General features: G+C 45.1%; 3 protein-coding genes and 2 long non-coding RNA genes across 13 annotated transcripts; 1 reads left to right on the top strand and 4 right to left on the bottom strand.

Annotated features, from left to right (window-relative positions):
- Positions 1 to 42,331: 42,331 nt before the first annotated feature.
- On the bottom strand, positions 42,332 to 74,927 carry LOC127334648 (uncharacterized). Its single transcript, XM_051361166.2, has 3 exons — positions 74,561 to 74,927; positions 72,443 to 73,551; positions 42,332 to 43,349 (listed from the first exon to the last, which is right to left on the bottom strand). The coding sequence occupies exons 2-3, from the start codon at positions 73,548 to 73,550 to the stop codon at positions 43,231 to 43,233; spliced, it is 1,227 nt and encodes a 408-aa protein (XP_051217126.1). The 5' UTR covers position 73,551; positions 74,561 to 74,927; the 3' UTR covers positions 42,332 to 43,230.
- A 421-nt stretch (positions 74,928 to 75,348) lies between these two features.
- LOC127334649 (uncharacterized) lies at positions 75,349 to 82,160 on the bottom strand. Its single transcript, XR_007872328.2, has 3 exons — positions 81,806 to 82,160; positions 81,614 to 81,727; positions 75,349 to 76,284 (listed from the first exon to the last, which is right to left on the bottom strand). It is a non-coding gene; the product is annotated as an uncharacterized lncRNA (long non-coding RNA).
- A 7,485-nt stretch (positions 82,161 to 89,645) lies between these two features.
- Positions 89,646 to 92,789, top strand: LOC127330404 (protein indeterminate-domain 7-like). Its single transcript, XM_051356628.2, has 3 exons — positions 89,646 to 89,793; positions 90,630 to 91,026; positions 91,713 to 92,789. Exons 1-3 carry the CDS (start codon positions 89,655 to 89,657, stop codon positions 92,644 to 92,646), a joined length of 1,470 nt encoding a protein of 489 aa, XP_051212588.1. The 5' UTR covers positions 89,646 to 89,654; the 3' UTR covers positions 92,647 to 92,789.
- Positions 92,790 to 103,007: 10,218 nt separating this feature from the next.
- Positions 103,008 to 106,908, bottom strand: LOC127329099 (uncharacterized). Of its 9 annotated transcripts, none has more exons than XR_011747223.1 (10): positions 106,822 to 106,908; positions 106,184 to 106,726; positions 106,054 to 106,114; positions 105,923 to 105,971; positions 105,749 to 105,825; positions 104,713 to 105,538; positions 104,487 to 104,611; positions 104,241 to 104,334; positions 103,448 to 103,894; positions 103,008 to 103,271 (listed from the first exon to the last, which is right to left on the bottom strand). It is a non-coding gene; the product is annotated as an uncharacterized lncRNA (long non-coding RNA). The 9 variants fall into 9 exon arrangements; XR_011747226.1 differs by lacking the exon at positions 103,008 to 103,271 and having other exon boundaries at positions 104,713 to 104,915; positions 105,215 to 105,538; XR_011747221.1 differs by lacking the exon at positions 103,008 to 103,271 and having other exon boundaries at positions 106,184 to 106,244; positions 106,570 to 106,726.
- A 929-nt stretch (positions 106,909 to 107,837) lies between these two features.
- On the bottom strand, positions 107,838 to 109,654 carry LOC139832490 (uncharacterized). The gene is made up of 4 exons (XM_071822264.1): positions 109,024 to 109,654; positions 108,696 to 108,915; positions 108,216 to 108,532; positions 107,838 to 108,105 (listed from the first exon to the last, which is right to left on the bottom strand). Exons 1-4 carry the CDS (start codon positions 109,652 to 109,654, stop codon positions 108,095 to 108,097), a joined length of 1,179 nt encoding a protein of 392 aa, XP_071678365.1. The 3' UTR covers positions 107,838 to 108,094.
- Positions 109,655 to 144,179: the final 34,525 nt, after the last annotated feature.

Here is a 144,179-nt window from a genome sequence, read left to right as displayed (position 1 = left end):
AAGAAATTTAACTTTAAAAAGATAATTCCAGATACAAAAGCAGTGTCAACATAATCTTTTAAACGAGAAAACACTGTCATCATCAACGAAAAATAATTAAAAAGGAAGAAGAAACAAAAAAGGATTGATAAAATTGTCTACCCTACATCTTATTTCTTCCTTATGAAAGGGGACAGTCCAAAAACATCTGCAATGATTAAAAATAGAAAAAAAGACAAAATGAACAAATATATTTAAAAAATAATTTAATTATGAATAACTTAATAGTCCGTTCTAAAAACAAAGAATAAAAAAGAACATAAACAACGTGTGAGATAAAAAATACCTTGAATTCCATACAACAAAATAGATCAAAACATAAGCATTTCTTCAAGGCAATCAGTGTTATCTACATACAAAAATGAATTAAATAAAAGGTAAGCAACTTGCAAAAAAATAGTTTCATTACATTACATTAGATAAAATCATGGATTTTTAGTCTAAACCAAAATTCTAGACTAATAGCTAGACTAGTCTATGAGCGTTAACTTGACTGTCAACTAGCTTTATAAACTCTATTAGTTTGTAGAATCAAAAGCTGTAGCAACTAATACTAGACTAATCTAGGTCATTCTTAGTATTTGAAGTGGTAGACTCAATTTAGACATGAATAACTTAGGCTCTGAGCCCCCGCGGGATGGAAATTTAGAACAGTGCCTATTTCCACCTAGATTAGAGTTGAAAAATAAGAATTGCTACGACCTTCATCCGCTGGTTTTGTTCTTATCTGGTTGCCATATATGTACTAGCTACTGCTGAAGTAAAGTTGAACAAGTCTAGACTAGCGTAAAAAAGACTAGTCTATGAGTCGGTACCCTGACAAATCAACTCGACTTGTCGACTTCTAATCCTTGCAAACAATATATAAATTAAGAAATTATGCAAAATATTGAAGTACGGAAAAAGGAAAATCTAACCTTCACCATTGACAGGCTTGTTCTATTCGTGCATCCAAGGATAATAACCCTGTGTCTAAAATAGACAAAATAAATTAAGAAGCATTTTTAAAACTAGATAAAAATGACAAACAATTAAAATTCCACAACAGAAAACCATTACGACAAAAATAAAAAAAACTATAGAAAAGGCATAATAGTTAAAAAAAAATACAAATCTTGTAGTCAAAAGGAATTCCCTGTCCCATGAAATTCATGCCAAGAAAAAAAGAATATTGATCAATAGATCAAACAAGATATACATATTTAGAAAAAAAAGAATCCATGTGAAAAAAACGTACATGCTTTCTAAGGATTTCTTTTGTTTCATGTGGTATCTTCTCATTGAAAGGATAAACAACCATATAGTAAGTAAGGCTCTCACGCAGTGGTTTTGCATGGTTCTAAAACAAATAAAAAGACAGATATTAACTATAGATTCTCAAAAAATAATTCATCCTCAGTAAGAATACAAAAACAACAAAATGAAAAACATATGATAAGTAATTGACAAAATACATACCGGTTCAAACAATGTTTGTTTCCTCCTGGTAACTACATAATCAATGGCCTGATAACTTGTTATCACTAACCTTGTGAAACTCACTATCAGAACTAAAAAATAAAAAAGAAGACGCAACGGAAGATAATGTTAGAAAAAATAGCAGTTTGTATGGCATGCCCATATAATTTTAAAAAGAGAAAACAAATGAAACTAGTTGATTATACAAATGTTGTTACCTCCTGGTAACTACATAATCAATGGCCTGATAACTTTTTATCACTAACCTTGTGAAACTCATCAACAAAACAAAAAAGCTTGATAACTTCTTATAATTACACCTGGTAACTACATAATCAATAGCCTGATAACTTCTTATCACTACCCCAGGTAACTACATAATGAATAGCCTGATAACTTCTTATCACTACCCTTGTGAAACTTATCAATAAAATAAAAAAAGCTAGATAACTTCTTATCACTACCCCAAGTAACTACATAATCAATAGCCCGATAACTTACTATCACTACCCCCGGTAACTACATAATGAATAGCGTGATAACTTCTTATCACTACCCATGGTAACTACATAATCAATAGCCTGATAACTTCTTATCACTACCCTTGTGAAACTCATCGACAGAACAAAAATCTACTGCATGGTGTTGCTGCTTGATAAGGAAAAATACAACACTATCTTGAGAACTATCTACATGAAAAAAAAGCTTACCAACTACATGAAAACAAAAAAAATACCTGCTACCATGATTGCCCTGGTACCTATCAAAAATTATGTCTTGATAAGTACATGGACCAGAGATTGATAAAAACTAATCATGACCCTTGTGAGCTAAATCTACATACAATCTATTTATAGGTGCTGCTAGTTGATAATGACAAAGTAGCTGATACCATGAATGCTATTTAAAATAGTAATAAAATTATTATTACATACTCTTTTTTCCGAAGAACATACGCTCATGTAAATTGTGTGCATGCTATCAACTTTAACCAGTGAGTGCTTGCATGATAAATTAAATGCCATTTTGAAGTTCTTGATTGCAACCTCCACATGATCTGACACAAGCCTGAATTTCGTGTTAGGGTATAACACTTCAAACAACTTTAACCGAAAGTTGACAACAAGAAGATAGTAGAATCCATATGTCGTCAATGGCAAATGCACCTGTGACAAAACAAAAAAAAAGAAAGAGAAAAGTCACAAAAAAGACAACATGAAACAAAAACACATGTGAGAGAATGGTTCGAGGCTGATTAAGGATAAGAATAAAAAGAGAGTTAAAAAACCAGTTTTTACACAAAACATTAAAACATATCAGGTCTATGGAATCAATATTAAACCCAATCATATTGTAAGATATGACTCTGGACAGGGTTCCATGATTCTCATAAGGCTTTGCAAACAGAGCCTACAGACAAAAACACACAAAACTATGTACCAAAAGTAAACACTTCATTTAAAAAACTATAATAAATCTAGCACTTGTAAAAAAGGAAGAATTAATAATGAAAAAAATCCAAGTTATAAACACTCTGGCCTTTATTTATCAGAGGGTCAAAACAAAGCAATTACATGACAAAAAAAAGCATACAAAAAAGAAGAAAGAACGAAAGCATACATATTATTCGCAAGGTATAAAATATCGTTTCCAATGACCTTCAGGTAACAGATTCAGCCTACGCTTCTCTGTATCTTCAACAATAACAACTTTGCCCAACATACTGATGATGCATTTGTTGACATTTCCATACACTTGCGTGCTAACTGCAAAAAAGCTGTGCTCAGCTAAAAGTACTACCCATCCGCACAATATTGATACTTCCAAAAAAATACAACAATTAACAGTGAACAAACAAAATAAGATAAGATACAAAACATATAGTATCAAAATGTATTCAGATCAATAGGATATCTACTAACGTCTTGGATTTTGCAGTTTTGGGAACTCTGTGCACAATGTCATTGAAAACATCTTTTTCAACTAGTGTACACTCGAATACTGATATTACCTTGTTAGGGCTGATCTCTGTCACATTGAAGGCTTGATTTTGACAACTTGGAAACTACGTGGAATGTAGCTTTGACTCATGCTTAGACTCTATTTGAAGCGTTGTTCTTAATAACTCCCTGTAAAAATCACTATCATCCCATGAATACGAGGTTCTTCAACAGATGTGTGCGCTATGCGACTGTTGCTGGGAGACATAAAGGATGAATCTGCCTCGTTAAACCAAGTTTCATTTGTCTTATCGATACCACCAGGATCCATGCGCTGAACTGTAGATTCATTTTAATTTCAAACATCCTTGGCCACTTTATCAAACAGCAGATTCAGAAACAAAATCATTTATTGACATGAGTACATTCCTTATGTTGGAAGATAATATTTGATTACAAGGGAAACTTGAGGCATTGGGTTTCCCGAATCTAGTGACACTATCCATTTCAACAGAGAAGTTAACTTTTTCAAACAACAACGGTGATTGCATATCACTTGTCACCATATATTTCCTTTCTTATGCAGCTTGATCTAGAATGTACTAAAGTATGTCAACTGCTGATGATGCGGAGTTAAGGAATCATCATACTAAGTGAAGTCAGGCTTGGCCGGATTCATCTGCTCCAATAACTCAAAGTTACAGGCGAGTCCTAGACTGCTTAGGCTACGAAGAGCTTCCATAGCATAAATAATAGAATGAATATCTAGAACATCACCATCTGATGGCATCTTCAGTACATCTGTCAAGAAGATCATCACCAGGAACTGGTAACAAGCAGCCATCTTTGCACACATGTTCATTCTTTCCACAATCTATATCAAACATAGTGACAACATCAGAAATATTTGATGATGTTGCTTGCCCATAAATACAGATAACAAGAGGTACAATGTTCGACTGCACTGGTGGTGTGTGACAAGCACTAAGACCATTAGCAGGTACTTTGAAAACCCCAATTCCACTCCGATCTTGACACTTCTCAACAGTATTTAATCTGGCTGAAGTAGCTGATGTGACACTAAGAAAACTCATCAAATTCTGAATAACTACAGGTTGAATGGTGTCCATTATATCTTTCTGCATTTTTCTTATAATCAAAGGGACTTGTGCCTTAACCTTTATGAACAAAAAGAAAACATACACATTACATGAGCAACAGCTATAAAAAAATACGACTACTGAACAACAGAGTTAGAAGATGGTGGTATCACAGATTTGTAAATTAACATGTACAAGAAAAGAAAAATTGACATTCTCGTAGATACATACCACTTCGTGCGAGACCAAAGGTGTTATTGACAAGACAAATTCAAGAAGTTCTTCATAGGAATTATGCTCACTGGTTTGTCCTTCATTAATTAAATTTTCAAATGGAGTCTGCGAAATCTGTTTTGTCTACATGAATAACAGTAGATAAAAAGGAGCTAAGGCACAAGTGTGTGAATATTTGAATTTGGTATGAATCAACTAAGTGTGGAAAGAAAAAGTTGTACATATGCATAAAAATTCATCGAAATAACAAACATCAGCAATAACACACACAAAATTGGGGGGAACAATAAATGTAACAAAACATATTGGTAAGCTACCAAAGGTTCCTTTGTCTTTGCAAACACGGTCCAATATCTCAATTTCAGAAACCAAGGAAGAAGACCATATAGAGATTCGAGGAACCTTGCACTTCACATGTGACAAAATCAGGTCGGTGTAACGAACTTGAAGTAAAGAACCTATAACAAAAAAACAAAGGTTATTATGAAATAACAAAATTCGAAACATAAAATAAAAACAAATGTAAATTAACATGGTAGTAACAAACAGTTAGAAAAGCAAAAGTTAAAAAGTGGATAGAGACTGGAAAACCTTCTGTACCATCAAGCAGAATAGGTTTCCTCCTAAAACACAAGTTGTCCCTCCATTGTAAGCCTTAATAGAAGAAACGATCTTGAGGAGTATTGCACTAGAGATATCGAACGATGAAATATCACAAGCATTCTTCACGATATGTAGGTAATCAGGACTGGTAGCATTGTGGCTCGATGGACATAGAAAAGCAGTCATTGCATACATAGTGAACACAATTTTAAAATTGTCTCCATCCAATTCACTTGTAATTAGTTTATCAACTCAGCTATGGTTGGATAATGCCCTTTACAATTTGTCAAATCAGCAACATCGGTCCTAAGATCGGGATCAACTCTTTGACCAATACGCAAATCTTCGATAGGTGTTCCAAGCACTTTATTGATACAAGAAGCATTCGGTTTCAGAGAGAAACCATTGGATAGGGACAATGACCTTGTATGGGAATAAAAATTAGCTACCAGAAACGCAATAAGACTTGTTGCCAGATATTCACAAGTGACATACATCAATTGCTCAAAACCAATGTCAGCTACCAATTTCTTCTGACTAGGTGTCAAACGTTTAGTCAATGAAATAAACTTCAGAAGGGATAGCTTGGTTCTAAAGTCCTGTTATTTGGAAGTTACAATAGAACTGTCAGGGATTTAAATATGAGGAATCTGAAAACATATAAGAATGAGGATAGACAAAACATATACAAAAAGATATACAAAAAACAAGTCTACATGAAACATGCTATACCTTTGATGCATCATAACCAGCCATGACTTGCAGAGGAATAAAAAAAAGGTTTGCTACGTAAACACATTATTATCCATGGCCTGTACATGTTTGAGATACCTTGATTAACAATAGTGATTCAATCATTGAACAACTACTGAGAACAAAAGAAAGATGGAAGAAAAAATATAGTAAACGACCAAAAAATTATACACGAATCATCAGGAAAACGGGATCAGATTTGTCAAATTAAAGAAAAGGAGGTATCATGATGAATCAACAAAAATTAGAATAAGATATGATCAAAAAAATAATGAAAAGAGAACAGACTGCGATCCTACGAACTGGAAGAGACGTGAAGATATGAAAATAAAAACCAACATAGGGCAGCAAGATCTACATCACGACCTAGATGGATCTCCTAAGGATTCTCTTCTGTACCCACCTACCACCTTCCTCGAGGAAAGAGAGGACTAGAATGGAGAAACGTGGGGAGGGGAAAGTAAATGGAAAATGGAAAGCAGACCAGCTGCACCAGAAAAAGGAAACCGTCGTGTTAGGTGAGCTATCCTTATTAACAAAAAAAACCTGAAGAGATCAGAAGAAACAATAACCAACGAAAAAGTACTCAAATCAGGATATAAATGAAACTGTTCAGTAAAAAACCAAAAAAGGATAAAATCCCCTTCCCCAAGATCTGATCGACCCAGATCCATCTCTTCCCCCTCGCTAGTGATGCTGCTGCCGTGGAAGTTGGCAATCACGTTGGGGAACCCCAAGAGGAAGGTGTGATGAGCACAGCAGCAAGTTTTCCCTCAGTAAGAAACCAAAGTTTAATCAACCAGTAGGAGAAAGGCGTGACTTCTGAAGGTGTTGCTAGCTGACTATTGGCAGGACGCACTACCGGCGTCAGCAACAACGTGGAACCTACACACAACACAACCAAAATACTTTGCCCCAACTCACAGTGAGGTTGTCAATCTCACCGATTTTGCTGAACACAAAAGATTTGGCGTATCGAGTGGAAAGAGATGTTTGCAGTAATTAAAGAGAACAGTGCTTGCAGTAATTAAACAGAACAGGATTGCAGTAGATGAATTTATCAGTGTAAAGGAAAGGACCGGGGTCCACAGTTCACTAGAGGTGTCTCTCCATAAATATAAATAACATGTTGGGTGAACAAATTATAGCTGGGCAATTGACAGAATACCGACCATAAATGACAAGATGATTACTATGAGATTCGTTCGGGCATTACAATGTAATACATAGACCATAATCCAACTCGTCTATGACTAATAATCCACCTTCCGGTTATCGTCCAAACCCCTTCCAGTATTAAGTTGCAAGCAACATATTATAGCATTAAGCAATGTGTGTGAAGTAAATAATAGAATTACCCTTGGATAAAACATTGTTATTTTCTCCCTAGTAGCAACATCACATCCACAATCTTAGAAGTTATTTTCACTCTTCCAGAAAACTAGAGGCATGAACCTACTATCGAGCATAAATACCCCCTCTTGGAGTCACAAGCATCTACTTGGACAGAGTATCTACTAGCAACGGAGTGCATGGAAGATCACAAATAACATATGACAAGTATATATAATCAATCTCAACATATTATTCAATATTCATCGGATCCCAGCAAACACAACATGTAGCATTACATAAGGATGATCTTGATCATGTAGGGCAGCTCACAAGATCTAAACATGAGGCATAAATTGGTGAAGACAACCATCTAGCCACTGCTATGACCCATATTCCAGGGACGAACTACTCACGCATCACTTCGGAGGCGAGCATGATGATGTAGATGCCTCCGGCGATGATTTCCCCCTCCGACAGGGTGCCGGGAAGAGCTTCAGAACCCTCCCAATTTAGGGTCTGCAATGGCGGCCGCGACGAAACTTTTCGTGGATGGAGGCTCGGGTGTTTAGGTTTTTCCCAAGATCGTGAATAAATAGGCGTAAGGGCGAGGTCGGTGGAGCCCTGGGGGCCCACACCACCCCTTGGCGCGGGCCCAGGCCTAGCTACGCCAAGGCATGGCGTGGCCACCCTGTGGATCCTCTTCGACCCCCCTCTAGGCTCTGTCTTCGTTGCAGAAAAATATTGACTTCGGCTTTTGTTTCGTCCAATTACGAAAATATTTCCTGTACAATTTTTCTGAAATACAAAACAGCAGAAAACAGGGAATTGGCACTATAGCATCTTGTTAATAGGTTAGTATCGGAAAATGTATAAAAGTGCAATGAAGTGTGAGCAAAACATATATATAAATTGGTGTAAAACAAGCTTGGAGCATCAAAAATTATAGATACATTTGCAACCTATCAGCCAGCATCTCTCTCCTCCACCAAAAAAGCTTCCTCCTGGTCTCACTCAAACAATGGCGGCGTAGACCAGAGAGATAATATCTAAAATCCAACTTTTCTTTAGAATAAGGGGAACGGAACCACATAAAATAGAGGAGAAATATCTTCTGCCACGGCCAAGAAAAGTTGAGGCAGAAAAATAGAGAGAGAGAGAGATAGGGTGCTCAGGTTATAGACAAATCATCCAAGTGGTTACGGATGAGTCCTTGATCTGAGAAGGGAAAATCACCCATATCAGCCTGTAAAAAGGAAAGGTTAGTGCATAATTCAACTCACAGATACATACTCATTAAAAACTTGTCATCATCTTTTGATTTCTTCCTTTCCCACGAAGAGAAATAGGTTCAACTTACTATAGTACTACATGGAAATTAATATCCTCTCCCTATAATATAAAGTAAAAGAAACAAATGAAAAGCTGCTATGTGCATGAAAAAATAGTTACACAACATTCATCACTTTACATAGTTCAAAAACACAGGCAAACAATCAAAGAGAAAACTCTGTTAACATGCTCATGTCTACTGAATTTACACATAACAAAAGAAAATGTTGTCGCTGAGTATCATCTGAATATTTATTTATCCGTAGCTCCACATCTCATATCGACTTGCACAAAAAAAGATGATCCTCCATTATCTGAAAAAACAGAGAGGAATAAACAAGAATTAAAAAATGATATTAAACTATATTCTGATAAGACATATATTGACTAACAGCAGAAATAACTCATATACAGAATCATGCCACTGAAAAAATAAAGGAGAAAAAATAACAATGATCTAACATACTAGTTGTTGCAGATGGATACGATGACAACGCATGATTCGGACAATTCACGATGGGGGATTGAATCAACTGCAGCTAAAGACATATTTGCATTGATGACAGGGAAGACAACAATGGAGTCCCGAAGGTTCCTAGATAAATTTCCACAGGTAATTAAACCTTTAAACTAGGAAACAAAAAAATTCATTTGGAAAAAAAGAAATAGAAAATGATGTAAAGCAACATTCTACAGAAAAAAGATGAACTATTTTTTTCCTCACATATTGCAGGCATTTGTTCAATGAAGGAAAGAAAAAATAGAGCTTGAAAGCTTGGCAGAGCTAGAAGCAAGCTTGTACACACATAAGAAGAACTCCGAAGCAGACGGACATATGTCATCGAACGTCACAAGGGCGAACATAAAAAATTGCAGGGACTTTGATTTAAATGAGGTAACATTTGAACAGTCAAAAATATATAAAATATGCAACAAAAATGCTTTATTCAAAATAATTTAGACAATGAAAGATGTGTTTGTTCAGAAAAATTAACAGAAACTATAGCTGGTCTCCCAAAAACATGATGCATTTATATGAATCACGTGCTAAAATTCGACGTGGAAGACAATGAATGATATGCTGATAGCAACATTCCAGAAATGCATGCAGATGGTGTATCATTTGCTGCTGACAATGCCTGTCCAGCTGACAATGTTGATTATTCAAATGGTAATGAGCATCAAAACAAAGAAGAAGATAAATATGAAGAAATTATTGAGTCTGTGCTGAATCTAGAGGAACCAACTGCTGAAGAGATAGAAATGGACAAAATGTTTGCAAACAAGAAATATCCAACAATGTAATAAATTTCAGAGGCATCTACTCCAACACTTGGGATGGAATTCGATTCAAAAGAGGATGCCTTCTTCTTCTTTGCAATGTACGCAAGAAGGGTGGGCTTTGCAATTAAAAAGGATAGCTCCTACGAGTCTAAGAAAACCAATGCAATCTCAAGGCAGACCTTTACATGTAACAAGTGTCGTGATGATACATACACTGACAGTGCACTTAGACAAAGACGGACTTCCAGAATTGTGCAGACAAAGTGCAAAGTTAGAATGTTTGTGAAGGAAGAAAGGGTCAAGTGGTCAATAACTCAGATAAGACTAGAACATAACCACAAACTAGCTCCTTCAGAGTGGATCATAAGGTTCATGAAATGCCACGGGTCAATGTGTGCCTCAGACAAGACTCTAATCCACATCCTACATGAGACAAGAGTTCCACCAAGGAACATAATGAAAATATTCAGGAAAACAAGGGGGAGCTTCAGAGCGGATCCATTTGATACAAAAAAAAACCTAGAAAACGAGCTGGCAAAAGAAAGAAGAAAAATCAAGAATAGGGACGTTGAAGAGCAACTAATACTGTGAGAAGATGTCTGGTTTCACACACTCTCTTGATGTTGACAGCGACAATACAGTGAAAAGAATATTTTGGACAGACCAAATAGGAAAGGCAAATGACTCAAAGTTTTGTCAATTTGTATCTTTTGATACAACATTTTCAACAAATCAGTATGGAATGCCTTTTGCTCCAATAATAGGGGTTGATAACTATGGCAAAACAGTCATATTTGGAGTAGGTCAGCTGGAGGATGAGGGAGTAGACACTTTCAAGTGGTTGTTCGAGGAATTCATGTCTTCCATGGACAACAAGCACCCAGAAACTATAATAACCGACCAAGTGTTGCAATGGGCATTGCCATATCTAAAGCATTACCTTTCACAATCCACCGTTTCTGCAACTTCCACATTAGTAAAAACCTCGATGAAAATTTGTCACTATTCTTCGCAATAAGAGGGACTCTAAAGGAAGATCTACGAGCAATTATAAGGAATTAATTTACTCCAGAGGAGTGTGAAACTGAGTGGTATGATCTACCGCAGCATCATAATGCTTTGGGAGAACCACACCTGGACATGATATATGAGATTAGAGCTCAGTGGGTTCCAGCATATTTCAAGGAGAGCTTCTTTCCATTTACGTCTTCCACGGGAAGAAGTGAGAACACAAACTCATTATTCAAACACTACGTAAGAAGGAAAGACTCAATTGGAATATTCTTCAAGGAATATATGATAAACCAAGAAAATAAACAGTCCGACCTTAATCGCCTAAGAGAGAAGAGTGAGCTGAAGGAATCTGTAAACTAGGGATTCGGCCCTCTTGAAAGAGAAGCTATGAAAATCTGCATAGACCCAATATACGGCAAATTTGCTGCTAAGCTAAGAAAAGGTACAACTTACAATGTTGAAGTTGTTGAAGAGAAGACATTACACCGACTGGTTAGGGTTGCTAACTATAGGAATGCAGAGTTTCCAAGAACCATGTGTGGAGAATTTTTGTCGTTCATAAATTATCAACAATTTGCAAAGAAAGTTATGCACAACATGTGCGGAGACTTATGAACCACCAACAAATTTTAATTTTATCAAGCCCCCTGCCCATTGTTATCAGCATTGGTAATTTTAAAATACTTTAGCAACATTTTAGCTCACAATTTATCAACCCCTCCACCCGGTATTTACAAATGGTAAATGCGATAAGATATCAATCTGAAAAAGCTAATTTTACTTAGAATATTTGGTGATATTTTTAGCTCAAAAATTTATCAAACCCTCTGTCATTTATTTATCAATGGTAAAAATGAAAATTTATCGAACCGAAAAGCTAGTTTTATTTAGAATATCTTTGGGTATTTTTAGCTCTCAAATTTATCAAGCCCTCGGCCCGTTATTTATGAACGGTAAATGCGAAAAGTTATCGATCCAAAAACATAATTTAATTTAGAATATTAAGGTATCATTTGTAGCTCATAATTTATCAACCCCTATGCCCATTGTTTATCAATGGTAAATGTCAAAGTTATCGACCCGAAAAGCTCATTGTATTTACAATACTTTTGGGTACATTTTTAGCTCATAATATATCAACCCCTTTGTTCATTATTTAGAAATGGCAAATGTTATCAAACCAAAAAGTTAATTTCATTTATAATATTTTAGAAAACAGTTTAGCTCATAATTTATCAACCCCTCCACCCATTATTTATCAACGGTAAATGTGAAAAATTATCGACCCAAAAAATTAATTTAATTTAAAATATTATAGAACATTTCTAGCTCACAATTTATCATCCGCTCTGACCATTTTTTATCAATAGTAAAATATGGAAAAGTTATCAACCTAAAAAAATAATTTATAAAAGTTAAAAATCTTGATAAAAATGGTACTTAATTTGAGTGGAAAGTAGTAGCTTATTTAAGTTGCAAGTGGTAGTTTATTTGAGTTGCAAGTGGTCCCGTTATTTCCCCCATAAAACTCATTTCAATTAAAAAAACAAGCTAAAGAATTTTTACAGTTAGAACAAAAAAATGAATATAGAAATGATACTCATGCCTCACAGAAGGTTGCTTTCCAATAGGTACCTCCAGTTCTGCAACTTGTTGAGAGGATGGTTTAACCAATTCCATGTTAGAACCTTTCTGACTTCTGGTATCTGATCGTACGTGATATAAGAAACAACACGGCCATTCCAAAGTTCGAGGAACTTGAGCATAAAATAACCATAATCAATGCTTCAAAAAATACAAAAGGATTTGTAAGCTAGCAGATACATAGGGTTGTATGCTATATAACATTGAAGATGATAACTAAAGAAGCATAAGGTAGGTAGATACCACAAACACAAAAGAATATGTAGGATGATTTTTTGTCAAAAACAAAATGAAAAAATGTGGAATGAGAGCAAAGAAAATATACTTGTTAATTTGCTTAGGAGCATCGATGAAACCCAGCTCATAATCATCAATCTGTTTTGACGAACTGGAGTAATTTATCCAATACATAGACTTGATAGCATCAACTAGATCACTAGAATGAGTAATGAGTGATTCTTCATCGGGACCATGCGTAGAATCAAGAACTTCAAACCTTTTTTCTCAAAATTAAAGAATAATGAATACGAATGACCACACAGCTTCCTTACTGTTCCAAGATTCTGAAGCACAGCAAAGGACAACTAAAACAAAAAATGAAATGAGAAAACATTAGAAAAGTTATAAAAATAAGGAGATAACGTTTACAAGTCACACGCCCAAAACAAAAACAAATCAAAAGAACAATAAACAATAGCTTACCAGTTTTGGTGACTAAGTTTATAGTTCTCATCCATCCTAAAATGTTTCTTGAGTAATTTTGAATCAATTTTATTTCAAGCAGATAAATAAGTACTATTGAGGGGAAAATGATCTTCTTCTTCGGACAGTCCACCTGAAGAACAACAATTCAAATTTCTGCAACAGTTGATGACAGTTCTCCAGAAGGCATAACACTACTAGCCAAATAACTAGTAGACACCCACATAGGTTCAATCAACAAGAACCTTGAACTGCATAATAAGAAAACTGTCAGCAACCAAACTACAATAGGAAAAAGGTGCATCAAATTGAAATTACAAAAAAAAATGAACAAAAAGAGGCAACAAAATACATAAAAAACAAGATAAAATTCACATACTCTTTGATTTTAGAACTTTCAGACTCGCTGTTGTGCTTTATAAATTGTTGGTATAAATTATCTTGCTCATCAGTGCTAGTAACTCGGTTGTATGGATGAATCATGAATTTCGAAGGAAGAACAACCCTTGCCATGCGTAACTTGGTCCTTGTAGTTCTACTGGCAACAGATAAATGTTGAACAGGTACTCGCAAAGTTGGAGTAATGTAAAGAAGCTCCACATCATCTGAATCAAAACAAAGAAATAAAACAAAAATAAAAATAAAATATATTACGAGTGGACAAGTATAAAAACAAGAGATCAAATTCTAGAGGAAAAAATACGATGAATTAAACCATTAAAAACTAATTTAAAAAATTATAGGACATACCAACTTCATTGTTACTAATTTCACTAACAACTAAATGTCATCATAACCAGATTCTTGAACGTCTTCATCAACAAACAAGTTTGTGGCACATGAAACCAAAAAAAGAATGGAAGGAAGAAAAGAAAAGAAGAAAGTGAAAGCAAAGAGAAAAAATCAGAAAAGGAAAAAAGATAGCAACAAATACATACAACTAAATTTAAAAATAAAACAAACAAAACAATATGAAAAAAATAAAGATTAAACCACAAAATGGTAATCGAAAAATGAAATTTAAAAACATGATAACAAATTATAATACACATAATAAAATAAGGGAATAAGATAAAAAAACATATGCACTCACAACCAAGTGATCTCTCACAAAGCTAAATTATTCAAACATGTCATCATTCTTACATTGCATCCATACTGGATATTTTTTCCCACTAATAAAATAAAGTTAATACATATAAAGCTCAACGGCACCACCACTTCTCCAAAGACCCGTGATACGTCTCAAACGTATCTATAATTTCTTATGTTCCATGCTAGTTTTATGACAATACTCACATGTTTTATATACACTTTACATCATTTTGATGCATTTTCCGGCACTAACCTATTAAAAAGATGCCGAAGCGCCAGTTCCTGTTTTCTGCTGTTTTTGGTTTCAGAAATCCTACACAGGAAATATTCTCGGAATTGGACGAAACAAAAGCCCACGGTCTTATTTTCCACGGGGCCTTCCAGAACACCGAAGAGGAGAGGAAGAGGGGACGCGAGGCGGCCACACCATAGGGGGGCGCGGCCCCACCCCTGGCCGCACCGCCATATGGGGTGGGCCCCTCGGGCGTCCCCCGACTCAGCCCCTTCGCCTATTTATTCTCTCCGTCGTGAAAACCCTAGTACCGAGAGCCACGATACGAGAAAAGTTACTGATACGCCGCCGCTGCCAATCCCATCTCGGGGGATTCTGAAGATCGCCTCCGGCACCCTGCCGGAGAGGGGAATCATCACCGGAGGGCTCTACATCACCATGCCCGCGTCCGGACTGATGCGTGAGTAGTTCATCCTTGGACTATGGGTCCATAGCAGTAGCTAGATGGTTGTCTTCTCCTCTAGTGCTATCATGTTTAGATCTTGTGAGCTGCCTATCATGATCAAGATCATCTATTTGTAATGCTACATGTTGTGTTTGTTGGGATCCGATGAATATGGAATACTATGTCAAGTTGATTATCGATCTATCATATATGTGTTATTTATGTTCTTGCATGCTCTCCGTTGCTAGTAGAGGCTCTGGCCAAGTTGATACTTGTGACTCCAAGAGGGAGTATTTATGCTCGATAGTGGGTTCATGCCTCCATTGAATCTGGGACAGTGACAGAAAGTTCTAAGGTTGTGGATGTGCTATTGCCACTAGGGATAAAACATCAATGCTTTGTATAAGGATATTTGTGTTGATTACATTACGCACAGTACTTAATGCAATTGTTTGTTGTTTGCAACTTAATACTGGAAGGGGTGCGGATGCTAACCCGAAGGTGGACTTTTTAGGCATAGATGCATGCTGGATAGCGGTCTATGTTCTTTGTCGTAATGCCCTAAGTAAATCTCATAGTAGTCATCATGATATGGATATGCTTCTCTATTCTGTCAATTGCCCAACTGTAATTTGTTCACCCAACATGCTATTTATTTTATTGGAGAGACACCACTAGTGACTGTGGACCCCGATCCATTCTTTTACATCTGAAATACAACCTACTGCAATCATTGTTCTCTGTTGTTCTTTGCAAACAAACATCATCCTCCACACCATACGTTTAATCCTTTGTTTACAGCAAGCCGGTGAGATTGACAACCTCACTGTTAAGTTGGGGCAAAGTATTTTTGATTGTGTTGTGCAGGTTCCACATTGGCACCGGAATCCCTGGTGTTGCGCCGCACTACACTCCTTCACCAACAACCTTCACGTGGCCTTCATCTCCTACTGGTTCGATAACCTTGGTTTCTTACTGAGGGAAAACTTGCTTCTGTACGCATCACACCTTCCTCTTGGGGTTCCCAACGGACGTGTGCTTTACCGTCACAAGCAACTCTTTTTCTGGCGCCGTTGCCGGGGAGATCAAGACACGTTGCAAGGGGAGTCTCTCACACCCGATCTCTTTACTTTGTTTATTGTCTTGCTTTACTTTATTTTCTGTTTTGTTTGCTTTCTTTATATCAAAAACACAAAAAAATTAGTTACTTGTTTTACTTTATTTAATTCGGTTTTGCTTTGTTTTTACTATTGTTAAAATGAGTAATCCTGAAGTTGAAGTTCGTTCTTTTAAGTAACAAGGGGGAGAAAGTTTTAAAGATGCTTGGTATAGAATTAGTGATGCTCATCATAGGTGCACTAAGAAACACTCCACTATTATCCTCCTTAGGAACTTTTATGTTGGTATATCTAGCTGGAATAGGTATGTTCTTGATACTCTTTCAGGGGGTAATTTCCTAGGTACTCCTGCTTTAGAAGCTAGTTGCATCATTGAGAGTCTAGTTGGAATACCACCTGTTAATGAAGCTAAAATTGAAATCTCTCTTGAGGATGTCATGAAAAAGTTGGAAGCCATAGAGAAAAATCTTCCAAGTGTTGAGACTAAATTGGGAATATTACTTGATAATACCGATAAACTTGATAAATCCCTAGGAGGAATTAATGAAAGAATTGCTATTTTAGAAACTTGTGCTATTCATGATAATCAAACCCATAGGATTGGTGAACTTGAAGAAGCTATGGGAACCTTGGGTTCAACTTTTTCTTCTCTTAAGTTTAAGGAGAAAGCTTATGTGGGTAAGGAGCAAAAATTCATGTATGTCTCTAAGGTGCCTAAGCCAAAGAATTATTATAAGCCTAAAATTGATAAAACCCTTAGTACCACTATGGGAAATTTAGATAATGGAGCATCTAAGGTACCCTCTGCGACAAGTTGAGTTTTTAAGGAAAATTATGATGTTGATGCTTTTTCTCTTGATGTTACTTGATTTGCACTTTCTGCACCTAGCTGAAAGGCGTTAAAGAAAAGCACTTCTTGGGAGATAACCCATGATGTTTTTATTTTGCTACTGTTTTGTTGTGTCTTGGAAGTTGTTATTACTGTAGCAACATCTCCTTATCATATTGTTGTGCCAAGTAAAGTCTTTGATAGTAAAGTTGATACTAGATTTGGATTCCTGCGCAGAAACAGATTTTTACCTGTCACGAATTTGAGTAGATCTCTCTGTAGGAAACTCGTAAAATGCTGAAAAAATTCATGCGTGATCCCCATATATGTACGCAACTTTCATTCAATTTGAGTTTTTTCATCTGAGCCTGTTAAGTGCCTCGAAAAATTTCGTCTTTACGGACTGTTCTGTTTTGACAGATTCTGCCTTTTATTTCGCATTGCCTCTTTTACTGTGTTGAGTGGATTTCTTTGTTCCATTAACTTTCAGTAGCCTTGGGTAATGTCCAGAAGTGTTAAGAATGGTTGTGTCATCTCTGAACATGTGAATTTTTGATTATGCACTAACCCTCTAATGAGATTGTTTTGAGTCTGGTGTGGAGGAAGTTTTCAAGGGTCAAGAGAGGAGGATGATATGATATGATCAAGAAGAGTGAAAAGTCTAAGCTTGGGGATTCCCCCGTGGTTCATCCCTGCATATTTCAAGAAGACTCAAGCATCTAAGCTTGGGGATGCCCAAGGCATCCCCTTCTTCATCAACAACTTATCAGGTCACCTCTAGTGAAACTATATTTTTATTCCGTCGCATCTTATGTGCTTTACTTGGAGCGTCTGTTTGTTTTTATTTTTGTTTATGTTTGAATAAAATCGGATCCTAGCATTCCTTGTGCTGGAGAAAGACACGCTCCGCTTTTGCATATTGAACACTGGTGTTCTTAGCTTTACTTTAATGTTCATGGTGAAGTTGAAAGCCGCTTCGTTGATTGCTATTTGGTTGGAAACAGAAAATGCTTCATGTGGCAAATGGTATATTGTCTTGAATAATTTGATACTTGGCAATTGTTTTGAGCTCTCAAGTAGATCATGTTTAAGCTTTTGCATCATGTATTTTAAACCTATTAGTGGAGAACTACAGTAGAGCTTGTTGAAATTTGGATTGCATGATTGATCTCTCTAAGGTCTAGATATTTTCTGGTAAAAGTGTTTGAGCAACAAGGAAGATAGTGTAGAGTCTTATAATGCTTGCAATATGTTCTTGTGTAAGTTTTTGCTATACCGGTTCATACTTGTCGTCATGGTGAACAGACAGATGCCATAGGATGGCTTAAGTTGGGGCCGAATGGACGCTAGAGGATTCGGGGGAGGGTTTTTGGATTAGATTGGATGAACTTCCGGGTGCTTTCCTCAAGAACTTGGCCTAAGCCAGAGGTAGAAGAAGAGAGACACAAGGAAGAACTCTGCTCTAGATCTTTCTCTTCATTGATTTCAACAGAACACAGGTTTGTGAATATAAGGTTCGTACATATGGCTCATCGTGCCCGCGATGGGGAGCGCCCCCTCTCCTTATATAGGGGAGAGGGTGGCTTACAGGGGAAGAAACCCTAATGACATCTTTGAACAGACAAACTACTTTACAAAGCTACTTTAATCATAGGTAATGTTGGTATCTTCTTTAATCGGGGAGGCTGACGTCCTCCGGTTGCTTTTGGCGTCACCTTCCTCTTTGGTGTCAGGGCTTCATTTAAAGTTACTTTGCTTAGGTCACCCTTGTCCTCTAGCTCTTGAGAGAATCTTTGACCAGTCATGCCGACGTGCTACAGCGCACTTCTTACCGGCGGTCCGGTGTCTTCTTAGCTCATACCGGTATGCCTCTCTTTGGGATACCGGTATAGGTTTACTTAACCAAACGTTTAACTTTGCTCTCCGGAATGAATATCAAACCGGTATCTTGATGGTTCAAACCATCCGGTTTGGCATGCCTTTGGCATACCGGGGGTCATCCCCCCAACATTAGTCCCCGAAGCTTGTATAGTCCGGTGGATCTTATCCGACGGGCCATGCCAGGTTCCCATCTCACAAGGTACCGGTTTGATCTTTCTGGCACCCTGTTCGAAGATGCCGGCCTCTTTACCAGACTTTTTTTTCGTTCCGGACCCTTCCGGTATCTTGGACACTAAACTCCTCCTCGGCGAAGTCGAGAATTTCTTGGGTACAGTACCTGTCAGAGACATGCGCACTGTTTCTGACGCGCCAGTGTCAGGGGTCACTTCTCTTCGGCTTCTGCGCCTGCATTTATGGTGCCGCACTGGATCCCCGCTGCCGTTCCGGATCCGTGCGGCCTCCCTGTGGCATATTATTTTCCGCGCGTGTATCACCGTGCCACGTGGCGGCCCACGAACTGAACCTCAGCGGCCCAGTGGTTGCCAGCCCACTATCTCTTCTTCCTATATAAGGGGAAGCGGTTCCTTCTTCCTCCCTTTCTCCGCATTCTCCACTTCCTCGCGCACTTAGAGCTTTCAGCCCTCCTGCGCCCTTGCTGCCGCCGTTCATCGCCAAAGCTCCGCCTCCCGGTGAACTCTCGCCGCGACCTCGCCAAGCTTCTTCGAGCTTCGCCGCGCAGCGACTCGCCGCTGCACGTCTGCTGCCGCCGCACCGTACGGTCTCCGGCGACTCCTTCTCCTCTTCCTCGCCGGACCTCGTCAGCGACTGCAGGTTCGCTGCTTCTCTGGCGACCATCTTCAGTGTTTTCTGCCGCCTCAGGTTAGCTTCACTGCTTCTTTGCCCTCTTCTCTCTCGTCTTCCAGTTCTTGGGCCGGTAGAGTATTTACCCTTTCTTTTCTTTTGCTTTTTATCTTACTCGTAGATCTTCGCGCAAGGTTAGATCTTGGGAAATCAGTTTTTTGGGTAGAGTCCGGTGTCTCTTGAGTTCGTATGTCTAGCGAGGATCGTCTTTCCGAATCCTCCTCCAGTAGCCATCAGAGCGAAGCTTCCGACGGACTCTCAGCTGAGCTTGTCCGGATGGAAACTGATACCGGAAGAAGCCAAGAGGCCGGCAGCTCTAGCCAAGCATCCGGAGTAGATCTATCCGGTGTCACGCGTGGGGCCTGGAAGGGCTCCGACGTGACACAACATGAAATCGACTGGTTGTACCGGTCTAGAAGGATACCGGAAGGAGTATCCTGCCGGCTTCCGCGCGGCGAGATCGAACCGGTACTGGAACCCGGTGAGTTTGTCGTTTTTCTTGCTCACTTCGAGCGCGGCTTCGGCCTTCCTGCCTCCGATTTCTTTCGCCGTTTTCTGGATTTTTACCAACTCTAGCCTCACCACCTTCCTGGCAATGCCATCTTCTATCTCTCTTGCTACGTTTCTTTCATGGAGGGCTATATTGGCCTCCGTCCCACTCGCGAGACTTTCGCTCGCTTCTTTTCTCTTCGGATTAATTCCGTCCAGGGCAAGGAAATTCCTAAGCCCAAACCCCCCGTTCAATGCGGGTCTTGTATCATCGGCTCCCGTCAAGGGAGCCCCTTTTTTAAATTCACCGGTCTCGAGTCATGCCGGGCATGGCAACAGACCTTTTTCTACGTGAAGAACACCGGCGCCCCGGATCTCATCAACCTTCCGGCTTTCAATCCGGGAGTGCCTACGAAGGTCAACTGGAGCTTTTATCCTGGGACCAACCATATAGAGACTAATCGGATCGTACGCTTCATGGAGAAGCTGATGAAGGAGACAGACATCTGCTCTGACGATATCATCCGCACCTTCATCTCACGCCGGGTGCTTCCCCTCAAGCGCCGGGCGCATAAAATAAGCGAGATGTACGGCCCTGGCGATCCTACCAAGATCACTGGCCTCCCTCTGAGTAAAGAGGATGTAGTTCTTAAGGCTAGGCAGATCTGCCAGACTGCCATGCCGATGGACTGGGAGTGGGGCTTCCTGCCTCTCAGCTCCACCAACCCTCCAACTGAAGAAGTAAGAGATTACGCAATCCGGGTTGCTTTCCGGTAGCTTTTCGATGTATGACTAACTATCTTTCCATTCTTTTTCAGGCAAAGCAGCGCTTCCCTCGCATTGCAGCGGAGCAGCGAGGCCCTTGCCGGAAGCGGCCTCTGGATACGGTGGACGCCGATCCTTACATCCATTGGACCGAGCTCAAGATGGGCCGCACCCACACCCCGCGCCCCGGTAAGTTCTCATCCGAGACTCCCGGTTCCGGCGATGATGTTAATATTCTTGAGGTATCTTTTTCCTTCATCTTCTCACATGTTTCCTTGTTGCAGATGCTCCCTCAGCCAGCGCCAACCCACAGGTTGTGGAGCGTGCCGTGCCGCTTTAGGCCGAGGTTGGCGACGAGTTCCTCGAGAAGCTCGCCTCCCATAGCAAGAAGAAGAAGGCGCCGGCAACTGAAGCCGGCCCCAGCGAGGCTCCTCCCGCCAAACGCCCCCGGACAGAAGTTGTCGGCGGGAAGACGGTCTCCACGAAGCGGTACAAGAAGCGGGAGATGCCGGTCTCTTCCGGGTAAGCTTTTGTTTCTTTGTTTGCTTTGTTTCGCCAAGTTTTTCCTTCCGGTTGCTTTTCCTGATCCTCTCTTTTTCTTATTTAGCCCAGCGCTCAAGATTTCCAAGAGTGCTTCCGGCATGCCCCGGGAGAGCTCTGAAGAAGCCGCGAGGACCTCACCTCCTCCTCACTCAAGCCCGGTACCTTCTGGTACCGGCAACTCTTCTGCCTCCCCTTTGGGAGGCACTACAAGTGCGGGGCACGCGGCCCCTACACCTCCAGATCACCGCGGGGAGGGGGACCTAGCTTCCCCTCCAGATACTCAAGACCGCGGCGCCAGCGACATCGGCGCCAACACCGAAGATGCCGGGAGGATGGAGCCTTTGGCTCCTACCGCCCCGAAGAAAAAGAAGAAGAAGGACACAGGCTCCTCTCCTTCCAAATCTGCGCCGGACTCCTCCGCGCCTCCTCCAGAAGCTCCCATCATCGAGCCAGCTGGAGCTAACTCAACGCCGCCGCCAAGCAAAGGACCCAGCGCGGCTGAGCTCATGCCGCCTCCGCGCCAAAGACCCGCTGCTGCCATGCCTACGGCTTCGGGGGGCCTCAGGTTCTCCAAGCCTCAAGCTTCCGCGGTGACCTCCGCGACCAGCTCCGGCCCGCAGTCCTTGGCGCTGCACGCCGGTCGCGCTGCCATCGTGGTCGGGGAAACGGCTCCAGCTCTGCTAGGCCGGATTACCGAACTTACGCGCGGAGGCAACGAGCTGGGGCACCTTCTCGATTACGCTGAAAAGTGGAATCGGGTGGATGAGTCCCCAGCGACGCGCGGCTTGGGGAAGGATAAGCTGCCACTGGTCGATCCTTCCGGCCTCCGGAGCACCGGACAGCACTTTAGCCGGTTGCTGCGCGCTGTCAAGGAGCTCGACAATGCATGGCACGATGCCAATAACAACATTGTGGTAAGTTAAACCAAACTTTTTGCAATTTCTTATCTCATGCCGGTTTCATTCTTTAAAGATTATGTATATCTTCCCAGTCCCCGAGTTTCGGGTTGAGAGCGTAGCTCTGAGCGTGAAACTTCCTCAAAAATTCTCAAAACAGGCATCTTTCTCATAGTCATTTTCTTTTGGACAGAGCACAGCGGACGCCCGGAAGCGCCTCTTCGAGGAACTTCTGTGGGAGCACCGGGATCTTTCTGAAGCGCACAGCAAGTGCCAAGGTTAGCCCTTTTATCTCCGGCTTCTTTTCACCGGTTGGTTTTTTTCTCTTCGTTACTTATAAGTTTCTTGCATAACAGCTATCCCGGAAGCTTCCATCGAAGTCCTCAAGAATCAGCTCGCTGCCCTCCAAGGTATTTTTCTTTCCGGTTAACTTGTTTTTCTGCATCCTACCGGTTATTTTTCTGCTAACATGTGTTTTTCCGGACTTCAGCTGAAAGGGAGGAGCTTGTCCGGGGGCATCGCAAGGCTCTGGATGCCCAGGAGACCATTTCCAGAGGGCTGAAGGACCAACTCATCCAGATCGGGCTTCGGCACGATACTGAGATGAAGGATCTTAAAGCTGCTCATGAGGCCAAGCTGGCGGAGGTCCTGGAGGACTCTACCAGCTCCAGCGCGGTGCTACGTGCGGAGCTGGAAGAGGTGGGCAAGTTCCGGAAGGCAGCTGAAGACCGGGTCACCCTCTTAACTGGGGAGCAAAAGGAGTACGACGAGCTGGTCATGCGAACTGACGCGCTCGCTCTCAGTAAGTTTCTTTTCTATCTTTCTCGGCTCTTGCTTATAAGCTTATATCCTCGGGTAACATTTCCTTATATTTTTCCTTTGTCTTGCAGGGCTCTTCCCGGAATCGCAGGTGCACGCGCAGAAGAAAGTGTCAGATCGCCGGATTGCGCAGCAATTCCAGAATCTGGCCGCGCCCTGGGATCCTTATGATCACTTGGTTGCACTTTCTACCCGGATCCAGCACATGCGCGCGGTGGACCGGCATCTTGCCGACCTGCCTGACGTGGCGATCCAGCTCTTCAAGGTCTTGTGGCCTGGGGAAGAGCTGCCGGCGAACCTGACGCTCACCTCCGAGCGGCTGAAAGGTGCCGGACGAAGGATCCGCGAGTGGCAGTGCTCTGCGGCTCGTGCCGGAGCGGATGCGGTGCTACACATCGCCTGCTCCTGGTATGAGGGCTTGGACTTGGATGCCCTCCATAGCCTGTGCGAAGATGCTCCCACGGACAAGGATCCGGTCCTCACCGCGAAGCGGAAGGACCGTGCCTACCGGATCGCATAGTATGCCCCAGTCCGCACCTTTATCCCCCCTCCTCCTGAAGTCCAGGATTGGCTCAGCGATGAAGAAGAAGGAGAGGAGGAGGAAGACGAGGATGCCGGAGCAGGCGACGCTCTTCCGGAAGACGGTGACGTGCCTCCGGGAGCTCCAGAAGCTAATGCTCCCCCTCCTGAAGCCCCTGCTGCCTGAATGCTTTTATCCTGTCTTTGTTATATCTGTTGCTTGAAAAAACAATGTCCGTTAAATTCTGCCCCGGTATGCCGGGGTCTTTGGATGTAAGATAAAACATGCCTTTTGGTTGTGCTACAAGTTCATGCCGGTGTCTTGCATACCGGTAACTTATGAAGTTAAGTTGGTTTGTTAACTTAGTACGTTGCCTTTGTTGTTTGCCTTTATCTTGCACTGTGAAGATTCCGGAATTGTTTCCACATCCAATTTGATGCACACTTGGTTCTTTCCCTTTTCCTCTGCCTACCTCTTTGGGTGTTTTGGCGTACGAGTTACAAAGTTCTTTTGCCAAGCGAACACTTTCTTGATCTTAGGAAAAAACTCGAAATTTTCACAAAAAACCGGTATAACCGGGGTAAGTTAAACTTTTCCGGATTGTCCGTTCCCACTCTCTCTTTTCGTAGTTCACGTGCTTAATTCCTACTGGTTTATCTTGCTTGCCATGAAGCCGGGTTACGGACAGCAGCAGAGTCGAAGACTCCGGTAGGTTTAGCACGTTACTAAACCGGAAATAAAAAATGTTCAGCAAGCAACCGGTAAACTGAAAAAATAAACACATTGCATGCAATTTCATTAGGGGTAGTCCCCGAGATTCATTCGAGGTTCCGACATCTTTTATTCATAGCATATAAGGTACAAAAAAGGAACTTCTTACACCACAACTTCAGGAGTAGAAAGGACGCAACAAAGCTATGTTCCACGGACGCTTGGTCTCATCTCCGGATTTGTCCGCCTTTCCTTCTTTCCATTCCTGTGCATCGATTAGATAATAGGCATCATTGTGGAGAGCTTTGCTCACAATGAAAGGTCCTTCCCATGGGGGTGAAAGCTTGTGCCGTCCTTCAGTGCGTTGCACTAGGCGTAACACCAGATCTCCTTCCCGGAATACCCTCGGGTTAACCTTCCGGCTGTGATAGCGTCTGAGGTTTTGCTGGTAAATGGCTGTTCTTGCCAACGCCAGCTCTCTTGCTTCTTCCAGCAAGTCCACATCGTTTTCTCGGGCCTCTTTTACCTCTTTTTCGGTATAGAGTTGCACCCTTGGTGAGTCATGGAGAATGTCGGTTGGTATGATCGCTTCTGCTCCGTACACCATGAAGAATGGAGTGTATCCGGTAGACCGGTTTGGAGTTGTTATTATGCTCCACAGTACTGATGGCAATTCATCAAGCCAACAGCCCGGTGTCTTTTCGAGTGGTTCAATGAGCCTTGGTTTTATACCGGAAAGCACCAGTGCATTGATTCTTTCAACTTGGCCATTGCCTTGTGGGTGTGCCACTGAGCATAGATCCAGCCGGATGTTATTGTTCTCACAGAATCGCTTGAATTCTCCTTGGGCGAAGTTTGAACCATTGTCAGTTATGATACTATGTGGGTATCCATACCGCAGGATGACATCCTTTAGGAACTTCACCGCTGTGTGCCCATCACACTTTGCAATAGGCTTTACTTCCAACCATTTTGTGAATTTATCCACCATTACCAAGATGTGTGTCATGTTTCCCCTTGCAGTTTTGAATGGGCCAACCATGTCAAGGCACCAAACAGCAAATGGCCAAGTTAACGGTATAGTTTTCAAGCCGGATGCTGGGGTATGATTTAGCTTGGCGTACCTCTGGCAACCATTGCATTTTCTTACCAAATCCTCAGCATTCTCCAAGGCAGTGGGCCAGTAGAACCCATGCCGGAACACCTTTGCCACCAGCGCCCTTGATGAAGCGTGATGCCCACATTCTCCTTGGTGAATTTCCCTAAGCATCTCTTTTCCTTCTTCCGGTTCTACACATCTTTGAAGGACACCGGTAACACTTCTTTTGTACACCTCGCCATTGATGAAAGTGTACGCTTTGGCCCTTCGCTGGATCCTTCTTGATTCAGTTTCGTCAACCGGCAAGGTGCCGTTGATCAGGAATTCCTTAATAGGCTTAACCCAAGATGGTGCTTCTCTAACCACAAACACCGGCACGACTATCTCCATGTTGTCCACCATCATTGTTTCTTCCGGAATCGGCTCCGCAGTCCCCGGGTTTACCGGAGCAGTCCCCGAGTGTACCGGTATAGTCCCCGGGTTTCCTTCATCAACATCCATTGGTACCACATGCGATTCCGGCACGAAAATTGATTCTGATTCCGGACTTGGCTTGATTGATGGAACTCTTAAGTGTGCCAAGGCTATTCCGGGAAGAATTTCCTGCCTGGATGAGCCCAGCTTGGATAGAGCATCCGCGGCTTCGTTTTCAGCCCACGGCACATGGTGAAACTCACATCCTTCAAAGAAGCCGGCAAACTTTTGCACATGAAATCGGTATGAAGCCATGTTGGCATCTTTTGCATCCCAATCTCCGGAACACTGCTGTACCACAAGATCTGAATCGTCGTAGCAAATGATCTGGTGTGCACCGATTTCTTTTGCGACCTTAAGTCCGTGGATTAGAGCCTCATACTCAGCGACATTGTTTGATGCCCTAAAATGTACTTGCAAAACATACCTGAGATGATCTCCCTTTGGTGAGGTGAGTACCACACCGGCACCTAGACCCTCTTTGAGCTTGGATCCGTCAAAGTGCATCTTCCAGTATTCTATTTTATGCTCCGGCGGCTTGTACTGCATTTCTGCCCAATCAACCAGGAAATCAGCCAAAGCTTGTGATTTTATGGCATCTCTTCTTTCGTATACCGGCAGGTATGGTGACAATTGAATTGCCCATTTTGCAATCCTACCGCTGGCATATTTGTTGCCTATGATATCTGAGATGGGTGCTTCACTCACCACTTTCATGGGGTGCTCCTCGAAAAAATGCTTAAGCTTGGTGGCGGTCATGAACACGCCGTAGGTCATCTTTTGGAAATGGGGGTAGTTTTGTTTTGAGAGGGAGAGCACCTCGCTCAAGTAGTATACCGGCCTCTGCACGATTTTTTCTTCTTCCTCTCTTTCTACCACAACCACAACGCTCACAACCCGGTTAGTTGCTGCTATGTACAACAACATGGGCTCCCTTTCCAAAGGCGAGGCCAACACCGGTGCGGTGGCTAGCATTGTTTTCAGCTCTTTGAACGCTGCGTCTGCCTGTGGGGTCCAGACGAAGGTATCTGATTTTTTCATTAAGGCATAGAGCGGCAGGGCCTTTTCCCCCAACCTGCTTATGAACCGGCTTAGCGATGCCAAGCTTCCGGTAAACTTTTGCACATCTTTTAGTTCTCGCGGTACAGTCATTCTTTCTATTGCCCGGATTTTTACCGGATTCACTTCAATGCCCCGGCTTGATACGAGAAAACCAAGCAGTTTGCCGGCAGGGACACCGAAAGTACATTTTGCCGGATTGAGTTTCATCCGGAACCTTCTTAAGTTATCAAATGTTTGCCGGATATCGTCAATTAATGTGTCTTTTACCTTAGTTTTTATCACGACATCATCCACGTATACTTGCACATTTTTTCTGATTTGCTCAAAGAAGCATTTTTGCATACAGCGCTGGTACGTTGCACCAGCGTTGCGCAAACCAAAAGGCATAGTGACATAGCAATAAGCCCCGTGCGGGGTAATGAACACAGTTTTTATTTGATCTTCCTTCTTCAGGGGAATCTGGTGGAAACCGGAATAAGCATCCAGAAAAGACAAGAACTCACACCCAGCAGTAGAATCAATCACCTGATCGATCCGGGGCAGAGGGAAAGGATCTTTTGGGCAAGCTTTGTTTAGGTTGGTGTAGTCGATACACATGCGCCACACCTTTGGAGCTTTTGCTTCCAGGTTCTCTTCTTTCTTCTTCTCGACCATCACCGGATTGGCCAGCCACTCAGTATGTGTTACCTCCACGAAGAAACCGGCAACCAACAGCTTTGTTACTTCTTCTCCAATGATCTTTCTCCTATCTTCAGCGAACCGGCGCAAAGGTTGTCGCACCGTCTTAGCATCCTTACGGACATTCAGAGAGTGCTCAGCCAGCTCCCTCGGAACACCTACCAAGTCGTCAGTAGACCAGGCAAAGATATTCCGATTCTCACGGAGGAAGCTGACGAGCGTGCTTTCCTATGCCTGACTCAGGCCGGCACCGACACGAACGGTGCGCTCTGGGTAAGCCGGATCCAGCACAATGTCCTTTGTTTCATTTGTCGGCTTGAATGCCGGTGTGCCCAAGTTTCCACTCAGCGCCGCTAAACTCAACTGTGAGGACTGAGCCAGCGCAATTGCGGTTTGCATCCTCCTTTTTTCCTCTGCTATCACCAGCGATTCTGCCAGATTTGATCCGGCGGAAGCAGTTTCCAGTGAGACTTTGTAGTTTCCCACCACAGTTAAGGGTCCACGAGGTGCCGGCATCTTCATTTTGAGGTAAGCCGTATGGGTTGAGGCCATGAAAGCTGCCAATGCCGGTCTCCCTAGCAGTGCATGGTAAGGACTATCTAGGTCCACCACCTCGAACAGAACATTTTCTACCCAGCAGTTGTCACGTCCTCCGAACGACACATCCACCCGGACTTTTCCTACCGGTGCGCAGGACAGGCCCGGAACGATCCCATGGAATGTTGTGTGAGTTGGATGTAGCATGTTTTCTGTTATCCCCAGCATGTGCATCGTATGCTTGTACATGATGTTTATGCTGCTTCCATTGTCTATCAGCACTTTGCTGAACTTGACTCGAGTTTCTGGCCCTCGCATGATTGGGTCCACAACAAGAGCATAACCACCCGGATTCGGCATGATCTTGGGGTGATCCTTGAACGACCAGGTGATTTCCTGATCTGACCACAGCATGTATTTGGGAATTGCCGGCATCACGGCGTTCACTTCCATGGAACGGCAATGCACACTCTGCCTGTCGGTTGGCTCAATGACAAAGACAACACAGCACAAGTGCGGGTCTTCGTAAACATTCCGGCCTAAAGGTGCCGGTGGCGGCGGTTGATCGTGGCCGTTGTCCACCTGATGGACTTGCTGTTGCTGCTGTACCGGTATGGTATTGGCTCCGGTAAGCGGTGGTGGTGGTGGTAATGGATGCTGGTGCAACATGTCGTGCGAGGGTGGCAGTATTGTGGAACAGCCATCTGCTTGCGCATCTTTTGCCGCACCTCTCAGCATCAAGTGCTTGATCCAGGAACAATCTTTTGTCAAGTGGTTTGCCGGCCTCGATGGATTCGGAGTGTGAAACCGGCATGGTTGCTCCATTGCTGCTTCCATGGTGTATCTCAAATGCTCTTGCCAATCTTTTTCTGTCCCCACTTTTCTTTTTCAACCCATTTCTTCTTAGGACCCGCCCATGGTTGCGATCCGGTTTTTTGCCTTTGGCTTCCGCTTGGGCCGGAATTATCCTGCACCGCAGCTACTTGCTGTGGACCATACCTTCGATCCGGAAACTCTTCTCTTCTTTTGTTGTGCCGGTTATCCCGGTATTGATCTTGGCGCGGCTGGCTCGTTTGCGCCGGATCAGCTTGCACTGCCGGTTGCATTGGGTCTCCCAACGCGTAGCTATCTACCACACGTATCATTTCTGCCAGAGTTACCGGCATGTTCCGCTGCAGCCTTTGCCACAACGGCGAACCTCTACGACACCCATTGCAAAACCAAGTGATGGCTTGCGCCTCTATCACCCCTTCGCAGGAGTTTCTCGTGGAGTTCCACCGGGTCAGATAATCCCGATCTGTTTCATTCGGGCGCTGCACGCACAAACTGAGCTGCTGCGGCCTGTTGGGCCTCCAGTATGTACTGCTGAAGTTACTCACAAAAGCTTCCTCAAAGTCTAGCCAGCCATTTATGCTTCCTGCCGGCAAATTGTTTAGCCAGATTCGTGCCGGCCCCACCAGGAAAGATGGTACAATTCTCACGGCCCAACGCCGGTTTCCTCCACCAGTTACGGTTCCTCCGCCACCAGCGATGTACACCGCGGTCACATAGTCCGCGAGCCAATCTTCCGGCTTAGTGGTGCCATCATACGTTTTTGTGTCGCGGGGCAATTGGAAGTTGCGAACCGGTGGTTCCTCGTTCATGATCCTTGGACCAAAGAATTTTGGGCCTGGAGGACCTTCTGCCTCGATCATTTCAGATAAGTACACTCTATCCAGACGGTGCCTCGCATCCCGTTCTGGCAGATGTCTTTCTCCCACGCGTTCCCCCAATGGGTTCCGGTATGCCGTGAGTCTTTCTCCTATTGAATCAGCTTCATCATAACGTTCCGGTACCGCGGCCCTTGCCTGCCGGTACCTTGGGGGAGGCATTTCCTCCTCTTCGTACGCTGCCCTTGCAGCTCGATAATTTTGCCCGGTTTCATATCTACCGGCATGATTGTTTCCGGCATAACCTCTTCTGGCATAGCCTCGATCTGCCCCTTGGCTTTTTCTACCGGTATCGTGTTGCCCGGCTTGTTGTTTTCCGGCAAGGACCGGATCATACACAGTCATCTGCTGCGCATTCATTTCTTCTTCTTTTCTTCTATCCGGATGGGGGGACGATGCCTGCCCCTGTGACTTGCTACCGGCATTCTTTGTGGAACGCATAGATTTTGATGCCAAGGCTGCTTTGTTTGCCTTAGCCAATTCAGCGTTTTGTGCTTCTAGCACATCAAGCAACTCCCTAACACGATCCTGTTGTTTAGCTAGAGCATCTCCGGTAAGGGATTCACATAGCTCTACTGTAGCCCTAGCAGCTTTTATGGTTTTGTCCGGGCTACTGTACTTAGGCTTTTCCACGATGCTCAAAGATACAGAGACACTCTTGCCGGCAAGAACTTCCTTACGCAAATCCTGATCTAGATTGCGAGCCTTGAGCCGGTTTTCCGGCATCCTAGCAGCCCGAGCGCTAACAGAAGCAAAGCCATGGGCAGCGTTATACTCACGTAGGGTTAGGTTCAGCTCGCGCTGCGCCTGGATGATGTCCGCGCCGCCGGAAAGCAGCGTCTTGCGCGTTGCCTCCAGCTGCGCCTGAGCCGCTGCCGGGTCGATGTTCTGCGCGATGGGCGTCGCCAGCACGTTCATCGCCGCTTGAAGTGGTGTCTCCGGTGGTGCGGAAGATGCTCCCGCAGCGCCTGCGTCGCGCTCCAGCGGTGGCTTGGCCGGACGGGTCGATGCCGCACGGCCAGCTCCTTCTTCCGCAGCTTCCTTGCCAGCACCAACTGCGCCAGCCATCATGACCTCCACGCTGCCGGCGGCGCGGCCAGCACATAGCCACCTTGGCGGGTCCGGCGCCACCAGCACCGGCGAGAGGCACTGGCGCACGGGGACGGTGCCGAAGTAGATGCGGTGGCTGCCGAACTCGATGATGCGGCCGTTCTTGGGGAACTTACCGCTGTTGGCGAAGTAGCCCGCGTTGTCGTTGATGAAGTCCATGGAGTAGATGCGCTACACGAGCGCAGACACCATCCGCTCGCCGGCGACGTCGAGGAGGCCCGCCCGAATGTGAACTCCAGCAAGCGCCTCTTCATGCCCCACGGTGGGCGCCAACTGTCGTCGTGGTGAACAGACAGATGCCATAGGATGGCTTAAGTTGGGGCCGAATGGACGCTAGAGGATTCGGGGGAGGGTTTTTGGATTAGATTGGATGAACTTCCGGGTGCTTTCCTCAAGAACTTGGCCTAAGCCAGAGGTATAAGAAGAGAGACACAAGGAAGAACTCTGCTCTAGATCTTTCTCTTCATTGATTTCAACAGAACACAGGTTTGTGAATATAAGGTTCGTACATATGGCTCATCGTGCCCGCGATGGGGAGCGCCCCCTCTCCTTATATAGGGGAGAGGGTGGCTTACAGGGGAAGAAACCCTAATGGCATCTTTGAACAGACAAACTACTTTACAAAGCTACTTTAATCATAGGTGACGCCGGTATCTTCTTTAATCGGGGAGGCTGACGTCCTCCGATTGCTTTTGGCGTCACCTTCCTCTTTGGCGTCAGGGCTTCGTTTAAAGTTACTTTGCTTAGGTCACCCTTTTCCTCTAGCTCTTGAGAGAATCTTTGACCAGTCCTGCCGACGTGCTACAGCGCACTTCTTACCGGCGGTCCGGTGTCTTCTTAGCTCATACCGGTATGCCTCTCTTTGGGATACCGGTATAGGTTTACTTAACCAAACGTTTAAATTTGCTCTCCGGAATGAATATCAAACCGGTATATTGATGGTTCAAACCATCCGGTTTGGCATGCCTTTGGCATACCGGGGGTCATCCCCCCAACAATACTTGTGTTTGCTTCAAACAACCTTGCTAGCCAAAGCCTTGTATTGAGAGGAAATGCTTCTCGTGCATCCAAAAACCTTAAGCCAAAACCTATGCCATTTGTGTCCACCATAACTACCTATATGTGGTATTTTTCTGCCATTCCAAAGTAAATTTCTTGCGTGCTACCTTCAAAATTTCATTCCTTGTTTTTGCAATACATAGCTCATGGGAAAGTAGCCTAAAAACTATTGTGGTAATGAATATGTAGCTTATGTATCTTAGTTCTTATAAGTTGCTTGTTGAGCGGTAACCATGTTTCTGGGTACGCCATCAACTTTTTACCTTGTTGAATATCATGTGAGTTGCTATGCATGTTCGTCTTGTCTGAAGTAAGGGAGATTTCTCATGATTAAATGGTTTGAGTATGCATATTGTTAGAGAAGAACATTGGGCCGCCAACCAAAGCATGTATCATGGTGGAAGTTTCAGCTTGGACATTAATCCTCAATCTCTTATGAGAATATTATCTGTTGTTGAATGCTTAAAGCATAAAAGAGGAGTCCATTATCTGTTTTCTATGTTGTCCCGGTATGGATGTCCTTAAGTTGAGATCTATCAAAACTGAGAAATCAAATGCGATCTATCTCCTTGGACCTTTGTACAGGTGGCATAGAGGTACCCCTTTGTGACACTTGGTTGAAACATATGTAATGCAATGATAATCCATGGAAGTCCGAGCTAATTAGGACAAGGTGCGGGCACTAGTGGTATTCGATGCATGAGGCTTGAAACTTATAGGAGGTTTTATGCATAACACATATGAATTATTACTACCGTTGACAAAATTGTTTCCATGTTTTCAAAATAAAAAGCTCTAGCACATGAGTAATCCATGCTTCCCTCTGCGAAGGGTCTTTCTTTTACTTTATGTTGAGTCAGTTTACCTACTTCTTTCTATCTTAGAAGCAAACACTTGTGTCAACTATGTGCATTGATTTTTACATGTTTACTTATTGCACTTGTTATATTACTTTATGTTGACAACTATCCATGAGATATACATGTTACAAGTTGAAAGCAATTGCTGAAACTTAATCATTCTTTGTGTTGCTTCAAAACCTTCTATTAAGAATCTATTGCTTTATGAGTTAACTCTTATGCAAGACTTGTTGATGCTTGTCTTGAAAGTACTATTCATGAAAAGTTTTTGATATATGACTCAGTTGTTTAGTCATTTTCTTTTTGTTAGCAAAACTATAGACCATTGCTTCGAATCACTTCATTCATTTCATATGCTTTACAATAGTATTGATCAAGATTATGATAGTAGCATGTCACTTCAGAAATTATCCTTGTTATCGTTTACCTACTCGAGGGCGAGTAGGAACTAAGCTTGGGGATGCTTGATACGTCTCAAACGTATCTATAATTTCTTATGTTCCATGCTAGTTTTATGACAATACTCACATGTTTTATATACACTTTACATCATTTTGATGCATTTTCTGGCACTAACCTATTAACAAGATGCCGAAGCGCCAGTTCCTGTTTTCTGCTGTTTTTGGTTTCAGAAATCCTACATAGGAACTATTCTCGGAATTGGACGAAACAAAAGCCCATGGTCTTATTTTCCACGGAGCCTTCCAGAACACCGAAGAGGAGACGAAGAGGGGACGCGAGGCGGCCACACCATAGGGGGGCGCGGCCCCACCCCTGGCCGCGCCGCCATATGGGGTAGGCCCCTCCGGCGTCCCCCGACTCTGCCCCTTCGCCTATTTATTCTCTCCGTCGCGAAAACCCTAGTACCGAGAGCCACGATACGAGAAAAGTTACTGAGACGCCGCCGCCGCCAATCCCATCTCGGGGGATTCTGAAGATCGCCTCCGGCACCCTGTCGGAGAGGGGAATCATCACCGGAGGGCTCTACATCACCATGCCCGCCTCCGGACTGATGCGTGAGTAGTTCATCCTTGGACTATGGGTCCATAGCAGTAGCTAGATGGTTGTCTTCTCCTCTTGTGCTATCATGTTTAGATCTTGTGAGCTTCCTATCATGATCAAGATCATCTATTTGTAATGCTACATGTTGTGTTTGTTCGGATCCGATGAATATGGAATACTATGTCAAGTTGATTATCGATCTATCATATATGTGTTATTTATGTTCGTGCATGCTCTCCGTTGCTAGTAGAGGCTCTGGCCAAGTTGATACTTGTGACTCCAAGAGGGAGTATTTATGCTCGATAGTGGGTTCATGCCTCCATTGAATCTAGGACAGTGACAGAAAGTTCTAAGGTTGTGGATGTGCTGTTGCCACTAGGGATAAAATATCAATGCTTTGTCTAAGGATATTTGTGTTGATTACATTACGCACAGTACTTAATGCAATTGTCTGTTGTTTCCAACTTAATACTGGAAGGGGTGCGGATGCTAACCCGAAGGTGGACTTTTTAGGCATAGATGCATGCTGGATAGCGGTCTATGTTCTTTGTCGTAATGCCCTAAGTAAATCTCATAGTAGTCATCATGATATGGATATGCTTCTCTATTCTGTCAATTGCCCAACTGTAATTTGTTCACCCAACATGCTATTTATTTTATTGGAGAGACACCACTAGTGAACTGTGGACCCGGTCCATTCTTTTACATCTGAAATACAGCCTACTGCAATCATTGTTCTCTGTTGTTCTTTGCAAACAAACATCATCCTCCACACCATACGTTTAATCCTTTGTTTAAAGCAAGCCGGTGAGATTGACAACCTCACTGTTAAGTTGGGGCAAAGTATTTTGATTGTGTTGTGCAGGTTCCACGTTGGCGCCGGAATCCCTGGTGTTGCGCCGCACTACACTCCTTCACCAACAACCTTCACGTGGCCTTCATCTCCTACTGGTTCGATAACCTTGGTTTCTTACTGAGGGAAAACTTGCTGTTGTACGCATCACACCTTCCTCTTGGGGTTCCCAACGGACGTGTGCTTTACCGTCACAAGCAGCTCTTTTTCTGGCGCCGTTGCCGGGGAGATCAAGACACGCTGCAAGGGGAGTCTCTCACACCCAATCTCTTTACTTTCTTTATTGTCTTGCTTTACTTTATTTTTTGTTTTCTTTTCATTCTTTATATCAAAAACACACAAAAAATAGTTACTTGTTTTACTTTATTTAATTCGGTTTTGCTTTGTTTTTACTATTGCTAAAATGAGTAATCCTGAAGTTGAAGTTCGTTCTTTTAAGCAACAAGGGGAGAAAGTTTTAAAGATGCTTGGTATAGAATTAGTGATGCTCATCATAGGTGCACTAAGAAACACTCCACTATTATCCTCCTTAGGAACTTTTATGTTGGTATATCTAGCTGGAATAGGTATGTTCTTGATACTCTTTCAGGGGGTAATTTCCTAGGTACTCCTGCTTTAGAAGCTAGTTGCATCATTGAGAGTCTAGTTGGAATACCACCTGTTAATGAAGCTAAAATTGAAATCTCTCTTGAGGATTTCATGAAAAAGTTGGGAGCCATAGAGAAAAATCTTCCAAGTGTTGAGACTAAATTGGGAATATTACTTGATAATACCGATAAACTTGATAAATCCCTAGGAGAAATTAATGAAAGAATTGATATTTTAGAAACTTGTGCTATTCATGATAATCAAACCCATAGGATTGGTGAACTTGAAGAAGCTATGGGAACCTTGGGTTCAACTTTTTCTTCTCTTAAGTTTAAGGAGAAAGCTTATGTGGGTAAGGAGCAAAAATTCATGTATGTCTCTAAGGTGCCTAAGCCAAAGAATTATTATAAGCCTAAAATTGATAAAACCCTTAGTACCACTATGGGAAATTTATATAATGGAGCATCTAAGGTACCCTCTGCGACAAGTTGTGTTTTTAAGGAAAATTATGATGTTGATGCTTTTTCTCTTGATGTTACTTGATTTGCACTTTCTGCGTCTAGCTGAAAGGCGTTAAAGAAAAGCACTTCTTGGGAGATAACCGATGATGTTTTTATTTTGCTACTGTTTTGTTGTGTCTTGGAAGTTGTTATTACTGTAGCAACCTCTCCTTATCATATTGTTGTGCCAAGTAAAGTCTTTGATAGTAAAGTTGATACTAGATTTGGATTCCTGCACAGAAACAGATTTTTACCTGTCACGAATTTGAGTAGATCTCTCTGTAGGAAACTCGTAAAATGCTGAAAAAATTCATGCATGATCCTCAGATATGTATGCAACTTTCATTCAATTTGAGCTTTTTCATCTGAGCCTGTTAAGTGCCTCGAAAAAATTCATCTTTACGGACTGTTCTGTTTTGACAGATTGCCTTTTATTTCGCATTGCCTCTTTTACTGTGTTGAGTGGATTTCTTTGTTCCATTAACTTTCAGTAGCCTTGGGTAATGTCCAGAAGTGTTAAGAATGGTTGTGTCATCTCTGAACATGTGAATTTTTGATTATGCACTAACCCTCTAATGAGATTGTTTTGAGTCTGGTGTGGAGGAAGTTTTCAAGGGTCAAGAGAGGAGGATGATATGATATGATATGATCAAGAAGAATGAAAAGTCTAAGCTTGGGGATGCACCCGTGGTTCATCCCTGCATATTTCAAGAAGACTCAAGCATATAAGCTTGGGGATGCCCAAGGCATCCCCTTCTTCATCAACAACTTATCAGGTCACCTCAAGTGAAACTATATTTTTATTCCGTCACATCTTATGTGCTTTACTTGGAGCGTCTGTTTGTTTTTATTTTTTTTATGTTTGAATAAAATCGGATCCTAGCATTCCTTGTGCTGGAGAAAGACACGCTCCGCTTTTTCACATTGAACACTGGTGTTCTTAGCTTTACTTTAATGTTCATGGCGAAGTTGAAAGCCGCTTCGTTGATTGCTATTTGGTTGGAAACAGAAAATGCTTCATGTGGTAAATGGTATATTGTCTTGAATAATTTGATACTTGGCAATTGTTTTGAGCTCTCAAGTAGATCATGTTTAAGCTTTTTCATCATGTAGTTTAAACCTATTAGTGGAGAACTACCGTAGAGCTTGTTGAAATTTGGATTGCATGATTGATCTCTCTAAGGTCTAGATATTTTCTGGTAAAAGTGTTTGAGAAACAAGAAAGACAGTGTAGAGTCTTATAATACTTGCAATATGTTATTGTGTAAGTTTTTGCTGTACCGGTTCATACTTGTGTTTGCTTCAAGCAACCTTGCTAGCCAAAGCCTTGTACTGAGAGGAAATGCTTCTCGTGTATCCAAAAACCTTGAGCCAAAACCTATGCCATTTGTGTCCACCATAACTACCTATATGTGGTATTTTTCTGCCATTCCAAAGTAAATTGCTTGCGTGCTACCTTTAAAATTTCATTCCTTGTCTTTGCAATACATAGCTCATGGGAAAGTAGCCTAAAAACTATTGTGGTAATGAATATGTCGCTTATGTATCTTAGTTCTTATAAGTTGCTTGTTGAGCGGAAACCATGTTTCTGGGGACGCCATCAACTTTTTACCTTGTTGAATATCATGTGAGTTGCTATGCATGTTCGTCTTGTCCGAAGTAAGGGAGATTTCTCATGATTAAATGGTTTGAGTATGCATATTGTTAGAGAAGAACATTGGGCCGCCAACCAAAGCCATTTATCATGGTGGAAGTTTCAGCTTGGACATTAATCCTCAATCTCTTATGAGAATATTATCTGTTGTTGAATGCTTAAAGCATAAAAGAGGAGTCCATTATCTGTTTTCTATGTTGTCCCGGTATGGATGTCCTTAAGTTGAGATCTATCAAAACTGAGAAATCAAATGCGATCTATCTCCTTGGACCTTTGTACAGGTGGCATAGAGGTACCCCTTTGTGACACTTGGTTGAAACATATGTAATGCAATGATAATCCATGGAAGTCCGAGCTAATTAGTACAAGGTGCGGGCACTATTGGTATTCGATGCATGAGGCTTGCAACTTATAGGAGGTTTTATGCATAACACATATGAATTATTACTACCGTTGACAAAATTGTTTCCATGTTTTCAAAATAAAAAGCTCTAGCACATGAGTAATCCATGCTTCCCTCTGCGAAGGGCCTTTCTTTTACTTTATGTTGAGTCGGTTTACCTACTTCTTTCTATCTTAGAAGCAAACACTTGTGTCAACTGTGTGCATTGATTCTTACATGTTTACTTATTGCACTTGTTATATTACTTTATGTTGACAACTATCCATGAGATATACATGTTACAAGTTGAAAGCAATTGCTGAAACTTAATCATTCTTTGTTTTACTTCAAAACCTTCTATTAAGAATCTATTGCTTTATGAGTTAACTCTTATGCAAGACTTGTTGATGCTTGTCTTGAAAGTACTATTCATGAAAAGTTTTTGATATATGACTCAGTTGTTTAGTCATTATCTTTTTGTTAGCAAAACTATAGACCATTGCTTCGAATCACTTCATTCATTTCATATGCTTTACAATAGTATTGATCAAGATTATGATAGTAGCATGTCACTTCAGAAATTATCCTTGTTATCGTTTACCTACTCGAGGGCGAGTAGGAACTAAGCTTGGGGATGCTTGATACGTCTCAAACGTATCTATAATTTCTTATGTTCCATGCTAGTTTTATGACAATACTCACATGTTTTATATACACTTTACATCATTTTGATGCATTTTCTGGCACTAACCTATTAACAAGATGCCGAAGCAAAAGCCCACGGTCAAATTTTCTTATGTTCCACTAATATGTTTTCTGCTGTTTTTGGTTTCAGAAATCCTACACGGGAAATATTCTCGGAATTGGACGAAACAAAAGCCCACGGTCTTATTTTCCATGGAGCCTTCCAGAACACCAAAGAGGAGACGAAGAGGGGACGCGAGGCGGCCACACCATAGGGGGGCGCGGCCCCACCCCTGGCCGCGCCGCCATATGGGGTGGGCCCCTCGGGCGTCCCCCGACTCTGCCCCTTCGCCTATTTATTCTCTCCGTCGCGAAAACCCTAGTACCGAGAGCCACGATACGAGAAAAGTTACTGAGACGCCGCCGCCGCCAATCCCATCTCGGGGGATTCTGAAGATCGCCTCCGGCACCCTGCCGGAGAGGGGAATCATCACCGGAGGGCTCTACATCACCATGCCCGCCTCCGGACCGATGAATATGGAATACTATGTCAAGTTGATTATCGATCTATCATATATGTGTTATTTATGTTCTTGCACGCTCTCCGTTGCTAGTAGAGGCTCTGGCCAAGTAGATACTTGTGACTCCAAGAGGGAGTATTTATGCTCGATAGTGGGTTCATGTGTGGCAGCCCCGGTTATGCATTATCATAATCTACCACAATCAAACCCGAATCAGCGCTCAACCGGCACGACCGGTGATCATAGCAACCATTCGGTTCAGCAATGATTATAATTCAACATAAGAATAATCCAACACCATAACCAAAGTTGGGATATGCTAAACATGTTCCCAAGGATCAGTCAACATGCATACATATCCAGATTTGATACCACAACTCACAAGCGCAACATGATACAACATAGTTCACAAGGACTTCGATTTTTAACATCAACTTACATGATACAAACCAGAAGTTCAATTCAAATAAACACAGCGGAAGAAGTTCACAATGCCATAAGATGGCTTCAAAATAACAACCTTGCAGTTCGCCCACCAACAACCCAAGGGACTAAGCTGCTGAAGGTAGGACCAAACTACTCGTCGAGGTCATACTCGGACTCGCTGCCAAGTGAAGTTTTATCCTCTGCAAAAAGATTACAACAGCAAGGGTGAGTACTTAAGGTACTCAGCAAGACTTACTTTCCTCCATTTTAGATTAGTTCCATATCATGCATATTAATCAAGTTAAAGCAAAAGTACACAATTGCATATGGGGTCTCCTAAGACAAACAAATGTTCAGATCTGAACTCATTTGTTCAGCACCTAAACCATCATGGTTTCCACTCTAAAATACATCATATAATCAAGTAAAATCACCTATGTCCATATCCCATAAGTTCTGGAATTTTCTTGAGAAACAAGATAAACATAAGCGATTGACAATGACATCAATATGAGCAAAACAGGACAGAAATCTGCACCACTGTCCAGGACAAAAATTCATCAATTAAACCCATCTAAGACATGGTAAAATCACTCATTCTAGGTTCATGATCATCACATCACAACCCCGGAATTGGAGGATCATTGGATCCACCCACAAGTGACAAAAAAATAATGAATTCAGCAACATATACAAATATTGTATCACTTGGATAAGCAAAGGATATCATAACAGAAGTGTGAGAAATAGAATTGACATCAAACAGTTCATTATATTACCAAATAATAATGGTGTAAGTAAAGCATATGAGGGGCTCAACATTTCCCAAAATGCAGCACGATACCGACACTTGGCCACTATTACTTCTATCTCATGTGTGAAATAACCAAGCATGTCCATGACCGTGGACGTGGCTACTCGAATAGATTTAACCCTGCAGTGGTGTATAATTTTACCCTCACCCAAGGCTTCTGACTCTCTATTACAGCGGACAAGATAGACGGTGAACCACTATAAGACCTTTCCAACACGTCGCCCTAACATAGTAGCTGCCCCTAGGTTCACTCCAGGGCGCTTCTAGAAAGCGTTGACCTGGTCCATAGGTTGCGGTCGAAGCCCAAAGTACAGTTATGGTTCCTCGTTTGCGGGGTGTGCGCCATCTAGCTAGGATGGGCACCAAAAAAAAGAGACACCATGTCCTTTTTACAGGACACCATGCCCAAAACAGCAAATCCAACCAAGGAAAATACCAACTAAAATTTGCAGCTACTATGCTAAGACTCGTGCTGGCGTGCAGTTGACGTGGGAGATAGAAATCTTTGTGGTGTAACTTTGCTTCAGTTCCCCGGCAACTGCGCCAGAAAAAAAAGCTTGATGTGTGCAGTTAACACACGTCCGTTGGGAACCCCAAGAGGAAGGTGTGATGCATACAGTAGCAAGTTTTCCCTCAGTAAGAAACCAAGGTTATCGAACCAGTAGGAGTCAAGGAACACGTGAAGGTTGTTGGTGACGGAGTGTAGTGCGGCGCAACACCAGGGATTCCGGCGCCAACATGGAACCTGCACAACACAATCAAAGTACTTTGCACCAACGTAACAGTGAGGTTGTCAATCTCACCGGCTTGCTGTAAACAAAGGATTAACCGTATAGTGTGGAAGATGATATTTGTTTGCGAAGAACAGTAAAGAACAAGTATTGCAGTAGATTGTATTTCAGATGTAAAGAATGGACCGGGGTCCACAGTTCACTAGTGGTGTCTCTCCCATAAGATAAATAGCATGTTGGGTGAACAAATTACAGTTGGGCAATTGACAAATAGAGAGGGCATAACAATGCACATACATATCACGATGACTACTATGAGATTTAATCAGGGCATTACGACAAAGTACATAGACCGCTATCCAGCATGCATCTATGCCTAAAAAGTCCACTTTCAGGTTATCATCCGAACCCCTTCCAGTATTAAGTTGCAAACAACAGATAATTGCATTAAGTATGGTGCGTAATGTAATCAACACAAATATCCTTAGACAAAGCATTGATGTTTTATCCCTAGTGGCAGCAGCACATCCACAACCTTAGAACTTTCTCACACGTCCCGCATTCAATGGAGGCATGAACCCACTATCGAGCATAAATACTCCCTCTTGGAGTTACAAGTATCAACTTGGCCAGAGCCTCTACTAGCAACGGAGAGCATGCAAGAACATAAACAACACATATATGATAGATTGATAATCAACTTGACATAGTATTCCATATTCATCGGATCCCAACAAACACAACATGTAGCATTACAAATAGATGATCTTGATCATGATAGGCAGCTCACAAGATCTAACATGATAGCACAATGAGGAGAAGACAACCATCTAGCTACTGCTATGGACCCATAGTCCAGGGGTGAACTACTCACACATCGATCCGGAGGCGATCATGGCGATGAAGAGTCCTCCGGGAGATGATTCCCCTCTCCGGCAGGGTGCCGGAGGTGATCTCCTGAATCCCCCGAGATGGGATTGGCGGCGGCTGCGTCTCTGGAAGGTTTTCCGTATCGTGGCTCTCGGTACAGGGGGTTTCGCGACGAAGGCTTTAAGTAGGCGGAAGGGCAGAGTCGGAGGGCTGACGAAGGGGCCCACACCATAGAGCGGCGCGGGCCCCCCTCTGGCCGCGCCGGCCTATGGGTACGGCGCCTCGTCGCCCCACTTCGTAACCCTTTTGGTCTTCTGGAAGCTTCGTGGAAATATAAGACCCTAGGCGTTGATTTCGTCCAATTCCGAGAATATTTCCTTTGTAGGATTTCTGAAACCAAAAACAGCAGAAAACAGCAACTGACTCTTCGGCATCTCGTCAATAGGTTAGTGCCGGAAAATGCATAATAATGACATAAAGTGTGTATAAAACATGTGAGTATCATCATAAAAGTAGCATGGAACATAAGAAATTATGGATACGTTTGAGACGTATCAACTCGGTGGTACGAAGTGGCTTGGGATCAAAGGCACAAGAATTTGTCCTTGAAGTGACTTAAGTGGGATAAAGAAGCAAATATCAGGGTACCCACTCAAGTCGATTCATTTTTAGTTGCAATTTTTATTATCATAACCAGAGACATCGCTCGCTGATCATGACATGATTCTTGACCAAAAGATAAACCACTAAGTCCGACACCATGCTCAATGTTACCAAGTCACCCAAGACCCAAGGAGCAAGGACCGATACTTAGAACACGACAACATAAATATATGAATTTAGGATCATATCCAGCCTAATGGAATACCAATCCCAAGTTTACCACAAACAATTCCTACTCATGCTAATGCCCAACGGTAACAATAGTAAACAAGCATTTAGAAACACAAGGGTAGTGTCTCCAACACAAACATCACATCACACCAAGGATGACATATTCAGAATAATAAAGTTGATACACCCTAAGGGCTGCTTGCCTTTATCCCCCTGCTGGTACTTTGAATTGCCGTCCTCACAATTCACACCCTCCTCATCACCTATGGCAAGAAGACCAAAAAGATCCAAATAGAATCCAAATAAGTCACTCATTCAACAATGATTTGTTCTCTGTACAAAAATACAATATAATGCCATGATGATGCTTCCATGATGCACATGACATGATAATATAGAGCAACTAGTTTGAGTTCAACACAAGCAAGTGAAAAATTAAATGTGGTAACTCAAGAATAGTTACTTAAATGGTCCATCACATACATGCATTTTCAAATAAATACAATAGTGCTAAAAATAACATCACTGTGTAGATAGTTAAAATATGAGTACAGAAATTTGATTCACTCAATTTAGAGCTTCCTAGCTCAAGATATTAAATTTACAAATTGCATGAAAGAGTTGCTATTCATTAGAGAGCAAATATTCTTTTCGAGTTTTTACAGACATGATTATGCAGAAAAACTCACATCACGGTGTAGATCTTTAAAAATTACGAATTTAGCAATTTGAATCACCCAAAACGGAGTTAGTATGAATTTTCTACAATTTTTACAAGTTGCAAACATTTGAACAAATCTTATTTGACGGGAGGAAGAGGAAGCAGTGCGGTCGCTTGACTGTCAACTTCGTAACAGGGTTCAGACAAAGACGATTTTGAGCAACATAGGCAACGGAATTGAGTGCCGTTTGTTGCGTTGGAAAGTTAGAGACACAGGGCATCTATAGGAAGTGTTATATGGACAAAATCTGTCTGAGAAGGTGGCATGCGTGTGCAACATCAGCTCGCACGACAGCAACACACATAGCAGCAGCAACATGCATGCACATATGCACTGAAGGGTATAGAGCATGAGTAAGGTAAGGCACAGCATGTTTGTGAGCTCACCAGGAAGACAATGGTTTGATCAGTAAAGGAGAGAGAGGAGCTGGTGGTCGACGGCGTCACCGGCAGTTGACGATAGCGTCCAGCTCACGGCGGCAGCTCGACGCATGTGACCATCTGAAGCAATGTGTACATCAAAAAGATGACCACCGTACAGAGAAGCTAAAGGACATGGCTGTTTTAGCAGAGGCTCACCGGAACTGTCAAAAATGTCACCGGAGTACGGTCGCAGCTGGAGAAGATGATGCCCGATCTCCTCGTTTGCTGCGAGCTGGAGGGGCAAAGAAGGTCACCGAGAAGAACCAAGTCAAGGGGTACAAAATGACATGAACAGGGCTCCAGAATCTTGCCTCGGGAAAACTTGCCGGCGTCAATGGCGTCGAGACGGCCTTCTCGATCTAGGGCTACAGGAGGTTGGGGAAGAGGGGAGAAGAGGGCTAGAGCTCCGGGGAGGCTTAAGTAGGGTAGGGGAACGGCCTGGATGGCCTGCGCATCGATGAACGGCGAGCAGTACGCCGCTGCTCTGCCCGGTGGAGCACTGCCACGAGGAAGACGACCACTGGTCAGTCACATTTCTGAAACTGAAACTGTTTTCTGAAACTGAAAACTGCTCTCCATTTTAAAATAGTTGGGCAACCAAATGAGCTCAGAAATTTCTGAAAATTTTACACAAGCAAGATATAACTATTTTTGGCATCCGGTAAAATTTTCAGCTCAAACGGAGCTGATTTGAATGGTTCACAAAATTGGGAACAGTGCAGCCAGAATTTGACAAAACCTGAAAACTGAAACCGTGATAGTTTGAAACTGAAACTGCTATCTGCTTTAGTATAGATGGTATACCAAAGGAGCTCAGAATTTTTCGAAAATTTTACACAAGCCAGATAAAGCTATTGCTGACATACTGTAGAATTTTTATATAAAACGGAGTTCATTTGAATTGCTTACAAAAATCGTGAACAGCACAGCCAGATTTTAACAAAACCTGAAAACTGAATTATAGCTAGTATTTTGAGTAGAACTCTAAGGCCATAAAATATTTTTGAACTCACTTATAGTTTGAAAACACTGGGTACAGAAATTCACAATTTCAAACCACATTAGAAGGATGTGTAAACCTTTTATGAAGTTGCAAAATAGGAATTTGACAAAGGCAATATAAAAATAGCAATGAGTTACTATTATCTCATAACTTGGCATAGGATAACCTAGCAGCAATAGGTGCTTTCCAAACATTAGAGAATTAAGTTTTAGAAATATTTAACATACTCACTAATATTAGGTGTAGTTTTCACATAACAAAGATAATGAGCAAAGTTTGAACTTCCATTATTTTCATGACAAAGCAATGATGATGAGGATGCATGTTTATGAGAAGCATGATGCATAAGAAGGTATATTAGACATGATTAAACCAACTTAAGTGGCTGGGTCACTACAAAACCAACCCCCCTTAGAAAGGATCTCGTCCTCGAGATTACCGTGGATCAGAGAAGAAAGATGGAAATTCAGATTTGAGATGATCTTCACATTCCCATGTAGCTTCATCTTCGGTATGATTGCTCCACTGAACCTTCAGGAATTTTGTGGCCTTTCTTCTTGTCTTCCTTTCAGCTTGGTCTAATATCTTGATAGGAACCTCCAGATAGGACAAATCATCTTGGATGGAAAGATCCTCAAATTGATGGATAACCTCGAAAGGAGCTCTAAAGCATTTCTTCAATTGAGATACATGGAATACATCATGGATTCTTGAAAGTGCAGGGGGCAACTCCAACTTATATGCCACTTCTCCTCTTTTGGCAACAATGGGAAAAGGCCCAATGTACCTAGGAGCAAGCTTTCCTTTTAACCCAAACCTCTGGGTGCCCTTCTTAGGAGAGACCTTGAGGTATACCTTGTCACCTATCTCAAAGGTAAGAGCACGACGTCGACGATCTGCATAACTCTTTTGACGAGATTGGGCGGTTTTGAGCTTCTCTCTAACCACCCGAACTTGCTCTTCAGCTTCTTGAATCAGATCAGGTCCAAACAATTTTCTTTCTCCCGTTTCGGACCAATTGAGAGGGGTCCTACATGGTCTGTCATACAACAAGGCATAAGGAGCCATACCAATGCTGGATTGATAGCTGTTGTTATAAGAAAACTCAGCTAAAGGCAAGCATTTCTCCCAATTCTTGCCAAAGGTGAGGACACAAGCTCTCAACATATCCTCAAGAATCTGATTCACTCTTTCAACTTGCCCACTGGACTGTGGGTGAAAGGCGGTTGTGAAGGAAAGATGCGTACCCAATGCCTTCTGAAATTTCTCCCAAAACCGTGAAGTGAAAAGACTACCTCGGTCTGAATGAATTTTCTTAGGTACACCATGAAGACTTGCAATTCTTGAAAGATAGAGGTCAGCCATCTGACTAACACGAAGCTGAGACTTCACAGGAAGGAAATGAGCCACCTTGGAGAAAGTGTCAATGATCACCCAAATTGCATCATTCCCCTTGGGAGACCTAGGAAGACCAGAAATGAAGTCCATCTCAATCACATCCCATTTCCACTCAGGAATAGGACTAGGTTGTAGCAAGCCTGCCGGTCTCTGATGCTCTGCCTTGACACGGCGACAAACATCACACCGGGTAACATAGGATGCAATCTCCCGCTTCATGCGGGTCCACCAGAATAACTTTCGAAGATCTTGATACATCTTAGTGGCACCGGGATGAATGGAATAAGAAGATTCATGAGCTTCTTTCAAGATAAGCTCTCTAAGTGATTGTTTCTTGTGCACAACAAGACGTCGCCCAAACCATACAATCCCATCGGCATCTTCCATGAAGCATTTGTACTTTGCTTGACCACTTTTGATATTCTCCTTGATTTTTTTTTGAATGCCCATGCTCTTCAACTGGGCTATCTTGACTTGATCATGAAGAGAAGGCTTTACTTCAAGATTAGAAAGAAATCCCTTCTCAACGATTTGCAAATTCAGCCGCTGGAGATCTTGGACCAATTCCAAAGGATGGTCCCTAGCAAGCAATAGAGCATGACAAGACATTCGGCTCAGAGCGTCGGCAACAAGATTGGCCTTGCCAGGAGTGTACTGAATTTCCATATCATAGTCCTTGAGCAATTCCAACCATCTCCTTTGCCTCAAGTTTAGATCAGACTGGGTAAAAATGTACTTTAAACTCTTGTGGTCTGAATAGATTTCACAGTGACTACCAAGAAGGTAATGCCGCCATATCTTCAAAGCATGGACCACTGCGGCTAACTCAAGATCATGGGTAGGATAATTAAGCTCGTGAGGTCTCAACTGACGAGATGTGTAAGCCACAACCTTTCGATCTTGCATGAGAACACAACCCAAACCAGTGCGGGAAGCATCACAGAAAATCTCAAATGGTTTGCTAGTGTCAGGGAGAGTCAACACTGGAGCGGTGGTGAGGCGCTTCTTGAGCTCTTGAAAGCTCTTCTCGCAGTCCTCACTCCACATAAATTTCTTATGCTTCTTCAGAAGCTCAGTCATTGGCTTGGATATTTTAGAAAATCCCTCAATGAAGCGGCGATAATAACCAGCCAACCCAAGAAAACTTCGAACTTGGAAGACAGACCTTGGAGATTGCCATTTCTGAACAGCAACAACCTTACTTGGATCAACAGCAACACCCTCAGCTGAAAGAACATGACCCAAGAATTCCATTGAAGTCTTCCAGAATTCACACTTCGAGAATTTGGCATAGAGGCGATGCTCACGGAGTTTCTCGAGCACTAGTCTCAAGTGCTCTGCATGCTCTTGCTCGGACTTGGAGAAAATCAGGACATCATCAATGAAAATGAAAATGAATTTATCAAGATATTTGTCGTCGTGGTGAACAGACAGATGCCATAGGATGGCTTAAGTTGGGGCCGAATGGGCGCTAGAGGATTCGGGGGAGGGTTTTTGATTAGATTGGATGAACTTCCGGGTGCTTTCCTCAAGAACTTGGCCTAGGCCAAAGGTAGAAGAAGAGAGACACAAGGAAGAACTCTGCTCTAGATCTCTCTATTCCATGATACAACAAGGTTACAGGTTTCTGGATACAAGGTCTCACATGCCCGCGATGGGGTGTGCCCCCTCTCCTTATATAGGGGAGAGGGTGGCTTACAGGGGAAGAAACCCTAGGAAACCCTAATGGCATCTTTGAACAGACAAACTACTTTACAAAGCTACTTTAATCATAGATGACGCCGGTATCTTCTTTAATCAGGGAGGCTGACGTCCTCCGGATGCTTTCAGCGTCACCTTCTTCTTTATCGTCACGGCTTCGTTTAAAGCTACTTTGCTTAGCTCATCTTTGTCCTCTAGTCCTTGAGAGAATCTTTGACCAGTCTCGCCGACGTGCTACAGTACACATCTTACCGGTGGCCCGGTGTCTTCTTAGCTCATTCCGGTATACCCCTCTTGGGGATACCGGTATAGGTTTACTTAGCCAAACGTTTAACTTTGCACACGGAATGAACATTAAACCGGTATCTTGATGGCTCAAACCATCCGGTTTGGCATGCCTTTGGCATACCGGGGGTCATCCCCCCAACATTAGTCCCCGAAGCTGGTATAGTCCGGTGGATTTTATCCGACGGACCATGCCAGGTTCCCATATCTTAAGGTACCGGTTTAATATTTCCGGTGGTCAGTTTAGATTTTTCGGCATCTTTGCCGGACTCATATCTTTCTCTTTTTACGGAGTATCTCCGGCATCTTCCCTTCCGGTATCTATGAAATTAAACTCCTCCTCGGTGAAGTCGAGAATTTCTCGGGTATAGTGCCTGTCAGAGACATGCGCACTGTTTCTGACGCGCCAGTGTCAGGGGTCACTTCCCTTCGGCTTCTGTGCTAGAATTTAAGGCGCCGCACCGGATCCTCGCTGCCATTTTGGATCCGTGTGGCCTTCCTGTGACATTTTGTTTTTCGCGCGTGTATCCTTCCGCCACGTGGCGGCCCACAAGGTGAACCGCCGTGGCCCAGCGGTTGCCAGCCCACTTCTTCGCCTTCCTATTTAAGGGGGTGCGGTTCCTTCTTCCTCCTTTCTCCGCATTCACAACTCCTTCGCGCACTCAGAGCTTTCTGCCTCCTTGCGCCTTCGCCACCGCCGTTCGTCGCTAGAGCTCCGCCGCCCGGTGAACCTCCGCTGCAACTCCGCTGAGTCTCGCCAAGCCTCGCCGCGCAGGGATTCACCGCAGTGCGCCTGCTGCCGCCGCACCGTACGTTCTCTGGCGACCTCTGCTCTTCTTCTTCGCCGGACCTCGTCGGCGACTGCAGGTTTGCTGCTTCTCCGGCGACCATCTTCAGCGTTCCGCGCCGCCCCAGGTTAGCCTTAATGCTTCTCTGCTTTCTCCTTTCTCGTTTTCCAGATCTTGGGCCAGTAGAGTATTTACTCTTTCTTTTCTTTTGCTTTTTCTCTTACTCGTAGATCTTCACGCAAGGGTAGATCTTGGGAAATCGGTTTTTGGTAGAATCCGGCGTCTTGTAGACCCATATGTCTAGTGAAGAGTACCTTTCCGAACCATCCTCCAGTAGCCACCAAAGCGAAGCTTCCGACGGGCTCTCGGCTGAGCTTGCCCGGATGGAAACCGATACCGGAAGAGGTCAAGAGGCCAGCAGCTCTAGCCAAGCTTCCGGAGTAGATCTATCCGGTGTCACCCGTGGGGCCTGGAAGGGCTCAGACGTGATACAGCACGAAATTGACTGGCTGTACCGGTCTAGAAGGATACCGGAAGGAGTATCCTGCCGGCTTCCGCGCGACGAAATCGAACCGGTACTTGAACCCGGTGAGTCCGTCGTTTTCCTTGCTCACTTCGAGCGCGGCTTCGGCCTTCCTGCTTCTGATTTCTTCTGTCAATTCTTGGATTTTTACCAACTCCAGCCTCACCACCTTCCTGGCAATGCCATCTTCTATCTCTCTTGTTACGTTTCTTTCATGGAGGGCTACATAGGCCTCCGCCCCACTCGCTAGACTTTTGCTCGCTTCTTTTCTCTTCGGATCAATTCCGTCCAGGGCAAGGAAATTCCTAAGCCCAAACCCCCCGTTCAATGCGGGTCTTGCATCATCGGCTCCCGCCAAGGGAGCCCCTTTTTTAAATTCTCCGGTCTCGAGTCATGCCGGGCATGGCAAGAGACCTTTTTCTATGTGAAGAACACCGGCGCCACAGATCTCATCAATCTGCCGGCTTTCAATCCGGAGGTGCCCACGAAGGCCAACTGGAGCTATAATCCTGGGACCAACCATATAGAAATGAACCGGATTATTCGCTTCATGGATCAGCTGATGAAGGAGACAGACATTTGTTCTGACGATATCATCCGCACCTTCATTTCGCGCCGGGTGCTTCCCCTCCAGCGCCGGGCCCATAAGATAAGCGAAATGTACGGCCCTGGCGATCCCACCAAGATCACCGGCCTCCCTCTAAGCAAGGAGGATGTAGTCCTTAAGGCTAGGCAGATATGCCAAACCGCTATGCCGATGGACTGGGAGTGGGGCTTCCTGCCTCTTAGCTCCACCAACCCTCCAACTGATGAAGTAAGAGATTATGCAATCCGGGTCGTTTTCCGGTAGCTTTTTGATGCATGACTAACTGTCTTTCTATTCCTTTCCCGGCAAAGCAGCGCTTCCCCCGCATCGCAGCGGAGCAGCGAGGCCCTTGCTGGAAGCGGGCTCTGGACACGGTGGACCCAGATCCTTATATTCATTGGACCGACCTCAAGATGGGCCGCACCCACACCCCGCGCCCCGGTAACTTCTCATCCGAAGCTTCCGGTTCCGACGATGACGTTACTATTCTTGAGGTATCTTATTCTTTCACCTCCTCATATGTTTTCTTGCTGTAGATGCTCCCTCAGCCAGCACCAACCCACAAGTCCTGGACCACGCCACGCCGCTGCAGGCCGAGGTTGGCCATGAGTTTTTGGACAAGCTTGCCTCTCAGGGCAGGAAGAAGAAGGCGTCGGCATCTGACGCTGGCCCCAGCGAGGCTCCTCCTGCCAAGCGCCAACGGCAAGAAGTTGTCGGCGGGAAGGTGGTCTCCAAGAAGAACTACTGGAGGCGGGAGATGCCGGTTGCTTCCGGGTAAGCTTCCGCTTTGTTCCTTGTTTTTGTTCATCGAGGTTCTTTTTCCGGTTGCTTTTCTGAATCTTTCTCCTTTCTATCTTTTTAGCGCTGCACTCAAGACTTCCAAGAGTGCTTCCGGCATTCCCCCGGAGAGCTCCGAAGAAGCTGTGAGGCCTTCACCTCCACCTCAACCAAGCCCGGCACCATCTGGTGCCGGCAACTCTTCTGCCTCCCCTCTGGGAGGCACTACAAGTGCGGGGCGCGCGGCCCCCACACCTTCAGATCACCGCGCGGAGGGGGACAAAGTTTCCCCAACAGAGGTTCAAGACACCGGCGCCAGCAACATCGGCGCCAACACCGAAGATTCCGGGGGGGTGGAGCCTTTGGCTCCTACCGCCCCGAAGAAAAAGAAGAAGAAGGACACTAGCTCCTCTCCCTCCAAGACCATGCCGGAGCCTTCTGCTCCGGCAACTTCTACTCCGGCAAAGGACGCCACAGAGGCTCCTGCGCCACCCAAAACCATGCCGGCACCTCCACCGGCTTCCTCTACTGGCGAGCCAGCCGCTGTGAAGCCAACGCCGCCACCAAGCCAAGCGCCCGCAGCGGCCAAGACTACGGCTTCGGGGGGCATCAAGTTCTCCAAGCCTCAAGCTGCCGCGGTGACCTTCGCGACCAGCTCCGGCCCGCAGTCCCTCGTGCTGCACTCTGACCGTGCTGCCATCGTGGCCGGGGAAACGGCTCCAGCTCCGCTGGGCCGGATCACTGAGCTTACCCGCGGAGGGGCAGAGCTAGGGCATCTTCTCGATTACGCTGAGAAGTGGAATCGAGCAGATGAGTCCCCGGCGACGCGCGGCCTGGGGAAAGATAAGCTGCCGCTGGTCGATCCTTCCGGCCCCCGGAGTACCGGACAACATTTCAGCCGGTTGTGGCATGCTGTCAGGGAGTTCGACAACGCTTGGCACGATGCCAACATTAACGTTGTGGTAAGTTGAATTCTTGCCGGTTTTCATTCCTTAAAGGTTATGTATATCTTCCCAGTCCCCGAGTTTCGGGTTGAGAGCGTAGCTCTGAGCGCGAAACTTCCTTAAAAATTCTCAAAACCGGCATCTTTCTCACCGGATTCCTTTTTAACTTAAACAGAACACGGCGGATGCCCGGAAGCGCCTTTTTGAGGAGCTTTTGTGGGAGCACCGGGATCTTGCTGAGGCCCACAGCCACTGCCAAGGTTAGCTCTCATTCCTCCGGCTTCTTTTATTTGTTGTCTTTTCCTTCCCTATTCTTATGAACTTTTTTGCTTAACAGCTATTCCGGAAGCCTCCATCGAGGCCCTCAAGACCCAGCTCACAAACCTTCAAGGTACTTTTTCTACTACCCCGGTTAGATTGTCTTTCCGCACCCTATCAGTTATCTTTCTGTTAACATTGCTTTTCCGGATTTCAGCTGAAAAGGACCAGCTCATCCTGTCGCACCGGAAAGCTCTGGAGGCCCAGGAGGTTGAGTCCGCCAAGCTGAAGGAAGAGCTTGCTCAGGCTGCGCGCCGGCATCAGCGTGAGATGGAGGAGGCCAAAGCCGCAGCCGAGGCCAAGCTGAACGAGACTCTTAACCAGTTCACCGACTCCACCGCGGTGCTGCGAGCTGAACTGGAGGAACACAGCGGGGCGCGGAAAGCCGCTGAAGACCGGGTCGCCCTCCTAACCGGGGAGTAGAAGGAGTATGACAAGCTGGTCATGCAAACCGACGCGCTCGCCCTCAGTAAACTTATTTTCTATCTTTTCCGGCTTCTGCTTATAAGCTTACATCTTCCGGTATCATGTCCTTATCTTTTTTCTTTGACTTGCAGGGCTCTTTTCGGACTCGCAGGTGCACGCGTAGAAGAAGGTGGCAGATCGCCGGATTGCGTAGCAATTCAAGAATCTGACTGCACCCTGGGATCCTTATGATCACCTGGTCGCGCTCTCTGCTCGGGTCCAGCACATGCGCGCGGTGGACCGGCATCTTGCCGATCTGCCTGATGTGGCGATCCAGCTCTTCAGGTCTTGTGGCCCGGGGAGGCGATGCCGGCAAATCTGACGCTCACCTCCGAACGCCTGAAAGGTGCCGGACGGAGGATCCGCGAGTGGCAGTGCTCGGCGGCTCGTGCCGGAGCGGATGCGGCGCTACGCATCGCCTGCTCTTGGTATGAGGATCTGGAGTTGGACGCCGTCCACAGCTTGCGCGAAGATGCTCCCACCGACAAGGATCCGGTCCTCACCGCGAAGCGGAAGGACCGCGCCTACCGGATTGCAGAGTACGCCCCGGTCCGCACCTTCATCTCCCCTCCTCCTGACGTCCAGGATTACCTCAGTGACGAAGAAGAAGGAGAGGAAGAGGAAGATGAGGATGCCGGAGCAGGCGACGCTCTTCCGGAAGCCGGTGATGCGCCTCCGGAAGCTCCAGAAGCCGATGCTGCTCCTCCTGAAGCCCCCGCTGCTTGATTGCTTTTACCCTATGTTTGCTGTATCTGATGCTTGAGAAAACAATGTTCGTTAAATTCTGCCCCGGTATGCCGGGGTCTTTGATGTAAGTTAACACTTAGCATTTTGGTTGTGGTATAACTTCTATGCCGGTATGTTTTACCGGTAGGTTATCAAGTTATGTTTGCATATTATATTAGCATTTTGCTCATTGTTTTGCTTTTATCCTGCACTGCAAAGATTCCGGAATTGTTTCCGCATCCAATCCGATGCACACTTGGTTCTTTCACTTTGCCTCTGCCTACCTCTTTGGGTGTTTTGGCGTACGAGTAACAAAGTTCTTTTGCCAAGCAAGCACTTTCTTGAACTTAGAAAAAACTCGAAATTTTCACAAAAAACCGGTATAACCAGGGTTAGTTAAACTTTTCCGGATTGTCCATTCCCACTCCCTCTTTTCGTAGTTCACGTGCTTAATTCCTACCGGTTTATCTTGCTTGCCATGAAGCCGGGTTGCGGACAGCAGCAGAGTCGAAGACTCCGGTAGGTTTAGCACGTTACTAAACCGGAAAGAAAAAATGTTCAGCAAGCAACCGGTAAACTGAAAAAATAAACATATTGCATGCAATTTCAGTAGGGGTAGTCCCCGAGATTCATTCGAGGTTCCAACATCTTTTATTCATAGCAAATAACGTACAAAAAGGAACTTCTTACACCACAACTTCAGGAGTAGAAAGGACGCAACAAAGCTATGTTCCATGGACGCTTGGTCTCATCTCCGGATCTCTCCGCCTTTCCTTCTTTCCATTCCTGTGCATCGATTAGATAATAGGCATCATTGTGAAGAGCTTTGCTCACAATGAAAGGTCCTTCCCATGGGGGTGAAAGCTTATGTTGGCCTTCAGTGCGTTGCACTAGGCGTAACACCAGGTCTCCTTCCCGGAACACCCTCGGGTTAACCTTCCGGCTATGATAGCGTCTGAGGTTCTGCTGGTAAATGGCTGTTCTTGCCAAAGCAAGCTCTCTTGCTTCTTCCAACAAGTCGACATCATTTTCTCGGGCCGTTTTTACCTCTTGTTCGGTATAGAGCTGCACCCTTGGTGAGTCATGGAGAATGTTGGTTGGTATGACCGCTTCTGCTCCGTAAACCATAAAGAATGGAGTGTATCCGGTAGACCGGTTCGGAGTCGTTCTTATGCTCCACAATACTGATGGCAGTTCATCAAGCCAACAGCCCAGTGTCTTTTCGAGTGGTTCAATGAGCCTTGGTTTTATACCAGAAAGCACCAGTGCATTTGTTCTTTCCACTTGGCCATTGCCTTGTGGGTGTGCCACTGAGCACAAATCCAACCGGATGTTGTTATCCTCACAGAATCGCTTGAACTCACCTTGGGCAAAATTTGAGCCATTGTCAGTGATGATACTATGCGGGTATCCATACAGCAAGATGACATCTTTTAGGAATTTCACCGCTGTGTGCCCATCGCATTTTGCAATAGGCTTTACTTCGAGCCATTTGGTGAATTTATCCACCATTACTAAGATGTGGGTCATGTTTCCCCTTGCAGTTTTGAATGGGCCAACCATGTCAATGCACCAAACAGCAAATGGCCAAGTTAATGGTATAGTTTTTAAACCGGATGCCGGGGTATGATTTTGCTTGGCGTATCTCTGACATCCATTGCATTTTTGTACCAGATCTTCAGCATTCTCCAGTGCAGTGGGCCAGTAGAACCCATGCCGGAACACTTTCGCCACCAGCGCCCTTGATGAAGCGTGATGCCCACATTCTCCTTGGTGAATTTCCCTAAGCATCTCTTTCCCCTCTTCCGGCTCCACACATCTTTGAAGGACACCGGTAACACTTCTCTTGTACACCTCACCATTGATGAAAGTGTATGCTTTGGCTTTTCGCTGGATCCTTCTTGATTCGTTTTCGTCAACCAGCAAGGTGCCGTTGATCAGGAATTCCTTAATAGGTTTAACCCAAGATGGTGCTTCTCTAACCACAAACACCGGCACGTCTATCTCCATACCGTCCACCGTCATTGCTTCTTCCGGTATAGGCTCCGCAGTCCCCGGGTTTACCGGAGCAGTCCCCGAGTGTACCGGTATAGTCCCCGGGTTTCCTTCATCAATATCCATTGGTACCACATGCGATTCCGGTACGAAAATTGATTCCGACTCCGGACTTGGCTTGATCGACGGTTGTCGAGGGTACTCCTCGGCAATGCCCTTTGATTGGGGCTTAGGGTTGATGGAATCCTGCAAGCTGACAAGAGATATCGGTTCACAGACAAGCGGGGAGAGCGATTTACCCAGGTTCGGGGCCCTCGATGAGGTAAAACCCTTACGTCCTGCCTATCTGTTCTTGATTATGAAGATATTGGGTTACAATGGGGTGCCGAATAGTTCGGCTGATATCTCGTCGAGATGGCTAAGTGCTATGGTGACCTAGCTCTAAGCTTTTGGTGGCTAAGATTGCTAAGATTGATTGTGTCCCTCGGCAGCCCCTCTCCTGGCCTTTATATAGGAGGCCAGGTCTCAAGAGGTCTAACCGAGTACGACTAGGTTTACAGTAGTTTTAAATCTAATCTTTCCTTGTTTGGCCGCTTCTTTGTCTTGCTCGTCAAGGAATCTTCTGGTGCGCCGTCCAAGTGCCTTCATGGGCCTCCAACTACATAATACGGGATAGGGCAATGTCGGTTACCCGTAGGGTAATGCCCACATCAGTAGCCCCCGAGTGTCTAGCCGAACATAGTTCGGGTAGAGACTGAAGCATGTTTTCTTCTGATGTCCTTCTCCTCGATTGTCCTTGTTCATCTTGAATCAGCATCATCTTCTTCTGTCGGGTGCGCGTCAGCGCTCCCGATGGGAGTATCCCCCGAGTCTAAGTACGGATGCTTGCAATCCGTGTGTAGACTCAAGTTGTACCACTCGAACATTTTGCTCTGCCGAAGTTTTTCTGCAAGTCTTCGTAGGTCATCCGATATATTTTCCTCATGCAAGGGATAATGAGTAACGTGCCCAACTTTTGCTGGTTAACTGCCGATGGCAAAACAACGTTACCCTACATAGAATCAAGTCCCCGGGCATGATCCTGGAATGCAAAAAAGTTCTGTCGGGTGCGCGTCCAGCGCTCCCGATGGGAGTAGCCCCCGAGTCTGGGCACGGGTGCTTGCAACCGGGTGCAGACTCGAGTCGAGCAATTATCTCTTCCTTCAAGGCTTTTTCCTTCGAGTCTTCATTTTGTCGGGTGCGCGTCTAGCGCTCCCGATGGGAGTAGCCCCCGAGTCTAAGTGCAGATGCTTTGCAATCTGTGCACAGACTCAAGTTCACCATCCGATACCTTTTTATTCCTTCGAATGCTTTGAGCATTCCTCATGACATCATTGATGATGCTTCACTGATATCTTGATTTTGACTGACAGGACGCGACCCGCTGGGCCTATTCTTTCTCTGTATGACCCTGTTTTTAAGCAATATCCGCCCTTCTCGCACAGTTACCAAGGCGTCTCCTCGATTTCCGCAATCTTCAATGGAAAAGATCCACTTAAAGAACCGGCAGCAATGACACGTGCCCACGCAGTCCTCAAGTTCTCCCTTTCTTAAAATCTCGAAAGGACGAAAATCTCTAATCTTCTCCCATATTTGCCGTAGCATCTCCTCGCCCTTCTTCTTCTTCCTTTCTTTGCAACTGCTGCGCCGCCACCACCGCTTTTCCGATCTTCCCCAGATCTCGCAATGGTGAAGAAGAAGAGCCTCACCGCCGCCGCCAGTTCTACTAGCGGTGGCGTCGCCGCCAAATCCTCCTCGAATCTTCCGAAGAGGAGCGCTCCAGATGCCCCTCCTCCAGCTCCGGCGCCGCCAGCGCTGCCAGGCTCGATAGCCAGACCTGGGGATTGGCTAGCATCCTCCATCACGAAGCGTGATGAGAAGAGGGCCCGAAGCCTTGGGTTAGTTTCCTCCGACGAGGAGGAAGTGATTCTTCCAGGTGCGATTTCTCGGCCCAATCCCCCTGCTGGTTTTTCCGTGGTGTTCTGTCATTCCTCTATCGGGGTCTCTCGCTTCCTGCTCATGAATTTCTTCATCGTCTTCTGTGGACTTACGAAATCCAACTGTGGCAACTCACCCCTAACTCAATCCTTCACGTTGCTGTGTTCATCACCCTTTGTGAAGCGTTCTTGGGCATTGAACCCCACTTTGGGTTGTGGAAAAAGATCTTTTATGTTAAGAGGTACAGCAGTAGTAATGGATCCTTTGTCACCGGAGGAGTGGGGTTTGTGGCTCGTTCAGAGGTTAATTATTTCAGTTTCCCGATGAAAGAATCCGTGCAAGGATGGAGACTGAAATGGTTTTATGTCAAGGACTCTTCAACAACCGATTCCCAGCTTCCTTGCTTTGTCGATGTCCTTGAAGCCAAGCCGAAGGATTCCTGAAAGAACTCTCTCTCTCCCGACGAAAAGACAGCGGCCGATGAATTATTCGCCAAATTTCTTCGGATCAAAGAGGCTGATGGTCAAACTATGATCGGTACAGAGGTAGCAGCGGTGTTCTTGAAGCGTCGAGTCCAACCAGTTATGGCCAGAATCGGCCCGATGTGGTTGTATTCGGGTGCAAAGGATGAAACCAGGATAAATGCTGCTGAATTATCGGAAAAGGAGCTGCTTGATGAAGTCTGTCGCCTTACTCTCTTTAGTCAGGAAGATTCGATTCCATTGGTATCTTCTTATACTCCCCTTGCTGCCGATCATCCACCATCAGAGGTATCTTTCTTTCTCACATCCTTATTATGCTGCTTCCACTTAGTCAACATAATTACTATTATTCTTATTTGTTTTTCTCTTCGACAGATCCCCATAGTCTCTGGAAACTTGCATGATTCGCCAAATGATACTTCTGAGGGAAGAGATTCCTCAGCACCTGTTGATCTTCACACTGTCGAGCACACAGACCCAGAGAGCGAACACGATGATCCGATAGATTCTGAAGTTGGTCACACCGATCTTCCTCCCTCAGCCGATGATGCTTGTGACACAGAGGGATCAGTGTGTGATGATGACGCTGATCATAATGCCTTTGTTAATGCAGCTGTGGAGGAAACCAGGGCTTCACCGGTGAAGAGATCAACCGGCGGCTTTGCCGATGAAGACGATCTCTTCGATATGTAAGCACCTTCTTCCCTGATGCCATATTTTGTCCCCTTATTTCTCGCATTCTTTTCATATCTTCTGTCAAACATTTCCTTTTTGCAGTGACGAAGGTTTCACTGAGCCTCCGTCTAAGAAAGCCAAATCTGGCGCTGCTCCACCGGACGTTGCGGCTTCCGAAGCTTCGGCTCCTAAGGCAGCCCCCGCGGCTCAGGCATCGACTGCCTCCTCCCTTTCCAAGGGGAAAGATGTTCCTCCACCTGCTGCCGCCACGACTCCTCCTTCCGTAAGTCCTTTTTGATTACAACGCGAATTTCTTGGAGTGTGCCTTGTCTAATGATTCTTTGTAAAACATCCTTTTTCGTTAAGGATCTGCAGGGTGTTATTTCCTCCTTGGAGGCCTTCGCTTCCCAATTCACTTCTTTGGAGGCAGACAAGGTTCGACTGCAGAAGGAAGTTGAATCTTCTTCCTCGAAGTTGAACGGCGCAGTCACGATAGCTGCCGAAGCTCGCCAAGAAGTCGACTCCCTGAAGGAGGAACTGGGCAGACTGAAGAAAAAGCTGAAAGAAGAGGAAGCGTCTAGGCTGGCTGCCGAGGCTTGGGCAGCTGAAAAAGATGAACTCCTTCGTCAGTCTTCCTTGGCTTTGCTTGGTAATCTCTTTTATACTTCTCTGTTGATTATTGTACTTTATGAATTCAATCTTTTGTCAATGATATTTTCCATTCTATTCTTTTGCAGAAGCCGCCAACATCCCCGTCAATGCCTTGGATAAAATTCCAAATAACTCTCCTGCAAATGGTGTATCGATGACTCTCGCCTCCCACCAGCTTACGCGGGAGCTTCTTGAAAAGGGGAAAGGTGCCATGGCGCGGATGCACTCGATGATCTTCCCCAAGATCAAACAAGACAAAACTATGGGGCAGTTGATCGATGCCTTCGCGGTTGACACCAAGGAGGTTATCGAGGTATTCAAACGCACTTCGCGTACCTATGGTGCCCTCCTTGCCTTCCAACTTATGATGGGTCACGGCTTTAAGGCTGACATCGAAGAAATGACTAAGGAGCTGCCGAAAGAGCAAGATGGGCAGTTCATTGATTTAAGCGTCTTCAAAACGTCAGCCCTTAAGTGTGCTCGCCAGCTCCTTGAACTGGTTTCGTCAAGGAAGACATCGGCTGGCCCCAGTTTATCGACTCAGACCCAAGCTCTTTGATTTTTGTAGCAAACTTTTCTTCGAGCTGATGTGAAACATTGTTCTGTTGCAAAACTTATGTTTGTAACAAACTCCGTGCTAGCAATGTTGCTAGTACACCTTTGTTATGATATTTTTACTTGCACTTCTCCCGATGGGAGTTACTTCGGATGCTCGAATTGACCCGATCCGTCATTCCTTTTAACGCTATTTCTTGCAGGTTTTCCCAGTGCCCGCATTTGTCGACGACTCTTGAAGTGCTCTTCCTGAAGGTGACCGAATCCAACGTATGAAGGATCAGATCGCTCAGATGGAGAAGGATCTGCGCAGCACTTATGCCTTAGCTGCTATTGTCAATAAGAAGAGCGAGATTGCAGCCGAAGTAGAGCGGTACGCTCTTACTGAACTGCATAAAGCTACCGAGAGTTTGAACTGTAAGTTTTTTGGTCCTTGCACTCTTTTGTCAACAATGCATTGTCTGATCCTCTATTGATTCCTTTTGCCAGTCATAGCTTTGAACCGTGCAGAAGAGAACAAGCGGATTCACGAGCGTGTGCACGCATTGACCCAACTGTCATCAGCCGAAGAAATTTTCTGGCGGGAACACTCGAAGGCTTCGGCTGTCGCACAATTTCAGGATCGGGTTCAACAAGTCCACCATTTCTTCGACAAGTGCTACAAGGCCCTGAGGGTAGTTTGGAGGACTATGTTCCCTTTAAACGCAATCCCCCCTACGTTGTTGACTCTGATGTCTGAGTTTGGAAATACCAAGAAGGTTCGAGACTTGGTGCGAGCTCAGGTTTTCGCAGGGGCCAGGTTTACACTTGCCCTTGTGCTTGCACGTTATCCCTCAGCAAATCTGCTCGCTATCGCCAACGCGGTTGGTGACTTGGAGACTCTGTATCCGAAGGTATTGCTGCCCGCCAATATAATTGTCGACAAGCTTGAGGAGTGTTCAAAGGTACCTGAGGAAAAAGAAACTCTGCAAGGGTGATTTCAGGGATTAAGGTTGTTTTGTAAATAGGTTATTTTGGCTACTTTATCCAAGTGTTAGGATTGTTTAGCCGAAACTTTTTATTTGGTAGATACATGTATATGTACTTTTACCGTGTTAATGCCATTGGCAACTTTTGAGGGAGCAAATCTTAATTGCCCGTTTAGATGTATGTGTACTCGTTGGTCAGCAAATCATTTGAGTGATCAGCTCGTGTTGCAGGTTTTGCTAAACCTGTTGTATGCGCAACTTTGCTTTCAACCGATGTATGTTTCGACAGTCACTCCCGAATATTTCGGGTGCAATGATTCTGCCGATGAGCCCGTTGTTCTTTGATATTACCATAGGGAAAATATCGAACGTGGGTTGTGTTTGTATTTCCAAACTCTTGCTTTTTACGGCACTCGTAGAGGCATCTATAGCAGAGGGAAGGATTAATGTCCTTGTTTACTTTGCATCTTTTAGCACTCGTAGAGGCTTTTCTTTTGAAGCACGATCTTCTGCCACGTACTACGTTGCACCGTCGCTTGTAGGCAAGGTTCACCGTGATGCGGCCATAGATGCTTTGAATTACTGCAATGCTTAACAGGGGATCGAAACTTAAGTTCTCATTAATAAGGTAAGCACGAGACTAAAGGGCGAAAAAGAAGGCCCTGTTTAAAGTAAAGGGAAAAAATTAAACGCTAGTGAACTGCTTAAGCAAGGAAGGGGTTCTTCTCATCTTCTGGCTTTTTCACCACGTTAGTGGTTTCCGCAGCGTTGTTGATTTCGCCAGGGGCCTGGACAATGGTTGCGAGTGTCTTGCCGTCTCCTATGTCTTCTGTGCCATCAACTGCCGAAGCTTTTTCTGCCAAAGCTTTAGCTGCCGAAGCTTCTAGAGCAGGGTCGGCTGGCTTCTTCTTGGTTTCGCTGACATGTTTTTCTTCCTTGATTTCGCGTATCGATAGCTTGGGCGGAGGTTCGACAATTTCTTGTTGTAACCCGAACTTCGCAGCAATCCTCTGAAAGTCGCGATCACAATTGTCCGAGCGTGAAAAACTTCCATAGACTGTGATGTTTGTCCCGTTGTTCCCAGGCATTTTCCGCTTGAGGTACGCGTAGTGCGGCACAGCCATGAACTTGGCATAAGCTGGTCTTCCGAGTATAGCGTGATATTGTGACTCCCAGTTCACTACTTCAAACTCGATCTTTTCCTTCCTGAAATTGTCGGCTTTGCCGAAGACGACGTTCAGGTAAACTATGCAAAGAGAGTACCCCGGTGAAGTTGGAAGAATCCCATGGAAGCAAGTGTCTGTTTATTCTAGCATCCTCATGGTGATCCCCATACTTTTGATTGTGTCGACGAATACTTTGCTCATCTTGGAACCCCCGATTTGTGCTTCGACTACTAAGGCAGCGTGCCCTGGTTTTGGTATGGTCATCGGGTGATCTGCTCGACTAAACGTAATGTTCTGAGAGGACCACTCGACATACTCGGGGATGTTCGCCATGATACTTTCTGCCAGGTTAATCTCTCGGGTGAGTTTCTTCATTTCTCTTCTCGAGACACCTGTCCTATGGATCATGCTCATCTGCCCACGTGGTGGTGGAAACGCCTTGTTGGGTTGATGAGGTTGAGCCTGCTGGACTTGATGCTGCGGTGGAGGTGGTGGTGGTGGCGGTTGCTGGCCTGCCTGCTGGATGAGTTTGTGCATGTCAATGAACTGCCGACAGTCCCTGAGCAAGTGGCTTGACTTCGTTTTGCCGTCCTTAGAATCGACATACGAGTGCAAGTAACAGGGAGCGTTGATCTGCTTGGCGTAGGGCAGTTCGGGAGTCCTCTGCTGCCGTGGTTTATAATTGCCACGGTTCCCAGAGTTGTTCCGATTACCGTCCTGTCGATCGTCTCTTCTATCGTCATATCGATCGTCCTGCCGATCGGAGTACCCTGCGGCTACCAGGTTGTTGTCGTCATAGCTGCGGTTCTTCCTTCTTTTGTGACGATCCCTTCAACCACCCGAGTCGTGCTTCGGCTGGTCATCGTCTTCGTCGTCGCTGCGCTATCGTGGCCTTCGCACGTTGTCCTCGCCATCAGTCCAGCTGTTGGCGATTTCCATTAACTTGGTTATGGTTTTTGGCTTTTTTGCGTCCGAGTTCTGCTATGTAGCTTTCACGTCGGACGCCATCGCTGAAGGCGTCGATTGCTCTGTCGACAGATACATCTTCGGCAGCCTTTAGGAGTTTGGTGAATCTCCCGATGTATGAGCGCATCGATTCCTTCTGCTTTTGCTGGCAATGCCGTAACTCTTCAATCCCGACGGGTCTCTTGTACGTTGCTTGGAAATTGGCAACGAAGGCATCTACTAGGTCGTCCCATGATTTGATGGAACCCTTCGGCAGGCCCCTTAGCCAGGCTCGCGCTGAATCCTTTAGGTAAAGCTGCAAGCACTGCACTGCTGCTATCTGGTTCCCCTTATGCAGAATCACAGTCTGCAGATAGTCGTCTATCCAAGATCTTGGCTCCTGCTGCCCATCGAATTTGGAAGCGTCAGTAGGGGTGGGTTTGAACTTTCTGGGTGGCATCGCCTCGCGGATTTTGTAGCTTAAACAATCGGCTCCCCTGAGCTCGCCGTCGTTCTCCTGATTCTCATCCGAAGAATCACTGTCATCGTCCTCCCTAGCGGTGCGTCGTCGCCTTGCTTTGTCGATCCTACTCTGGGTGATTTCATCCCGAGCATCTCTCGCATGATGCTTTGAGCCACTAGCCTGCAACGCGGTCTTTTCCTTTCGCGGAACTAGATTATCTCCCAATATTGCGAGACTTTCTTGAGCACCTCGGTGGGCTTGAGCCATGGATCCTTCAGGGCGCTGGTTGATAAGGTATGCAGCGAGGTTGGCTGTTGCTCCTGCGACGGTTTTCGGCCGTGGCATGCCCGCGGTGTCCGTGGTCATAAAGGACTTGGTCAGGTTCGACGTTATTTCTCTAGCGTCATCTTCCGAAAGCCTGGATAGCCTTGATCGGTGCTTGCCTGCCCCTTGAGTATTTCGAGAGGCACTTCCTTGCGAGCCTCTTCGTCGTTCGCTGGATCGGTCTACCGCAGATAGGCGTCTCTCGAGGGTGGCTTGTTCTTTCGATAGGTATTCCCGGTTTTTCTCTAGTATAGAGCGATAGGCGTTAAGGGTTCCAACCGAGGTTCCTGCGGGGAGCGGCGTGTTGTTAAGTACGGCTGCCTTGGCTGCTGCCCACTCCTCGTCCGCGATGGTGTAGTCACTGTTGTGGTTGCTGGCGCTGTTTTCGAAGCTTGCTCGTCTACTGGAACGAGGAGTGTGGTCTTCGTCTCCTCTGTGCCTTGTGTTTCCCGTGTTATTGGCGACATAAACCTGGTGATGCGCCGTTCTGCGGGTGGTTCCTTGGACGATGATGTCGACACTGTCCTCTCCCGATGAATAGTGGGCGTTGCAGATGAACGGTGTGTCGCTTGATCCCAGTCCGTGCCTGGTGTCGCAGTTCAAGCAGTAGTACGAGGTTAACTCCGGAGATGTGGGATTGTCGGATCCTACCGACATGGAAGACGCTGAACGGGGAGTCGAGGGTGCGGGTGAACCCGTTGAGCCTGTCAGACCAGCTGAAAGGTCGAGTGATGATGACGCGCTTGGACTCATCGATCCGGAAGTGGGCGATTCCAGCAGCCGAAGGATTCCTTCCGCGTTGACGTTGTAGTGGACGCTGCCGAAGGTCATCTCCATGTTTCCTTGTAGATCTGAGAAGGTTGAGCAGGAGGAGTCGTTGTGCGGGGTGAATTCATAGGAGCCGAATCGAATTGGGCTTCCCAGGTCTGGCGATGACGGTGTCGATGAAGTTGCCGATGACATGACTGGATCTGCCGATGACCGATCTTGTGCCGACAGGGTTCCCACAGACGGCGCCAATTGTCGAGGGTACTCCTCGGCAATGCCCTTCGATTGGGGCTTAGGGTTGACGGAATCCTGCAAGCTGACACGAGACATCGGTTCACAGACAAGCGGGGAGAGCGATTTACCCAGGTTCGGGGCCCTCGATGAGGTAAAACCCTTACGTCCTGCTTGTCTGTTCTTGACTATGAAGATATTGGGTTACAATGGGGTGCCGAATAGTTCGGCTGATATCTCGTCGAGATGGCTAAGTGCTATGGTGACCTAGCTCTAAGCTTTTGGTGGCTAAGATTGCTAAGATTGATTGTGTCCCTCGGCAGCCCCTCTCCTGGCCTTTATATAGAAGGCCAGGTCTCAAGAGGTCTAACCGAGTACGACTAGGTTTACAGTAGTTTTAAATCTAATCTTTCCTTGTTCGGTCGCTTCTTTGTCTTGCTCGTCAAGGAATCTTCTGGTGCGCCGTCCAAGTGCCTTCATGGGCCTCCAACTACATAATACGGGATAGGGCAATGTCGGTTACCCGTAGGGTAATGCCCACGTCAACGGTACCCTCAAATGAGCCAAGGCTATTCCGGGAGGAATTTCCTGCCTAGATGAGCCCAGCTTGGACAAAGCATCCGCGGCTTCGTTTTCAGCCAGCGGCACATGGTGAAACTCACACCCTTCGAAGAAGTCGGCAATCTTTTGCACATGAAACCGGTACGAGGCCATGTTGGCATCTTTCGCATCCCAATCTCCGAAACATTGTTGCACCACAAGATCTGAATCGCCGTAGCAAATGATCCGGTGCGCACCGATTCCTTTTGCGACCTTAAGCCCATGGATCAGAGCCTCATACTCAGCGACATTGTTTGATGCCCTGAAATGCACTTGCAAAACATATCGGAGATGATCTCCCTTTGGTGAGGTGAGTACCACACCAGCACCTAGACCCTCTTTGAGCTTGGATCCGTCAAAGTGCATCTTCCAGTATTCCACTTTCTGTTCCGGCGGCTTGTATTGCATTTCCGCCCAATCGACCAGGAAATCAGCCAAGGCTTGTGATTTTACTGCATCTCTTCTTTCGTATACCGGCACGTATGGTGACAACTAAATTGCCCATTTTGCAATCCTGTCGCTGGCATCCTTGTTGCCCATGATATCTGAAATGGGTGCTTCGCTTACCACTTTCATGGGGTGCTCCTCGAAATAGTGCTTGAGCTTGGTGGCGGCCGTGAACATGCCATAGGTCATCTTCTGGAAGTGAGGGTAGTTTTGTTTTGAGAGGGAGAGCACCTCGCTCAAGTAGTATACCGGCCTCTGCACGATTTTTTCTTCCTCCTCTCTTTCCACTACAACCACCACACTCACAACCCGGTTGGTTGCTGCTATATATAACAACATGGGCTCCCTTTCAAAAGGTGAGGCCAATACCGGTGCGGTGGCTAGCATTGTTTTCAATTCCTTGAAAGCTGCGTCTGCCTGCGGGGTCCAGACGAAGGTATCGGATTTTTTCATTAATGCATAGAGAGGTAGAGCCTTTTCCCCAACCTGCTTATGAACCGGCTTAGCGACGCCAAGTTTCCGGTAAAATTTTGCAAATATTTTAGTTCTCGCGGTATGGTCATTCTTTCTATTGCCCGGATTTTTACCGGATTCACCTCAATGCCGCGGCTTGATACAAGAAAGCCAAGCAGTTTGCCGGCAGGGACACCGAAAGTGCATTTTGCTGGGTTAAGTTTCATCCGGAACCTTCTTAAGTTATCAAATGTTTGCCGGACGTCGTCGATCAAGGTTTCTTTTACCTTAGTTTTTATCACGACATCGTCCACATAGACTTGCACATTTTTTCCAATTTGATCAAATAAGCATTTTTGCATACAGCGCTGGTACGTTGCACCAGCGTTGCGCAAACCAAAGGGCATAGTAACATAGCAGTAAGCCCCGTGCGGGGTAATGAACGTAGTTTTTATTTGATCTTTCTTTTTCAGGGGAATCTGGTGGAAATCGGAATAAGCATCCAGAAAAGACAACAACTCACACCCAGCAGTAGAATCAATCACCTGATCGATCCGGGGCAGAGGGAAAGGATCTTTTGGGCAAGCTTTGTTCAGGTTGGTGTAGTCGATGCACATGCGCCACACCTTTGGAGCTTTTGCTTCTAGGTTCTCTTCTTTCTTCTTCTCGACCATCACCGGATTCGCTAGCCACTCAGTATGCGTTACTTCCACGATGAAACTGGCAACCAACAACTTTGTCACTTCTTCTCCAATAATCTTTCTCCTGTCTTCAGCGAACCGGCGTAAAGGTTGTCGCACCGGCTTAGCATCCTTTCGGACATTCAGAGAGTGCTCAGCCAGCTCCCTCGGAACACCCACCAAGTAATCAGTAGACCAGGCAAAGATATTCCGATTCTCACTGAGGAAGCTGATGAGCGCGCTTTCCTATGCCTGACTCAGGCCGGCACCGATACGAACGGTGCGCTCTGGGTAAGCCGGATCCAGCACAATGTCCTTTGTTTCATTTGTCGGCTTGAACGCCGGTGCGCCCAAGTTTCCACTCATTGCCGCTAAGCTCAACTGTGAGGACTGAGCCAGCGCAACCGCAGTTTGCATCCTTCTTTTTTCCTCTGCAATTACCAGCGATTCTGTCAGGTTGGATCCGGCGGAAGCAGTTTCCAGCGAGATCTTGTAGTTGCCCACCACACTTAAGGGTCCAGGAGGTGCCTGCATCTTCATCTTGAGGTAAGCCGTATGAGTTGAGGCCATGAAAGCTGCCAATGCCGGTCTCCCTAGCAGCGCATGGTAAGGACTATCTAAGTCCACCACCTCAAACCGAATGTTTTCAACCCGGCAGTTGTCACGTCCTCCGAATGACACATCCACCCGAACTTTTCCTACCGGTGCGCAGGACAGCCCCGGAACGATTCCGTGGAACGTTGTGTGAGTGGGCTGTAGCATGTTTTCTGTTATCCCCAGCGTACGCATCGTATGCTTGTACATGATATTTATGCTGCTTCCATTGTCTATCAGCACTATGCTGAACTTGACTCGAGTTTCTGGCCCTTGCATGATTGGGTCCACAACAAGAGCATAACCACCCGGATTCGGCATGATCTTGGGGTGATCCTTGAACGACCAGGTGATTTCCTGATCTGACCATAGCATGTATCTGGGAACTGCCGGCATCACTGCGTTTACTTCCATGGAACGGCGATGCACGCTTTGCCTGTCGGTTGGCTCAGTAACGAACACTACGCAGCACAAGTGTGGGTCCTTGTAAACGTTCCGGCCCAAAGGTGCCGGTGGTGGTGGCTGATCATGGTCATCCTCCACCTGATGGACTTGCTGGTGCTGCTGTACCGGTATGGTATTGGCTCCGGTAAGCGGTGGTGGCGGTGGTAACGGGTGTTGGTGCAGCATGTCATGCGAGGGTGGCAGTATTGTGGAACAGCCCTCTGCTTGCGCATCTTTTGCTGCACCTCTCAACATCAAGTGCTTGATCCAAGAACAATCTTTTGTCAAATGGTTTGCCGGCCTCGTCGGATTTGGAGTGTGAAACCGGCATGGTTGCTCCATTGCTGCTTCCATGGTATATCTTATATGTTCTTGCCAATCTTTTTTCTCTCCCCACTTCTTCTTTTCAACCCATAGTTTTTTAGGACCCGCCCATGGCTGCGATCCGGTTTTTTGCCTTTGGCTCCCGCTGGGGCCGGAATGTTCCTGCACCGCGGCTACTTGTTGCGGACCATATCTTCTATCCGGAAAATCTTCTCTTCTCTTGTTGTGCCGGTTATCTCGGTATTGGTCTTGGCGTGGTTGGCTTGTTTGCGCTGGATCAGCTTGTACTGCCGGTTGCATTGGGTCTCCCAATGCGTAGCTATCTGCCACACGTATCATTTCCGCCAGAGTTACCGGCATGTTCCGCTGCAGCTTTTGCCACAACGGCGAACCTCTGCGGCATCCATTGCAAAACCAAGCAATGGCTTGCGCCTCTATCACCCCTTCGCAGGAGTTCCTCGTGGAGTTCCACCGGGTCAGATAATCCCGGTCTGTTTCATTTGGGCGCTCTACGCACAAGGCGAGCTGCTGCGGCCTGTTGGGCCTCCGGTATGTGCTGCTGAAGTTACTCACAAAAGCTTCCTCAAAGTCCAACCAGCCATTTATGCTTCCTGCCGGCAAGTTATTTAGCCAGATTCACGCCGGTCCCACAAGGAAAGATGGTACAATTCTTACGGCCCAACGCCGGTTTCCTCCTCCAGTTACGGTTCCTCCGCCACCAGCGACGTACACCGCAGTCACATAATCCGCGAGCCAATCTTCCGGCTTAGTGGTGCCATCATACGTTTTTGTGTCACGGGGTAATTGGAAGTTGCGAACCGGTGGTTCCTCTCTCATGATCCTTGGACCAAAGCATTTTGGGCCCGGAGGACCTTCTGCCTCGATCATTTCCGATAAATACACTCTGTCCAGACGGTGTCTCGCATCCCGTTCTGGCAGATGTCTTTCTCCCATGCGTTCCCCCAACGGGTTCCGGTATGCCGTGAGTCTTTCTGCTGTTGAATCAGCTTCATCGTAATGTTCCGGTACCGCGGCCCTTGCCTGCCGGTACCTTGGGTGAGGCATTTCCTCCTCTTCGTACGCTGCCCTTGCAGCTCGATAATTTTGCCCGGTTTCATATCTACCGGCATGATTGTTTTCGGCATAGCCTATTTTGGCGTAGCCTCGATCCGCCCCTTGGCTTTTTCTACCAGCATCGTGTTGCCCGGCTTGTTGTTTTCCGGCAAGGACCGGATCGTACACAGTCATCTATTGCGCATTCATTTTTTTTCTTTTCTTCTGTCCGGATGGGGGGACGATACCTGCCCATGGGACTTGCTACCGGCATTCTTTGTCGAACGCACAGATTTTGATGCCGCAGCTTTGTTCGCTCTAGCAAGCTCAGCATTTTGTTCCTGAATCACATCAAGCAGTTCTCTAACACGATCTTGCTGTTTTGCTAAAGCATCTCCGCTAAGCGATTCACACAGCTCCATAGCAGCTCTAGCAGCTTTTATAGTTTTATCCGGGCTACTGTACTTAGGTTTCTCTACGACGCTCAAAGATATAGAGGCACTCTTGCCGGTAAGAACTTCCTTACGCAAATCCTGATCTAGATTGCGAGCCTTAAGCCGGTTTTCCGGCACCCTAGCAGCCTGAGCGCTAACTGAAGCAAAGCCATGGGCAGCGTTATACTCACGTAGGGTTAGGTTCAGCTCGCGCTGCGCCCGGATGATGTCCGCGCCCCCGGAAAGCAGCTTCTTGCGCGTCGCCTCCAGTTCCGCATGAGCCGCTGTCGGGTCAATGTTCTGCGCGATGGGCGTCGCCAGCACGTTCATCGCCGCTTGAAGTGGTGTCTCCGGTGGTGCGGAAGATGTTCCCGCAGCGCCTGCGTCGCGCTCCAGCGGTGGCTTGGCCGGACGGGTCGATGACGTACGCCCAACACCTTCTTCCACAGCTTCCTTGCCAGCTCCAACCGCGCCAGCCATCATGACCTCCACACTGCCGGCGGCGCGGCCAGCACATAGCCACCTTGGCGGGTCCGGTGCCACCAGCACCGGCGAGAGGCGCTGGCACACAGGGACAGTGCCGAAGTAGATGCGGTGGCTACCGAACTCGATGATGCGGCCGTTCTTGGGGAAGATGCCGCCGTTGGCAAAGCAGCCCGCGTTGTCGTTGATGAAGTCCATGGAGTAGATGCGCTGCCCGAGCGCAGACACCGTCTGCTCGCCGGCGACATCGAGGAGACCCGCCCGAATATGAACTCCAGCAAGCGCCGCTTCATGCCCCACGGTGGGCGCCAACTGTCGTCGTGGTGAACAGACAGATGCCATAGGATGGCTTAAGTTGGGGCCGAATGGGCGCTAGAGGATTCGGGGGAGGGTTTTTGATTATATTGGATGAACTTCCGGGTGCTTTCCTCAAGAACTTGGCCTAGGCCAGAGGTAGAAGAAGAGAGACACAAGGAAGAACTCTGCTCTAGATCTCTCTATTCCATGATACAACAAGGTTACAGGTTTCTGGATACAAGGTCTCACATGCCCGCGATGGGGTGTGCCCCCTCTCCTTATATAGGGGAGAGGGTGGCTTACAGGGGAAGAAACCCTAGGAAACCCTAATGGCATCTTTGAACAGACAAACTACTTTACAAAGCTACTTTAATCATAGATGACGCCGGTATCTTCTTTAATCAGGGAGGCTGACGTCCTCCGGATGCTTTCAGCGTCACCTTCTTCTTTATCGTCACGGCTTCGTTTAAAGCTACTTTGCTTAGCTCATCTTTGTCCTCTAGTCCTTGAGAGAATCTTTGACCAGTCTCGCCGACGTGCTACAGTACACATCTTACCGGTGGCCCGGTGTCTTCTTAGCTCATTCCGGTATACCCCTCTTGGGGATACCGGTATAGGTTTACTTAGCCAAACGTTTAACTTTGCACTCCGGAATGAACATTAAACCGGTATCTTGATGGCTCAAACCATCCGGTTTGGCATGCCTTTGGCATACCGGGGGTCATCCCCCCAACAATATTCCATGAATACATGGTTCATAAGCTGCATGAAAGTGGAAGGAGCATTGGTCAGCCCAAAAGACATGACCGTGTACTCATATGACCCATAACGAGTTTGAAATGCTGTCTTTGCAGTATCTTCGGGTCTGATTTTGATTTGATGATATCCCAATCTAAGATCGATTTTAGAGAAAACTTTTTGCATCTTTCAACTGATCAAACAAGTCATCAATCCTTGGGAGGGGATATTTGTTCTTGATTGTCACTTCATTCAAGGCGCGGTAATCAACGACCAACCTAAGCGAGTGATCTTTCTTCTTGACAAACATGGCTGGACAACCCCATGGAGATTTACTAGGCTTAATGAAACCCTTCTCCTCAAGCTCTTGGAGTTGCTTCTTCATTTCAGCCAACTCCTCAGGGGCTAACCGATATGGTCTCTTAGAGATAGGTGCAGCACCAGGAGCAAGCTCAATAACGAACTCAACCTCACGATCAGGGGGCATGCCAGGTAACTCCTCTGGAAAGACATCAGGGAAATCACTGACAACTGGAATTCCACTCATCTCAGTGGTGGCGGGATCATTAAGGGCATACAATCGTGCACCTATAGCTTTAGGGAAAAAACGGATTGTCTCCCCACTATCATTGGTGAGGCGGATAGATCTCCTAGTACAATCAATCTTTCCTTTGTACTTGGATAACCAATCCATGCCCAGAATGATGTCAATGTCTCTAGAACCAATCACAATAAGATCAGCCCAGAAAGTGACATCCATGATAGAGAGCTCAACTCCCAAACAAGTAGTATCAGAATCAAGGTTAGAGCCAGGTGCTTGAACAAGCATAGGTGCCGACAAGTTAGATCGCGGAAAATCATAAGCAAGCGCAAACCTCTTGGTGATAAAAGAATGAGAAGCACCAGAATCAAACAACATGAGTGCAGAATGTGACTCGGCAAGAAACATACCCAAAATGACCTCCGGGGACTCCTCCGCTGCAGCGACTTCGATGTGATTGATGCGAGCACGACGGGCATTGACCTTGGCAGCAGGTCTAGCCCCTGAAGTGGAACCTCTAGGAGGCGCCTTGTGAGGCCCAAGGTGTTCTCCAGCCTTCTTCGGCTTGGTGCAAGAAGTAGAGAAGTGCCCACGCTCATGGCAGTTCCAACATTCAACATTCTTGTTCTTATTGTCCTTGAATTGACCTCCACCCTGCCGCTGATTGTGTTGTTGTAGCTGTTGCTGCTGATGCCTTGGATGGGTATAAGGTTGCTGATTATGGAACATTTTTCCACCAGAAGAAATAGGAACCGGCTTGTCTTGGCGAGAGCTAGATGATCCCGCCTTGGAAGCCTGAAATGCCTCCCTCTTGCGCTTGCGGGCTATCTCTGAAGAAATACTAGCCCTCTTGGCTAGCCTAGCCTTGTCCACCAAAGTGCGGAAATCCGGGAAATCATGTGTGACTAGCTTCTCATGAAGATCCTCGCACAAGCCATTCAAGAAGGCCTGAATCTTCTCCTTTTCATCTTCAACGTCTCTTGGAGCGTAGCGGGAGAGATGCTCAAATTCCCCCAAGTACTCGTCCACTGAGCGGCGTTCCTGCTTGAGAGCCCTAAACTTCTGCTTCATGAGGCCAATGGTGCTCTCTGGGACATAAGCACAACGGAAAAGTGTGCAGAAATCAGCCCAAGACATCTCCTGACCAGCGGGCTGCATAGCCAACTGGGACTGCCACCAAGCAAGTGCGGGGCCACGAAACTGGTATGTGGCGAAGAGAACTTTGCTGCCATTAGGAATGCGCATGTGCTGGAACTTAAACTCCATATCTCTCAGCCAGTCATCAGCCACCAGAGGTTCAGAGGCTGAAGTGAAGTTGGGAGGATCACACTTCTGAAAATCCATGAGAGAGATCTCCTGATCTTGTGGTGCCCTGTGTGCTGCATTGCTCCTAATCATCTCCTCCAGAAGACGGGTCTGATTCACCATGACCTCTGCAAGATTTGGAGGTGGAGGAGGAAGATCATCATCACGCCTATGGCCACGCCCTCCAACACGACCACCACGACGAGGAGGCATCCTGTTGAAACCGAAATTAATCGATAACAACAAGGTTAGCACAAAAAAAGGATGATACGAAATGGGATAGATCAATAACCACAAGGGTACTAAGATAGGAATGCATTTTATATGAATGCACAAACAAACTTTCACATATTTTAAATCCAAATGGTTGTACAGAGGCATCATAGCCAGTACAAGAAGCAAATTAGGCACACAAGGTTCTTATATATCAACACGAGCATCATCAACTAAAATGGTGCTACAACTTGTGATTGAACCAGAAAATAGCAATTATTCGAACATAGCATATCCAAAAGCAACTAGCTACAAACTCGAAGGCCACGCGTAACTAGCTATGAGCTCTTAAGTTCTCGACTCCATCTAAAAGGATAACAGAAGGGAAGAAAACTACGGAAGCTAAACTTCGCACTTATGAATTTGAATAGGTAGAAAGAAGATTAAAGTTAGTTTCAAAGTCATTCTAACTCACAAGTATATGAACAGCACCACCAGAGATAAGGAATAAATGATTTTTATCTAACAATTTTAGGATTTGTTGTTCTCTCAAAATATTTTCAAAAAGACATCTAAACTCGACCATTCTACTTGGTTCTATCCTAGAGACAGCCTAAGCTCTGATACCAACCTGTGGCAGCCCCGGTTATGCATTATCATAATCCTATGATGAATTAAGATTATTACCGCAATCAAACCCGAATCAGCGCTCAACCGGCACGACCGGTGATCATAGCAACCATTCGGTTCAGCAATGATTATAATTCAACATAAGAATAATCCAACACCATAACCAAAGCTGGGATATGCTAAACATGTTCCCAAGGATCAGTCAACATGCATACATATCTAGATTTGATACCACAACTCACAAGCGCAACACGATACAACATAGTTCACAAGGACTTCAATTTTTAACATCAACTTACATGATACAAACCAGAAGTTCAATTCAAATAAACACAACGGAAGAAGTTCACAATGCCATAAGATGGCTTCAAAATAACAACCTTGCAGTTCGCCCACCAACAACCCAAGGGACTAAGCTGCTGAAGGTAGAACCAAACTACTCGTCGAGGTCATACTCGGACTCGCTGCCAAGTGAAGTTTTATCCTCTGCAAAAAGATTACAACAGCAAGGGTGAGTACTTAAGGTACTCAGCAAGACTTACTTTCCTCCATTTTAGATTAGTTCCATAGCATGCATATTAATCAAGTTAAAGCAAAAGTACACAATTGCATCTGGGGTCTCCTAAGACAAACAAATGTTCAGATCTGAACTCATTTGTTCAGCACCTAAACCATCATGGTTTCCACTCTAAAATACATCATATAATCAAGTAAAATCACCTATGTCCATATCCCATAAGTTCTGGAATTTTTTTGAGAAACAAGATAAACATAAGCGATTGACAATGACATCAATATGAGCAAAACAGGACAGAAATCTGCACCACTGTCCAGGACAAAAATTCATCAATTAAACCCATCTAAGACATGGTAAAATCACTCATTCTAGGTTCATGATCATCACATCACAACCCCGGAATTGGAGGATCATTGGATCCACCCACAAGTGACCAAAAACATAATGAATTCAGCAACATATACAAATATTGTATAACTTGGATAAGCAAAGGATATCATAACAGGAGTGTGAGCAATAGAATTGACATCAAACAGTTCATTATATTACCAAATAATAATGGTGTAAGTAAAGCATATGAGGGGCTCAACATTTCCCAAAATGCAGCACGATACCGACACTTGACCACTATTACTTCTATCTCATGTATGAAATAACCAAGCATGTCCATGACCGTGGACGCGGCTACTCGAATAGATTTAACCCTGCAGTGGTGTATAATTTTACCCTCACCCAAGGCTTCTGACTCTCTATTACAGCGGACAAGATAGACGGTGAACCACTATAAGACCTTTCCAACACGTCGCCCTAACATAGTAGCTGCCCCTAGGTTCACTCCAGGGCGCTTCTAGAAAGCGTTGACCTGGTCCATAGGTTGCGGTCGAAGCCCAAAGTACAGTTATGGTTCCTCGTTTGCGGGGTGTGCGCCATCTAGCTAGGATGGGCACAAAAAAAGAGACACCATGTCCTTTTTACAGGACACCATGCCCAAAACAGCAAATCCAACCAAGGAAAATACCAACTAAAATTTGCAGCTACTATGCTAAGACTCGGTGGTACGAAGTGGCTTGGGATCAAAGGCACAAGAATTTGTCCTTGAAGTGACTTAAGTGGGATAAAGAAGCAAATATCAGGGTACCCACTCAAGTCGATTCATTTTTAGTTGCAATTTTTATTATCATAACCAGAGACATCGCTCGCTGATCATGTCATGATTCTCGACCAAAAGATAAACCACTAAGTCCGACACCATGCTCAATGTTACCAAGTCACCCAAGACCCAAGGAGCAAGGACCGATACTTAGAACACGACAACATAAATATATGAATTTAGGATCATATCCAGCCTAATGGAATATCAATCCCAAGTTTACCACAAACAATTCCTACTCATGCTAATGCCCAACGGTAACAATAGTAAACAAGCATTTAGAAACACAAGGGTAGTGTCTCCAACACAAACATCACATCACACCAAGGATGACATATTCAGAATAATAAAGTTGATACACCCTAAGGGCTGCTTGCCTTTATCCCCCTGCTGGTACTTTGAATTGCCGTCCTCACAATTCACACCCTCCTCATCACCTATGGGAAGAAGACCAAAAAGATCCAAATAGAATCCAAATAAGTCACTAATTCAACAATGATTTGTTCTCTGTACAAAAATACAGTATAATGCCATGATGATGCTTCCATGATGCACATGACATGATAATATAGAGCAACTAGTTTGAGTTCAACACAAGCAAGTGAAAAATTAAATGTGGTAACTCAAGAATAGTTACTTAAATGGTCCATCACATACATGCATTTTCAAATAAATACAACAGTGCTAAAAATAACATCACTGTGTAGATAGAGTTAAAATATGAGTACAGAAATTTGATTCACTCAATTTAGAGCTTCCTAGCTCAAGATATTAAATTTACAAATTGCATGAAAGAGTTGCTATTCATTAGAGAGCAAATATTCTTTTCGAGTTTTTACAGACATGATTATGCAGCAAAACTCACATCACGGTGTAGATCTTTAAAAATTACGAATTTAGCAATTTGAATCACCCAAAACGGAGTTATTATGAATTTTCTACAATTTTTACAAGTTGCAAACATTTGAACAAATCTATACCTAATAATAAAGGAGCTAACGTTTCCTTGGTTTGGTCCGTCATAATACGCTTTGGTCCATATTGATATACGTCTTCTTCTGTCGCACCAAAGTTACTCCAGGCTGCACGCCCATCGGTTTGGCGTACAGGAAAATAACTCATGATCTGGTCCACATGAGATCAACCCGTTTACAGCAGCCCAAAGATACACGTATTAGGTTCGGTCTCCACGTTGCAGGTGCTCACATATACACCGCCGGACCCAGTTATCGATGGATAAATCGATCAGCAAAAATCTTTGCCGGCAAGTAGGCAATGGATTGACTTTTTTGAGGATTTCTTCATCGGGATCCAATCTACAGATGAATTTTGGGAGCCCTACCTGCTAGGCAATCTGACCGGGCGAGAACGCGAACACGGCCAAGGAGGACGTCCCCAAGATCTGCGAGTCGATTCATGCCCTGGCATGCTCTCCGCTCTCGACTTCCCTTCCTTGCAGCTGTTCGGGGCTTTGGGCATCACATACGTGCTCAAAGCGTAGGACGCGGCCGTGGACGATCCAATCGCTACGCCGCCGAACCCAAGACACCCGTCGCTCCATCGGTACCTTCGACGCCGCGGACGATGAACTTCGCGTCATTGATCTTCTCGGAAGGGTTGTCGTAGAAATCCTCACGGTAGCTGTAGTCTGCCATGGATGGAGAGTGGTGCGGCCGAGCCTAGCACCACCACGGGCGGGGGCGTGCCAGGGTGCCCTCCTTGGTCGCGCTCGGTTTTCGACAGGTAGCGCCACGGTGTCTTCTGCACCTGCTTGGTCGCGCTTGGTTTCCCGGCTAGCGCCTCCGGAAGTTCATGTCGATCGGATCATCGATGTATAGCTGCGTCGGGTGCCCACGGAAATTCATGTGGATCCCTTCTTCTGCTGTCGGTAGATCCGACGAAATTTGCCGTTGATTGGTTGTATTTACTTCAGAATGTGGTGCGTGTTTGGCAACATGAATTTACCTTCAAAACTCTAATCCGAAGTGACGTTGTTTTCTGAATTCTGAGTACAAGACGTGGTTCGCCTATGCCTTGCAGCCAACATGGCATGTAAGTTGATGCAGTAATTCTTGGTTCGGCTATTTAACTTAGTGACACTAATGATAGTGCCTGCAGATTGTCTTCACTCCCCAGCTCGGTGTAGGCTTATTTTTACACTTGCAGTTCAGGTATGAAGCTCTTAAACTGAAGATCTGATTATACTCTCTAAAGGTGGATTGGCTAAGCTTTCTTTATGGTCCTTTTGCTGAGTATCTTTTCAATAACACACTAAAGTGCGGGAAATTATTTAGTGTGGGTATAACCGTACAAGAATCACCTTTCAATTGAAAATTCCTTCAGTATGTTCATGTGTTTATGGATCCGGAGAAATCTTGATGCCTTTTTTTTATATATTCTGGTCACTAAAATGTTATCTGTAAAAGATTTCATTTAACGGTTTTGCTATGTCTCAGTCAACTGAGATTTTCTTAAGTCTAAGTCACTTACAAAAATATGCTTTGGGTTGCACTTTTTTGTTAAAAAGTGCAATTGCACTTTTCTGATAGAAATGTGCAACTGAACCGAGTTGCACTTTTCTTTGAACTGCAGTTACACTTTTCTGAGTTGACTGAGACTTAAAAAAATCTCAGTCAACTGAGACATAGGCACACCCTTCATTTAAATAACAAAACATGTATAAGTAATGATCCAAGCAATTGGATGTTGCTTTGCGGTTATGGGTTTGGCGGAACAAATGTTGTCTATACATTGTTTAATTTCTCCGTAGTTCACTAATTACATATTTATATTCCTAATACGGTCACATTGGCCATATATGAAAGTGTAACTTTTAATTCGTAGTAGCACTTTGTACTTTGGCCAACTGATTTAAGTAATTTTATATTTTTACGGTATATTGGAAAGGTGCACTAAAAGATCTCACAATTTTTTTGGTCCTCTGTTAAATGAAAAATTCAACTTTATATTTCTTCAAAGGTGAGGTAATCCTCTCAGTAGAGTAAGAGGACAACTTGATAAACAATATACAACTGTAAAATCAAGAGTAAGGGAGGAGGAGTCCCTCCCTCCAACTTAGCCAGGCAGCCGGCCAGCTCATGGGGCTCGTGGGGCCCACCCAGCCCTAGGGCGGTAGGTTTCCCTTCGGAAGATTCCGGTACATTCGAAATTTTCGGAACCATTTCGATACATCCTATATATGTTTTTATAGGTTTGCCGCCATTCTGGAACCATGGGTGTTATTTTCAAAACCATTCGGGACTCCAAAAATATCGCACTAAATATCTCTCTTACCCTAGCGACATCGTACCTTAAGGTTCGCGAATATCTGGACATGACTATATTCATAGCCAATGGTTAATAGAGGGATCTGGAGATCCATAATAACCCTCATATACTCGTATGCACGGAATACTACATCTTTTTTCTCTCTTTGCAACTTTCGGGCATATTTTCCTATAACGAATAATATGTATTTCTTTGTCACGATGTACCAACAAAATTTAAATTTATGTTTCACTTCCCGGTGCAACGTACGGGTATTTTTCCTATCCATACCTAATAATAATAATAATAAAAGCGCTAAGGTTTCTGCCAGAATTTTCGTCCAACATTTATTTAGACGGTTTTGCCCTCCCACCAAATTACATAATACTGCTTACTGCCATCGTACCGCTTCGCTCGTTTTGTTCTCTCCGACTCCGGATGTCCTTGGCTCTATTCGTTTTTTCTTTTCTTTTTTGCTCCCCTCGTTGGCATAGCCTCCGAGCAGAGCTGCTTTGCGCCAGCCGACATCAGCCGCGTGCCTCCCACTGCGCAACGCCCCACGCCGGAGCTCGATGGAATCGCGGCGGCAGGCGGCTTACTGGCTACGAACTGGTTTGGCACACAGAAGATTATTCGCGCCAGCGTGAGATGCAGGGCGGCCTCACCTCAGCCTCCACCAGATCCATTCCTCCCCCGCCCGATTAGTTCTCTCCACCGACATTTGGGCTCCTCCGCCCCGGCCATCTACGGCAAGGGAAGTAATTCCTGCTTCCACTGTGCCATGTTCAGTCGATGAAGCTCATCCCCACAGGCCTCAGCTCAGCCTCCCCCGTCCCGAACTTCTGGCCTCAACCAGATCCACTGCTCCCCGTCCTATTGGCTCTCATCCACCCGCATCTGAGGTCCTCCGCCCAGCCATGTACAGCAAGGGAAATGACTCCTGCTTCCGCTGTGCAAGGTTCAGTCAACATAGAGTGATGCCCTGGATGTTTTGGTCTGGTGGTTCTCGATTTTGTCTGGCTACTATTTCAGTAAAAATAGTTTTTTCCATGAATAATCAAGAATATGTGCGTTTGTGCAGTCGCGTTACATATGTAGATTCTGAAATTAGACAGGATATAGATGTCGTTGGTCAGCCGATGGACCTTTTTTTTTTTGAGAGTCACTGATATGCGTTTCTAAATGTACTAATTGTGAAATTGTGATGCAATGAAATTCTATCTTCACAAGTCTATTTGTATTTCTTTGAGCATATAATATAACGTACCATCCTATGGAGTAGTTTGAATTTGCACTAAAAAATTTATAACTATTAAGAAAAGTCTATTTTCTAGAATTTTATCCTTTTGTAGGGTAAGCATTGGTTTACAATAAATTTTTAGTGCTACTCTTATGGTATTAGTATTATTATCATCATCATCATCATTATCTACTAATGACAGTTAGCTTTTCTGTTTGAGCGCTTTTCGCTCGCTCACACTCAAATTTTTTTTACACTCAATTCGGTTACTAATAAATGTCTCAAATCAATTTTGCATTATTTTCCATAGATTTATTTACATGTCCAATTTAGAAAAAAGGGTGACCATGCGCAACTTTTTCTTACAGACTTTAAAACATATTTTACCTATTAATAAAAAAGTAAGGTTTCTATCATTATGTTCTTTCGTTTTTTATTGGCCCTTATGTTTCAATAGAAATTACTGGTACTACCGCGGGTAAGTGAAAATCAACATGTCGGCCTCCTTCTGATTGCGCGTGAGATCCGCGCCAACTCGAGTGTTGCGCCGCTTGATAAACTTCCAGTTTGCACCACATGGTCGAGCACCCACCGCCTAGCCTGCACCGAATTGTCCCTCTCCCTCCTCGAAAATTATTTTGCATCGGCTCTCAACTGCCATGCCCTGTTGGATGCACTCCCGTCTGATGCAACTATTCTTGAGGATCTCCACGTCTGCCCAGTGGAGCGACGATGAATCAGAGTAGTGCATGTCAGTGCTCCAACGTTGGTGTTGTCGGTCGTCGTGGATGGAGATGGAGTGGGGTGCATCGGAGCTGTGCATATGGTTGGGGTGAACCCTGGCATGGTGGATGGGAGGAGCCGGTGGCTGGGGGCTTCGGTGCCGGTAATTAGTACTGGAGGAGCAGGGTACGAGGCGGCGGCAATAGTTACTCCGTAGCGAAGCACGGGCACTTTTGCTAGTCTTATTTAATGGGAGGAAGAGGAAGCAGTGCAACTTCGTAACAGGGTTCAGACAAAGACGATTTTGAGCAACATAGGCAACGGAATTGAGTGCCGTTTGTTGCGTTGGAAAGTTAGAGACACAGGGCATCTATAGGAAGTGTTATATGGACAAAATCTGTCCGAGAAGGTGGCATGCGTGTGCAACATCAGCTCGTACGACAGCAACACACATAGCAGCAGCAACATGCATGCACATATGCACTGAAGGGTATAGAGAATGAGTAAGGTAAGGCACAGCATGTTTGTGAGCTCACCAGGAAGACAATGGTTTGATCAGTAAAGGAGAGAGAGGAGCTGGTGGTCGACGGCGTCACCGGCGGTTGACGATAGCGTCCAGCTCACGGCGGCAGCTCGACGCATGTGACCATCTGAAGCAATGTGTACATCAAAAGATGCACCACGGTACAGAGAAACTAAAGGACATGGCTGTTTTAGCAGAGGCTCACCGGAACTGTCAAAAATGTCGTCGGAGTACGGTCGGAGCTGGAGAAGATGATGCCCGATCTCCTCGTTTGCTGCGAGCTGGAGGGGCAAAGAAGGTCACCGAGAAGAACCAAGTCAAGGGGTACAAAATGACATGAACAGGGCTCCAGAATCTTGCCTCGGGAAAACTTGCCGGCGTCAATGGCGTCGAGACGGCCTTCTCGATCTAGGGCTACAGGAGGTTGGGGAAGAGGGGAGAAGAGGGCTAGAGCTCCGGGGAGGCTTAAGTAGGGTAGGGGAACGGCCTGGATGGCATGGGCATCGATGAATGGCGAGCAGTACGCCGCTGCTCTGCCCGGTGCAGCACTGCCACGAGGAAGACGGCCACTGGTCAGTCACATTTCTGAAACTGAAACTGTTTTCTGAAACTGAAAACTGCTCTCCGTTTTAAAATAGTTGGGCAACCAAATGAGCTCAGAAATTTCTGAAAATTTTACACAAGCAAGATATAACTATTTTTGGCATCCGGTAAAATTTTCAGCTCAAACGGAGTTGATTTGAATGGTTCACAAAATTGGGAACAGTGCAGCCAGAATTTGACAAAACCTAAAAACTGAAACCGTGACAGTTTTCTGAAACTGAAACTGCTATCTGCTTTAGTATAGATGGTATACCAAAGGAGCTCAGAATTTTTCGAAAATTTTACACAAGCCAGATAAAGCTATTGTTGACATACTGTAGAATTTTTATATAAAACGGAGTTCATTTGAATTGCTTACAAAAATCGTGAACAGCACAGCCAGATTTTAACAAAACCTGGAAACTGAATTATAGCTAGCATTTTGAGTAAAACTCTAAGGCCATAAAATATTTTTGAACTCACTTATAGTTTGAAAACACTGGGTACAGAAATTCACAATTTCAAACCACATTAGAAGGATGTGTAAACCTTTTATGAAGTTGCAAAATAGGAATTTGACAAAAGCAATATAAAAAAATAGCAATGAGTTACTATTATCTCATAACTTGGCATAGGATAATCTAGCAGCAATAGGTGCTTTCCAAACATTAGAGAATTAAGTTTTAGAAATATTTAACATACTCACTAATATTAGGTGTAGTTTTCACATAACAAAGATAATGAGCAAAGTTTGAACTTCTATTATTTTCATGACAAAGCAATGATGATGAGGATGCATGTTTATGAGAAGCATGATGCATAAGAAGGTATATTAGACATGATTAAACCAACTTAAGTGGATGGGTCACTACATCATGCCTCCATTGAATCTGGGACAGTGACAGAAAGTTCTAAGGTTGTGGATGTGCTATTGCCACTAGGGATAAAACATCAATGCTTTGTCTAAGGATATTTGTGTTGATTACATTACGCACAGTACTTAATGCAATTGTCTGTTGTTTGCAACTTAATACTGGAAGGGGTGTGGATGCTAACCCAAAGGTGGACTTTTTAGGCATAGATGCATACTGGATAGCGGTCTATGTTCTTTGTCGTAATGCCCTAAGTAAATCTCATAGTAGTCATCATGATATGGATATGCTTCTCTATTCTGTCAATTGCCCAACTGTAATTTGTTCACCCAACATGCTATTTATTTTATTGGAGAGACACCACTAGTGAACTGTGGACCCCGGTCTATTCTTTTACATCTGAAATACAACCTACTGCAATCATTGTTCTCTGTTGTTCTTTGCAAACAAACATCATCCTCCACACCATACGTTTAATCCTTTGTTTACAGCAAGCCGGTGAGATTGACAACCTCACTGTTAAGTTGGGGCAAAGTATTTTGATTGTGTTGTGCAGGTTCCACATTCGCGCCGGAATCCCTGGTGTTGCGTCGCACTACACTCCTTCACCAACAACCTTCACGTGGCCTTCATCTCCTACTGGTTTGATAACCTTAGTTTCTTACTGAGGGAAAACTTGCTGCTGTATGCATCACACCTTCCTCTTGGGGTTCCCAACGGACGTGTGCTTTACCGTCACAAGCAACCCGTAAGGACGTTTTGAAATAGCAATTAGTTCTTCTTCTTCCCTCTCTTGTTCCTTGTAAACGCAGTACAAATACTTGCATTTACTTGCTCTGTTGGTAGAGATTCTGCATATATAGATTATGAGGGGAAGAAATACGCGGAACGAAGGTAGAAGAATTGATGGAACGAGACATGAACAAAACATGGAGGAAGAAAAAGTTGAAGAAAAAACAAAAAAAAGAATGAGTAAGTTAATATGCCATGTAAAAAATAATCTATAAAAACAATCAATTGTATTACAACTTTTACATAAAAAAATAAAGACATGAAGTGTAAAATATATACAGGAAAAATGATCTAACCAATAGGTGGGATGGAGGAAACATTTGCAGTTTCTGATTCCTTAACAACAACAATAGGAATGATAGAATGATGACCATCAGAATTCCCTGCAAAAAATTATAATTGTAAACAATTAGAAATTAATGAAATTAAAACATGTAGCATAACTATAAAAAAATATGAAACAACAATAATTTAAAAAAGAAAGAACAAAACAGACAAATGGAATAAATAAAAAATACCTTGGGAAATAGTTGTTGTTTTGTTCTACATCAGGAGCAGCATCAACAGCTCTACCAATACTAGCAGATGCATTATCAGCAAATTCACCAACAGTATCAGCCATCTGGTTTGTAACACTCGTACCAAAATCTGGAGGTGCAAAACTAGCTTCAAATGGTTCCTCATGTGGAGATCCATTTTCTGTTGCAACAATTTGACTTGTAGACTTAAATGCGACAACAACATCCTTCAAGGCAACCTCATCAGAACCAATATCAACTAAAATTTGACTATTAGTTGCAACTACAGTAGATATTCTAGCGCCAAGAATCTTGGTTGAACCTTGTAGACGGTCTTTCAAAATAGATCATTTTTCTTTAACTGCAATGTTATCAGGGACAACTGAAGCGATAACTCTAAGAGGTCGACGTGGTGATTCTCTTGTGGCAACCTGACTTTTAGACACAACTGACCTGTAACACAACTTTGCAGTCAAAATCACAAAATGAGTAAAAAACTACATACGATCAATAAAATTTTCATACATGTGTAATGCAAGAAAACATCAAAATAAATTGAAAAGGTAGAAAATAAAAGACATCGCGTGTTGATACCCGACAACATTTTAGTAAAAAAAGAAATACTATGCCATGGAAAACAGCGTTGGTAACTACACCAAAAAAGACATTGGTAAGTCAATAAAAAATAATTGGTAACTGCACAATAAGCAAAGCATGACTACAGTGCAAATAATAAAGGGTTGATAAGTGCACATGAAATACATTGGTAAGTAAATATCTAGATAGTTGATCAAAATACGTTTTCGCTCTAACATTCAACTTCTTTTTAGGAGGACATGACGGTACATTATGTTCAGGATTAACAAAATGATCCTCACCAACAACACAACTTCGTTTCGCTTCAGAAGCATCAAAAGCAGAGCTACTCCTTTTCAATTGATTCACAACATCGTTGATTATCGCGCGGACAACATCATAACCATCAGAAAATCCTTTTTCATTGTCTTCATTAGTGACAACACTCGCAAAACTAGAGCTCAAAACTTCACCCGGCTTCAGACCAGTAGTACTGACAACAGCTTCAATAGTAACATAATTGGCACCAATAACATCATCCTCATTTTTCATATACAAATGTTTGGTTCCCATTAGCGCTATCTGGTTCATCAACAACACCATCAATATGCATAGCTACAGTTTCTGCTAGATTTTCAAGACCTTGAAAGTCAATCCTATTATGTGATGATGGGATAGTGCTATCCGTTTCCATAACTCCTACAATAACATCAGCTTCAGATGGTTCAGCAAAGCACCATCACTATGCATAGCTACACCACTGGAACCAAATTCAGGAGAAGCACCAGGAACATCGGTAGCAACACAGAAAAGAGTTGTCTGGCTTGGCACAACTCCACATTCAGACACCATGATATCCGCGTGTTCACTTACATCAACATGACGTATGCTTTGAATAATAAATCGAAAAAAGACTGATTCATCAACATAATCACTGTCATTGGCAGAATGATAACTCTCGACGTCTGACATAATGTCACTGAAGTTGACAACAGAAACCTTATCCACTTGACCTAGCACATTGGCAGCAAATGTTGCTTTTGCCGCAGACCTGGTAATACGAGTTTTTTCAACAACAAGGACCTCGACAACAACGTTAGTTTGGTCCCCTGTAACAGGTGATGACATGGAATCAAGAACGTTCAATGGAGTAGCAGTACTAGAACCTCCAAAATCTGTAGCATCATCACTTTGGTTACAAGGGATATTCTACAGATGGCGAATTGGTGATTTTCGTAAGATCTGAGCAGGATGATCATCCAGTTGATTGCGCAATAGGAGACATTGTATTTGCGGCAACTCCACCATCAGACAAACGACAAATACCAATTTCAGCACATACTCTCTCAACAGTTTTTGCAGTATTCACATGTTCATTATCTTCAACTTCAATCCACCCTTGCACAAGCTTACTCATTAGACCAGTGATACCAAAAGCAAACTCACCCATCAATCTAGCAACCTTGTATTGACGCTACATCAAAAAAACAAGGAAGAAATTATTTCATTTAAGATGAGCAATACTAAAATATGGAATGCCTAGAATGAAAATTAAAAGAAAATACATAAAGCTAATTACTGTAGCGTACATGTTTCGGGCAGTTTGGAGCGGTATCCGTTTCAATCAATCTTTAAAAACTAGCTGCCCCTCCAAATAAGTTGAAATTAACAACAAGGTGTAGCTTCAACTGATATAAGTGACAAACAAACAAATGCATCAGATTGGGATGTAACAAAAAATACAGAGAAAAAGAATACACATACCACAAAAGAAAATCATCAGTTGATATCATAATGAGACAAACATGCTTAACTAACCTCAAGATTACCATAACCAGATCCATCCATCTTCAAGTCAGCATCAAGAATAGTATCAACATCTTTCTTTGATCATATATTAACAATAAAACGAACATCTGGAAGATCAAGGTTAAGAGAGCTAATATCTAAGGAGTCAACATACAATAACTGCACATGGAAGAGGTAACCTCCAGAAGGCTTCCCAGTACAAAGCTCCTCATGCAATCTATCGCAAACAAACTGACAAAGGTTCATGGTCCGAACATTGCTAATGTTGTCATGCAAAATATAAACGCCGAATAAGTGATGAGTCACGGTAAGAAAATATGATAATGTGACAACTAATAACAAATATAGTAAAAATTACTAATGGAATAGTTGTTAAAAAACTATAGGATAACACATATACCAGTATAGGATAACATCTGCTTCTTACTTTGTTCGATGTGGTTGGTGCAAGCAAAGTACAAACAAGGTACATCATCCAAACTTGCTTGAAAATGTCATCTTCTTGAGTCATCTCTGACAACATGGTAAACACACCAGTAATCTTCGACGTACTGCTATGGCCCGGAAATAACAAAGGACCTAGATGAGCCTCGATACCAGAATCCATTGCACACACAACAGTATTATTTCCTCGCAGAAGACCGAGTGTACGGTAAATAGAATCAGTATTAAGAGCGATTCTTCCGCGACCAGGTATGACAAACTCTCGAGAATGAGTATCATACAGAGGAGCAAGTCAACTTATCAAAGGATTATGAAGAACATGACACTTGATGTCAAGCATTGTTGCAAGATCCATATCCTCAATTGATTTCTTCTGATCGGCACTTAGATGATCATATAACCTGGAAAATGAGAGGCCCTATTCCTAGCACGCTCACTAGCATTTGGTATTTTGCGAACACCTAACTGATCACCGCCATGTTTCTTGTTGTCCGCCATGGAAACAACAAAAATGCAATATAACAAACAAATCGTAAACATCAATGCAATGTAGAAAAACTCCCTTACACATTCAGCAAAAAAAACCAAAAACACAGTATTAATTTGTAACAGACGAGCCAATCAAAAACACTGAATTAAACAAAAAATGGTGGGGTACAGTGTGTTCGTTATTATTAAATAACAAACACATGCTAATGAACTAATTCTTAGTGATATCCAATATAACAAGTCGAAATTCATAGCCAAGCAAAAGGGTTGGTTAATATATCAAGCCCACCCAATCCCAACTATCAACAACAAAACACCCGGAGAACACATGAACACATCAACAAATCAGCAACATAGCCACCTCTGACGCGTTGCTGCTACAAACTCTAAAATTAGGCAGGGGCTACAGTGCATGCAGCGAGTATATCTACCATGGACATGAAACAGAGACAACAAAGTACAGCTAGACCAGCATTTAAACGAGCACATACAAACAGAGCACTCGCCGGAGAAGAAATTCGCCCAACAAAACACAAACAAAAAGTGAACAAATCTCCACGTAGAACTACACAAATTCCATGGATTTTCGGTATGCGGTGGAAACAAACCTCGCCGGAGAACAAAATCGGCCAGTGACTACTACATCCAACCAGATATGGGAAATTAGGCTACCGACTAGATCCCAAATACTAACCTGAGAACGGCGGATAAGATTCACCCTTGCTTCTGAACTGAGAGCAGAAGATATCGACACCGCGCGCTCTCGCCAGAGGGAATCGGCCCCTCGCTGTCTCCATGGGTGTTGAATGCCACGGGAACAGGGAGAGAAAACAACGGGCGGAGGGGGGAATATTTGCCGATTCAAAATATTTCGAAAAACGCTGAGAGATACCGGGCCGAAAACGGAATACTGACCGGTTGCCAGAAAAGGAAAGGAACAACACGGCGCGCGGAAAGGAAATTGTCTCGCGCCCCGCCCGAGCGCTATGCGCTGACAGAAACCAACCGCTCGAGCGGTTAAGCGGCAAGGAGAGAATTCGACCGTGAGCGAGCTAGGGGCCAAACCCGTGAGCGGTCCATTTGACATACGTACCAGCACTTTCTGTGCGCAGCATCTGCGTTGGAGCCTTGGAGGACATGCATGGCGCGCGCTCGTGGAACCTTTCAAATTAACCACCTGTTTGGTCCTATACAAGCCAGGAACCTCCAAATGTTAAAGTAACGAGCAAAATCTAACGGCTGCACCAACGAAGAACTTACTCGCCTGCTAGAAAGAACGCGGCCAGCGTTTGTCTCTTCTCCCGGATCTATCCCTTGTTAATTTGTACCGGCTCATGCCTGCTCTTCATCCCACATACACAAAAAAAAAACTCCACTAATTTATTTATCACAATCTGCTGTCTGATCGCGACATTGTCTGAAGAAAACTACATTATGAGTTAACCATCCAGGAGATCGTCCTTGAAGTCGACAGGCTAATTTACTCGCTCAGGGTGAAACATGACATGCACTTGGTCCTCACCTGTCGATAATTACAAGGTGCACAGGCTTCTAATCTCAGTAGGAAAAAAAAGGACATATATCAGCAACAGTAGCTACACTCTGCAGGGTACGTACACCTAATCTAACCGTAACTAAGCGCGACAAAGCTAGCGGGCATGTACACGTAGCAGCTCAAAGGCTAGTTTTCTTTTCATTCCTGTGTGGGACTTTTGCCTAGACTAACCTAAGCGATCCTGACAAATTCATCTCACAAACAATACAGGGAACATTCCGTGCCGACGGGGAAACCATATTTCTCATTCTAATATTAGAGAGCGCGCTGCAGTCCTTGATGCTGACTCGAAAGGGAGTTCTGCCATTTTCCTACTGTCTGGTTGCACTCCCTTCACTCCGTAGTGCATAAAATCCAGCATCCCCACTCCACCAAGCTGGCACCCTCTAGAACAGCCAGCAACTGAAGTATCCAACAATGTCGCACACATCGGAGGAAGAGTCCCTGAGCAACTTCCAGCAGCAACCAAAGCTCGAGGTCGGTTCCGCGGGGCCAAGCAGAGGCGATGCGGCCATGACTGTGGTGAAAAAGAGACGAGGTCATCCAGGAAATCCAGGTATGTTGCCTCAACTTTCCAAATAAGACTTTTGGTCTGTCATAGCGTTTAAATAGAAGAAATCCACTTTCGATCTTGGGTTCATATGCTCCTGCCACCAGAAAAAATATTGTAAAATCTAACAAAATTCTGAATAAAATTTTCGCGTGTACATCTCAACGTATAAATTTCAGCTAATGTTTGTCCTCATGATAAAATTAGTTTTTTTCGAAAAGTAGATTGAAATCCTGGCCTCGTGATAAAATTATGAATATTTGATTTGATGAACACACACACACGTGCACATGTAATATAATAGTGAAATGCATCAGAGTACTGTGATCATTCATGTTACATCTCAAGTTATACGTTATCTTTCTTACCTGGCGATTCAGGTCTGGAAGATCAAAGTGTTATTGTTTATGTTGTTTCACATTTTGATCAAGAATCTCATCTAGTTATGATTTATCAGAATTTGAAGCACAGATAAGTTCGTACATCTTCTTTCGAAACATATGTCTCTCTATAGCTCAATGCAAGAACATACAAACCTAAGTGAGTTCAGCTTATAGTATGAAGTATTTTGCCACTGCCGCATCAGAAAAATAAAGCAAATGGTACTTTCAAGTTCAGACTTCAGTCAATCACACTACAGATTTAAGTATACAAATGGTACAAAGGAAATTTAAATGGATACTGAAAAACAAAGTTTCATTTACGACACTGCATTACTGAAATAATCCACCAGAAATAGCATGGTCATTAAACCTTAACATACCAGCCTGATCAGGCTGAAGTATATGTGCTCCAAACTATGGTAACCTAACATATGTTGCATCGCGACGTTCATATTGCAGATCCAGATGTGGAAGTAGTAGCTTTATCACCCAAGACACTCGTTGCGACAAATAGATACATATGTGAAGTCTGCCATAAGGGATTCCAGAGAGACCAGAACCTCCAACTCCACAGGAGGGGGCATAACCTGCCATGGAAGCTCAAGCAGAGAAGCAGCACTGATGCTAAGAAGAAGGTGTATATCTGCCCTGAGGTCACCTGCCCGCACCATGATGCAACCCGAGCTTTAGGCGATCTTACAGGCATAAAAAAACATTTCTCCAGGAAGCATGGTGAGAAGAAGTGGAAGTGTGACAGATGTTCAAAGAAGTATGCCGTCCAGTCTGATTGGAAGGCTCACACAAAGATATGTGGCACCAAGGAGTACAGATGTGACTGCGGAACTATTTTCTCAAGGTACGATTCTTAATGAGCGAATGCTAACTATAGGATGATTAGGCTAAGAATTTAATAGATATAGCTTTGTAAAACCAATGAATGGCTTGCCATGAACATAATCTCACGATTAAGGTCTGACGCACATTTCTCTGTTACATAACTTAAGTATGTTTTCGAGGTACAGTAGTAATTAGGTGTAACATTTTTAATTCTGTTCGTCTACTACTCTGAAGCTAATCTGTTCGAGCAAATCTGCGGACTTCTTCAGTAAATCCATTCTATGCATGGTATTTTGATTTTTATAATCAAGCTTTATAGACACTAATTATTATGTCCTACAACAGAATTTACTTAAATGTTTACCTCATGTGAGAAATTTTGATGGTCATGAACTGCAACGTCACTTATACTTATCAAGACAACAAATACCTATAGACCAAAGTATTGATACCTTATTTACCTAATTCAGACATAATCTGCAGCCAGTAGCAACTGAAGATGGCAGTCTTTCTCTTGGTATCTTTCTTTTATATAGCTTATATATGTGTTGCGTACTAAACAAATCTGGTTTGCTAGATTATATCTATATATTCCCATAGTTTCCACCAGCATTTGAAGCAATGCATTGCAGTATTTTAACATGTGTGTCAGACTCCATAATTATTTTGGGGAAACTGATTTAGCTTTATTCGATGTAAATGCAGAAAGGATAGCTTCATCACACATCGAGCCTTCTGTGATGCGTTAGCTGAAGACAACTCAAGGGTTAACCACAGTCTTGCTACCATGGTTGGAAGTCTGCATGGTCAGCAGGACATCTTTTCACATGGAGTGCCCAGCTTGAGCTCGTCACACACTGATATGGTTGCAAACATTTCTAGTAACGACCATAACTCAGACATCCATCTGAGATCTTTATCTCCTTATGCCCTCATTACAAGGAACACTGCCTTGTTCTCCAACCAGATATCACCCAAGGATTCAGGTTTTCCACTTGATGGAAGCGCATCAAACTATCCTTACATGTCCATGAACTCTCCATACATGTCAGCAACAGCCCTTCTACAGAAAGCAGCAGAGATGGGAGCAAAGACCAGCCAGGATCCTATTTCACCATTGCTTTTGAAAGGTTTCACAAATAATTTTAGTACTGCTAGGGGTCATATGGACATATCTTCTGGTAGTCAAGGACATTCTCTAGGGAATTCAGCAGCTAACAGTGATTGCATGAAGACTGCTCAAGATGGGAGCTCTTACATGAATGGTCGCAACAATGTCCTGATCAACTCAACATGGACCAGCGGTATGATGACACCTACTACTGTACCTTTAATTGGACTCATGAACCAGCCATTCTCCATGAGACAAGGAAAGGAGAGCCCTCACATTTTTCCAGAAATCCAGACGCAGCACAACACACAGGAAAACATTTCAGGGGTAGGAGATGCGGGCCTAACACAAGACTTTCTAGGTTTAGGAGGCAGTGGAAATTTGGATATGAGTTCTGAGACCTACAATACAGATGTGACAGCATTAAGCTATTCTGATGAGCAGCAAAAAAATCAGGAACATATGTATTCGTACCATGAGTCATCTCTTGACTCCACTGCATTGGAGAAACCTATTTGGGATTCATGATGTAAACTGTTCACTTATTCTGATAGTTCAGTTTCATCTAAGCTGCCCCAGGCGCAGAATTGCCAAGGAGTATCAGATAGTACAACCCGTGTTATGTTAGCTTGAACATGGTAAGACACCATTTCGACAGAAAAGTTATCTGCATAACCAGGCCATCCAGGATGGATGTAAGCAACTACTGTATTTTTATTTAAACAGAAATAGTAAATAATTTCATATTTTGGAAAGATGTTGGCACAGAAAGTAGATCCGGCAGATTTTTTCTATAAGGGATGCTTTATTACTTTTGATAAGCAATTACATCTAGCCTCTGCACAACCAGGGTGCACACAACCGTTTATGAGTCTTTTTAGGACCAGAAATTGTCCAGTTTAAAAATAAAATTAGGCGAAATACATATCGAAACGATGAAGCATATAACGCCTAAGATGTGGGTGGGGCTTCAATCCGTAGACTATGCTGCCACCCATGTAGGGAAAAAGTATCCCTCGTCGTAGCCTCCAACCGTGTACAGACCTCCGTAAATAGGTCTCGGTTCTCCATGCGCTGAAGAGGTAACCACGAACGGAGAATACCTGTACATCTGTAGATGACCTGCAACAAAGAGCAATTTTTATCATTAAAAATCTTGTCATTTCTACTTAGCCAAAGCGCCCAGATAACTGCTAGCGCCCCAACACTAAGAAGCAACTTAAACCTTGAATCTATACCATGAAGCCAATTGCCAAAGACATTGGCTACACTAGTCGGAGGGTACAAGGTAGACGCTACTTGGATGACAGACCAAATAGATCTCGCAAACTGACATTGGAAGAAGAGGTGTTTAATTGTTTCATCATGATGACAAAAAACACATCGCTTACTTCCTTGCCAATTCCGCTTAACAAGATTGTCTTTGGTGAGGATGACCCCTCGACGAAGATACCATCCAAATATTTTTATTTTTAATGGTATCTTCATCTTCCAACTTTTTTATTATTATCCACTGGTACATCAGAATGAAGTATAGCATTGTATAAAGATTTGACCGAGAAAGAACCATCTACATGTAAGTTCCACCTAAATTCATCGGGTTCAGGTGATAAATTAATATCCCCCAGCCTTTGAATTAAGGTATTCCACGCCAATAGCCTTTGTCCTAGCAAAACTCGTCTGAACGTCACATTCGGTGGAGAGGTAGCCATTACTGTAGCAATGGTATCTCCTTTGCGATGAACGATACTATACAACGCAGGATACTGTTCGCTTAGGGGTGCATTGTCTAACCAAGCATCTTCCCAGAACCGTATATGTGCTCCATTCTTAATTGAGAAAGTTCCATGGCGAAAAAAAGCATTTTTTGTTGCCATTAGACCAGCCCAGAAGTGTGAATCCCCGGGTTTCCAAACCACTTGGGATAACGTCTTGGAGCCTATATACTTTCTCCGAAGAATAGTTTGCCAAATCCCATCCTCGGTAAGGAGCTTAAAAAGCCATTTACCCAGCAGTGCCGAATTCTTGACCTCTAGGTCATGAACTCCAAGCCCACCTTGATCTTTGGGACTACAAACTATACTCCATTTAACCAGTCAATACTTCCTTTTCTCGCTGTCCCCTTGCCAAAAGAATCTGGATCGATAATAATCGAGTTTATGCAGAATTCCTTTTGGCAATAGGAAGAATGATAACATATACAGTACCATATTTGTTAGTACCGAATTAATAAGTATCAATCTTCCTCCCAGGGACAGCAATTTACCTTTTCAGCTGCTAAGGCGTTTCTGTAATCTTTCTTCCACTATTTTCCATTCGGCAATCGTAAGTCTCCGATAATGAATCGGAATGCCCAAATAGCGAATAGGAAATTGGCCTTGCCCACAACCAAACAACTCTGTATAGAGAGCTGTATCATCTTGAGCATCACCGAAACAGAACAATTCACTTTTATGGAAATTGATTTTCAATCCCGACAACTGCTCAAACGCCACCAAAATTAATTTCAGGTTTTGAGCTTTATCGAGATCATGATCCATAAACAGAATTGTATCGTCAGCATATTGAAGGATAGATAAACCACCATCAACAAGATGTGGAATCACACCTTCAATCTGACCATCAGACTTGGCCCGCTCTATGAGTATCGCCAGCATATCCGCCACAATGTTGAATAACATAGGTGATAACGGATCCCCTTGGCGTAACCCTTTTCGTGTTTGGAAATAATGGCCGGTGTCATCATTAACCCAAATTGCCACACTACCTCCATACACAAAATCATTTATTAAAGCACGCCATTCAGGAGAAAAACCTTTCATCCTGAGTGTCTGTTGAAGGAAAGACCATTTGACCTTGTCATAAGCCTTTTCAAAATCTAATTTTAAAATAACCTTATTTAATTTCTTAGTATGCATCTCATGTACCGTCTCATGCAAAACCGCCACCCCATCAAGGATGTTTCTCCCTTGCATGAAAGCTGTTTGTGATGGCCTAACGACATGATCCGCAACCGTATTAAGTCTAATGGTGGCCACTTTCGTGAAAATCTTGAAACTGGCGTTTAAGAGGCAAATAGGTCTATATTGTTAAATCCTTTCTGCCTCATTAACCTTCGGTAACAAAATTACTTCACCAAAATTTAGACGAAATAATTCTAGTTGTCCTGTGTGAAGATCACTGAACAAATCTAGAAGGTCCGATTTGATAGTATTCCAAAAGGTTTGATAAAACTCCGCTGGAAAACCATCTGGACCCGGTGCCTTATTGCATTCCATCTGGAAAATTGCCTTCTGAACCTCATCCTCAGTGTAAGGTGCGGTTAGGAGGCCATTTTCTTCAATAGAAACTTGGGGTATGTCCTCTGTTAAGTCCTCATTTAGAGAAAAAGAGCTTTCATCCGGAGGACCAAACAGACCTTTATAATAATTATTAATGTAAGATTTGAGTTGCTCATGGCCTTCAATCAACCCTTCATCTTGATTAAGAGAATGAATACGTTTTTTCCGATGTCTCCCATTGGCTATGCCATGGAAAAATCACGTATTTGAGTCTCCTTCCAAAATGAATTGGGCTTTGGAACGTTGATACCATTGGAGTTCCTCTTCGCGAAGGAGACTCGCCATCTGCGCATTAGATTGATTCTTAAGTTCAATCTCATGCGTAGTCAGTGGTCTGATCTCCGCAAAAGCCTCTAGCTCATCAATCACTTTTGATAAGCGAGCCTTTTCTTTTTTAAGGATACCAGCTGTATGGGCAGCCCAACCAGAGAGATGTTTGCGCATTGCATGCATCTTATTATTCCATCTCAATATTGGAGTGCTGCCACTAACCGGTCTCTCTCAAACCGTCTTAACCATCTCGTGGAACCCATCCCGATGTAGCCAGCCAAGTTCGAACTTAAAAGGCCGTTTACACATAGGACGGGGATTCCCAGTGGTTAGAAGGATCGGTGCATGGTCAGACAATTTTTCAATACGTTCTAGTGCACGGACAGACACCATAGGGTATTTATCTTCCCATTCAGTATCCATCAACACGCGGTCTAGCTTTTCGTATGTGGGTTCAGGCAAACTGTTGGCCCAAGTAAATTATCGACCGGACATAAACACCTCTCTTAGGTCAAGGCTATCAATGACAGCATTGAACAAAAAAGGCCAATGTCCATCGAAAAGATCTTTACTTTTCTCATGAGGAAATCTTAGTAAATTAAAATCCCCTCCGATTAAAATCGGATAAGGATTATCTTTAGTAAGATTTACCAACTCACGTAAAAAGTCAGCCTTAAAAGCATCTTGGGCAGCACCATACACAGCGACCAGACTCCAAATGAAGCCGTCCGCTTTATTCTGTATGTCAAGCTTAATGTGATACTCTCCATCAGAACTAGCTAGGACAGTCATGGTGTCTATGCGGACGCCAAGTAAAATACCCCCGGACCTACCACGAGGCGGGCGAGAAAACCACTGAAAGTTAATCCCGCCTGATAAACGGTCGAGAAAACTCTCTGAGAAATTCCGCCTACCCGTCTCGGATATAGCAATAAAGTCTAAATCATAATCTCTACAACCAGCGGCAATGTGAGAATGTTTAGCCAAGTCACCAAGACCTCTGCTATTCCGAAACATGTCATTCATTGAGAAACTATTTTAGATTTAGAATTCTTGCCATATCTACGAGACTTCTTCCCAGCCGACGACCTAGAACCTCGAGCGGACGCGCTTAGATCATAAACGGAACTAAGCTCTGAGTGTTCTAAGTCGACTTCTGGGACACTACCAATAATAGCCGAGAGAAGCTGACCATCTAAGATGTCATCCTCTTCCTCATCGTCTATAAAGGATGTTTCAAGCCCAGTTGAGTCATTCGGAACAACCGTTAAACGGTCAAGCTCCGTCTGTCTCAACACATTAGCCGAAACCGAGATCTCATCAGGCCTACTACCCAACGAGACCCCAAGACTACACAAATTTGAAGAAATACGAGAATCTGAAAACGAAGTAAAAGACTTGGAAGCTTGCTTAGTACCAGCTGTGTCGAGGTTCTTCTCCGCCTTGCGTCGCATGGCTCTCTGCATGACGTCCTCATCCGTCACCCCCGAGTCATCCTCCGCGAGCGCGTATCTCCCACTTCGCCTCACCGTCGGTTGAGCGACAGGAGGAGGAACAGCGAGAGGAGGCTGCTGCAAGGTGGAGACCGGCGTAGGAGAAGACGAACGCAGTGAAGAACCCGTCGGAGAAGACGAGGCCTGTGATATAGGAGCGGAAGGCGGCGTCGCAGCCCTCGGCGAGCCCGGGTCGTCAAGCCCCTCCGCCGTGGAGGCGGCGCGGCTAACTCCAGCGGGCCGACCGCCCGTGCCGGCTGAGCATCCACGGCCTGCTGCACCTCCTGGATGACCGGGCCGGTCCAAGGCTCCTCCCGACCCGCTCCGGACCGAGTCGGAGAAGAAAACGCGGGCGTGCGCTGCGACGGCGCCGAACGCAGCTGCACCACCGGATGCCGCCCCGCCGAGCCACCGCCCGGCCTCAGCTGCTCCGCCTGACCGGGAGCGGGCTGCTGCACGGTCATGACGACGATCCGCGGAGGCGCGTTCGACGAGGCGCGCTGCGTCGTTCCCGTCTGCGGAGGCGCGGTCGACGTGGCACGCTGCGTCGTTGCCGTCGTGATCGACGCCACGTGCAGCGTCGAAGCCGCATCCGGCTGCTGTCCCTGCATGAGCCCCGAGGCGGACGCCGCGACGGTCGGCTGCGCGTCTGTCGACGACAGCAGCTGCATGGTCAGCACCGACCCGACCTGTGGTGCCACTTGCCACGTTGGAGACACGGGGAGAGGCCGCACCGCCGGCAGTGACGCGTCCCGGCCGAGTATCGATTCCGTCTGTGTCGAGGTAGAAGACGGGACCGGCACCCCCTGTGGTGTGCGTGACGAAGAAGGCGAAGGAGCGGGAGAAGACCCCGGTCGAGTACGTCCCTGCATGAACGTGCGAACACGAGACGGAGAAAGAGACCGAGCGAGCGAAGGTCGTGAAGCAACTAGGTGAGGTGACTCCGTCCTGGCGCAAGCCACAATCTGGCGTCCTGTGTCCGTCATCGGTGAGTGGTTGAATGGAGTCAGAGCCACCTGCGCAACCGGTACCGCTGAAGCACCCTGAGACTGAGTCGGTGGATGTCCATCTACCTCCATATTCGCCGCACCCGGCGCAGCAACCGCTGTAGCATCATCAAAACTCTCATCCTCAAACCCATGAGAACCGCCATCATCACCATCGTCCTTCCAGAAAAAAGGCCGAAACCGAGGGTCCGGTTTAAACCCAGCTGCTTCACGACGAAAGCGAAATCTGTAACCATTAAGCTGTAAAAGTGCAATCACCTGCAAACATCCATCATCTTTCTCCAACACTGAAGGATCCCGCATAGCCACTAGTATACGAATAATCCCCAGACTCCGCAGGGAGACTAAATCCACATCCAGAGTAGTACCAATAAGAGACCCCACAGCCCAGAGGCCTAAGAAGTGTCGAACAGAATCTGGTACACCGGTGACGTGCACCCAAACTGGCTTCATAACAAACTCCGGAGCAATATCCTGATGCACCCAAGAAGAAACAAGAGCCTGTGCACTAACTTTGGGCACACTCATCTGCATACCGTCAATCCTCGACAGATCTTCAGCTGTAGGTATACCAACCAGAAAAGCATTACCACCATGAGGCACCGCCTCCCACTTCCAGGAAGGATTCCCAGGACACATCCGGGCCATAAGACTCTGGATATCATCAGCTGAAACGACTCCCTCTCCTGACACCTGTACCAAAGCAGTAGGTGCTCCAGCCGCAATCAACTGAGGCTTAAAGACTGAGTCCGGGAGCTGAAGATCAAGCGTGGCATCATTACCACAACCGACAAAAAAGCTCGTAGGTCTCGGCAGCTTCAGAATTGGGCATCGAATGGTCGGGTGTGCCCCAGAATCACACACTAAACAGTAATGAACAGCCTTACAGTCCTTTGTTGCATGCGTATTAACGGCGCACTTCCAACAACGCCCCACCTTCTTCTGCTTCATCACTGGAACCTCAGAAACAACTCCACCTGCAGGCTCCTGTAGAGGAGTCATAAGAATATCAGAATTTGGTACCAACTGTGGCTGTACCATAGACAACGGCGCAGACTGTCCCACTGGAGGCATTGGCTGTCCCACAGGAGGCCCATCTCCCACCGAAGGCACTGGCTGCCCCACCGTAGTGGCACTCTTCTTCTTCCTTCTCTTCTTCACTTGCCCAGGCTGTGGCGGTGGCTGCTGATATGAAGGTGGCTGCACAAGTGGCTGCACCATATTCGGCTGTCCAGCAAGCGGATAATGAAAATGACCTTGGTACTGCGGTTACGACGGTTGAGGCATGAACTGCATCTGGGGTACAGGAGGGCGATACCCATGTGGCGGCCTCGGAATAGGCGTAGCCTGTCGAGGAGGAGGCGCAGGTGCAGCCGGTCGAGGAGGAGGCGCAGCCTGCGGCATGAGCGCCCCGGCCGGCCATCCTTGGAAACCAGGGGGTCCCGTATAGGGGCCGGCAGGCGTAGTAGCCGCAGATGCCGGGGCAGCCGACCCGGCAAGGTTGACGAAGATCCTGGCGCCGGTAGAGGCACCGTAGGAGGAGCAGCTGGAGGCCTTGATGGCCCAGCCATCGGCAGATGTACGTTGCCGATCCATCTATTCAGCTGAAGAACACTTTGGTCAACGATTTCAATCAATAAAATAAAACTCTTTCTCAAAGTAAACAAAGAGTATTCCTTAATCTATAACGGCGTGGTTTGTTGCCTTCATGCCTGCACTAGACAGGCCCAGAGCAGCCTGTCTCGCTGGGACATCTCCAAAGACAGAATTGGTTTCGTGTTTGGTTGCTTGCATTACATGAACTAGATTTAAATGTGCGCCTTGGCGCACGACCCCGTGAGGTTTGTGCCAATATTTATTTGTATAACAATAATAATTTTTTTGTTAATATAATATATAATACAATTCGTTGGTTTTAAGAACGAATTTTATGTATAATTAAATTATGATAAAGCAGATGCAGTAAATTTAGAATCACCTCTTGTGAGGTTTGTGCCAATGTTTATTTATATAACAACAATTCTTTTTTGTTAATATAATAATCAATTTGTAGGTTTTACAAACGAAATGTCTGTATAATTAAATTATGATGAAGCAGACGAAGTTACAAACAGAGCGGTAAATTTAGAATCACCCCTTGGTGTGCGTCCCCTGCTTTCACATTGACAAACATTTTCTAAATTGCTTTATAATAAGCTTAGAGAACAACATAGGCAGCAGTGCAAAGGTAATTACGGAAACCAGCACCAAATTGCACTTATTAGTCGACCAGACATCGGTGATAACACCTTGTGTTGCAAAAGTCATCAAACAAAAGAATCGAACATGCTATCAACAACCCTAAGGGTACTACAGAATGCAAAACAGTTTTTATAGAAACAACCTTGGCGCATGATCCCATGAAAATCACGTACAGGTGGAAGATGGTAAAATATTAGTTCAAGCCTTACAAATCATTGCGAATCACAGTAAATATAAAAAGAAAAACAAACTTTTATATATCACCAGAAAAAGAGGAGGAATATATATTGTAGCATTTAACAGTTGTTGATTCTATCGAGAGCAACAAAAGCAGGGAAGGAACGCTAAAGTCATTGTCCACATAATATCTGATTAACTTTGGTTCCATCTCAAGGTCGCTACGTTACCATTCCGAATCAGTGGTCTCATATTTTTGGATTCAAATTCGTAACCGGTAATTGTCTGATCGCTCCGAATGAACTGTGAAAATATGGCATAGGATATGATAGCAGTAAAATCCAATCTGACCCACCCTGTTTACATTCCTACCCATAGCTATATTGGTGGGCCGTAACTACATCTTCGATCTAAATATTAGCAGGCCTGTCGGGATTTGGCATTTTGGTACTGCCGATTTTTTTTTTTTTTGAGAAGACGCGCTGCCGATCTTATCGGTTAACTCATGGGCGAAGAGGAGCGGAGCAATCTGCATCAACTCGTATGTTCCTTTCTCTCTGGTAGAAGCAAATTTTCTTTCTCTCAAAAAAAAAGAAGCAAATTTTCTTTGCACGTGGCAATCTTGCCTCTCCACCGCGACACTGCCTACCCACTCTCGTTCCTCCCTTGCTAGCTCTCACTTTGGATTACAGCCCGTGACCGGCATCCTCCCTGCCCAAATCCATTGAGAAGCCGGTTCCCATAAACTGCCGATTTCATGGAACGTTGTCTTTCGCCTTCATATCAGTCTAATGAGGTTCTACTTCATTTGTTCTTGAGTACTTAACTCGGTTTTGGCATCGATTGTTTTACTAAATCATATGAGTTTTGCAGGCTTCCAAGAGGTTGCTGAATTGGTTCCTTGTATTATCGTCCCTTCTTTAATACGTAGTACTAATGAGAAGGCAAGACTCCAGCACGACTGAACTGGCGAGCTGAATCGGCGAGTCCCCGCCGGCCGCCGCCCCCAGCTCCCCTGCCGACCTAGCATCCGGCGACCTTCGGCCCGGCAGCCGTCGACCAGGGGCACCAGAGCAGTGAGCTCACAACCCGCCAAAGCGGCGACCCAACCCGCGCCGGACCCCCTCGCCCCCGTCCCCGACGACCAGTAGGCAGTAGCTGAGCAGCAGCGACCCGACGGCTCCACGCCTTCACTGGTCAACCTCTCCAACTGGATCTCTCCTTTCATCCTTCGATTCTTGGCAAGTGGTAATCTATTTAGGATTTTCTTGTTCCAGTATTAGCTGCGACTACATTCTCCTCAACTCAATCCCAAATTTCTAAAATCCTAATTGAGGATTTTCATGTTGTTTGAACTGCAGATTTGACAAAATTCCTGTTAAGTAGTTGATTGAATTGAGAGCTAGAACTTCGGAATAGGACTGAAAATGGGGAAAAAGGGCAATATTGCATCGTTCTTCAAAAGACAAAGAGCATAGCCAGTTGAGGAAGATACTCCCCCACCACCAGATTTGAGAGCCTTGTTCCAGCAAAAATATTTTAGCAAAACGTGGTTTTGATGTACTCTTGGTTCACAGATTTGAGAAATTGAAGAAGGTGAATGATGGGAAATCCTATGCATTATTAGGCCATGTAGGTTGGACCTTGCTCACCGCATAACAATGCAATCACAGAATGTAGAGCCTTGATGTATCAACCAGGCCATATAGGTAATGTTGTAGCAGCAAAGGACAAGGAAAAGGTAGAAAGGAATCGCCCAAGGCTTAAAGCCTAAGTTGCAGCTGTCCGGTGGCTCACATTTCTGTTGTCCAAATTTTGTTTGGTCTTTCACACACTCCCAATTTTATCTTCAAGCTCCGCCACTGGGCAAGAGGCTATCGTGGGCAAAGCCGCTGGAAGAGGAGGTGATGTTATCTTGCTACAACTGTGTTGGTAGCAGAGGAAATAATATGCGAAGTCAGAAGGATCATATCATGGAATCAAATGCGGCGATAGCTTTCAAAGACATCTCCTGTTATTTTTTACAGGTTGACACCATCTGGTTGTGTTCAGTAACAAAGTAAGTATATAGTTCGCCTACACGTATTTGTAAAAAAAATGCAATTAATACCAATTCTTGAGACCATACAATTGTACTCTTGGAGTATTTGTTCTTTTTATGAATGCTTGGCTTGCATGTTTGCCTAACTAAGGTGGGCATTACTAACTAAGGTAGAACCTTATATTAAGATAGTTCAATAGCTAATAGAGAATCATCTAAGAAAGACACAATAATCACCACCTACTTACATATGCAGCAATATAGGCAAGGGAATTCAGGGAGCGACAAAACTCTTTGGCAAGCAGAAGCAAAATGCACAGCACAGAAATTGCTCTCGAAAGATAAGATTGAAGTAACCGAGATCAATATCGGTAAGCACCAGAAGGTGAATTAAGTTGATCCGCTACCAACTTGACCTGGACGAAGTTTATTTTGTGAAGGTGAGGATTTGGTGTGCCACCAGCTGGTATGTCTCTTTTTCTGCAGCTAGCACAGTTCAAGTTTCCTTCGCGCATGCTAACTGATCACATCAATTAGTTTTTATAGCAAGCGTACAGTACCCCCACAGTACATCACCAAGAGTCTAATATGGTGAAGGTTTCATGTAAGTTAGAGCAGTCATGGTACAATAAGAAAAAAAAAATGTTTCAGAGCAAAGTCAAGAAGGTAAAGGCTAAATATAAGGGAAAATGCAAACTCATGCTAGGCTCAAGTTATCAATTTTACACCCACAACCAGTACGGAGTAAAAAGGACGTACCCAGTGCTGAGAGCTCCCGCACTGTGCGGGGTCTGGGGAAGGTGTTAGTGGCAAGCCTTACCCTCACAAAGTGCAATGTGAGGAGACCGCGACTCGAACCTGGGACCTCTCGGTCACAGGCGGTGAGGCTCTACCGCTGCACCAGGCCCGCCCTTCACAACCAGTACGGAGTATCTAATAAAAAAATTAAATATTCATTTAGTATACCTATAAACAACCACCAGCTATTTTTTGTATAAATCTATAGACAACATCATTTTTTGTTGATTTAAAATCTGCATCTTGTATGTCAAATACTGAATACTTAAATTAAAAAAAATTAAAAATTATATTGGAACTGCCGAGCTACAACGGGAATTGATGGCTTTGGAACTCCATGGTCACACCGACAATGTCACTACACTCTATATTAGGAAGATTCCATTTTCATTGGCTCTTGAGACCTACCTGCAAGAAAAATGCAAACTGTATATTCTTGTATTGTACAACTAACATTAAAAATCCACATGGTTAACAGTGGACCATCGCATATGACGACAAAGCTGAGAAACGTCATGATCGAAGAGTGAATGGACAACTATTAGGAAGGAATTATTCAGCCACACCGATCAACTAAATCCAAAAATAGGAAGAACTAAACCAATTCCTATGGAAGGACACATACAATATATTAGGATTCCTATGAGGATTTTAAATAGATGAGCTACTCAGTGAAGTGGTCAGGAATAATCCATACCATCTATCAACATGCCCAAAGAAAAATAGCAGTGAGGTGGGCATGATGGGAGCACACCTGTATCACATAGTCAACCACGGAAACCTTATCACCAACAGTGTCAAAAACTGATGCCACTCAAACCTACGCACTCGGGATCACACCTTAACATCTGCAAAAATAAAAACAGAAAAAAATGCGCTCATGTCGACAACAACAATGATGGAAGGGTTCTAAACAAATGTAAATTTAAATCTAGATAGTCGTATATATCACTTTGATATAGATGCAGATACTAAATAAAAGAGATAGAAGAGAATTTACTGTCATCTCATTCGAAATCACTTTTGACGGTGCCGAATTAAGAAGCCATGATTGCCACATGCTTTTCTACAAAAAAAAATAGGATGGCCCAGCCACAGCCCACAATAGTTTCCCCTTTTGTGCCACTGCCATTGATATGGTATCATTAAACTATAGCCATGATAAATTACATATAAATTACTCAAGGTATCATATTTCTTAAATTACGCAAGATAACATGTTTTACCAGAAGCACACTTTCTGACATTTGCCAGTGCATCAGTATTCTGTTCGCGTACTTCTTGACTACTCTCGTGCAGGGGGCTTTTTCCCCGTTAAGATAGCATAGCATCTCAAGGAGGGTAATGGGCCAGATTGATGATAACATAGCTGGTGGGCGCAGCATAGAAATAATTTTCAAGATACCACGCTGCACAGGAGGGATGCTACCTAGCATAAAAGACTAATTGAGGCATGGAGTTCAATACAACATCATCATGTTCTATATAGCAAGGAAGTTGCCAATGTAGAAATAAGAAACAAAACAGATCCCGAGAGTATATAGGGAGAAAATGAACTCCAAAGGTTTCTTTGTAGTGTATCTCGTGGTCGATAAGTACTATGGAATATTTCTTTAAGAGAACACATAGAAGCTTTGCATATAGTTCAAAAACATTAAACATTCGTTATCACAAATAATTTGAGCAGGCAGATGATGATAGCTCAACAATCTGATTTAGTTTGCTTACCTTTGGACAGTTCAAACCAACAAATGTCTGCAAAAAATTTATCGCTGGAAGAGCATCCTCCTTGCTACCATTTAATATGCTACTTTTAGAGAAGCAAGCAAAATTGCCCACTGAAATTTTTTAAGCACGATAAGTCAATAACAGGTAATTTACTAACTGGTATGCAACAGAGAGCTGACCAGAAGAAAATCTGTTCAGTAGCTGGAGGAGAGGGAAAAATGATCGTAGAAGCCGCACTAAAGTAAACATAGGAGCAACAACTGCTAGCCGGAGGGACAAATCCATCAATCAGAATATCCACACTCCCGCCAACATTTGAGCCAGCTGATGGAAACAAAAAGTAAAGAAGGGCAGTTAACAACATACAACATACTACATCAGAATTAGACAGTAACAAGACACAAGATCAGTTTGGAGAAAATAGATGAAACAACAGGTATGTTACCATCAATTTGCTTATTTGGTACAGTAAACAAGAAACCACATCATGTCAAAAGATTACAATCAACATATATAAATATCAAGATTCTATACCAGATTATTGCAAATAGGTGTCATCTATTGTATCCTCAACCCCCCTCAGCATTTCTTCTTTCCCTTCCAATCTCCCTCTATAGGAGGGATGAACAGAACATAACAAATTAGCAACAGATGTGAAAATAGACAGAACACATTAGCAAAATCAGACATGAACATGTGAAAATAGACCTGAATAGTTCATTGGATGCCTTCTTGTTTTGATGGGTGGTACTATTGCCTACATAGAGTGAATTGGTAGTGAGTTCTTGGTATGACTAACCTGGCCAGCCTGAAAATATGGAACTGGGAAGAAAATGTACCTTTTTTGGCTACTGTAATAGATGGCCTTGAATTTCCCTTTTCTTAGTAGCATTGCAATATCTAAAAACTTGCCATTCGTTACTCGAAACAATTTCAAACTCCATCTCTACGATTAGTAAGGCACTATACCTTTTTCTTTTTCTTGAGTAGCCATTCTACCTTCCTCAGAAAAACATCCAGTACTTACTGCCTGCATCAAACCAGAAGAAACAGTCCTCAGTACACAGGTTTGCTAACTATAGGAAAACTAATTGCATATCAGAACACACTACTCATAGTGCTTCCGTAAGAAAGTAGAGCGTTGTCATGTAAGAATACTCTGAATCAGCATGAAACAATTTAGGATCCAAGATAGCTTATTAGATAATCGAAATGAGCAGATGCGTAATGAAACCAAGATGTTCCACGGCGCAGAATTCAATGATGTAATACAATATCTTAAGTCATATATGAGGAGCAGAGCATGCGTAAAAGAACTAAAATGTCAGAATCCTAAACCTTCATCTATGTCATACCGTTGTGGCAAAGATACTGAACCGATGAAAGAAAAGATGCCATACACTTTAGCAGGGATAATGAGCTAATAAAAAAATTATCATCTAGTATTCAGAAGTAGGCCAACATATCCTGAGATAAAAACATCATTATCAAGAAACCTCCTTCACAGATAACCTGGCGGTCAGAAAAATATTGTTAGGAACATTAGAAATTGCAGGGCAAACTAACAAATCCAATAAGTAATACTCAATGGATCATCTAGTATTCACCTTCTCTTGCGTCGACATTCAACATTCTCTTGTTATCCATAATGGGGCAGCCACCTTGGAATAGTCAAGTGGACAGAGCACCTGGGCCTGCCTCTATCATTCATGACAATGAGCTAAACCTTCACACCAGCCTACCCAGACCCAACCAAACCACCAGAGTGGAAGGAGCCATACAAACTATCCTACCACTCCTCAGACCTGAAAGCACCAAACATACTTCATATTATTTGAATAGAAATACCCAATTTTTTATATACAAATCTCAAGAAAACCGAGCATACCAACCTGTAACCTAGTGGATAGAGCAAAACATGCACTTTTTCCTAGAAATCTTAATGAATCATGGGAAGGAACTTGCTCACTTCCTGCTAGATGGATGCGTGCTTAATCACTAGGTAATGAATTACCTTGCTCTTCTCGGCTGCGAGGTAAGGGCTAACTCCCGGCAACAGCCTACACATAGAGCGGAGTAGATGACCATCAACCGAGAGAGAAGATACAGAGGAGGTTGTCTCCCTTTGCAGGACCAGCTGCAAAAATATATGTGACGAGAAAAATTATCAGAAAACAACAGTGAAAAAAGAAGAAAGCCAAGGCACTCAGTGAAGACGAATGAAATGGAGGCGCACGATTGTATCTCGGCAATGAGCAATGATTCACACCTGAAATTTGAATAATTGACTAAGAAGAGAAGAAGCTCACGTGAGGCTTTGTACATTCCATCTATTATAGAAGATTATGAGTAAATAAGAGAACAGAAACACCAGTTCAAAATAGGCTAGTAAATTTTAATACTCCTAAATTTAGAGCGACAACCATCCCAATATATTATTTACAGCACTCATATTGATAAGAAGACCATGGCCTAAAATTATAAATCAAACAACACTGGTAAGACAAAGATATCAGACATAATTATCGAAAAGCCCTCCTAAATTCGAACAAAAGAGGAAGAGATTGCAACAGCGATTATTTTTTCATTTCATGCCCATGTGGTAGAATCATTCTCCATCCTATGCTGAAAAAATGAAACAACCATCTTATTAGCTACAATAATCATTGTTCATAATGTAGCAAGTATCAAAGTCAATCAATTTAGCATAACATCCAAGTTTATGCAGGTAGAATCGTTCTCCATCCTATGCTGGTAGCACGGGCAGAGCCCACCAGCCGCCTCTTCAAGCGACGGCAACGCGGGCGGCGGTGGTGTGAGCCGCGGCTTGCGCTTCTTCCGCCGGCCACCAACTGCTCCTCCGGTGGCGCACTGACCCAGCTAGCCACCAGCTGCACCTCCAATGATGGTATGTCTCAGGAAGCATCAATGTCAACCAATTTAGCATAGCATTCAAGTTTCTGCAGGAAGATGGGTATTTTGTGTGTGTGACAGAGAGAACCTGCAGGTCTCCTTGGAAGAAGAGGTGGAGAGGGACAAGTTGTTGTACTGCTGGCTGGCGTCCTCGTGCGGAGGAATCCAGGCACTCCAGCACAACGCATCGGAGATGTGCAGCACGGGCGGATCTCACCAACCGCCCCTTTAAGCGACGGCAAGGCACGTGGCGGCCTGCGCTGCTCCCCGCCGGCCACCAGCCACTCCTTCAGCGACCTCACCATAAGTGGCGGCAGGATGTGCTGCTCTCTAGGTGTTGCAGCAGTGGTTCGTGCACCATGCCAACGAAGATGCGCGTGTGGTAGAATTGTTCTCCGTCCTATGCTGAAAAAATGAAACAAACATCTTATTAGCTAAAATAATCATTCTTCATAATTTAGCAAGTATCAAAGTCAATCAATTTAGCATAAAATCCAAGTTTATGCAGGAAGATGGGGATCCTGTCATGTGTGACAGAGAGAACCTGTAAGAAGAGGTGGAAGACAACCTGTTGTACTGCTGGTCGGCACCCTCAAAGACGATGAAGTGTCGGAGGAGTCCAGGCACTGCAGCACGATGCACTGGAGACGTGTAGCACGGGCAGATCTCACCAGCCGCCCCTTGAAGCAATGGAAACACACACTGGGGCGGTGCGAGCGGCGGCTTGCGCTGCTTCCGCCGGCCACCAACCAATCCTTCGGCGGTGCGCTGATCCAGCCAGCCACCAGCTGCTCCTCCGACGACGGTATGTCACACGAAGCATCAAAATCAACCAATTTAGCATAGCATTCAAGTTTCTGCAGAAAGATGGGGATTTTGTGTGTGACAGAGATAACCTGTAGGTCTCCTTGGAAGAAGAGGTGGAAAGGGACAGGTTGTTGTACTGCTGGCCGGCGTCCTCATGTAGAGGAGTCTAGCACAACGCATCGGAGATGTGCAGCACAGGAGGAGCTCACCAGCCGCCCACGGCAGCAGTGCGAGCGGTAGCCTGCGCTGCTCCCTGCCGGCCTCCAGCCTCTCCTTCGCCGACCTCACCACAGGCGGCGGCGGTATGTGGTACTCCTCCTGTTGAGCCTGTTGAGCCCACGGAGGAGGCAGGCCGGAGGAGATCGAGAGGGGCGACCTCCTGAGGGGACCCTCCCTAACCTTGCTCCCGCCGTAGCCCTCCTTCCACTTAGTCGAGAAAGACGTGCAGGACTGGATGTGGTGGTGCGAGCGGCCGCCGGGCTTCTCCCGCCGACGATGGCATGGCCTCGAGCGGCTTGATGAGGAGATGGGGCGGCGGCTGTTTGACCAGGAGGTGGAGGGACTGGAGAGAGAGGGGATTGGGGAGGAAGACGTGAGTGGGGATTGGCTGCCCACCACGTCCACTGACCCTATGCCTACAGAGACGTGTGACCCATCTAAAACCAACCCCATGAGACTGACGAGTGGATCCGGCCGAATGTAGGTCCCACATGCAGCCATAGGAGGGTAGAACTTGGCTGTTGCATGGCTTGATCTAGGAAGGGGATGAAGCCCACGCGCCCATGCCCAGCCAGGAGACGCGCTGCTCGCCTGTAACGGACGGCCAAGATCCACCAAACTGACACATGCTGACAAGATTCGACGGCTGAGACTCGCTAATCGCTGTGAGACCCCCTATGGGGGGCATCTATTATACCTTTAGATGAGTGGGCAGTTGCGAGTTGCGACCCACTCGTTTTTTTTTTTTTTTTTTGAGGGAAGTTGCGACCCACTCGTTTGTTTGACCGCGTTGAGGTTTGGGCATGGTGTATGGGATGATAGGTTATTTTGTTGCTTGGGGAGAAGAAATTGGCCCGTTTGGATTCATGCAGGATCTTCAAATTGTAGCAGGCGCGAAGGTTAAAGTAGCCCAAAGACAGGCCCAGCAACAACGGCTGAATTGGACGTTTCTACCGAGTTTATTCCACGCGAGCGTAAAATGGGCTCCAACCGGCTAATTTTGGGAAGCACGGGAGACCGGCCAATAACTCCCTCGCCCGTTCCCCCTCTCTCACTCTACTGTCATCTTCTCTCTCTACTCACCTTCTCGCTCTCTCTCCGAAGGTCCCATCGGAAAAACCGATGGCCTCGTCTCCTCCTCCGCCACCGCCTCCCCCATCGGATCTGGCTAAGAAGCTCGCGTTGCGCTGTTCGGCCTTTCACCACGCCATCCCAGAGGTTGATTCGAGCGGATTACGACAAGCGGCACCGGCCATTGACTGCGCGGTCGCGGCGGCGATTAGGCGGTCGTCGCCGAGTTCGAACCATCCCCGTAACATACAACGGCAGCGGCGGCGGCCGCCCCGATTCCGGCCGAACCCGACGGTTTCTGCACGGTGGGCGGCAACCTTCGACGCGAGGGGGCTAGGGTCGAGCATGCATGGACATGGCTCCCCCGCTAGGGTTCAGCCCCGTGCCGCAGGGGCTTCCGTTCCCCTTCGTCATCCCTTCGCGGGATTCGACATGCATGGTGCTCCAAGTGCTTCCTCTTTCACGCCCGCGCCACCAGGATTTGGTGATCCCGCTGCTTCCTCTTCCGTGCCCGCGTCGCCGGGATTTGGCATTCATGCTGCTTTTGGAGCTTCAACCTCATCGGCGTGGCCATCAGTGATGCCTGCTACATCGACCCTGCGGCCCCATCCGAGGTATGGGGTTTTTCCTCTTCTCTTCTTTGGAGTTGCAGTTATTCAGAGTTGTTTAGATCTGAACATGAATATCGCGACGTCATTGCGTCTTCAAGTACATCAACAAGAAGGGCTTTAGGATCAAGCTCTTCAGGGCTATCACAAGCACCCAGGAGCAGATCACCTGCGTGCAGCTTGGGGGAGCGATCCATGACTGATGAAGATGTTATCTTATGGCATGGTATTATGTATAGTTGTCAGTACTACTACTAGTGTTATGATGTCAAGAATCTCTATGTTTCTGATCTCAATGTGAAGAACGAGTCTTTTTGAACCCAGGGGTGTGTATCCCTAAGGTTGCTACCTATGCTAGTATACTGCCTAGGTGTATGCATCTTTAGTTGGTCCTCATAGTATGTTGCTTCTCTGATCATAGTATGCATCTTTATCTTGTGCTGATAGTATGTTGCTTCTGTGTTCACAGTATATATGCTGCTCATATTTGGTAGCATGTGTGTTCATCACAAAACATGGTATCTGTCGTCGTGGTGAATAGACAGATGCCATAGGATGGCTTAAGTTGGGGCCGAGTTGGACGCTAGAGGATTCGGGGGAGGGTTTTGGATCAGGTAGGACGAACTTCCGGGTGCTTTCCTCAAGAACTTGGCCAAGGCCAGAGGTAGAAGAAGAGAGACACAAGGATGAACTCCGTTTTAGATCTTCTCTATTCCATGAACAAGGTTACAGGAAGTTTTCATACACATATGCTCGTATTATCTAGTCGTCGTCTTACACTCTCGTGCCCGTGAAGAGGGCTGCCCCCTCTCCTTATATAGGGGAGAGGGTGGCTTACAAGGGAAGAAACTCTAACGGCATCTTTGAACAGACAAACTACTTTACAAAGCTACTTTATAAAGCTACTTTAATCATAGGTGACGCCGGTATCTTCTTTAATCAGGAAAGCTGATGTCCTCCGGTTGCTTTGGGCGTCACCATTGTCTTTTACGTCATGGCCTCGTTTAAAACTACTTTGCTTAGCTCATCTTTGTCTTCTAGCTCCTGGGAGAATCTTTGACCAGCTTGCTGATACCGGTAGTCCGGTATCTTCCTAGCTCATTCCGGCATGCCTCTCTTTGGTCATACCGGTGTTGGCTTCCTTAGTTGAGAGCCTAAACTCACAGTCCGGAATGAACATCAAACCGGTATCTTGACGGCTCAAGCCATCCGGTTTAGCATGCCTTTGGCATACCGGGGGTCATTCCCCAACATTAGTCCCCGAAGCTGGTATGGTCCGGTGGATTTCATCCGGCGGTCCATGCCAGGTTCTTATCTTATTAGTTACCGGTTTGATCCTTCCGGCTCCCTGTTCGAAGATGCCGGCCTCTTTGCCTTAGCCTCTCTCTGTTATCTTCCGGATTTTTCCGGTATTTCAAGTCATATTTTCATCTTGCTTCCTTTGCAAGGTGTCTCCGGTGTCTTTTCCTCCGGTATCATTGACATTTACTCCCTCCTTGGCGAAGTCGAGAATTTCTTGGGTACAGTGCCTGTCAGAGACATGCGCACCGTTTCTGCCGTGTCAGTGTCAGTGGTCACTTCGGTTCGGCTTCTGCGCCAGCATTTAATGTGCCGCACCGGATCCTTTTGGCCATTCCGGATCCGCGCGGCGAACCTGTGGCTTCTTCATTTTTGCGCGTGTATCTTTGCGCCACGTGGAGGCCCACGAGGCGAACCGCCGCGGCCCGACGGTTTTCGGCCCACTAACTTCTTCTCCTACATAAGGGCGGAGCGGTTCCGCTCTATCCTCTTCTTCGCACTTGCCCCCATTTCCAGAGTACCTCAAGCTCTTCACCCCGCGCAACCTCGTCGCCGCCGGTCACCGCCAGAGCCCTGCCTCCGACGAACTCACGCCGCTGTTCTCGCTGCGCCGAGGATCTTCGCCGCGGAGAGATTCACCGGCGCTTCTTCGCCGCTGCTGCTTCGAGCTTTCATCAGCAGCTTTCACCCCTCGCCGTCGCCAGCCTCCATCGGCCTTCGCGAGCTCACCGTTGCTCCGGCGACCTCCTCCTTGAGCGTCTCCGCCGCCCCAGGTTAGGTTCGATTCGCTTCTACCTTTCCTTTCTTGTTTTCCAGATCTTGGGCCGGTAGAATATTTACTTCCTCTTTTCTTTTGCTTTTCTTCTTACTCGTAGATCTTCGCGCGAGGGTAGTTCTTGGGAAACTTGTTTTTCGAGTAGATACCGGCACCTCTCAGATCCGTATGTCTGGAGAGGAGTCTCTCTCTGCTTCGTCCTCCAGTAGAGCTTCCGACGGGCTAAGCGCAGATCTTGCCCGGATGGAAATCGACTCCCGGCAACGATCAAGAAGCCGGCAGCTTCTAGCCGTGCCCCGGAATAGATTTATCCCAGAAACACGCGGGACCTCGGAGGGGCTCCGATGTTACACAACACGAGATCGACTGGCTCCGCCGGTCTAGGAGGATACCGGAGGGAGTATCCTGCCGGCTTCCCGGCGACGAAATCGAACCGGTACTCAATCCCGGTGAGTTCGTGGTTTTTCTTGCTCACTTTGAGCGTGGCTTCGGCCTTCTAGCCTCTGACTTTTTTCGTCAGTTCTTGGATTTCTATCGGCTTCAGCCTCACCACCTTCCCGACAATGACATTTTCTATCTTTCTTGCTATGTTTCCTTCATGGAGGCATACATCGGCATCCACCCCACTCGCGAGACTTTCGCTCGCTTTTTCTCTCTTAGGATCAATTCGGTCCAGGGCAAGGAAATTCCTAAGCCCAAACCCCCCGTTCAATGCGGGTCTTGCATTATCGGCTCCCGCCAAGGGAGCCCCTTTTTTAAGTTCACCGGCCTCGAGTCTTGCCGGTTGTGGCAAACAACGTTCTTTTACGTGAAGAACGACGGCGCCGCGGATCTCATCAATCTTCCGGCCTTGAACCCGGCGCCACCCACCAAGGTCAACTGGGGCTACTTCCCTGGGATGAATCACATCGAAACGAACCGGGTCGTACGCTTCATGGAGAAGCTCATGAGGGAGACCAACATCTGCTCTGATGACATCATCCGTGCTTTCATATCACGCCGGGTGCTTCCCCTTAAGCGGCGAGCTCACAAGATGAGCGAGATGTACGGTCCCGGCGATCCCACCAAGATCACCGGTCTCCCTCTAAGCAAAGCAGATGTAGTCCTCAAAGCTAAGCAAATCTGCCAAACGGACATGCCGGATGACTGGGACTGGGGCTACGTCCCTCTCAGCTCCACCAATCCTCCAACTCAGGAAGTAAGAAACTGTGCAACCCGGGCTGACATACCGGTAATTATCGCGTTGTGGCTAACCTTTTTTATTTTTTGTTGTCAGGCCAAGGACCGCTTCCCTCGCATCAAATCTGATAAGCGAGGCCCCGTCCGGAAGCGCCCCCTGGACAAGGTTGACCCAGATCCTTACGTCCATTGGACGGAACTCAAAATGGGCCACACCAACGTCTCACGCCTCGGTAACGTTCCGCCTGAGGCTTCCAGCTCCGTTGATGATCTTACCGTGCTCGAGGTAGTTTTCTTTTCCGGCCTCTTATGCTTTACTGCTATTCTTTCCTTGTAGATGCTTCCTCAACTGGCCCCCCACTGCAGGTCCATGAGCACGTTCCCCCCTGCAGGCCGAGGTTGGCCAGGATTTCCTGGACAAACTCGCCTCTGGGAGCAAAAGGAACAAGGCCCCGGCACCAGATGCCGGTTCGAGCCAGGCTCCTCCTGCCAAACGCTCCCGGACGGAAGTCCTTGGGGGCAAGGAAGTAGGCAAGAGGCGCTATAAGAAGAGGAGCATGCCTGTCTCTTCCGGGTGAGTTTTGTTTTTCTATCTACACTATTTCACAGACTTCTTCTTCCGGTTGCTTTTCCTTATCTTTTCTCTTTTTGTTTTCCTTCAGTACTGCGCTTTCGCTCTCCAAGGGCGCTGCCGGTACGACGCCGGCGGGCTCTGAGGGAACGGCCAGGACCTCGTCCCCTCCTCGTTCAAGCCCGGTACACCTAGGTACCGGCAGCCCCTCTGCCTCCCCTCTGGGAGGCGCACCAAGTGCGGGGCGCGCGACCCCTACAACTTCTGATCACCATGCGGAGGATGACTTCGTCTCCCCTCCTGACATGCAAGATGCCGGCGCCAGCAACATCGGCGCCGATCCTGAAGCTGCCGGGCGGGCGGAACCTCAAGTTCCTCCCGTCCAAAAGGAAAAGAAGAAGAAGAAGAAAAAGAGCTCACGCTCTTCCCCCTCCAAGGCCGTGCCGGATACTTCCCGCCGCCACTAGAAACTCCCGTTGTTGAGCCAACCCACGCCACGCCGACGCCGCCGCCAGAAGCTCCTGCTCCTGAGCCAGCTGGGGCCACGCCAACGCCGCCGCCGGAAGCTTCTACCGCCAAGCCCACCAAGGATGCGCCGATGCCGCCGCCAGCCCAAGGAGCCTCTGCGTCCAAGCCAACGCCGCCACCGGAAGGCGTCAAGCTTCGCGTGGCTGAACCCTTCAAGGGGAAAGGCACCGCTTCCGGCCCGCGGTCCTTGGTGCTGCATACCGGCCCCGCTGCCGTTGTGGCTGGCGAGAGAGCTACCGGCTTGCTTGGCCGGATTACAGAGCTGAAGCGCGAGGGCAAGGAGCTGGGGCACCTGCTTGATTACGCTGAGAAGTGGAATCAGGCGGATGTGTCCGCAGCTACGCGCGGCGTGGGGAAGGACAGGCTTCCCGTCATCGACCCGGCTGGCCCCCGGAGCACTGAAGAACACTTCATGCGACTCAAGCGCGCAGTGAGGGAGTTCGACAATGCGTGGCACGACGCCACCAGCAACGTGGTGGTAAGTTTCACCAAACCCTTTGCAACTTTGCTGCTGATGCCGGTTTTATTCTTTCCGGATTCCTATATATTCTCCCAGTCCCCGAGTTTTGGGTTGAGAGCGCAGCTCTGAGCGCAAAACTTTCCTTAAAAAATTTCGAAACCGGCAGCTTTCTCATAGTTACTCCATTTTTGACAGAGCACCGCGGATGCCCGGAAGCAGCTCTTCGAGGAGCTTCTCTGGGAGCACCGGGATCTTGCCGAGGCTCACAGCCACTGCCAAGGTGAGTCCTTTTGCCCCCGGCATCTTTCTACCGGAAGCTTTTCCTTCTTTGTTACTTACAAGTTTTTCGCATAACAGCTATCCCGGAAGCCTCCATTGAGGCCCTCAAGATTCAGGTTGGCAATCTCCAAGGTACTGTTTTTCTCCGGTTGCATTGTCTTTTCGTGCTTTACCGGTCGTATTTTTGTTCAAATTTCTTTCTCCGGTTTCACTGAAAAGGAGCAGCTCCTCCGGATCACCTAAGGCCTTGGACGCCCAAAGAAACTACCTCCAGGGAGCTTAAGGAGCAAGCTATGCAAGCCGCACTCCAAAGATAGCCAAGAGCCGAAGGATGCCAAGGCAAGAGCTCGAGGCCCGGGCGGTGAGGTCGTGGATGATTCCGCGAACTCCACAGCAGTGCTAAGGGCAGAGCTGGAGGAGGAGAGGAAGGCGCGTAAAGCGGCAGAACTGGAGCTGGAGGAGGAGAAGAAAGCACGGAAGGCGGCGGAGCGCCATATTGAGCTCATGACCACTGATCATAAGGAATATGATCGGCTGGTCATGCAAATTGATGCGCTGGCTCTCAGTAAGCTCTTGCCTTGTCCCTTCTTTCGCTTATAAGCTTTTTCTTTTTGGAAGCGCGTTCGTGTTCTTTTTCTTTCCGGTAGACTCTTTTCCGGTGTCTTATCCTTATGTTTTTTCCCTTCTTCCTGTAGAGCATTTCCCGGATTCCCAGCCGCATGCCCTGAAAAAGGTGATGGAGGACAGGGTGGCACGAGAGTTCCCGAACATGGACGCGCACTAGGACGGGTACGACTACTTGGTCGCCCTTTCCGCCCGAGTCCAGCATATGCGCTCAGTGGACCGGCACCTTGCCGATCTGCCAGACGTCGCCATCCTTCTTTTCAAGGTGTTGTGGCCTGAGGAAGCAATGCCAGCCAACATCACGCTCACCGCCAACCGGCTGAAAGAGGCAGGGCGGCGCATTCGTGAGTGGCAGTGCTCCGCGGCTCGTGCCGGAGCCGATACCACGCTGCGCGTCGCGTGCTCTTGGTACCCGGACTTGGATCTGGATGCTCTTCAAGGCGTGCGTGAAAACGCTCCCACTGATACGGATCCGATTCTTACCGCGAAGCGGCAGGATCGTGCCTATCGGCTTGCTGAGTACGCGCCGGCTCGCACCTTCATCCCCCCTCCCTCAGGCGTGACTTTCTCAGCGATGAGGAGGAAGAAGAGGAAGATGAAGATGAAGATGCCGGAGACGTGCTGCCGGAAACTGGCGACGCACCCCCAGAAGCTCCAGAGGCCCATGCTGCTCCCCCGGAAGCCCCCGCTGTTTAAACGCTTGTTGTGACATGCTTATCTGTCTTTGCTGTACCTGAGCCTCAAAAACAATGTTTGTTAAATTCTACCCCGGTATGCCGGGGTCTTAAGATGTAAGATAAAATTTATCGTTTTGGTTGTGGTATGATCTTATGCCGGTATCTTGCATACCGGTAACTTATTAAGCTATGTTGGTTGGTTGACTTAGCATGCTGCCTTTGTTGTTTGCTTTTGTCTTGCACTGTGAAGATTCTGGAATTGTTTCCGCATCCAATTTGATGCACACTTGGTTCTTTCCCTTTGCCTCTGCCTACCTCTTTTGGGTGTTTTGGCGTACGAGTTACAAAGTTCTTTTGCCAAGCGAGCACTTCCTTGAACTTAGGGAAAAAAAACTCGAAATTTTGCACAAAAAACCGGTAAAACCGGGGTTAGTTAAGCTTTTCCGGATTACTCGTTCCCACTTCCTCTTTTCGCAGTTCGCGTGCTTAATTCCTACCGGTTTATCTTGCTTGCCATGAAGCCGGTTTGCGGACAGCAGCAGAGTCGAAGACTCCGGTAGGTTTTAGCACGTTACTAAACCGGAAAGAAAAAATGTTCACAGGCAACCGGTGAACCGAAAAAATAAACAGATTACATGCAAGTTTGATAGAGGTAGTCCCCGGGAAACATTCGAGGTGCCGGATTCTTTTATTCATAGCATAAGGTACAAAAAGGAACTTCTTACAGTACAACTTCATGAGTAGAAAGGGCGCAACAATGCTATGTTCCAAGGACGCTTGGTCTCATCTTCGGATCTGTCCGCCTTTCCTTCTTTCCATTCCTGTGCGTCAATCAGATAGTAGGCATCATTGTGCAGAGCTTTGCTTACAACAAATGGCCCCTCCCAAGGAGGTGAGAGCTTGTGCCGGCCTTCAGTGCGTTGCACTAAGCGTAACACCAAGTCTCCTTCCCGAAAAACTCTCGGGTTAACCTTCCGGCTGTGATAGCGTCTGAGGTTTTGCTGGTAAATGGCTGTTCTTGCCAACACCAGTTCCCTTGCTTCTTCTAGCAAGTCCACATCGTTTTCTCGGGTCTCTTTTACCTCTTTTTCGGTATAGAGTTGCACCCTTGGTGAGTCATGGAGAATGTCGGTTGGTATTACCGCTTCTGCTCCGTAAACCATGAAGAATGGAGTGTATCCGGTGGACCGGTTTGGAGTCGTTCTTATGCTCCACAACACTGATGGCAGTTCATCAAGCCAACAGCCCGGTGTCTTTTCGAGTGGCTCAATGAGCCTTGGTTTTATACCGGAAAGCACCAGCGCATTGATTCTTTCAACTTGGCCATTGCCTTGTGGGTGTGCCACTGAGCACAAATCCAGCTGGATGTTGTTGTTCTCACAGAACCGCTTGAACTCCCCTTGGGCAAAGTTTGAGCCATTGTCAGTTATGATGCTATGCGGATATCCATACCGGAGAATGACATCTTTTAAGAATTTCACCGCTGTGTGACCATCACACTTTGCGATAGGTTTCACTTCCAGCCACTTGGTGAATTTATCCACCATTACCAAGATGTGGGTCATGTTTCCCCTTGCAGTTTTAAATGGGCCAACCATGTCAAGGCACCGAACAGCAAATGGCCATGTTAACGGTATAGTTTTTAAGCCGGAAGCTGGGGTATGATTTTGCTTGGCGTACCTCTGGCACCCATTGCATTTTCTTACCAAATCCTCAGCATTTTCCAAAGCAGTGGGCCAGTAGAACCCATGCCGGAACACTTTTGCCACCAGCGCCCTTGATGAAGCGTGATGCCCACACTCTCCTTGGTGAATTTCCTTGAGCATTTCTTTTCCTTCTTCCGGCTCCACACATCTTTGTAGGACACCGGTAACACTTCTCTTATACACCTCGCCACTAATGAAGGTGTAAGCCTTGGCTCTCCGTTGGATCCTCCTTGACTCAGTTTCGTCAACCGGCAAGCTGCCGTTGATCAGGAATTCCTTAATAGGTTTAACCCAAGATGGTGCTTCTCTAACCACAAACACCGGCACATCTATGTCCATGCTGTCCACAAGCATTGCCTCCTCCGGTATGGGCTTTGCAGTCCCCGAGCTTACCGGTGCAGTCCCCGGGTTTGCCGGTGCAATCCCCGAGTTTCCTTCGTCAATGTCCATTGGCACCACGTGTGATTCCGGTACGAAAATTGATTCCGACTCCGGGCTTGGCTTGATTGATGGAACTCTTAAGTGTGCCAAGGCTATTCCGGGAGGAATTTCTTGCCTGGATGATCCTAGCTTGGATAAAGCATCCGCGGCATCATTTTCAGCCCGCGACACATGGTGAAACTCACATCCTTCGAAGAAACCGGCAATCTTCTGCACATGAAACCGGTATGAGGCCATGTTGGCATCTTTTGCGTCCCAATCTCCGGAACACTGCTGTACCACAAGATCTGAATTGCCGTAGCAAATGATCCGGTGTGCACCGATTTCTTTTGCAACCTTGAGCCCATGGATTAGAGCCTCATACTCAGCGACATTGTTTGATGCCCTGAAATGCACTTGCAAAACATACCGGAGATGATCTCCCTTTGGTGAGGTGAGTACCACACCGGCACCTAGACCCTCCTTTTGCTTGGATCCGTCAAAGTGCATCTTCCAGTATTCTATTTTATGTTCCGGTGGCTTGTATTGCATCTCCGCCCAATCAACCAGGAAATCAGCCAAAGCTTGTGATTTTATGGCATCTCTTCTTTCGTATACCGGCACGTATGGTGATAGTTGAATTGCCCATTTTGCAATCCTGCCGCTGGCATCTTTGTTGCCCATGATATCTGAGATGGGTGCTTCATTTACCACCTTCATGGGGTGCTCTTCAAAGTAGTGCTTGAGCTTAGTGGCAGCCATGAACACGCCATAGGTCATCTTTTGGAAGTGAGGGTAGTTTTGTTTTGAGAGGGAGAGCACCTTGCTCAAGTAGTATACCGGCCTCTGCACGGTTTTCCCTTCTTCCTCTCTTTCTACCACAACCACAACACTCACAACCCAGTTGGTTGCTGCTATGTACAACAACATGGGCTCCCTCTCCAAAGGCGAGGCCAATACCGGAGCGGTGGCTAGCATTGTTTTCAGCTTTTTGAACGCTGCGTCTGCCTGTGGGGTCCAGACGAAAGTATCTGATTTTTTCATTAAGGCATAGAGCGGCAAAGCCTTTTCTCCAAGCCTGCTTATGAACCGGCTTAGCGATGCCAAGCTTCCGGTAAACTTTTGCACATCTTTTAGTTCCCGTGGGACAGTCATTCTTTCTATTGCCCGGATTTTTACCGGATTCACTTCAATGCCCCGGCTTGACACAAGAAAGCCAAGCAGCTTGCCGGCAGGGACACCAAAGGTACATTTCGCCGGATTGAGTTTCATCCGGAACCGTCTTAGGTTGTCAAATGTTTGTCGGATGTCATCGATTAAGGTGTCTTTTACCTTAGTTTTTATCACGATGTCGTCCACATAGACTTGCACATTCTTTCCGATTTGATCAAACAAGCATTTTTGCATACAGCGCTGGTACGTTGCACCAGCGTTGCGCAAACCAAAAGGCATAGTAACATAGCAATAAGCCCCGTGCGGGGTAATGAACGCAGTTTTTATTTGATCTTCCTTTTTCAGGGGGATTTGGTGGAAACCGGAATACGCATCCAGAAAAGACAACAACTCACACCCAGCAGTGGAGTCAATCACCTGATCAATCCGGGGCAGAGGGAAAGGATCTCTTGGGCAAGCCTTGTTGAGGTTGGTGTAGTCGATGCACATGCGCCACACCTTTGGAGCTTTTGCCTCCAGGTTCTCATCTTTCTTCTTTTCAACCATCACCGGATTGGCCAGCCACTCAGTATGCGTGACCTCCACGAAGAAACTGGCTACCAACAGTTTTGTCACCTCTTCTCCAATAATCTTCCTTCTATCTTCAGCGAACCGGCGCAGGGGTTGTCGCACCGGCTTGGCGTCCTTCCGGACGTTTAGAGAGTGCTCAGCCAGCTCCCTCGGAACACCCACCAAGTCATCGTGAGACCGTGCAAAGATATTCCGATTCTCACGGAGGAAGCCGACGAGCGCGTTTTCCTATGCTTGATTGAGGCCGGCACCGATACGAACGGTGCGCCTTCGGTAAGCTGATCCAGCACAATGTCCTTTGTTTCATTTGTCGGCTTGAATGCCGGTGTGCCCAAGTTTCCACTCATTGCCGCTAAGCTCAACTGTGAGGACTGAGCCAGCGCAACCGCGGTTTGCATCCTTCTTTTTTCCTCTGCGATCACCAGCGATTCCGCTAGGTTTGATCCTACAGACAAGCTTTCCAGTGAGACTTTATAGTTTCCCACCACAGTTAGGGGTCCACGAGGTGCCGGCATCTTCATCTTGAGGTAAGCCGTATGAGTTGTGGCCATGAAAGCTGCCAATGCCGGTCTCCCTAGCAACACATGGTAAGGGCTGTCCAGGTCCACCACCTCAAACAGAATGTTTTCCACCCGGCAATTGTCACGCCCTCCGAAAGACACATCCACCCGGACTTTTCCTACCGGTGCACAGGACAGTCTCGGAACGATTCCATGGAATGTTGTGTGAGTTGGCTGCAGCATGTTTTTGGTTATGCCCAGTGTACGCATTGTATGCTTGTACATGATGTTTATGCTGCTTCCATTGTCTATCAGCACTTTGCTGAATTTTACTCGAGTTTCTGGCCCTCTCATGATTGGGTCCACAACAAGAGCGTATCCACCCGGATTTGGCATGACTTCGGGGTGATCCTTGAACGACTGTGTGATTTCCGATCCGACCGCAAAGATGTACTTGGGAACCGCCGGCATCACGGCGTTTACTTCCATAGAGCGGCGATGCACACTTTGCCCGTTTCTGCTGGCTCAGTGACAAAGACAACACAACACAAATGTGGGTCCTCGTAAACATTCCGGCCTAAAGGTGCCGGTGGAGGTGGTTGATCATGATTTTCCTCCACCCGGTTGACTTGCTGGTACTGTTGTACCGGTACGGTATTGGCTCCGGTAAGAGGTGGCGGTGGTGGTAATGGGTGCTGGTGTAGCATGTCGTGCGAGGGCGGTAGGATTGTGGAACAGCCATCTGCTTGCGCATCTTTTGCCGCTCCTCTCAGCATCAAGTGCTTGATCCACGAACAATCTTTTGTCGAATGATTTGCCGGCTTCGATGGGTGTGGAGTGTGAAGCTTGCACGGCATGTCCATTTCCGCTTCCATGGTGTATCTCATGTGTTCTTGCCAATCTTTTTTCTGCCCCCATCCTTCTTTCTGGACCCATTTCTTCTTAGGACCCGCCCATGGTTGCGATCCGGTTTTCTGCCTCTGGTTTCCGCTGGGGCCAGAATTTTCCTGCACCGCAGCTACTTGCTGCGGTCCATACCTTCGATCCGGGAAATCTTCCCTTCTTTTGTTATGCCGGTTATCCCGGTGTTGATCTTGCCGGGGTTGGTTTGACTGCGCCGGTTCAGCTTGCACAGCCGGTTGCAGTGGGTCTCCCAATGCATAGTTTTCCGCCACTCGCATCATTTCAGCCAAGGTGCTTGGCATGTTTCTCTGCAGCCTTTGCCACAAGGTGATCCTCTCCGCATCCCTGACTGAACCAAGCAATTGCTTGTGCTTCAATCACTCCTTCACACGTGTTTCTCATTGAGTTCCACCGGGTGAGATAGTCCCGGTCTGTTTCACTTGCACGCTGCTGGCACAAAGCGAGCTGCTGGGGCCGGTTTGGCCTCTTGTAAGTGCTGCTGAAGTTGCTCACAAAGGCTTCTTCAAAATCCAACCATCCATTTATGCTTCCTGCCGGCAAGTTGTTAAGCCAGATGCGCGCAGGTCCTACCAGGTAGGACGGTATGATTCTTACCGCCCAACGCCGGTTTACTCCGCCACCAGCTACATAGACAGCTGTGACATAGTCCGCCAGCCAATCTTCCGGCTTGGTCGTACCATCATACGTTTTTGTGTCTCGGGGCAACTGGAAATTGCGTACCGGTGGCTCTTCTCCCATGATTCGTGGGCCAAAGCACCTAGGTCCAGGGGGACCCTCAGATTCGATCATCTCGGAAAGATGCACTCTGTCCACTGTGCCTCGCATCCCGGCTTGGCAAGCATCTTTCCCCCACGCGTTCCCCCAAGGGGTTCCGGTAGGCTCCGATTCGTTCCACCTCGGAATCTCCTTCTTCATATCTTTCCTGCCCGCGGCTCTTGCCTGCCGGCACCTTGGCGGTCACATTTCTTCAAAGATACGCTGCCCTTGCAGCTCGATAATTTTGCCCGGTTTCGTGTCTACTCTAAGATGAATTGTTTCCGCATAGCCATAGCCGTTTCCGGCATAACCACGACCTGCTCCATAGCTTTTTTCTCCGCATGATGTGGCCCGGCTTTTTGTTTTCCTAAGAAGAACCGGATCATACACGGTCATCTCGCCGCGCATTCATTTCTTTTTCTCTTCTTTTATACGGATGAGGGGACGAAGCTCGCCCTGGACTTGCTTCCGGCAACTTTTGTCGACCGGATCGATTTTGACTCTAGCGCTGCTTTGTTCATTCTAGCAAGCTCATCATTTAGTGCCTGTATGGTGTCAAGCAGCTCTCTAACTCTATCTTGCTGCTTTGCCAGAGCCTCACCGGATAACGAATCACACATCTCCATAGCGGCTTTAGCAACTTTTATAGTTTTATCCGGACTACTGTACTTCGGTTTCTTTACGATGCTCACAGATGCAGAGGTACTTTTGCCGGCATGAATTTCCTTACGCAAATCCTGATCTAGATTGCGAGCCTTAAGCCGGTTTTCCAGCATCCTAGCAAAGATGAGCACTAATCAAGCAAAGCCATGGGCAGCGTTATACTCACGTAGGGTCGGGTTCAGCTCGCCGCGCTCGGAGGATGTTTGCGCCGCCGGAAAGCGGCGCCTTGCGTGTCTCCTCCAAATGCCCTTAGGCCGCGAGCAGATCGATGTTCTGCGCGATGGGCGTCGCCCGGCACGTTCATCGCCGCTTGGAGTGGCGTTTCCGGTGGTGCGAAGATGCTCCCGCGGCGCTCGCGTCGCGCTCCAGCGGAGGCTTGGCCGGGCGGGTCGATGCCGCACGGCCAGCGCCTTGCTCCACAGCGTCCTTGCCAGCGCCGGCCACGCCGGCCATCATGACCTCCACGCTGCCGGCGACGCGGCCAGCACATAGCCACCTTGGCGGATCCGGTGCCACCAGCACCGGCGAGAGGCACTGGCACATAGGGACGGTGCCGAAGTAGATGCGGTGGCTGCCGAACTCGATGATGCGGCCGTTCTTGGGGAACTTACCGCCGCCTGCGTTGTCGTTGATGAAGTCCATGGCGTAGCTGTTCTGTACGAGCGCGGACACCGTTCGCTCGCCGTCGACGTCGAGGAGGCCCGCTCGAATATGGACTCCAGCAAGCGCCTCTCTATGCCCCACGGTGGGCGCCAACTGTCGTCGTGGTGAACAGACAGATGCCATAGGATGGCTTAAGTTGGGCCGAGTTGGACGCTAGAGGATTCGGGGGAGGGTTTTGGATCAGGTAGGATGAACTTCCGGGTGCTTTCCTCAAGAACTTGGCCAAGGCCAGAGGTAGAAGAAGAGAGACACAAGGATGAACTCCGTTTTAGATCTTCTCTATTCCATGAACAAGGTTACAGGAAGTTTTCATACACATATGCTCGTATTATCTCGTCGTCGTCTTACACTCTCGTGCCCGTGAAGAGGGCTGCCCCCTCTCCTTATATAGGGGAGAGGGTGGCTTACAAGGGAAGAAACCCTAACGGCATCTTTGAACAGACAAACTACTTTACAAAGCTACTTTATAAAGCTACTTTAATCATAGGTGACGCCGGTATCTTCTTTAATCAGGGAAGCTGATGTCCTCCGGTTGCTTTGGGCGTCACCATTGTCTTTTACGTCATGGCCTCGTTTAAAGCTACTTTGCTTAGCTCATCTTTGTCTTCTAGCTCCTGGGAGAATCTTTGACCAGCTTGCTGATACCGGTAGTCCGGTATCTTCCTAGCTCATTCCGGCATGCCTCTCTTTGGTCATACCGGTGTTGGCTTCCTTAGTCGAGAGCCTAAACTCACAGTCCGGAATGAACATCAAACCGGTATCTTGACGGCTCAAGCCATCCGGTTTAGCATGCCTTTGGCATACCGGGGGTCATCCCCCCAACAGCATCCTCACCCAATTTGAAAGTGATGAGTGTATCCTGCTAGTATGTGCATAGAGAGGCAACCAAACAGAAGAGGGGCAAAGCCCATATTGCGGCAAAGGAAAACCCTGGCAACCAAACGAGTTGCCAATTCGGTCCACCACATGCTCCACAGCCTACCAAACGGACTACAGATATTGGTCCAGCTCTCGTATTCGCCTAGCCAAGCCCAACTTAGCATTGCGCAAGCCATGCGCCAAATACATGCATCCTACCAAACGCGCCCTATATGTTTCAAGTTGTATCTTCTCATGAATGGTGATGCTATCATCATATGCTACCCCGAGGTAACAAGAAAGCAACCTACTCAATGGCAAAGCTTCCACACATTTTGCTGTTTGAGAAACAGAATTTCTAGACAGGCTTTCCCTTGCTTTAATTCAAAGATGTCAATTCCAAACCATGACATAAGTGCATGTACTCTACCACTGCGCCAAAATCACCTTTCCAAATAAGAAGTCGCAAATTAGTTACAGTCGAACAAAGATGCCAGAAATTACGGTCCAACTAAGATGCCATAGAAGTATAAGATTAAAATAATTATAGGTTAAGTACTTAAGAAATGAAAATAGTGTTCATTAGAGCATCTCTAGTAGATACTCCATACCGACCTGCATCGTGTTTTTTTTGCGGGTTTGACCAAAAACACTATCCAGAATAGGTACTGCATAACGGTTTGATCCCTAAATTTTTTTGCAGAAAAACCTCAAATAATCCTCTCGTAATCTATACATGCGGGGTTTTCGCCAAAATGCAAGGTAAAGGGAAAATATTTGATGTACCAAAAATTTGGTCAAAGCTCCCTGGAGCGGTACTACTCCGACGAAATTCCGTCGCGCCTCCTCTAGTCCGGCCAAATCAAGACCGTACTCCGACAAAATCGACCTATTCCCGGCGATTCCAGCGAAGAATATAGCCGATTCTGACCTATTCCAGCCGATTCCGGCGATGTCCATGCTGGCCGAAAGTCGGGGAGAAGCCAGGGCGGACGGTTAGCTAGAACGCACACGCGCATGTTGCTAGCACGCCGGCTATGGCTAGCACGCAGGAAGCAAGCTAGCTTGCACACACGCAAACTCTAGCACACACACTGCTAGCACGTAGCAAGAAGCCGACAAGCTATCATGGATGCGTGGCTAGCACGCAGCAGGCGGCGGGGCATGCACATGCGCGCGGTGGTGGGCAGCAGGGGTCAGGACGAGAGCTCAGTCAAGTGCCTTATGGTCTGCCTGCGAGGAAGGCGATGGAATATTCCACGAATATTCTTTTTTACAATTTGAGGATGCGGGTTACGTTCCTTCGCTATACTTTTCGCAAAGAAAAAATTCGATGCACTTAAGCGCATGCATGTTTTGCAGTTTGGCCGTCAGTGTCTGCTACATATGCTCTTAGTCGGGAAGATGAACATCATAATCATCTTGTGTTATCTTGGTTTCCACACATTGGCTTAGCCCAGTCACCCATCTTAATTGCCAAGCATCATTATCAGTTGGTGGCGCACCATGATCTAGGTCAGTATGGCCCACTGCCATCTCATCAAGAGGCTCTCGGTGTACCCACATGGAAAGCTACCATGGACGAGGAGCTCGCTGCCCTTGAGCTCAACAACACATGGCGCCTGGTTCCTCCTCCACAAGACCATCACATCATTGGCTGCAAGTGGGTCTTCAAGCTGAAGGAAAAAACCATACGATACCATTGATCAATACAAGGCCCGTGTTGTCACCAAAAGGTTCAAGGGACGACTTGGGATTGACTACACCAACACATTCTCCCCCGTTGTCAAACCAACTACCGTATAACTGATTTTTGCTACCGTTGCGTCTTGGGGATGGATCCTTTGTCATTTTGACTTCCAAAATAACTTCTTTCATGGTGATATTCAAGAGGAGGTATTGATACCCACAAGTATAGGGGATCGCTGAAATCTTTGATGAGAAGTATTACCCAAATCTATAGTTCGACTCAAGGGGAACACAAGAATACCAATAAGACTTTAGCAATTGAGACGTCACTCTCAACCACACCTGCATATCAATAAACTCACAAATAAAGTGGTGATTTTATAGCAGTTGATTCAAAGCAGTAAAAGCAAACAGTAAATAAAAGCAGCAGATTTCCAGTTTTCACCTGAAGAAGTAGTATGTAACTTTTAGTGGCTAAAAGCGTAGGCATGAGGGAGCAATGTGGTAATATATGGATTATATTGATCATATAATGTAATCCAACTAACGTAGCATTTACCTCTACTTCAGTTGTGTGTAGGTGTGTGATCCAAATATAGTTATGCGTACTCACTAAGAGAATTTACATAACATCTTTTGTCCTGCTTGCTCATTTTACCAGGGCCAACTTGAAACTACAAGCAATTAAGGTCTCCCTTTCGAATAGACCGGACCAAAGCATTCAGATTCATGAACACACATAATCCTCGAACTATCACATATTCCCCTTGTTTTTCCCTATCTGTCACCCTAGGGATTCGCAGGGTCAACATAATAACAAGTTATACACCTTGCAAATAGATACCAAACTCATATATGATAAAGCAATATAGGTTCAGTCCTGAAATCATGTCACTCGGACCCTAGTAACAAGCATTAAACATAACAAAGGTATACCAACACTCATACATGAATATCTTCAAGACGAACACCTCAAATATCGATACATATGGAGGATTACATGATCCATCTCATCCAGAACCCATCCACCTCTTAAGCCTACATAGAACTACTCACTCATGGTGATGGAGAGTGAGTCCGTGATGGTTGGTGATGATGTCGGTGGCGGTGATGATGAAGAAGCCCTCGAAATATCTCTCTCCGGGGTGGAGAGCAGGATGAATCTGGCCCCCAAAACGAAGATCGTGGTCTCGGCGGCGCTCTATTTTTGCAAAACGTTGTCTCCTTCCAGGGTCGGGTAGGTTTTTAGGGTACATAAGGCACAACGCGAAGGGGGAGGCGAGACGGTGACCAAGCGCCCAAAGAAGTAAGGTGTGCCACCTGGCCTCATTTGGGCCTCGTGACTCCCCTCTCGTGATCCATAGCTCTAGGTCCTTCCTTTTCATGAAAAACTTCCCTGGTATTTTTTCCTGATTTTATTTCCTGCGAAAACTTGATAAAAAGGAGACTTTCCTAAAAACAACATCAGATTCAGTAGTTTTCATCCAAGTATGGTGAGATTCCGGAGCAAATCATTGAGCAAGGTGCTTGGAAAAGTAGATGCATTTGACATGTATCAACTCCCCCAAGCTTAGCTCGTTGTTAGTCCTCAAACAACTCAAGTGTAGTGTAGAAGCGATAAACGACTTTGACAAGAACTCTGCTCTATGCATTCATAAACAATTTAACATGGCAAGTATTCGATACATAGCTTCACAAATGAATGACAAAGTGTAACTAAATATGCACTATGTTCATGTTCCTCTATCCATGCATGGTGTAAAGGGGGTACTATATGGCAACACTATTTGGAAAAGATTAATTGGTAGTAGCAAAAGTAAAGTTCTAGCATCGCATTCGATTGAATCATGAGCAAGGCTGTTGAGAACTTTTTATTCCTCCGGCCAATTGTTGATTAGTGATTTTATCATACTTGCATTGCAAAACCAAATAATGGGAGGATGTCGTATCCTTCCAGTCGTTTAACATTCATCCTCTCATAGAGGACTCATACATGAGTAAGAAGCTAGTATTTTTGGTTGACCATAAAGTGGAATTGCAAGGTAGGCGTTCGCTTATTAGATTAAACACCTTATGAGTGGAAGGGGTGCATCCCTTTTTAGCATAAAAGTGTAAGTGAGTGGGCACTTCTTAGTTTTAGCCCTTTCTGTCTTCAAACCAGCCAACTCATTGGGTTCTATCTCTTCTCCTTATTTCCTCTTTTTTTTCTTTCTTTCTTTCTTTTCCATTCTCTCATTTTTCCACTCTTCTAATTGAGGATGCTCATTGCTGAAACTTTCACCATGATTAGGCATGGCTTCTTGTTAGCGTCCCATTGCTCTTCTCTCACGAGTACCGCAATGAGGTACCTCCATCCCGCCTGTACAAAGGACCAAAGGAGATAGATATCTCTACTATAAGCCATCCATACTGGGAAAACATGAACAACATACGGTGACCATCTGATACGTCTCAAACGTATCTATAATTTCTTATGTTCCATGCTACTTTTATGATGATACTCACATATTTTATACACATTATATGTCATTATTATGCATTTTCCGGCACTAACCTATTGACGAGATGCCGAAGAGCCAGTTGTTGTTTTCTGCTGTTTTTGGTTTCAAAAATCCTACAAAGGAAATATTCTCGGAATTGGACGAAATCAACGCCCAGGGGCTTATTTTTCCACGAAGCTTCCAGAAGACCGAGGGAGAAACGAAGTGGGGCCACGGGGCGCCGCCACACTAGGGCGGCGCGGCCTAAGGGGGCCCGCGTGGCCCTAGCGTGTGGGGCCCCCGTGACTCCTCCGACTCCGCCCTTCCGCCTACTTAAAGCCTTCGTCGCGAAACCCTCTGTACCGAGAGCCACGATACGGAAAACCTTCCAGAGACGCAGCCGCCGCCTATCCCATCTCGGGGGATTCAGGAGATCGCCTCCGGCACCCTGCCGGAGAGGGGAATCATCTCCCGGAGGGCTCTTCATCGCCATGATCGCCTCCGGATCGATGTGTGAGTAGTTCACCCCTGGACTATGGGTCCATAGCAGTAGCTAGATGGTTGTCTTCTCCTCGTTGTGCTATCATGTTAGATCTTGTGAGCTGCCTATCATGATCAAGATCATCTATTTGTAATGCTACATGTTGTGTTTGTTGGGATCCGATGAATATTGAATACTATGTCAAGTTGATTATCAATCTATCATATATGTTGTTTATGTTCTTGCATGCTCTCCGTTGCTAGTAGAGGCTCTGGCCAAGTTGATACTTGTAACTCCAAGAGGGAGTATTTATGCTCGATAGTGGGTTCATGCCTCTATTGAATCTAGGACAGTGACAGAAAGTTCTAAGGTTGTGGATGTGCTGTTGCCACTAGGGATAAAACATCGATGTTTTGTCTAAGGATATTTGTGTTGATTACATTACGCACCATACTTAATGCAATTGTCTGTTGTTTACAACTTAATACCGGAAGGAGTTCGGATGATAACCTGAAAGTGGACTATTTAGGCATAGATGCATGCTGGATAGCGGTCTATGTACTTTGTCGTAATGCCCTGATTAAATCTCATAGTACTCATCATGATATATGTATGTGCATTGTTATGCCTTCTTTATTTGTCAATTGCCCAACTGTAATTCGTTCACCCAACATGCTATCTATCTTATGGGAAAGACACCACTAGTGAACTGTGGTTCCCGGTCCATTCTTTACATCTGAAATACAATCTACTGCAATTGTTCTTTACTGTTCTTTGCAAACAAACATCATCTTCCACACTATACGGTTAATCCTTTGTTTTCAGCAAGCCGGTGAGATTGACAACCTCACTGTTACGTTGGGGCAAAGTACTTTGATTGTGTTGTGCAGGTTCCACGTTGGCGCCGGAATCCCTGGTGTTGCGCCGCACTACATTTCGCCGCCATCAACCTTCAACGTGCTTCTTGACTCCTACGGGTTCGATAAACCTTGGTTTCTTTCTGAGGGAAAACTTGCTACTGTACGCATCACACCTTCCTCTTGGGGTTCCCAACGAACGTGTGTTAACTGCACGCATCAAGCTCTTTTTCTGGCGCCGTTGCCGGGGAGATCAAGACACGCTGCAAGGGGAGTCTCCCACATCCAATCTCTTTACTTTGTTTTTGTCTTGCTTTACTTTATTTTATTTACTGCTTTGTTTGTTCTCTACATCAAAAATACAAAAAAAATAGTTACTAGTTTTACTTTATTTACTGTCTTGTTTGCGTTCTCTATATTAAAAACACAAAAAAATTAGTTACTTGCATTTACTTTATTTACCTTTTGTTTATTTCATCATGTTTCCTCCTAAGTACACTCTAAAAGACATACCGGTAGGACGAGGGTCTATAATTGGAAGAGATAATATAGAAGATGTTTTCACTCATGTTAGTACAGCTGAAGATTTTGAAGATAGACACTTGGTAGAACTTGCTCCTACTTATGAAATTGCTGCTGCCTCTTTAGTACACATGTTGGAAACTATATTTGTTAATCTTAATCCTATAATTCAGCATATGTTTCTTACACTCTCTGATATGGAGGAAGGAGAAAAGAAAGATTTTGTCTTAGAAACCCTTCTTAAAGAATTTGGTGGTGTAGCAAGAGAGGCTAGAAAAGTCTTTACTAAATATAAGATGCTTGGCTCTTACACCAACTTTGCTAGTACCCTTGAAAAGATGGACATTGATAGAATAAAGTACGCTAATAATGTTAATGATGGAGGGGAGATTAGGACATCAATACCCTGCAAGCTCCTAGGAATGCATGAAGCTCTAGAAAATAACTACGGTTGGCTTGTTCCTGAAAATTTGTTTGATGAGAATAGCAAGCCTAAGAGTAATGAAAAAGGAGCCTCTGAAACTTACATAGATAAGATACAATGCATAGTTGAGAAAATTCCAAATTCCTCTGTCGATGCTTCATCTCTTGATAATACTTGATTCACACTTTCTGCGCCTAGCTGAAAGGCGTTAAAGAAAAGCGCTTATGGGAGACAACCCATTATTTTACTTCTGCACTTTGCTTTATATTTGAGTCTTGGAAGTTGTTACTACTGTAGCAACCTCTCCTTATCTTTATTTTATTGCATTGTTGTGCCAAGTAAAGTCTTTGATAGTAAAGTCAATACTAGATTTGGATTACTGCGCAGAAACAGATTTCTTGCTGTCACGAATTTGGGCAGGTTTCAACTCAGAAAAATCTGCCAATTTACGTGCGTGATCCTCAGATATGTACGCAACTTTCATTCAATTTGAGCATTTTCATCTGAGCAAGTTAAGCGCCCCTGAAAAATTCGTCTTTACGGACTATTCTGTTTTGACAGATTCTGCCTTTTATTTCGCATTGCCTTTTTTGCTATGTTTGATGGATTTCTTTGTTCCATTAACTTTCAGTAGCTTTGTGCAATGTCCAGAAGTGTTAAGAATGATTATGTCACCTCTGAATATATGAATTTTCAATTATGCACTAACCCTCTAATGAGTTTGTTTTGAGTTTGGTGTGGAGGAAGTTTTCAAGGGTCAAGAGAGGAGGATGATACAATATGATCAAGAAGAGTGAAAAGTCTAAGCTTGGGGATGCCCCCGTGGTTCATCCCTGCATATTTTAAGAAGACTCAAGCATATAAGCTTGGGGATGCCCAAGGCATCCCCTTCTTCATCGACAACTTATCAGGTCACCTCTAGTGAAACTATATTTTTATTCAGTCACATCTTATGTGCTTTACTTGGAGCGTTTGTTTGCTTTTATTTTTGTTTTTGTTTGAATAAAATCGGATCCTAGCATTCTTTGTGTGGGAGAGAGACACGCTCCGCTGTTTCGTATGAACACATATGTTCTTAGCTTTATTCTTAATGTTCATTGCGAAGGTTGAACTACTTCGTTCATTAATATATGGTTGGAAACGGAAAATGCCGCATGTGGTAATTGGTATAATGTCTTGAATAATTTGATACTTGGCAATTGTTGTGCTCATATAGATCATGTTTAAGCTCTTGCATCATGTACTTTGCACCTATTAATGAAGAACTACATAGAGCTTGTTAAAATTTGGTTTGCATGATTGGTCTCTCTAAGTCTAGATATTTTCTGGTTGAGGTGTTTGAACAACAAGGAGACGATGTAAAGTCTTATAATACTTACAATATGTTCATATGTGAGTCTTGCTGTACCATTTTATACTTGAGTTTTCTTCAAACAACCTTGCTAGCCTAGCCTTGTATTGAGAGGGATTCTTCTCGTGCATCCAAATCCTTGAGCCAAAAATTATGCCAATTGTGTCCACCATACCTACCTACCACATGGTATTTCTCTGCCATTCCAAAGTACATTACTTGAGTGCTACCTTTAAACTTCTATTCTTTGCCTTTACAATACATAGCTCATGGGAAAATAGCCTTAAAAACTATTGTGGTGAAGAATATGTACTTATGTATCTTATTTCTTAATAAGTTGGTTGTTAAGCGGTAACCATGTTTCTGGGGACGCCATCAACTTTTACCTTTGTTGAATATCATGTGAGTTGCTATGCATGTTCGTCTTGTCTGAAGTAAGGGCGATTTTCATGATCAAATGGTTTGAGTATGCATATTGTTAGAGAAGAACATTGGGCCGCTAACTAAAGCCATGAATCATGGTGGAAATTTCAGTTTGGACACAAAACCTCAATCTCTTATGAGAATATTATCTGTTGTTGAATGCTTAAGCATTAAAAGAGGAGTCCATTATCTGTTGTCTATGTTGTCCCGGTATGAGTGTCTAAGTTGAGAATGATCAAAAGCGAGAAATCCAATGCGAACCTTCTCCTTAGACCCTTGTACAGGCGGCATAGAGGTACCCCTTTGTGACACTTGGTTGAAACATATGCTATGCAATGATAATCCGTGTTAATCCAAGCTAATTAGGACAAGGTGCGGGCACTACTAGTATTCTATGCATGAGGCTTGCAACTTATAGGATATCTTATACATAACACATATGATTTATTACTACCGTTGACAAAATTGTTTCTATGTTTTCAAAATGAAAAGCTCTAGCACAAAAATAGTAATCCATGCTTCCCTCTGCGAAGGGCCATTCTTCTACTTTATTGTTGAGTCAGTTTACCTACTTCTTTCTATCTTAGAAGCAAACACTTGTGTAAACTGTGTGCATTGATTCTTACATGTTTACCTATTGCACTTGTTATATTACTTTGTATTGACAATTATCCATGAGATAAACATGTTGAAGTTGAAAGCAACCGCTGAAACTTATATCTTCCTTTGTATTGTTTCAAAGCTTTCTACTAAGAATTTATTGCTTATGAGTTAACTGTTATGCAAGTCTTATTGATGCTTGTCTTGAAAGTACTATTCATGAAAAGTCTTTGCTATATGATTCATTTGTTTACTCATTGTCTTCATCATTGCTTCGAATCGCTGCATTCATCTCATGTGCTTTACAATAGTATTGATCAAGATTATGATAGCATGTCACTTCAGAAATTATCCTTGTTATCGTTTACCTACTCGAGGGCGAGTAGGAACTAAGCTTGGGGATGCTTGATACGTCTCAAACGTATCTATAATTTCTTATGTTCCATGCTACTTTTATGATGATACTCACATGTTTTATACACATTATATGTCATTATTATGCATTTTCCGGCACTAACCTATTGACGAGATGCCGAAGAGCCGATTCTTTGTTTTCTGCTGTTTCAGGTTCCAGCAATCCTACCAAGGAAAAATTCTCGGAATTGGACGAAATCAATGCCTGTGGGCTTAATTGTCCACGAAGCTTCCAGAAGACCGAGGGAGAAACGAAGTGGGGCCACGGGGCGCCGCCACACTAGGGCGGCGCGGCCTAAGGGGGCCCGCGCGGCCCTAGCGTGTGGGGCCCCCGTGACTCCTCCGACTCCGCCCTTCCGCCTACTTAAAGCCTTCGTCGCGAAACCCTCTGTACCGAGAGCCACGATACGGAAAACCTTCCAGAGACGCAGCCGCCGCCAATCCCATCTCGGGGGATTCAGGAGATCGTCTCCGACACCCTGCCGGAGAGGGGAATCATCTCCCGGAGGGCTCTTCATCGCCATGATCGCCTCCGGATCGATGTGTGAGTAGTTCACCCCTGGACTATGGGTCCATAGCAGTAGCTAGATGGTTGTCTTCTCCTTGTTGTGCTATCATGTTAGATCTTGTGAGCTGCCTATCATGATCAAGATCATCTATTTGTAATGCTACATGTTGTGTTTGTTGGGATCCGATGAATATTGAATACTATGTCAAGTTGATTATCAATCTATCATATATGTTGTTTATGTTCTTGCATGCTCTCCGTTGCTAGTAGAGGCTCTGACCAAGTTGATACTTGTAACTCCAAGAGGGAGTATTTATGCTCGATAGTGGGTTCATGCCTCCATTGAATCTGGGACAGTGACAGAAAGTTCTAAGGTTGTGGATGTGCTGTTGCCACTAGGGATAAAACATCGATGCTTTGTCTAAGGATATTTGTGTTGATTACATTACGCACCATACCTAATGCAATTGTCTGTTGGTTACAACTTAATACCGGAAGGGGTTCGGATGATAACCTGAAAGTGGACTAATTAGGCATAGATGCATGCTGGATAGCGGTCTATGTACTTTGTCGTAATGCCCTGATTAAATCTCATAGTACTCATCATGATATATGTATGTGCATTGTTATGTCTTCTTTATTTATCAATTGCCCAACTGTAATTCGTTCACCCAACATGCTATTTATCTTATGGGAGAGACACCACTAGTGAACTGTGGACCCCGGTCCATTCTTTACATCTGAAATACAATCTACTGCAATTGTTCTTTACTGTTCTTTGCAAACAAACATCATCTTCCACACTATACGGTTAATCCTTTGTTTTCAGCAAGCCGGTGAGATTGATAACCTCACTGTTACGTTGGAGCAAAGTACTTTGATTGTGTTGTGCAGGTTCCACATTGGCGCCGGAATCTCTGGTGTTGCGCCGCACTACATTTCGCCGCCATCAACCTTCAACGTGCTTCTTGGCTCCTACTGGTTCGATAAACCTTGGTTTCTTTCTGAGGGAAAACTTGCTACTGTACGCATCACACCTTCCTCTTGGGGTTCCCAACGGACGTGTGTTAACTGCACGCATCACCATCCTCTCTAACTCTCTCTCGCTTTTTTCTCTGAATATTTTTTTTTTCTGTTTATTCTCTTTTTCTTTTCTTTTTCTAGGAGGTGGCTCAATGGTTCAAGGCTAAAAGAAAATGGTTGGTCAACCAAATATACTATCAACCGATTTATATATGTTTCAACGATGAGTTCTGCCATTTAAAGGTCTGGTCTATCACACAGACATCAACCTTCATATTTTAAAGACACGTAGGAATATAATTCTTCATTGAATACGCGTCAAGTCCGTAATAACAAGTATAATGGGATGCGTATACTTTACTCAAACCAACTATTTCTCAATTATGTATAAATAGCATTCCTCAATAATATCTCACTTGCATCATTAATAGAGAGGAGAACACAAAGATAGTGTACATCTAATATCACTTTTCCAAGTATTGATTAAACTATGCAAAAGCATTTGCTATCGCTAAATTCCATACATGAATATAGCAAAGGTGTCATACCTCTTTTATCGATCCTCGCATACCATTTCATCATCGTTGTTCTTCCTCTCCCAACTGGAACTGCGCAACAAACTCACATATAGAATTAAGAAATTTAAACTTGGTTCACTCAAAGCATCGCATTCTTATAGTAGAAACCTTAAAAATATGATGTCAATAAGGTGTCTCATGTGGCTGGGATCCATATAGAAGTATAGTATTCATTTTGGACTAACAGCAAATTCAACTAGCCACTTTTAGTGATAAAAAACAAAATATGCCAACAAATTCCAGAAGTTGTGCAACCCTTTTTATACCTACTTAAACACTCCAAAAAAAGTTGCCATTTTTTGTGAGAGTAGGGGATGAAAATTTATAAGTTCTGCGAAAATTTCAGCCCAAAAAGAGTTACAGGCTAAGAATAAAAAATAAAACGGTGAACAACATCGTGCATATTTTGTTACTTACTTTTCATTGTTTTACTAAAACGAAAATCTTTTTGGTTTTTTGGGTTTTTGTTAAAACAAAACTAAATGCAGCAAAAAAATAGAAACCTTTTTGGGTTTCTCAAATTTCAAAATAAAAAGAACTACAATGTATGCAAAGAAAACTAACATGACAATATAAAATGCAGAAGGGGCGGAAATGCACATACTCCCTCAATCTTGGGATGAATCTAGTAGCCGGATAGTCGGGTCCTAGACCCCAACTTTGCGATCCATCGTCGTAGAAGGGCCATGGCTGCCCCCACTGTAAAGAAGTACCTTCATTCCCCCATTGGGAAGAAGATCCTTCCCCAGGCTGGTAGTCGGGCGCGGCAGGTGCGAACCCCCAAGCGTCTGGTGCTGGCGGCGCGGCCGCATACCACGTGTCCTGTGCAGGTGGCTCGGGATGAAATCCATGCAACATGTGCAAGTGGCACAAGCTCATACCACGCCGCCTGTGACGGCACATGTACTTCCTCCAACACCTCCTGATGAGGAGGCTCAGGGGCCTCCTTGGGCCATGCGTCGTCCTGTGGAGCTTCGGGAGCCAACTCCCACTCATGCTCTTCCTCTTCGATGATCCATCTATCTGATAACCTGTCAAAATATTCAAGACGAGGAAGCATAATGCAAGCGAAGCAACCTTGCCTAACCATATACGTATACTTATAAAAATCCTTATACCGCACTCTAACAAGAATATCCATTTTGACCAACATTGTAGAATCCAACAAGTTGGACTCTAAAATTTCAGTTCCAATGTTATTAAATCCCCATTCTTCTCTAATGTGCTCATAGACCATAGTGGCAATAGCACCAGCATAGAGTGGTTTAGATTCATTGTGATAAACAACATAAGACAAACTTCTAGCAAGAATTACACCCAAGTTAAATGCGGGATAAGTTCCATTCCTAGCACATCTCAACAAATAGACAACAAGACATGTGCAAGCAGTTTCATTCTTCCTAGCAAGGAATCCCCTAACTAGGAACAGAGCAAAGTACCTCAACCCTGGGTGTTGAATATGAGAGAGTTTACTCCTACGGATATCATTAGGAACATCCACACTAATGCTTCTCCAAAACGCCCGGAGTTGTTCATCAGAATCACTAGGGATTTCTTCCCAACTCCCAATATTTGGGACATTAAAAGCTTTGCAAAATTCATCAAGGGACATAACAAACCTATTTTGCTTCATGACAAATTTGACATCAAATTTGACAGGGATAATTTTACCTCTCTTACCTGCCCTTTCCTTGGTGTGTGCAAACCGGAATGACGCGAGGAACTCACGAGTTATCTCTGCATACTTCTTATAGGGACGGCTTGCAAATCCATCCAGCCTTGTATGCTCCAGGAAGAAGGAAAAATCTTCCCCTATATGCATCTCCTTGAGCATCCTTGGATCTTGCCACCTAGTGGCATGCACATCCAAAGGTTCCTCTTTATAGATCAAATCATCTTCAATTTGATGGCCATCATCCATATTGAGGGCCACTCTGACATTCCTTCTCGATCTTAGGCTACTAAATAGCTCTTGACCCTTCTCCATGAGAATATTAACCTACAACACTTTAATAAAAAACCACTAAAAAATGGATGTAGCAAGTTATATATGCTCAAGAATACTCATAGAGGCTCTACCAAGCAAAACTACCAATTATTTCACCCTAAAATTTGCAAATCTTGGGACCTCTCAAGCATAATATGTGACACCAAGAACAACATCCGCCCCAAAATATAGAGCATTATATCAAAAACAATTTGGATGGGTGGAGGAGTCACATGCCAAAGAGTAATTACTCCAAAGGAATTTGCAAATGGCTGCCCAAATTAATAGATCGAAGATGGAGCAGCAATGGGGCAGAGGAATTTTTTTCGAAAAATACCTGGTCGGGTTTTAAGTCGAGGGGAAGTACCTGGCCTTTTCCCCTCACCTAACTCCCTCTGGGACCAAAGAGGACAGGTGGCGTGCCCTAGGAAGGTGGGCGCGCCACCATTGCTCTTTTCTCCCTTGTTTGCTGTTTTTCCTGGTGGATCCTATGTGCAGAAAAAATGACCTGTGTATTTTTCTAGTGATTTTGAAGAAAATTTTATGTGTAATTTTTTTAAAAGTCAAAAACTGTTAAAAGTTCGCAACAATTAATTAAAAGAATAAAATACTAAATGGAAAAATTGCAAGAAACTTAAATACTAATGCAATAATAAAGTAATAGGAATCATAAAATTATCATTATCATGTCACTAGTAGTAAAACGCTCATCTATGGCGCACCTAAAACCATATTCTGTGGCACATGGGCTGGTGCGCCACAGAATTCTCGCCACAAAAATAAGAATTCTGTGGCGCACGGACCCATGCGCCACAGAAAGTCTTATTTCTGTGGCGCACCAGGCAAGGTGTGCCACATAAAGTCTTATTTCTGTGACGCACAAGCGGTGGTGCGCCACTGAATTTTTTTTGAATTTCAAAAAGAAATGGTGGCCAGATCTAGATCTAGAGATGGGGCTGCCAGAATTTCATCGGATTTTTTTTTAAAATTTGCTAGAGGTCACCGGGGGTGGGTGGGTTGGTGGGGTGGGGTGGGTGGAGGTGGAGGTGGGTGGAGGAGGAGGAGGCCGGCCGGCCGGAGGTGGGTGGAGGAGGAGGAGATCGGTCGGAGTGGGCGGGTGGAGGAGGAGGAGGCCGGCCGAAGGTGGGTGGAGGAGGAGGAGGCCTGCCGGATTGGGTGGAGGAGGAGGAGGCAGGACGAAGGTGGAGGAGGAGGAGGTCGCCGGAGGAAGAGAGGAGGTCGCCAGGTTGAGGAGAGGAGGGAGGAGAGGAGGGATGAGAAGTGGAGAAGTGGAGGAGAAGTGGAGGAGAGGAGGAGAGAAGGAGAAGTGGAGGAAAGAGGAGGGCGCCACAAAATTCAAATTTCAGAGTATACATTCTATGGCGCATGGGCATATGGTGCGCCACAGATTTTTTTTCGAATTTTCTATTTTTACAGGAAAATATCTTGACTTTGCCGTATCTTTTTACTCTTTCGAATTTGGCAATTCTAAAAATGGGCTAACCGGGTAAGCCCGGGTGCATTCGCAAGTAGAATTTTCTCCCGGTCATTTTGCTATATTGTGCGTTTTTCGAGTTCGTATGCAACTAGAAATCAAGTTTGATGATTTTTCAACGCAATTTTGCAAAAAAGTCGAAATTCATGTTTATTAATTCTCAGTGGTACTAGATGACATAATATATGGGCATCTTCTGTAGCGCATGGAGCTCATATGCGCCACAAAAATGTGTATTTTATGTGGTGCACCAACCCATGTGCGCCACAAAAGTCTTATTTCTGTGGCGCACCCTGGCTGGTGCGCCACAGAATGTCTTAATTCTGTGGCGCACGTGGTCCTATGCGCCATAGAAATAGTGAAACCAATGATTGAGGCTGGCAGGGGTAGGCCCACCTTATTTCTGTGGCACATGCGTCGTAGGTGCGCCACAAAAATATGCTATTTTCAGTGGCGCACTTGGTATGGTGCTGTGGCGCACGCAAAACTGGTGCGACACAGAATAGCATCCCACCTATAGATAGTTTCTTACTAGCGTAAAGTTAACCCTTGGCTATATGGGATGATCTGGGCACAATTATAAGAAGATAAAAAAACTCAAAGGCACACAACATGACACTCCCACAACTATATATGAACACCTCAAAGGGACGAGGATTTTGTGCACATGGGAGTCAGTGCTCCCTTCACTTTTGGATTTTTTAAAATTTCAGATTCTTATATTTCTCTGATTTCAAGAATTGTGACATTAAATATGTAGATAGATGTGTATACGAGGATTGGAATCAAAAAAGTTTCGTCCAAAAATACGTTATATTTTGGGAGATGTAAAAAAGACAAATTTATGACAGTGGCAAAATATACGTACTATTGTACTACTATTTATAGTCAGAAATTTGTCTTTTTGTATTTTCTAAAATACAAAGTATTTTTTAATGGGACTTTTTGACTACACTCCTCGTGTCTAAATCTATCTACATATTTAATGTCATAATTTTTGAAAACATAAAAAAGCGAGGTTTTGAAAATTTTCAAAAATCCAAAAGTCTAAGGAGCACTGGTGCTCATGTGCATATGGTATTTTCCGCACCTCAAAGGCACATCATGCATGAAAAACATACCATCCTAGTTTTGAAGTTCTTCGAGAACAATATGACAAACTTCTTATCATCGCACCTAACTTGGCCACAGTTTGAGTAGAGATTCCTTTGTTTCATGGTTATGTTCGCATATTAAACATTCTAAACATTATGGTTCCAACCAATTAAGTAATTCTAAAAATTATGGTTCCAACTAATACGATATTAAGCACAAATCCTACTACAATATCTAGTAAGATATATTAAAACATACCACATGCTTGAAACTAATAAAGACCTCATAAGTAAAATTAATTCATGATTTCTCATCTAATGCCAGCTAGCAATGTCCGAGTCATTCTCGAGCTCATCCTAGTATATGTCGTGGTCCTCCTCGTCCTCCTAGACATGTTTCTTGCATGGAGCAGAGGTGCCCGTGCCGGAGGACAACACCATCTCGGGGTCACAAAGCTGCATCTCGGTCAGGTAGTGCTCCCTCTCCTCAGCCTTGGTGGTGAATCTACTATCCAAGGGCACAAGGGGCTTAGTGATATCGAACTCCTCCGCGAAGTTGATTTAAACCTTCTTCCCATAGTGTTGGATTGTCACCCAGTCATAGGCACGCGCCACATCCTCTGAGTCGTGCCAAGTGCCAAGATACCGCTTCTCACCGCCAACGGTGATGGGGCCCCCCACGTAGGCACCTTGCCTAGATTTTTATGCACACCATGATAATGCCTCTCAGATGCCACGTTAATCACTAAGAGCTAACAAATAACAAGTAATAATTATAATTGAGACAAAATACATAATCTACATAGTAACAATAACTATCTACTAATTTAAAAATGCATGTTCTACAAAAGTTTATCTACTACAAAAACCATCTAACTATTATCATTTACACTTGTTTAACATTCTATAATTTCACTAACATATTAATAATAATTCTAAAATGCACTACAATTTTACTAACAATCTATTTAACAATACTACACTTTCACCAACAATCTATCTAACAATTAACCCTAATAATCTATCCAACAATTAACCCTAACAAGTATGAACTACATAATTCATCTTAATACTAATATACTACATAAATTATCTTAATACTAAATTTTCATCTAACAACATATCTAACAATTTTGAAAAACAATCTATCTAAAAATTAACCCTACACAAAATTATTAGAGGGGGGATGACTCACCAATAGCGAGCGGGCTTAGACAGGGAGGCGGCGGCTCGATGGTGACGCGGGCGGGGGCAACCCCTGCGTGGAGGAAATGTTACGATGGCCGGAAGGAAGAGCGGTGGTGGCATGGAGGAAGGGTGTGGTGGCGGCGTGGAGGAAGAGGGGTGGTGGCGTGTGGAGTAAGGGTGCGAGAATAGGCGGGGATGACAAATGGGGGAGGAGAGTGGATAATAGGGTTTGACTGAGCCACAACAAGGATACACACGCGTGTCATGGATCGTGCGGGGGTGGGCCGCGTGTGGGCTGCGTAGGCTAGTGCCGTGGCCCAAAAAGCCATGCCACCGGTTGAGGGACTACGAGCCTGGCCAAAAATATTGGTGGTGTGACCCAATTAGCCATTCAACCAATACCAGTGTTACCACCACCAGTATTTTGGGGTCGGCAAGAGTTACTGGCCCCAACCCCCACATGTCAGTGGCATGTTGGTGAAAAATTCATGGTGCTGGTAGCAAAATACTAGTGGTGTTGACTGTTTTGCAGCACCGCCAATAATATTGGTGGCGTGTCACTATATTATAACACCACCAACGTGATGTAACTTATAAGGATTTTCCTACTAATGAAGGATCATTTTGATCGACAACAATCTATCTCAACTTCGAGTTTCCCGTGCATTGAAAGACGTTGGAAAAAGTTGTCTTACTTTCTTGTTATTGAGGTGATTTAACACAAATATGGCATTGTTGAAAGAACGGGATGGCACCTAGAGGGGACTGGGTGAATAGACGTTTTAATTTTTTTTGCGATAATGGATTGAACAAATGTGGAATAAAACTAGTGTTTATTTTGTCAATAACAAAACCTATATAACTAGGGTTCACCTAGGTCCACCAACAACGTATGCTAAGCAAGACAAACAACTATGTGATAGCAAGATATATAACTTCAAGCACGAAGGATATCACAAAGTAAAGTTCATAATTAAAGAGCTTGGGTATAGAAATAACCGAGGCACGCAGAGACGATGTTGTATCCCAAAATTCACACTCTTGCAAGTGTTACTCTCTGTTGGAGCGATGTGGAAGCCAAAGCACCCCAAACGTCCCAGAGACCTCACTGTATTCTCCTCAAGCCTTCCCACCAAAAGGGGAGTCCTGACCACTATGGAACCTTGAGGGTGATCACCAAACCCATACAAGCTTGGGGAAATCTCCACAACTTAATTGTGGGTTCCAAGAAATCGCCACAAAGGCCTCATGCTTGAGAAATCTGCACAACTCGATTGGAGGTTCCAAGAACACCACTAAGCCACAAAGCCGTCTAGAGTTCCAAGAACCCAAGAGTAATAAGCTTCTCACTTTTCACTTCCACGTATCACACTGGAGAGCTCAAACCGATGCACCAAATGCGATGGCAAGAAAACACAAGGTGTTCAAATTCTTGTCTCCCAAATTCTACCAAAGTTACAAAAGCTATTGGGGACTAAGAGAGAGAGAACCAAAGGAAATCCACAAAGAACTCGAAAATCTAGATCTACTATATTCCCCTCACTTAGAGAGGATAATAATTTGTGGAAATGTAGATCTAGATCTCCTCTCACTTTTCCCTTAAAAAGA

Source organism: Lolium perenne, chromosome 6 (assembly GCF_019359855.2).
Source record: "Lolium perenne isolate Kyuss_39 chromosome 6, Kyuss_2.0, whole genome shotgun sequence".
Classification (NCBI taxonomy): Eukaryota; Viridiplantae; Streptophyta; class Magnoliopsida; order Poales; family Poaceae; genus Lolium; species Lolium perenne.
This window is presented reverse-complemented; position numbering and strand designations above follow the sequence as displayed.

Excerpts from the sequence above, each read along its gene's own strand:
- LOC127330404 (XM_051356628.2), top strand. The coding sequence starts at position 89,655 with ATGTCGCACACATCGGAGGAAGAGTCCCTGAGCAACTTCCAGCAGCAA. Across the intron at positions 89,794-90,629 it reads AGGTCATCCAGGAAATCCAG|ATCCAGATGTGGAAGTAGTA; the intron begins GTATGTTGCCTC and ends TTCATATTGCAG. Across the intron at positions 91,027-91,712 it reads TGCGGAACTATTTTCTCAAG|AAAGGATAGCTTCATCACAC; the intron begins GTACGATTCTTA and ends ATGTAAATGCAG.
- LOC127334648 (XM_051361166.2), bottom strand. The coding sequence starts at position 73,550 with ATGCCTCCTCGTCGTGGTGGTCGTGTTGGAGGGCGTGGCCATAGGCGT. Across the intron at positions 43,350-72,442 it reads GTCCCCGGAGGTCATTTTGG|GTGATGAGGAGGGTGTGAAT; the intron begins GTATGTTTCTTG and ends TTCTTGCCATAG.
- LOC139832490 (XM_071822264.1), bottom strand. The coding sequence starts at position 109,654 with ATGGCTGCATGTGGGACCTACATTCGGCCGGATCCACTCGTCAGTCTC. Across the intron at positions 108,916-109,023 it reads TCTTCCAAGGAGACCTACAG|CTGGTGGCTGGCTGGATCAG; the intron begins GTTATCTCTGTC and ends TCGGAGGAGCAG. Across the intron at positions 108,533-108,695 it reads GCCGACCAGCAGTACAACAG|CATAGGACGGAGAACAATTC; the intron begins GTTGTCTTCCAC and ends TCATTTTTTCAG.